We start from the raw sequence: 122016 nt of genomic DNA on the forward strand, positions 1-122016 counted from the left end.
TGCAAATATCTTTATTTCCCAACACTCTTTATCCTTATTAAGGTTTGTCACGATTACAGTTTGTTGTTTACTCTATTCGATTTGTTTAAATCCGAAATTATTTCCGAATTTCAACAAGAGTTTGCCATTAAATTTTTTGCAGGAGGCCACAGATCTTACACTGCTATTTGAATAGGGCCACAAGGCCCAAAATGCACTTTTAGGGGGGCACGGTCCATAAAAGGTTGAGGACCACTAGTTTAAAACAAGTTTGTTTCGATTTCTAAACCTTGTTGTGTGTTAAGGAATTTTACACACTTCAAATAACAACTCATTTTTTGTTACAGCCCCGACCTCACCACCCACTACCGAAGGTTTGTTGTTTGACAATTACAAAAATACTAAACTTCCAACAACTGTTGTCATTGCTTTCTTGCAGATTTAAAAATCACGACCCAGCCAACAACGGCAGAAACATGCGGGTTTAATGCAACCGCTACAATTACCGCTCAAACTATTAGGTCGCCTGGCTACCCGACTGGTTACCCTAGCAACAGTGAATGCTATTGGCTGATTCGCGCCAGTGAAGGCAAGCAAGTCAACTTTACAGTGGATACACTTCACACCGAGATATGCTGTGACTATCTACAGGTGACTCAAGTTGACAAAACTTTTATCCATTTTCTATTCTATGTTTTAGCCGAAAATACAGTACTTTTGTTTTTTCTTCTGTCCTGTTGCAACAAAATTTCCAAACAAAATTTTAATTGCTGCGAAACTAAACTATTGCCACAGACTTGTTGACAAATTTAGTAAACCAACCATTTCTCCAATTCGCAAAAACAAATAAAAGAAAAACAACTATTACATAAACCAAAGTCATCTGACTCTTCCTATTAACCGAATGTTGCAACAAATTAGTTGATTTCATTCATACTTGAGTTGAAACCAGCAACATTAGGCTGCCTACAAAATCACAAGCAACCTTCGAAGGTTTTCAAATCATTTCAACCCATCCACTTGTTATTGACAATCTTATCTGCAAAATTTCATCATTAAACTTTCTCAACGGGACAGATCTATGACAGTGATTCCAAAACCAAGTTAATGGATAAATTGGCTGGTCAAATTTCTGGAAGAAGTTTTATTTCAACAAATGGTGTTCTTCTTATTAATTTTTACTCCGACAATTCTGTGGAAAGATCTGGATTGACTTCATTATTTTATGGTAACTTATAATTTTACATTAACAATACAAGATGAAATACTGTGATACATTTTGTTGCAGAAATTGATTCACCACAGATTCCAGATGTTGGTAAGACGCATAAAACCACTTTCTTCAAATGTATAACTTCGCACATTTTGTTGTTGCACATACACTATATATAACCTATTATTACACTATATATAACCTAGAGAAAACCATAGTCCACGTGTTACCCAAATTTTAGCCAATTCCGACACTGTTTTATAAACTGACCCATTTTAGGTTAGTAGGGTAACTAATAGGTTTGAAAATAAACTAAAAAAATATGAAACCTCAATGAATCAATCAACAGTACTGCAAAATGTTTAACATTTCGACCACTAGAGGTGTTTTGAGCAACAACCATTAATGCCTCTGACGTCATAGGGCTGTTAACAATCCCCTAACTGCCATGGCGCAAAAATGTCCACCAAGCAACTCACCAACGAGTAACATACAACTGGTTGCCCTTGTAGCACTATTGTGTAGTGGCCACAGTAACATACAAATACATTTTGCACTTTGGAGGCTTGTGGGGTAAATGTTGGGGCTATGGGATTGAACACAACAATTAACACCTATAAATGTCATACACTACAAGCTATCCAAATTTCAGCCAATTCCGACACTGTTTACAAACTCACCCATTTTATGTTCGCTAGCGGGGTAAATACTGGGGTTATCAACAAAAATGAAGTGCGATGCACATCTACATAACGTTATCTACCACCTGTATAAGTTTCATCCAAGTCCATCAAACATTTGATGGAAAAACGAGTCGGACAAACTTCGGGGGAAAATAACCCATTTTAGGGGGCTAGCGGGGCAAATACTGGGAATTATCAAGACAAACAAAGTGGGATGCACATCTACATAGTTATATCTACCATCTGTGTAAATTTTATCCAAATCCATCAAACATTTGATGGAAAAACGAGTCGGACAAACTTTGGCAAGAAAATGATAAACAATTACAAATCTAATACACACAACCAGTGGTACCAAAATTTTCATTTGTTTTTAGGCCCTAAAGAAGTGACAGCATCATGTAAGTAACTTCATCTATTGTGATAATCAAAAATGTTTTGCAAAGTTTTAAAGAAAATACCATTGATTTAAATACTTATACACTTAAACAGCACAATTAGAGAACAATTCCAACACAACTTTGTGTGACAAGTGAAAACAGTTCAGTGTTTTACAATGTTTAGTCTGCTCCGACTATGATGTCACAATCACCCCCGGCAGTCCTGTGGTGATCACTTCACCAAATTTCCCAAACATTTATGGAAATAACCAGAATTGTTGGATGGTTTTGACAGCACCAAGTCAATATAGGATACAAGTCAACTTTACTCGTTTCCAAACAGAATCGTGTTGCGATGGTGTGAGGGTGAGTTCTAAATTATACAGAATATTATGGCAACACTACTTGGTTTCAACTCAATGATATATCGATATGATTTGCATGGCTGAGGAGACAATCACACCAAACTCGATATCTGAGATAATCTAAATTCATTCCCAATCTTTTTTGTCCTGTGCAACCTTTTAGTCGATATTCAAATCTATTTCCCCCCTACAAATTTAGTTTGCTAACATATCGTTTACATTAACATTTTAATGTAATTCTTTTTTTAATGCAAATTATAAGCTTTATAGCCTCTAATATTCCTCTTTGTACCTCTTGAATATATATCATGAACTTTATCATTAACTTTACTGAAAAATATTTATAATAACTTTCTTTTTCTCAGCTTATATATGGCAAATGCAGCAATAACACATAGCACAGACAACCAGTAAGAGATTATTATTGTGACACAAACCCCCCCTAGTGGGGAATTCCGCCCTGGTTGGGAACCACTGACCTAAACCATCAACTTTCACCTGCAAGGAAAACGTACTAATCCACTTAACAATATATTCTACAGTTGTACAACTCCAACCGAACAGAAGACAGCGAACTTCTGATCGATGATCTGAAGGGAAGTGTCGACCAATGTCAAGCTGTGCAGCACTCAACCAGCAATTACATTTCTCTCATATTCTTTAGCGACGCATTAATGACTGCGGAAGGTTTCACAGCAACTGTAACAGCAGGTAATATGCTGGTTTTGTAAACAATTATATACCACAACTGGTATATGTGGGTAAAATCACTCACATTATTCATCTCGCCAGTAGCAGAGGTTCATGCAATGTTACTAACTAACTAGAAGGGTGGCTTAGCACATTTTGTTGTTGCACATACACTATAACCTATTTCGAAACAGTAATATATTTCCTATGCTTATTTTGTATTGGGTCCCATATTAGCCATCATCTTTTATAACCTTAGTTGTTTCTGCAGGCAGAAACTCATGGGTCCTCACACATGTAAAGTTAAAAATAGTGCATTTTAAGAGATAACCAACATGCTACCCAAATTTTAGCCAATTCCGACACTGTTTTATATACCGACCCATTTTAGGGGGCTAGTAAGGGAACTAATGGGTTTGACACCAAACTAAAAAAAATATGAAACCTCAATCAACAGTACTGCAAAATGTTTAAAATTTCGACCACTAGAGGTGTTTTGAGCAACAACCATCAATGCCTGTGATGTCATAGGGCTGTTAACAATCCCCTAACTGACATGGCGCAAAAACGTCCACTAAGCATCCCACCAACAAGTAACATTGCCCTTGTAACACTATTGCACCACAGAATTCTTTCGTTTGTGGTGCCCAACATACAAATACGTTTTACACTTTGGAGGCTTGTGGGGTTAATGTTGGGGCTACGGGGTTGAACACAACAATTAACACCTATAAATGTCATACACTACAAGTGGGGTTATCAACAAAAACGAAGTGCGATGCACATCTACATAACTTTATCTACCACCTGTATAAGTTTCATCCAAGTCCATTAAACATTTGATGGAAAAATAAGTCGAACAAACCTTAGGCAGAAAATAGCCCATTTTAGGGGGCTAGCGGGGCAAATACTGGAAATTATCAAGACAAACAAAGTGGGATGCACATCTATATAGTTATATCTACCATCTGTGTAAATTTCATCCAAATCCATTAAACATTTGATGGAAAAACGAGTCGGACAAACTTTGGCAAGAAAATAACCCATTTTAGGGGGCTAGCGGGGTGAATACTGGGGTTATTAACAAAAACAAAGTGGGATGCACATCTACATAACTATATCTACTATCTATGTAAATTTTATCCAAATCCATCAAACATTTGATGGAAAAACGGGTCGGACAAACTTTGAGAAGAAAAAAAAACAAAAACGAATTCGAGTAAAATCAATATGTGTCCCCTTCAGGGAAGGGGACCCATAATAAAAAATCCGAATGCATATAAGGTACAAGCCAAAGGGCGGACAAAATTTATTTCTGCAGACCACATTTTACTAAGTGGCAATTTCAAACACAATACGTTTTTAGTTTACTTTCAATAAACTCTTTGACAAAACTGCGCTGTGGTGATGTATTTGCAGAATTACAGAAACATTAAGATTATTCCGTGTTTTAATTAAAACGCTTTTGCAGTGATAGGGTGCAGGAGTTTCAGAGTGGTCGAAGGTCGTCTGGTTCCACAACAAAATTCCTATGCTACGGGTTCAACGGTTTCTATCGAGTGCAATGAGGGCCTCAGACCAAATGGGATGAATTCCCGACGCTGCTCTCAGAGTGGTGATTGGGTTGGAAAAATACCGAGGTGTATAGGTATGTTAGGATTTTATGTCAATGTAAAAACGCAAACAACAAAGTACGCTGTTCTAGTGTTGATTAGGTATTTTTAGACAAGCAACACATATGTTTTAGAACGTTTAAGTTGACCGTAAATGTTTCACAAAAATTACCTTACCCGAATCGATTGTTAAGGTTTTAGTGGTGCTTAGCAACCAAATGAGCAATTTCAAAACTTTACATATATTAAGTGCTTCAAAAATATGCAGTTTAAAGATATACAAATTGCTACTAAATCAAAAATTTGTGGTTTAAAACAAAATCTGGGAGTATTTTGGTGAACAACTTGGTTGCCGTAGAAACTCGATTGCTCCCTGACACCTGCTCTACGTCATCAGTGAATGGTTACCAGCGATTACGCAACAACAAGAAAGCTGTCTGTGACGAAGGTTGGACGGTAAATCGAAATATGTAGAATAACAACAGCGAGTTGCAACACTCATATATTTCCTGCATGACAGGTTTTTCAACGACGATTTAACGGAAGTGTGGATTTTAACCGAACCTGGCAGGAATATAAAGATGGATTCGGAAACATGGAAGGAGAATTCTGGCTCGGTGAAAAAACAATTTTGTTTAAACGCGAAAATTGAATTTGACGAAAACTTTAAACAACCAAGGTTTGGAACAAATAAACAGAATGACAAGTGGACAGAACTGCAAACTAAAAATAAAGATGACAGATTTTGATTCCGCAACGGCTTACGCACAGTACAGGTATGATTTCTATTAATAAAATAGTATGAGTTGGGTTCGAACCCCGTGAAAAAAACGAGCATCAAATTTATCTGAACTTTTAAGAAATAAATGGTATGTAGAAAAATATAGTAAAAATACAATTTAACGTCATAACCTACTGTCGGTGGAAATATGTGTGCTAGATTATCCGGTTTTGCCGCTCCTCCTGAGAGTGGGAAAACGCTGCTCCTACTAGGTGTGTAAAAAGTGGCACACCTTCACTTGGTGAAAGAGGCATCTCGCCTGCACAAAAAATACACATTAGTTGGGAAAGTGCAAAAATGTATTGACAAAAAGTTCAATACGTCACAGTATAAAGTTACTGGGTCGGTTCAATGCACAACTTTTTTCCTTGTGTCGCGCTGGTAAATAGGAAAATGACAGCCAATGATTTATTATGGCTAATAACAACAAACTGTTTTCATTGGACAAACATTTCAACCCTAAAAATCAACTTTTTTATTCAACTTTACAGGGTCACCACTTTATAAATTAATTCGCTTCTCCGCAATCAGCAATCAAACGCAGCTGTCTTTTTTCATGGCGGTGTGTTTATTCTCACAAACATGTTAAACTTCGAAAAAGCAATTGCAACTTGTCATAACTACTATGTTTGCTAGATTAGAGGTGTCAAACTCGTGGGGTTCGCGGGCCACTTGCAGTTAGGGAATTATGCCGAGGGCCGCATGTGATTTTTAATCTAGTTTCATACACTTAAACAACCTTTTCGCTTTGACGGCCGCATTACAGATCCTTATTTCACCAACAGCCGCCAATTATCTGTTGGTTTTTGTTTAAAAATTACAGGTTTATATCATATATATACACCAACTATTGACGCCGCAAAAGCCCAGATTAATTTCCAACTTGTTGCACAGATTGAACTGCACAATGTGAAGATCAGTTTTAACTGTTTATTATGTCATAATCTATATTGTGACGCCTTTCCTACCCGTTTTTTCGCATTGTTTGCACAAAAAAGGCTTACAAAAAGTCTGACGCATATAGGCTGGTAATACTGTTTTTCGTAACACAAAATCTGTTGAGGGCAGTTTGAAAATCAAAAGTTTTGGCAAAGGAGTTGTAATTACATCACGGCCGTCAGTACATATAGTTTAATGTGCCCGTACGGCCGCAGGTTGTATACCCTTGACTGAAACGGTTTAATTACTACCGTTTATATTTATAACATATGAATTTGTGTTTATAAATTACATTTCGGTAAATGTGTGTTCAAATAATAGCTTTCACTTTGAAAAGTAAGAAAAATTAGGAATAATTAGATAAAAATCTGACAAAATTGTTGTTGTGTCGTGGGCCGCATTGGAGGGCTTTGCGGGCCGCGAGTTTGACATGCCTGTGTTAGATGATATTCAACACCATCCCAAGCAAAACTAATAAAATGTCTTTCGCAAGACTTTTGCCTGTAGCACCACAAAACTTCTTGTCAATTCGATCGTTAGTTAACTTATTTCCTTTCGTGAGAAATCTTTTAAAACAAGGATGGATTTCGTTAATTCGTTAGCGACAAAGTATTTCCTTTTCACATTCGAAATTATCGTTATTTCGCATAACAAGTCTTTGTATAATACGTGTTAAGTAACACCGTCATATGAAGGTTTAAAATATTAAAAATGAAAACTAAGTAGGGAAATTCAATTAACTGTTTTGTTCATAATTTTTGAACCTTACCTTTGCAGACTGAATCTTTGATTTTAGCCTCTTTTTTGTTTTGTTAATGATTATTTCGTTATTTCTCTGTTCAATAATTACACGGCGTTGAATTGTTTGTTTTCTAAAACGACTGTATTTTAATAAGAATATCCATTTACAAGGAAAATCACATTCAAGTTTTTCCACTCACAGGAGGAACTGCGAAACCGGAAGAAACAGCGCATCTCGAACAAAATGTTTTTTAACTTTTCTTTGTTTTCACAACTCGAAATCGTTTTCCGCACTAGGGTACATAACAGTCTAATGGGTTCATAAATATAAAAACTAAAATGAACAGTTACGTGTAAACTTCTATTGTTTTTATAAAGACGCAAAGTGTTGGTGTAGTTTTCCATTACATGTTTAATGAAGTTAACCACTCGAACCGGTTCGCGGGTTCGGGTGCAGTTCTGGTTCGACTTGTTTTAACCTCGTTTTCATAAAACGTTGAAAAACAAAAACCTGAAGGAAAACAAAATGTGTTTCGTTCAGTGAAAGGGGAGCCATAATAAACACAAAAACACCAACAATGTGTTTTGTTTTCGCAGTTCGTTTGCAATCGACGACGAATCAGACAATTATCGTTTACATGTTTGTGGCTTCAGTGGAACGGCTGGTAACAGTTTGGCGTATCACAATGGAATGCAATTCACCACCAAAGATCGGGATAATGAACGGTAAATACAGTTTATGTACAAAAGTATACAAATAATTCCGCATTGTCAAATGAACAAGATTATTTTTGTTTTATTGTAAGTTTGTTTTATGACGTCATATTGCAAGACAAAAACAATTGTGCAAATTAATTGCACAGAAATGATATAAAACCAACAGGCAAAAATACAAAATAAGAATCCTTAAAAAAAATTTGACTAAAATTAGAAAAATCCGATTTAATAAAGAAAAAAATCCCAACTGCAGATATTGAAAAAAAAAATGCAAAATTATTTTTTACTAATTTTTTTAAAAACTGAGCAAATAAAAAAATCTCCACAGCACATAAAACGACTCACTCGTGTGTTTTATAATCGTGTTTAAAACCGTTTAAGAAAAAAAATTAAAAAATACCAAAAACAAAAGTAGTTGCGTGTGACGCCGTATGACGTTTGGTAGTTCCCGTGTGACGTCATACAATCATTAAACAGCTTGTGTGGTGTCACAACTGATAAAGTAATGGCGCTATTGGTTGAAACACACGACTAAACATTGCACTATGTGTTTGTGTAGTTTGTATCGAGGTTAAATTTTATTGGAATATTACATTGTGACACAGGTGGAGTGAAGTCAACTGTGCACTTCTTTACGGCGCTGGTGGTGGATGGTGGTATAACAGTTGTTCCAATTCTAAACTCAACGGTGAATGGGGAAGATCACGAGGTAGATACCACAACATGCTCTGGTATTACTGGAAAGGGCCGAATGAAGCGATTAAAGAATCAACGATGATGTTTAAATGCGAATAAAATCAACATTTCTCTTCCAAAGATGAAAATATGGACTTTTATTAATTATTCCCGTATCAGTGTAAATTATGTAAATACAATAACCCTGTTGAATTAATTGCTCAAATTTTGCTAAATTAAAAATTCGCATAATTCTACTTTGTAACCGTTAGTGAGTAGGATTGACAAAAAAAATAACGAAGTTTTTTCTCCAAAAGTGATTTCACCCATTTTCTGCAAAGTAATTTGAATGTAAATATATACACAGACAAACCGTGGTTTTATTACTAACAATTGAAATACGTGTAAAAATGTTTGTATTAAAAACATTGATTTGATTTTGTGAATACAATACACGGCTTAATCAGCACTTGTTGAATTGTATTTGGAGATTTTTTGGATAGAAAAGACAGAATAAGCAGAAGTTAACGAACTTTAATTTAAAATTTCAACTTACTGCACACAATTGACGTAGCTTTGGGAAAGTTAGAAAGCGCCGGCATTAAGCCACCAAGTGTTCGACAATTGTAAAAAATGTCGAGTCATCTTCAATCGGTTGCCGTGGTAACGGAGAAATGGTTTGTAACATTGTTGCCATGGTTACGAAAGTTGAAACCGACTTTGTAGCTCTTGCTTTCACACCGTTGTCATGGTAACTCCGTTTATTCCTCGGCTGCCCTAGCAACAAAGGGTGAAACGTTATTTCTAACTGGGTCGTCATGGCAACGGATGTGGCGCGTGTGCTGCGGTTGACATCCGTACATTGTTGCGCGGATCAACCGTCGCCAAAGGGAGGCACGAGTTATTTGCAGGGAAGGCACGAGTGTGGGCTCAATGGAAAAAGCAAAAAAATACGCCATTTTTATTGACAGTACGCCAGGCGTATTAAAGGCATTATACCGAATCAGCTGGTCTCCCAAGCATTCACCTATGGCAAGGCATAGGCTAGAAAAATCTAGCCTGCGGTGGGATTCGAACCCACGACAGGAGTCTTTCCGGGACTCGCGCTTTACCAACTGAGCTACACAGGCTCAGTGGAGAAACCGCCGAAAGTCGAATCACAATCACCGTTGCCTGCCTCGTATCCTGCCTCGTACCATTTTTATTGAGACGTAGCCTCTTTTTCGAAAGGCTTTTTCAACGTAATACACAGAATTGCGTTTGTGTTGCAAATATTATATGAACTTAACTTGCTTGAAGCTGAACAAATTACTAAACTATTATAAACTTCAGCGATGTTACTAACGCTGATTTGCCGTTACTTGTTATGATGCTAAACACAAACAACTTCCACATATGTGGTCATTGTATACCGGTTGCGTGTTTCAAGAAATTAATACTTACGCTAATAGAAAGTAAACTTAACTTTATGTAAACTCTGACTTATCATTATACGATGTTCAGAGGATTTTGTGTCGAGTACCGAGCATCAAAAACCTCGGTGCTCGGTACCTTTCCCTGATAAATAATATGAAGTTGTAGTTTTTTTAAAAATACCTTTTGAGCCTGCTCGATCGGTGGAATCTTTCATTGGCAAATGTCCAATTAATTTCACAGCTTTGTCTGGCAGAATTTCATCTCCTTCAGGCAACTCAATGTCTGCAACGTGAAAAACAAATGAATAACAAAATGTCTGGTGAAACATTTTGACAAATTCATTAAAATAATGAACCAAGACTTTCAACCAATCATAAGTTGGTGACGTCAGAATTATGACGTGTTCTTTACACATAAGCCAAGAATAAATCAAGTGCATTTGCAGTTACATGACCAAAGCGGGTTAGCATCTGTTTTATGTGACTAATCATCCACAGCAACAGAAAGTCGAATCACAAGCACCGTTGCCTACCTCGTATGCTGCACATGTCAGCTTCATAGTAGGGGATTGTCAGTTTGACAATCAGCTAACAACTCCTAATATATTTATTCTTTTGTCAGTTGTATAGCATTCGTGCAGGCCAGCAATACAGTATTGTACAAATCACAGCACACCAGGTCTGAAAAATAGCGACATGACTGAGTTTAGGCAGACAAACCACTAAGCCTGTAGCTCATATGGTGATTTACCCAGGTTATACACCAACCTGATCGAAACCAATTTGGGGAAACGTCACTCCGCAAAACTGTGCACTTTGTCAAAGCAATCACAGTCTTTAAACTCACAGAGTCTGTCTGTTTATCTGCTGGGGTCGCTTGTTGTGCAGCAGGACTTCCAGGCGGCGAACCAACCACTTCATCCATCTTGGAAACCTACACAAAAGTAAACAAACTTAAATAAAAACATTTACAGATATAACATCAATAAAATATCTGATATTAAGCTATTGTGATTATTAAATTATATGCAGCAAGAGATTTTTAAAGTAGGTCACAAATTACTTGTTTTTGTTGAGTCATGTATTGTTGAGGGGCTTTGTCTCAAGACCAGAAAAAAGGCAAAAGCATTTAGCGAACAAAATAAGAGCATAAACTTAAAACTTGTTCAACTATGTTCCGGACAAAGCAACAATATCTTTACCTGTTCCTCTTCTCCACTTCCTCTACGAGCTCATCAGTCGAACAACCAGGATCAGACTTTTGATGACGTCCTCTTGACAATCGACATCCAGCAATCCTCCGACAACCACCGGGAGGCATGAGGGATTCACCTGTCAGTGAAGAAGGAAAATTAACAGTTGGCAAATTGTGACAAATCGTTATTTCAAAATAGTGTTGGCAGTTTTAAGGTTGGTTAAAAAACAAATTCAAGCGTTTTAGTCCACCACTCGACAAAACAACAGGTGTTTTGGGTCGTCAAAAATTGTTCGGGTTGGGTGAGATTAATTGTGGTTAGGATTTAAATTTGCTTTTTTGCACAGACCTTTATATTTGCAAAATACAATAGTGAAATGTCGCTTATTTATCCTAATAGAACTTGCTCGTTCAAACGAAAAAAATGTCCAAAAAAAGAGTAAAGACTGAAATACTGGTAATATATTTCGCACCCCCTTCAGTTTGTGTACTTCATGGTTATAAGGGCAACTTAACCCAAGTTTGAACTTTAACCAGCAAAATTTACTTACGCTTCTGGAAGCATCAAGTCTATCAGAGTGGAGTATTGGTGATTAGGAATAATAGTTACCAACTTTCATTGTATTTGCTTCATGCAGCACATGGACCAGCAGAGCTAATTCATTAAGAATGGATTTTAAAATGTTGTAAATTAATTAGAAAAAATGGTTTTATGTCATTGACGTTCGAATGGTATTTTGTTGATGGATCCAAAATTTTGTACATGAACGATTTTAATGCTAGTCTTAGTTGCAAATAAACATTATATTCCAAAAAAGGTAAAACTTTGCAAGGCCATATGACACAGGTTTGTCAATAAACCTAAATTCGAGTGGTGGTTTGTTTGGAGAAATATTTATTGATTTTCTAATTCTTTTTTACCAATCAACGCCTAATCACACAGCAGACTTCTAACCAGCACTTCACCAAAAATACACAGACATGATGTTTGATTTTGTGCGCTCGTTTTATTTTATAGCCACAGAACATAGGTATTATATTGTCCAAACTACTAAGACTGGAGCATGTAGCACCATATATCTACCATATACAGGACAAGAATAAATATTTCATCCCAGGTTTGCAACAACATGCTTAAGACCCTACATGAATGTGTTTGTGTGTTGCAATTGCATTTACTAACACAGATCAGTACATCTTTACCTCAGTTTTGATGGAAGCTGTCATTTCTCAATCATTTATTCTTACTTGCCTTATTACCTATCACACACAAATGAGAAAATCCTTCCTCAGCAAAAACCAGTCCATAGATGTTTTGTTTCGTCTGAATTTGCCAATAGGGTTGTAACATTGACTTTGTCGTTTGATATTAATGTCTTCGTGATCTACTCTACTTTTTTCCAGCAAAACATTAAGGGATTGAAGTAGACGGGCAACCTAAACATTGTAACAAAGATAAGGATCTTGAAATAATACCTGTTTATCAATCTATTACGTGACTCAAGTGGATATAAAGGGATGTAAATGATCTGGCCCCTTCATACCACTGATGATGGCAAAAGCATTTTAAAAAATGATTGATTAATAGAGTATGTCACTTTTTAAGTCTATTTGGGCCGTTGTTATCCTTATTAGAAGTGTTTCACAAGATACTTACTTTTGCTGAGTCATCTTATGTTTTATAGCTAAAATACCACAACAAATGCATGGGCTTCGAGTTCCAGGATTGGAAAATGAATATTGAACCTTATTTTAAACAATTATCATGTTTGCAAACTAAAAGCTACTAATGCTTCATTAGAGTAGAGAGTTTAAATATGCATAAAATTGCTCACCTAAAACAGAATCAGTCAAGTCCATCCTGATGACTTTTCTCCTATAAATTCTGTATGTGTTTGATAACCAAGTCGACCATCAGAGCAACAAAACAGTTGTAACAAATATTCACATCTCTCCATCAGTTTCAGCAACACATCCCTCCAATGGTAATTTCAGTTTCAATCAAATCTAAAATTAAACATAATGAAAGATAACTTTACTGTGTGTTATAAAACACCAAAATAGATTCCAATACAGCATTTTTCAACTTTGTCGAGCTTGCAGACCGATCACATTTTTAACCAAGTTTTACAGGTCTGTGGTTTTATATAATCTAAACAAATCTCTTTTTTTATTTTACTGGTTAAAGTCTTAATGTAGATATATATCATGGCAAATTACAAATATTTTATCTGAAACTCATCAAAAACCTGATGCACCAGCAGTTAAGGAACACCATGTCAAGGAGCTTCATGACTGTTATGTTTCACTACCTCCAAAGTAATTAATTCATATTAACCTTTTTTGCAGTCCATCCACTGATTTGTTTATTATTGTCATTTTGGTAACATCCACTGATTCTCAGATGCCCATATAAAAAGCATACTCTGTAGCACAGGAACGAACATGGTGATGAAGAAACTGATATTTCGTATTGACTAGTGATATAACATTCATGTGAAGGTAATCCAAATGGGCCAGGGATGCCAAAAGTGGGGCAGTATCAAAAACATTGGCACACTGGTGGCCGCTGTTGAAATAGGGATCTTATATGTGGGCATATATAGTTAAAAAGTTGTGCATGCTTGCGCTACCTACATACCTGCACATGTAGGAGAAACATTGTGTTGTTGCCATGGACATACTGCATGAATGGCATTGAGTTGAGTAAACATTCTTTAGAGAAACCTGGGTTATAGAAAAAGATGTATATGTGAATGAGGGACAGAGACTTTTTTGGCTAATTAGACAAAAAGAAATTAATAAGAGACAAAAGACTATTAATCACAGCAATAGACAACTGCTGCCAATTAATGTAAATTAAAAATGTATTGTGCATTTTATGGCACCATAATTTCCAAGGTGATATGACAGTGATGAGTGTCAACTTTCAGGAAAGGGCTTATTGCTTATGCTCTGACAACTTCAACAAAATCAAGCATTTAACCAACACACAAGCAAACCCAACATTGTGTTAATTTATCCAGTAACGAACAACTTGGCTTCACCAAAGTTTGCACCCAAACACCAAAAATAGTTGCCAAAACATCGATTATTGTGCTATAAGCTCATGATGCATTTTGATTGTTTAAGCAGATAACCACATAACTTAAGGCTGGACATCTTGGCTTTAAAAAGACTACATGAATTGCTGCATTATGTGTTTAGGCATTACACTATTCGAGATTCTTTATTCCAGAGTCATGTATGTTAGGTTATAATTTTTTGGCATAATATTTTGTTAAATCAATCAAATAATTTATCTAAACAATACTAAACATCCCCAGTGGGAAACCATGCCTTGATAAGTATGTTACCTGTTTAAACACAACACAGCATTGTAAGGGTCTGACAAACTTTCAACCGTGCAAATTTCAAAGAAGCTGATCGAGTCGAGCAGACAACTAGCAGCAATCCTCATCACTAACAACTACTCCCTGCAAAAGTTTAGTTTTGTCCATACTAAGGTCACCTGACCTTGATCTCTGGAACCCCAATCATACATCTACTGGAGGGCGGGTGCAGATTTTGTTGATAAATGGAACAACAACTGCAGGCAAAACACAAAATTAATACAAACATGAGATTAAAGTAAGTTGCAATGTATTTTGCTTATACCACAAACAAACAGATCCTATTAAAACAAACATTCAAATATTGAAATTGAACATTTGAATGAAGTTTACATCAAAATAGACTTCTTTGTATTTTTAATTTCCTATAATCCAAAGATGGGCAACCTTGTTGCATGTGTAAACCAGATAAAGTAGTGACATTGCACAAACATGCTGCAACCATGATAATGCAATAACATAAGTCTAGACCAGTTTAACTTTAGGTATTTAAACTAGCATTTGTTCAATGTGATTATGTACAAAATTACCAAGTAAACTGAAGTCTACAGTACTTGTTTGCCTAAGTTTTAACTATCGGACAGGTTTGCTTGGATACTGACAATCAAGCTCAACCATCCAGTAAATTTTAACACAACTATATTACACAGTTCCAAGTAAGGTAAGGACCCCAGAATATCCGGATCCCAGCATTTCTTTCTGAATTCTGAACGCAGGATTGTTTAGCAGAAATCCTGGGGTGAAGCCTAAGTTACAACCAGGGTGCCATACTGTCCTTATTTCTAAGACTTGTCCTTATTTTGAAGGGCAATTGCTCAGTAAAATTTTTTGTCCTTCTTTCGAAGAAATGTCCTTGTTTTTGACTGGAGTCCCCATTTTGTCTTGTTTTCAACAATTACTAGGAACAACTAAGAAAATTACAGTCAAATAGCTGCAACAGAAAAAATCAAACCTAGACCAGGGCTGCCATAAGGTACACGAATGATTTTCTACAAACAAGGAGTTGCAGAAACAGAAATGTTGGCAACATATATGTCACATGATATATCATGGCTTGTACAAACGCACAGATGTGCTAGCAAACATTTCTTCCATTTTTAAACATTTTCTTTTGTACAAAAATTTAATTTTTTGGTTGCCCTTATTTTGGTGTCCACATCAATGGCAACCCTGGGTATAACACTATTTGCGGGACAGTTTGTTTCATACATTTTTGCCAAAGGTTTAATGCAGGGAATACCTACTTTAAGTATATATATACATATGTGTGTTTAAGTATATCTGTGAAGACTTGTCACTTTGAGCATAGCGTAATAATCCTAAACTTGGTAAGTAAAAATTTCCAGAGAATCCTGAACCCAGTATTTTCCAGTATAGTCCCGATATCCCAACCCTAGTCCCAAGGCAAGCGCACACACACAATAATTTTGTCTCTGTATGTAACAATGACTATTTATAACAGTGACTATCATAGGCAATATTAACAACTCTGGGAAAGGGTTATAACTAGGGCAATTATTTTTTGATCCAAAAAACGAAAAATTTTGACCGACAAATTGAAAATTTTTACAAATTTTGACTTTTTTTGACAAAATTTCGACCTATGAAAATTCAAGTAGTTAAATTACACAGTATGTACAAAAAGTTAAAATATGGCTGTAGGCTACTCTGTAGAGTAAATGTCTAACAGAAGGGCAAAAATCTGAACACAGACCTTAGCCTGTTCTGAAAAGGGAAATGAGCTAATTAAAAATCACTGCCAAAAAACTGCAGCTAAGACACAACGAAAATTATAAATTATTCAAAAGAGTTGTCTTAACGAAAGATACATGAAATACCTAAAGCAAAACCGAACCAAGAGCTGCACCTAACCTGTAGCTGCCGTATAAAGACTTGGGAGCTACCAAAATTTTGCACAATTTGAGATGTGTTGAGCATTTCACTCACTTGGCAATGGGCCAATTACAACAGTATAAAGTAGGCTGCAAGGTTTAAAATGAACAGTTCACTGACAGTGCAACCTCTACAACACCACGACAATGCAGTTTGTAAACAATTTTAACTTTGTACAAAAATTTGACTTTTAACATAATTTTGACAATTTTTGACCTATTATAAAAATTTTGACAAATTTTTGACTTTTTTTGACAAGTCAAAAAATAATCGCCCTAGTTATAACACATAAGTTCAAGAAAATAAAAATTATGGGCAGGATACATGAAACAATTTGTCACAAACCAAAAGTTGAAACCAACTTGAATAGGTACACTTAACTTATTGCATTGTTACATAGTCATCCGTAACAACTAACAATGCAATAATAATTAGACGGTTGAAACAATGTGAAGTTGATTATAACTATACATGCAATGCTTATATTCATGAAAAATTTCATATATTTTGCGACCCAGATTGGAAGGTTTCGCAACCCAAGACCCACTATTTGCGGACCCCTGAATTAAATTATCATGCTTTTACCTTTAACCCTGCATTGCCCATTCCCCCATCTTTCTATGTTGTATATATGGCAGGAGTGGGAAACCTGGGGCCCGCAGGCCACATGCGGTCGATTGAACAAAGTTGTGCAGCCCGCAGATACATTTGGATTTCAAATTTACTGGCAAATGAGTCCAATTATTACATATTTTTGAGCAGATTAGTGTGCCCGGTGCTATTTTTCTATGACCTGACAACATGCTGCTAGAATCAAATAGGAATTTTACTTGTAGTAAGGCATTTTTGGCATTCAACAAAGTAAAATCACCTTATGTTATGTAAAGGTGCAGCCCACTATCTAATCACCACAATTGTATTTGGCCCCATCGTGACAAAGGTTGCCCACCCCTGTTGTATGGCATCAAGTTGCACCTCTTCTGTTGGTTTTATTTCAACTGACAATGACAACAGAAACTGTATAACTCTAAACATTGTGATGTTTACATTCAAACTAGCTTGTATCTATTTGCTTTTTTTTCCAAAACCTAGTCCTATTTCACTATCATTCAAACAACTGCAACGCATTGAAAACAAGAAAAAACAATTAAAAACTAGAAATATGACCTTAATATATATTTTTGTCATTTGTATGTGTACATGTAGTACATACATGTACAATAAGATGTATGTATTAGTGGTGTGCATTAAAACACTTATGTTAAATATTTATCTGTAAATAATACTGAAAATGGACTAGGAGTTTTGGGGGTCTAAATCTAGAGCAGTGGTTTTCGACCCGGTCTATCTTACACCCCAGGGTGTACCATAATGTTTCAAGCGGTACCAGTGTGTTTGGGTGTACTAGGCTGTACCAGATATAATAATACAAGATACCCATGACCAGACATCACAATGGACAGGTTTATGTTTTTGAACAGAATGACTGGAGTTTATCCAAGGTGCAATGTGTATCTCAAGTGTATGTAGCTTGTAAGTTACTATATTCTTTGCATGAGATCATAATTTAATATTTCTCTTGATAATCAATGGTAGTGGTTCTTTTTGCAGTAGAAAGTCAATGACAAGTTACAGTTTTCACCAAGTGGTTTGCCACAAAATAAGTGATAATTGATATACATTGTGGGCATTCCTGTTGGTACCACAGATTTAGTGTATTACAAGTCTGCACATTTTTTTAACTGGACTGTACAATTTTTGAGGAAACGTTAGAAGGGCATACCATGTCTAAAACAATAGATAAGCACTGATCTAGAGGGAATGTATGGTGTTCAGATGAATATTCCCTCCAGTTGCTAGACTTTTTCTGTGCTTTTACATTCAGAAAAGCAAGTTAGTGAAGAACAAGAAATGTGTTTGGTTTATTTGCCAACTACTTGTCAGTGACATGTATAGCCAGTTTTCAACTTTTAACTTTAATCAGGATATTTTTGTCTAAATCATTTTTTAAATCAGTCCAAAGTTCTGCCAGAAAAACCTAATGCATTTACATGTGACAAAAATTAATAAAAGCCAAATTGTGGAAAAGGGTAACCAGCCAATCTTAACTGTGTGTTACAAAATAGATGTGTTGGCCTGCAGTAAACTCACACAGTGTAACCAAACTGACAATGACAATTTATTGATCATTTAGTGCTGTTTCAGTGCCACTGACTTGTGCAGAAAACAGTTTTGCACCAAACACTTCCATGGGATCTCGGGTGGTCTAGTGTAAATGCATAGCAGTCAATGTTAACTGATATATATGGGGTGTAAGGGTAGTCAATTGAGCTAAAATTTAACAACACACAAGGTACATGCCACCAACAACTGCTGATAACTTCAGCACAATTTTGTTTGTTGTCCCAACGAATAAAAGCCCTGGGGTGAAATATGAAGTTCAAAAACCTTTGCCTGGCAAATACAAACCAATACAAAATAGGTTTTTTGAAGTTAATTTCCATACAACTCACAAATACTGACGAATTGCCACAGGTACAAACAGTTCATCTGAACTGTTTTCAGCTTATGTTGACTAAATAAAAAAGGTTTCAAAAAAATTGATGAAAACAGTATTATTTCTCGTTGGGATTTTTGGGTAAAAGTATAAACATGATTATTGTAAGTAAACTGGGTAACCAGAAGTGTCTAATACTTTCGCTTTAGACAGAATAAAGAAAGTTAAAAATTAAACAATGTACTAACCCAGAACAGTAGCAGTCAATAACCTGTTCCTATGGTTTATTCCAATCACCGGCAGAATTGCCATCAATAAACCATGTTTTTGTGTAATCAATGACCAAGTCTACCATCAGAGGTTCACTCATGTTCAGAAGTTTCTTAATACAACCAAACAATAAGTTCAGCAAGTTAAACTATATTTTAACATAGATATAAGTAAGACAAAAAAATAAGTAATTTACTGTTTTTAGGCCCACAGACTGGTAATATCAACAGCCTTGGGATTTTATTGTGAAGCTCAAATAGCTTTTACAGGACAGCAGTTTATCGATTATCTAATGGGTTATAACAGGAGCGCCCGTCAATCATGATCCATTCGTCAATCTCAGACTGGTATCAAGTTGATTGCCATGGATTCAGAAAATAATTAAAACTAGTTTCTTTGTAACACGTGGTGAGAAATGTTGCTGTACGTAGATGACTCTATTTTGCAAAATAATCATTAGAATATTTTTAAAAAAATGTTCACACCACAAACACTCAACATGCACTTTGTTATGTCACAAAAGTAATAGTTGCAGTAGTTATTGTTACTTTAAACTGGCATGTTGCCCGGTTTTTCGAAATATTGTATTTTAAAAATTAGTTTAGGATCAAGTTTACAAATGGATCAAGCTCAATGCACTGTAAAAACAATAATACCCAAAACACGATAAAAACGTCAAACAGGGTTCGGAAAAATTCAAGTTAACCTTGGTAATAAACACAGTCTTGCATTGTATTTTTATTTTTTATAGGAATAGTAGATCCCGAGCGTTTGAATACCTTGAAAGTCAATCTCGAGTCAAAACAGGTTGGGTATTTCAAGGGTGAAATATTGTGTTTAACAACCTTTGCCTGGCAAATACAAAACTTGTAAAGCTGAAAAAGCTTTTACAGAACAGCAGGTAATCACTTATCTAATGGTTTACAGCTTTAAAGTCTATAATATAAAACCAAAAATATCAAGTCAAAACTAACCTTTCAGACCAGTTCATCTTCACCTGAATGATGTTGTTGTTATTGCCACACATCTTTTTCTCCCGAATGACTCAGCCTCGGAGAAATAGAGCATTCTCACTGGCATCAAAAGAAACATGGTGATTAAGAAATGATGGTTTCTTGACAAGCGATATAACACTGATGTGAGGTAATCCAAATGAGCCAGGTAGGCCAGAAGTTAGGTGATCCACAGGTTAAACAAACAAGTTACCTGAACATAAAATGTAACATTATGGTAATGTTGTGGATTCACAAAGCACTTTGTAAAAGAATAAAATCTTAAATCTAACAATAAACACTGCATAAACATACAAGTAATTGTTGATCATTGAAAGCTTTCTACGGAGCCATCATGAATCTCAAACCGTGTCAACAGTTAACACCTAACTGTGGATGAAGCACATTACATTACATAGTATGACAGAATACATCCACATAGACAAGCTTTTGTTAATGCATTCATGCATACACAAATTATTACATACATTGACAATGAGTAATAAAAACATGTTTTACTTTTTTGTGATTTCCCTCCCAAAAATTAAGATTTTGCAACAATGTAGTAAAGAATATGTGAGATAACAGCTAAAGTGGGTATCAAATATAACAGATTAGATACTGTGTAGGATTGTGGTTCATAGACAAAATTCTTTTGGAGTTTTATAAGGCTGTGTAGGGATTTTTTTATAAGGCTGTGTAGCTGTGTAGGGATTTTTTTATAAGGCTGTGTATGGGATTTTTTAAATTAATCAAAAAAAGAAATACACGGGTTTAAAATCAGCAAATGGAACTGAATCCGATTTTTTTCTTTAAATACATAAACAAGTCTAAACCCCTAAAATCAATAAACAATGAACCTAAGTGCATTTGGCAAGCAATTTGACTACCTGCCTTTGTGATATATCTCTGCTACTTATTATTTTGAAGATTTTGAGGGCTTGAAACAGGGGTGCACAACTTGCAACCATACAGCTGCATGTGGCTGAAGAAACGAATTTATGTGGTAGTGAAAAATGTATGCTAAAATCCATGTTCTGGCGGCTGTGATGTAAATAAAACTCTTTTCTCAGCTGTCGGGGTAATTAGGATCTGCCATGTGACTGTCATAGCAAAAAGATTGTGCACCCCTGGCTAAAAACTAATATTTGAAGGTTAAAATTTATGTCCATCAAAATCAACACAAGGACTCACTAAATAACTCCGGGGCTGCCTCCAGCTTAACATCCCCACTGAAGTTAACAGGTGATAGAATCAATTATTAACGAGTATCCAATTGGCAAAAATTGTTAAAGCTTTTACATTTTCAGACTTGCAGCTACTTTACATCAATTAAACTGTATCTACAAGGAAAGTGTGCCTGTTAATGTATATATTTATTACATCATCAATAGATACTGGCATCAACAAGTATTACTGAATTCAGTTAAACTAAGTCCCAATAACACAGATCGAAACTGCAGCAAACAATTACATGTTTAGCCTTATTAACCATATAACATCAAAACTTTTCAACAATTCTTGTCCTATTCAAAATTGTTCAAAAGCGAAATCAGTTTTGTTACTTTTAAAATGAGATCACTCAGCATTTAGCAAGGAATCAGACAAGCTAAAAACATCATCAGCACCTACACAATGCTCCATTTTTAGCAATTTACTGACTCATTACAACCCTTGTTATGTCATAATTGCTGTTTAGAATACTCAGACAAACAACACAAATTACATGGTATAGGGCAGGAAAGGCGAACCTTTTTAGTTGAATGGGTCAAACATGATATCAAAAATCGTAAAGAAAACAAAGTGGGTCACAGATTTTGTTGCATGTCAATTCTAAGATGCTTGTGGTTGCATCTTTTCTGCAAGTCTTGTAATCCTATGTAGTTTTCAGTTTAATACACGCAGCAGTCATATCTGAGCTGAGACAATTCCTGGCACTTGGTTGTATGAAATTCATGCGTGAAAACAAGGATTCGCATGAATATGTGGAACTGAACTGCGTCAATAAAGTTACAACAAATCGTTTCAACTTGTACGTTTAAATAAACATATCTGTTGCCTAACAATTTACTCAACAATCGGTATTTTAAAACAATAGACAATGTGGTAAAGGGCTTAAAGTTTTTAAAACTGTTATGTTGCTTTTTAATCTTGGAAATCTGGTAACCCTACCTATAGTAATCAGAATAAATTTTTAAAACTACAAGTGGGTCACTGGAATTCACGTGGTGGGTCACTTTGTGGTTCGCCATCCCTGGTATAGGGCATACTGGGCCTATTTAATTTAGTTGAGTTGAGTTAATTTTGCTGAAGCAAATCGTAGCAGCATAATTGTGCTAAAATATTCACTAAGCCGGAAATAGCTGGGCAATGTTGGGACGTTAAAAGTGCATTTACTTACATAATGACTGAAAACCAAAAAGCACTTGGCTTTGAATATGCAACAGTTACGACTACTTGGCCAACTGGGTTTACATTTTTTGAACAACAAACCACAACACCCTATGAACTATTGCAGGGATCCAAAACTCCTTGCAAACAAAACAATTAGCTAGTTCATTTTCACACACTTTTTGATACAATTTAAATAAATTTGTTGCTGGTTTTCAGTGTATTATAACATGAGTTAAGTTTTAAAAATCCAGGCTACAACTTATTCTGCCTCCTTTTGTTTTGATATTTAAATCAGCTGAGACAATAAACTATTATTACACACAAAAATGTGGGCAATGCCATTGCCAATTCATTATTATATCACATTGAAATCAGGGGTAATTTGGCAGGTGGCGTTTGAAAGGTTGCTGAACTTTCAAAGTTTCATTACGTTTAGTATTTCTGACCTAAAAGGCCGGGATAAAAGATTATAAAAAAAGAAGCCTGTTAGTTGCATATCAGTTAATTGTACAATCCAATTAATTGCATAGAATTTGTGAAACTGTTGTTGTCATTGTTTGAAAATCATCCAGTTAATCAAACAATAAAGCTAAAAAAATTAAGATTACCTAGGTCTCGATTGTGCCGAGGTAAAAATATCAGTTATTCCAAATTCATCCTGCTTTGGCTATAAATTCATACTCTGCATTTAATTGCGCCCAAAATATCTGCGATTTAAAAAAAACTGAATCTGGAATCATTATTCATTGCCATACGGAGTAAATAAAAAACTAGACATAATGTATTCCATATGTCGTTGTACCAATCAATTTCACAATGAGTAAAGTACCTTTGACAGAACTGTTTAAAACCCTGCTATAGAAATACTGGGAACAGCCGTTTGATTGGTAATGACACATTCAATGGGCCTGGCGTACCATAATTAAAAAAATAAGTTTGCAGTGATCGCTGGTCTCCATGGACGCTTTAGGGCTAATCCCAGTATGAATATTTTAATCTTAGCTGATCAATGGTCAAATTGGAGATCCCCTACTACAAAGCTGACATGAACAGCATACAAGACGGGTAACAGTTCTTGTGATTCAAATCTCGACAGGTTTATCACTGAGTATGTGTAACTCAGTTGCCAGAGAACAAGTCTCCGGTAAGATTTTTGTTAAGGGTTCAAATTCCATCGCATATGGGAATGCATAGAGACCAGCTTGCGTTGAGTTGTCTTTATTTCGCTTGGCAAAAAGAAAAAATAGCGACACAATAGCCCTAAAACAATCACCAAGCCGGAAGCTTGATTCGTTTAATGTGTTCTTGGCAAACTTTGAATGATTGTGCTTTATATGCTTTTTCAGAAATTATTCTTAACTTATTCTAAAGCTTCTCAAAAACAATTCGGTTCGGAACGGGTTTCGTGTCAAAATTCACGACCGTTTACAACTCTGCTGCTATAACCTACTTGCTTTAAATCTTAGCCACTGCTTAAATACAACAAATATATACAAAGACATCAACAGCACAATAACTGTATAGTGCAAGAAACCAATAACATACGACAAATAGAACATTTGTACGCAAGACTCTGGGTTAAATGGGGCTTAACTAAAATTTAAACGATTTTACATTTGAAAATGGATAAGCGTAAAAATGTGCAAGCTTTTTTTAAAAAAGGTCTATATTGGTTTTGGTCAAACTAAAAAGATGTTGTAAAATGTCAGAAATGTCGACCAAGTCGGCACATATTAAGGAAATAGAATCATGGAAGCTCTTTAAAAAAAAACTTAAAACATTATTATTTTGTTGCATTCATATTTGGCAAAGTTAAAAACAAAACCTCCTCCCAACTGGGAAAAATTATTCTGAGATAATTTTTTCCACCACTGGTCCAATGTGGTACGACAGACACATCTGATCTATGTAAGAAATGGTTATACCAACCATTATTTGATAACTCAAGTTTGCTGAAACACAAATTTAGCCTAATGAACTGCGAGTCCTTAATATGACGACAAAGCGACAATATAATAAAATAATTCAAAAGCTCAAGAACCACTGAACCACAGTTGTGGAATTTAAGCACATACAAACCACCTGGCTACTTCAAAGACACAACACTGGGACAAAAATATCAAAAAACCTAGATGCCAATGACCAACAAAATAACAAACCAAATATTTGAACTGAAGTGAACTAGGCAATCTCTTGTCACCAGCTGTACTGATGAGACCTAATGGTTGCACTTTAACACAGGTTATCAAACCAACTATTTTTGTTTCAAAATCTGTTTTGTCTAGTGAAAGCAGATTATAACCTACTTTAGTGGCAGGTAACATGCTAAACTACATTTACTTTACAGTGTCAACAAACTGAACATAAACAGAATTACTTGAAAACATCTCTTTCAACCAATTGTGGACAAAAAACCTTCACCCCAACACAAGTTAAGTACAGAAAACATGAATTTATCTTTTGTTTGAAAAGCTAAAAACTAACATTAAAAAACAGTTACCTTAAAACAGCATCAGAAAGTTGAGATTGCTTCACATAAGTAATAAATCCATATGTGCAGAGCACAGAGCCATTTGGCTTAATCCACGATCTATTTAACATTATAGAGTTGTTGCAATATTAGGAACAGTTTAAACTAAACCTTGTTCAATAGGTTGCTCGTTGCTGTGAAAAAAAAAACATATAAAAGGTAACAATTATATTTAATGCAGACATAAAAAAATTGATACCAAAATTTGTTTCATATGATTTTTCGCTGTACACTTTCTGTTTTTTACCTTTTCAATATCCAACTACTAAAAATTTTTAACATAAAAAATGATCCTAAATTTTCGGCTAACCAACTTTTTTGAGCCACCTGCCATAAAAAGTGCGTATATCTTTTAATTAATATTCAAAGAAATAAATGCCGTTTATTGAACCTATCGTCGACTCGTAGTCAATTAGTCTTCAAGATGATTGTTGGCGAACAATAGTGTGAGATTTTTCTGGGGTAATCCCCAAGTTTTGCCGCGCAAATAAACTAAAGTTAATAACTACAACAATCGTTTTTTTAGGATTTTTAGAAAATACAACCAAATGTCGCATGATATTTATTTGCAAATAAAGGCACAAATAATACATTAAAAACAGTTGGTCATTTAGTTTTGTGAAAAAAAATACTTGCGAAATTGAATTCGAACGCAACCGTCTGCAAAGCGCATCTGAACCAAAAGCGATTGCGCAACGTTTTCTCACCAGGAGGTTTTTATTTCACGTTGGATGCTCGGCGTTATGTGGGGTAAGTTTTTTGAATTGTTTTTTTTTTGCATACGTTAAGTTACATTAAACGCAAGTACATAAAACTATTTGCAAAGAGTAAAAATAAGAACTTGGTACTTATTGTAATAATGCTATTAGACACTTGGAATACATCTAATCATGTGTATATTTGTTTGTAGAACCTTTGTATATCTGCGACGTGTCCATCTTGCATTCATTCATCGTCAATCAACCAACATCTCAACTTCAAATATTTAATTGTATGTAAACATAGGAGTCTGTTGTGGGTCAACTGGGTTTTCGGAACTGATAGGCCTAACTTAGGTTAACTGGCGCTAGGGTGAGTGACCTATTCTTTGCCGAGGAGGAACCGTGAAGGAAGTCTTCCTCGGTGGTCAAAGAATGGTCCAAGTCTGTAGGAGTGCTACTATTGTCAGCAAGTTGGCGCTAGGGGTTACAACTAAAGTAGCACTCGTTAACTAAGGTTAGGCTAGGTAACATAGGTTAGATGCATTTGGGATTCGCGCGCCATGTAGGAACTTAGCTTAGATCGATTTTTAGCTAGGTGTGGCGCGTTGCTAAATGGCTTTAGCTAAAATAAGATGCGCATAGAAACACGACTGGCATGGCCTCCACCGCATGCGCCGGCCGCGGTGCAGGCGGGACCGAGTACCGGACACTGTTACTCCCAATGAAGGCTTTGGCTCGAAAGCCTGAGGGGGCCGACTTAGCATTTAGCCAGAAAAGTCCCGTGAGCCACCCTGATAGGGCGCAAACTGTTGGTAAAATTTCCCAGCCCAGAGGTTGCGTAATACATTTGGGTCCTTGGGGGGGTCTCGCAGGGCAGAGAACAGTGATACCATATTGTTATACGCTGTAATCATCACTGGACTCTTTAAACAAAATCTGCTGCGCCTATATTAATTGTAAAATTAGGGCTATCGTGGATTTTTTTTTGGGGTTTTGACCAGCTTTTGTAGTTCTTGCTTGTATTTTTGGTACACTTTTCCTTCAGTCAAAAGGAAATTTGTGCTAGATATTTAGCAAGGATATAGCAAGGATATTTTCGATTAAATATATCAAGTAATAAAAATGCGCTTAAAATGTCCCCTATTCCACTTGTGCTGGTCAAGCCCATTTTTTTCTTGTGGATTTATACTAACTTATTTATTAGTTCAGTTCCGTAACCTACTTGACCCGGCCACCCAGTCATAACGGGGCGATGACTGTTTGGGTGGTTGTAAAACATGACAGACTCAACTTCTTTTCATAGGCTAATTTGTGACGGTTTTATGCAAGACAGTTAGTGAAGGCAAGCATGTATTGTGTTTTTTTTCGTCGGCCGTACAGGGACGGTGGTGGTTCAAACGTTTTTTCAGACTTTTTCTACTGATGATGCATGAACTCTTTGATTGAGACTGGGGATGAACCAAGAGCAACTGCCATCAATATTATTGTGACATTAGTTTTGCTTGCGTTTTCCCTCATTCATCAACAAAAATGTGTGCAGAGTCTACTTTAACTATCCTTCATTTCTTTTTAAGTAGACCAGTTCTTGGGGGGTGTTGTGCCTTTTACATCAGCCGACAGATTCTTTAAACATCATTACAGTATTGTGTTTGTTTATGCGTCGCTCTAACCACCTGAACCACCATCGTCAAGTGCCCAGAAAGTAGTAAAAATTCAGAATTGAGACTTCAGTCTGTACACTCTCAACTATTGTTTAACTTCATTCCAGGTGTGTACTACTTGTGTTAAAATACTTTGCTATCAAATGTCAAAACCTTTGTTTTATTTTTCAGGTCTTGCTTTGGAGTGAATCCATTGTGTTGTATCAATTTGGTTCAATTCAATCTTTGTTATTGTGCATTTCTACATTGCTAAGGTAAAGTTTATGTGTCATCGATTAATGACTTTGTCATTTTAATGTATTAATAAATTTCCTTAGTTTTTTTGCAGGAATAATCTTATATTTTCATCAAATGTTGCAGGTTTTAACAATTTTTTGTGTTTTTTAGGAATGTGTTGTTTACCTTTTAGTTAATAACTTTTTTGCAGGTTCTAACATTATCTTATAAAACATCTTTGCAGGTTTCAATCTTTATATTAAGTAAACACTTTTGCAGGTTTTAACGTTATCTTATTAAACATTTTTGCAGGTTTTAACGTTATCTTATTAAACATTTTTGCAGGTTTTAACGTTATCTTATTAAACACATTTTCAGGTTTTAACGTTATCTTATTAAACATATTTTCAGGTTTTAACGTTATCTTATTAAACATCTTTACAGGTTTTATCATTATCTTATTAAACATTTTTGCAGGTTTTGACATTATCTTATACATATTTTCAGGTTTTAATTTTTATATTTTTTGTCATTACATTTTAGTCATAATATAACAGATTTTGTTTTCATGACAGATTCAATAATTATGGGTCCCCTTCCCTGAAGGGGACACATATTGATTTTACTCAAAATGTTTTTGTTTTTTTTCTTTTTTTTTCTTTTTTTTTCTTTTTTTTTCTTTTTTTTTCTTATTTTTTCTTCTACCCAAAGTTTGTCCGACTCGTTTTTCCATTAAATCCTTGATGGATTTGGATGAAATTTACACAGATGGTAGATGTAGTTATGTAGATGTGCATCCCACTTTGTTTTTGTTGATAACCCCAGTATTTACCCCGCTAACCCCCTAAAATGGGTATTTTTCCCCCCGAAGTTTGTCCGACTCGTTTTTTTATCAAATGTTTGATGGATTTGGCTGAAATTTACACAGATGGAAGATGTAGTTATGTAGATGTGCATCCCACTTTATTTTTGTTGATAACCCCAGTATTTACCCCGCTAGCCCCCTAAAATGGGTGTTTTTACCCCGAAGTTTGTCCGACTCGTTTTAACATCAAATGTTTGATGGATTTGGTTGAAATTTACACAGATGGTAGATATAGTTATGTAGATGTGCATCCTACTTTGTTTTGTTAATAACCCCGTTATTTACCCCATTAGCCCCCTAAAATGGGTGAGTTTTTAAACAGTGTCAGAATTGGCTGAAATTTGGATGTCTTGTATAGTATGCCATTTATATGTGTCGATTGTTGCGTTCAACCCTGTAGTCCTAACATTTACCCCACAAGCCCCTAAAGTGTAAAACGTATTTGTATGTTACTGGTCACCACAAACGAAAGATTTCTTTGGAGCAATAGTGTTACAAGGGCAACCAGTTGTATGTTGCTCATTGGTGGGTTGCTTGGTGGTCGTTTTTGCGCCATGGCAGTTTGGGGCTTGTTAACAGCCCTATGACGTCAGAAACATTAACATTTGTTGCTCAAAACACCTCTAGTGGTCGAAATTTTAAACATTGGCGGATTGGGCTGAAATTTGGCAGTACTATTGATTGAGTCATTGTGGTTTTTGCATATTTTTTAGTTTGTGTGTCGAACCCAATTAGTTGCTCTACTAGCCCCCTAAAATGGGTCAGTTTTTTAAAACGTTAAATAGGACATACTTCAAACAATATCTGGGGTGAATCTAATTTTATAGCTTGTATTCTACATAGTATTATTATTTAAGCCCAGTGCCGATCACTGTGTTTTACCTTACATCACCCGACTTTCTCATGGTTATCTCTTGAATTGCATTATTTTCAACTTTACATGTGTGGGGACCCATGAGTTTTTGCCTGCAGAAACGACTAAAGTTATAAAAGACGATGGCTAATATGGGACCCAATACAAAATAAGCATAGGAAATATATTTATGTTTTAAAATAGGTTATAGTGTATATGCAAGGGCAATATGTGCTAAGCCACCCTTCTAGTTTTTTTCTGTATTGTATGTGTACAACGATCTGTTTTTGTTGTTCACAGGTTTAGGGTGTTAGTTTATGATTGTTAACAGTTTATTTTAACTTTTCTGATTTACAGTTTGCATGTTTTTGTTGTTTACAGGTTTTAGGTTGTTTGTTTATAAAGGTTAACAATTAACATTTTATTTTAACTTTTCCTAAATTTACAGATAACATGTTTTTTGTTTACAGGTTTAGGGTGTTAGTTTATGATCGTTAATAGTTTATTTTACTTTTGTTGATTTACAGATCACATGTTTTTTTGTCTACAGGTTTAGGGTGTTTGTTTATGATCATTAACAGTTTATTTCAACTTCCCTGATTTACAGATCACATGTTTTTTTGTTTACAGGTTTAGGGTGTTTGTTTATGATTGTTAACAGTTTATTTTAACTTTCCTGGTTTACAGATAACATGTTTTTGTTGTTCACAGGTTTAGGGTGTTAGTTTATGATCGTTAACAGTTTATTTTAACTTCCCTGATTTACAGATAACATGTTTTTGTTGTTCACAGGTTTAAGGTGTTAGTTTATGATCATTAACAGTTTATTTCAACTTCCCTGATTCACAGATCACATGTTTTTTTGTTTACAGGTTTAGGGTGTTTGTTTATGATTGTTAACAGTTTATTTTAACTTTCCTGGTTTACAGATAACATGTTTTTGTTGTTCATAGGTTTAGGGTGTTAGTTTATGATCGTTAACAGTTTATTTTAACTTCCCTGATTTACAGATCACATGTTTTTTTGTCTACATGTTTAGGGTGTTAGTTTATGATCATTAACAGTTTATTTTAACTTCCCTGATTTACAGATCACATGTTTTTTTGTCTACATGTTTAGGGTGTTTGTTTATGATCGTTAACAGTTTATTTTAACTTCCCTGATTTACAGTTTACATGTTTTTTGTTGTTTACAGGTTTAGGAATTTAGGATGTGTATATTATCAGATTAATCTTTTTTGTCTTTCCAGGTTTATGGTTTATTTATTTTGTTTTTAACAGGTGTAGGGAGTTGCCTGTGCTAGGTGATTTATAGTTTCTGTGTATGAGCAGACTTACAGTGTTAGACTCCTATATTAGCAGTTAACTATTTGTTTACAAGTTTTGCAGCTATTTGCTGGCTTGGGCTTTTTGTGTGTGTTTCAGGCATAGAACTTTTTCTGTTCTGGTGTAGAAGACATTTGTTAGGTTGCAACTGATGCTAATTGACCAACCCGTAAGTACTTGTATAATCAATAATAAAGTAAACTCGTTTTACTTCTGTGGCTATATTTTCAGAACTTCCATCAATTCAATCTGACCTCCTGTCTATTCGAAGACCAGCCAATGATAAACTGTATCAGGTACTATACTAAGCTATAATCATAAACCTAAGGTGTTGTTGTAGATTTAAATTTAAGTGCAGAAGAGGGTCACAACCTACGGTCTAACTCAGTGGGTTTCAACTAGAGTTCCGCGGAACCCTAGGGTTTCATACAACCCTTACAGGGGTTCCGCGAACTTTAAGAGTTGCACAGGAGTTCGCAGCGGTTTGGTGTAGCAATTCAAACATGAATGATTCATAATATTATTGTTGCAATCAGCAATGCTCGATTGCTTGTACAATCTAGTAAAATCTAATCAATTGTGACGTAATAAACACAGTCTTGATACACTTTGGCTAGGTTGCGACATAAATGTAGAAACGACTGATCCAAGTAACAGGGCGATGCGTTTCAGTAAATCATTTAATTGAAGTCAACTTTTGCGCTTGGGATGTGTTAAGTAAAATGTATGTTTTTTCTTTGATACTTATTACAATAAAATTATTTTATGGGGAGTTCCGCAAAGTTTGAGAAAACACCTTGAGGGTTCTGTGCCTCTAAAAAGGTTGAAGAGCACTGGTCTAACTATTTCACTTTAATGTCAACATATGTATTGATTACTGAGCTTAGTTGGAAAGTTTCAAATTATTAACATTAACTGCAATATGAAAAGATATATACCAACTTTGTTCATAATCAGTTGTTAGTTTTGATTTCTTGTTTCCCAATGACTTGAAGATATGTGTTTTTTACAATCAATTTAATAGTTTTTTTGTTATAGCTTACCTGAATAATAATGAGATATTTGTAATTTAATTTTACCTTTGTATTTCATACCACATGAACTCCAAACGAGATGGATCTTTATGCAAGAAAAACAACAAGGAAGTACTCTAGTGGTTCCCTCAAAGATACAACACCAGGAAAAACAAGGTACAAAATTAATTATGGTACTTTTGTCCATCACAAGAATGTATAGTTGTTGATTTAAATGAATGCATTCAAATTCAGTTACTCACGAAAGCTATGCTTTGTGCTTAATCAAGTGCTTCAATTTTTCTTGGTATTTCATTGACAACAGTTTTATAAACCATAAGCAATTACATGGTTAGTGCAATAAAACAGTTTTTAAAACATGAATGTTAAAATATAAAAGCATCGAGCCAATGCCCAATTGTGGCATCGCACAGAATAGGTAAGGCATGGGTTTTTACCCTATTGCTCCCAACAAACTGGAGGGCCGTTGTATGGCTACACTAGCCAATGCGGCCGACTGATGTGCATTGTCTGCAGCTTAATGTTAAAATAAGTTGTGATTTAAAGTGTCTGAATTAACTTTTCAAGAATTGCATTTTGAATAATTGTCTTTTAATTTGAATAGCTTTTTTGTTTAAATGGTTTATGCTTGGTGTATGTTTTAAACCCAATACCTCTGAATTTCAGACCACCTGACCTTCAACAAGAATAGACTTTGATGCAAAAACTTGACAAGCTGTTCGACAAACTCAACCTCCTGTTATCTAAGAGGCAACTGAACTCTGCAGCCTAAATCACTTGCTACGACCTGTCTTTATTGACATACAATGCGGTTAAAACTTATATCCACAACAACCTTCAGTGCTAATGTGGGATAGAAAAATGAAATAATATTGATGTTATCATTGATTTCTTTACTTATTCATGGGGACATTTGTTTGTACTGTCTGTTTTAGCTCTTTAATGCAGTAGCCAAATTACGGAATGACAAGTGTTGAATAACATGAAAACATTGCCAAAACATATTTTTTATTGTACTATTTGTATCATTATTGTTTAATTCATTTCATGCAATAGACACAAACAGGTTACAAATTTTATGCAGTTGTCTGTCCCTGCTACAGATTTTAACAAATCTGTTTTCAAACTACTTCGCCACCCATCCCTATGCTTGTATCCTATACTTATTTCTATGTAGCCTAATACAGGTGTGGCTACTGCACTTATAACGATTGTAATATTTTCTGTTACATTGTCATGCCATTCTTTGCCCATAGTGCAAATGCTGTGAATGTACCAAACTGTTTTCAAATTTTATTATATTGCTTTATATTCTATTAATGGTGTTTTTACAAGTTTTTCTCGTGTATATTATTTAATTCTTATGATATGTCCATTTGTTTGTCACCTATCATACTGATGCTGTATCTTAGGGGTTTCAAATACTTGTTAGTTATTGAACTCGAGTTACATTGGTTATGTTTACAAATTTGAGTTTAATTTTATTTGCACACATCAGTTTTTTAGATGTGTGTATTTAAACTGTTTCACTTTGTACTTAGTCAAGAGTGTTTTGTTATGCCATTTTTTGTTCTTTAATTTAAATACTATAACAAAATATTTCTGTTTGCAAACAATTTTATTAATTTCTGTTTGTGAACAGGTTTATCTATTTTTTGTTGCTTTTGCATTGTAATGTATTTGTACAACAAATTCATCATTATTTAATACGATTTTTGTGTTTTTGAGGCGAACACTGTACCATAAAAAAGTTGTTTCTGTTTGCAAATAATTTTATTAATTTCTTTTTGCCACTGTTGAATCTCTGCTGCAAAATTTAACCTTTTCACTATTTGGTATAAAGTATAAAGTTTAGCTTTAAACAACAGATTGAAAGAGGAAAGCTGAACTTTAACGCAAGAACATAAATAACCTTTACGGCAAAGAGTGCGCACAACGATTTTTATAGACTTACAGTTGTATAGCTTTGGAGATAGCTGTCGATAAGGTCTGAAGTTTAAGGTCCCATAACTTTTGGTAGACAAATAAGTAGTTAATGAAATTTCGCTTAAACATAGTTGTATACCTCATCAATAAATGCTTTAAATTTCATAAAAATATATGTTGCGTAACAGTGTTTTATTTTAGAAAGTTGTTGGTATGTGGTGACGACGGGCAGCGGCTCGTGGCTTTGGAGATAGATGTCGATAAGGTCTGAAGTTTGAGGTCCCATAACTTTTGTTAGACAATAATTATTAATAAAATTTTGCATAAACGTAGTTGTATACCTCATCAATAAATGCTGTAAATATCATAAATATCGATGTTGCGTAACAACGTTTTATTTAGCATTCTGCACAGGTCATTTGTCTATACTTCTCTGACTTTACTTTTATTTTCTAACCAATATTTTTTATTTTTTACAATTTTTACAATATAGCTTTATAATTTGCTCTCATATCTAGTACTTCTGCAAATTTCAGGTCTTTACATTTTGTTTTTCGAATGTTATGACCGCTTTTTAAAATCGGCGCTTTGATCCAACTGCCTGCAACCATGCGGCTGGCGAAAGTGCGCCGGAGAACCTTTGGTGCAAAATGCGAGTGGTGCTCAGTAACTCGCTGCAAGCATATATCTACGTGGCCCTTCCTAAACTAAAACAATATGTCAGATGTTTTGCTGCAGCATGTAACAATATTCATTATCCACTAGTTGTGCCATCTACTTTTTGCGCCCCACAAAGTTCTAATATTGCGCAGCTATTTATGGCTTGCTTGGCGATTGCTCAGTGCAATCGTGTCGCTATGTGTTGTTTCACCAAAATAAACTTAACTCATTATTACACTGCATTAGTATCACAAAATCATGGGCAAAGTTTCGGACAGTTTTAATAAATATCTTAGGCGACACCAAACATGCGTTACGTCTCAAGTTATTACATTTTAAAAAACCAAAAAGGTTACTACCTAAACATGCCTTTCACCAGCATTTATTACCTTTCGATACGTAAAAATCACAATCAATTACCATACATCCCCCACAGTTAAAAAACTCACAATCTAAAAGGCGTTCCTTTCAAATGGCCGGTATGATCTAGAACAGCGGTTCTCAAACTTTTTTTTAATGTTTTGTCAGTAAGGTCCCTTTTGCATTTTTTTCGAACACTCGCGGTCCAAGCTAAATATATTTACATTTACAATCACATTTACAAACATGGACAACTAGTTTTGTTGTGCGGACGATGCATCATTCGTCATCTTATTCAATGATTGTAGGAAATACCCAAACCTTTATATGTTTTATGTGTCTAATTAATCTTGGTTTATATCGATAAATAATAGTAATAATAATAATATTATTAGTAATACATAGTCGCCAAAACCCCATGTGCGTACTTTAGTTTCGTTACTTCTTCAGTGTTTGTTTTTCTAATTGTGTTCTTCTCGGCGCGCACTTTTCTTTTTGAAACAACAACATGGGAAGTGATTCAGTGTTTGACTTTTAAATTCTTACTTATTAAAAATCTATTAACTATGCGTTTTCGGCATGTTTAGGTTTCTTTTTTGGTGGTCGTTGTTTACTTACCTTTAATTATTCAACCGGCTGGAATCCACCTGTGTTGTCAAACCCGGTCGCGTTGCCGTTAGCGCCACTCGCTTCTCCAACGAGATTCCAACCTCTCAGGCATCTTTCTTTTTACCAGGTACAGCTGCTGCGTTTTTTACCGTTGTGCTCCGTCTGTTAGTATTATTGTAGCGTATTTTCAACCGCTAGATTTTCGCTGCTATGTCCTGTGATTTTCGTGCCATTGTACAATCATAAGTTACTATGCTTGTCGCGTTCAAATTTAAATACCTTTGAAAAATAAAACTGTCCAGTTACCAAACTTAAAGCTAACTTATTTCTTTCTCAAGTATTCCCACAACAACATACGGAAAGAATTTAGTTTAGTCTCGTAACATCATTTTGCGTGGGAATGTTTCAGTCGCGTGACGGACTTTTTTGCAAAGCCTACTATGGTGAGCCCACAAACACAAAGTGTCGCTCTAGCAGGCGGTCTCCGACGTCCAGCCGAAGCTTCCTCCAGCCGATGCTTCCAAGGCCGGACGTCGAGGAACTCTCTTTATCCAAATAAAAAATTCTACACCCGTATAGGAAACAAATCCTCAGCCCGATTAGACCGAATTTACTGTAATACATACCTTCTAAGCAAATCAATTAAATTCGCTCACTGTAGCGACCTCACTATCGTGTTCGCTTATGCGCATCGAAGCGTGCTATTTGCCTTTTTCTTTTAATCGCCATTGCCTCTTTATAAACTCCGATTTCGCGTTGCTCTTCCTCTTAACACGTTTCTAACATGACTCGGACATGGCGCCGCTGCTCAACAAAGCTTCGACCGCTTCACTCACCAAATTATATTCTCCGACCACTGGAACGCGCCAGCTAATTTTAATCTTAGTAAACAATGGTGCAAATCCCCCTGGAAATTAAACTTGGACCTATTAGGTGACCAAAATTATATTGAGTTAATTAATAACCTTATATTAGACTTCGAAAATGAAAAAGCTAAAATAGATAACCCTATAACTTGGTGGGAAAACCTAAAACACAAAATTAAAAAGAAATTCATTTTTACCTTCGCGATTCAAAAAAGGAAAAACGACAAAAAAAACTCATACAAAACCGAAACGAATTAGACGACCTGGTAGCAAAAATGGACCAAAATAACCTTGAACCAAATATAAAATTCATCGCACTCAAAAAGAAACTAAAAACCCAACAAGAAAAAGAAATGAAAGGAGCGCAAATAAGATCCCGTGTCACACAAGTAACTAATGAAGAACGACCCGATAAACTTTTTTTAGAGTTGAAAACATAAAACAGGAAACAACCAGCATACGACCGCTTAATATTAACGGCAGAATCGAAACGGACCATGATACAATCATAAATGAGGTACATAAATTTTACGCAACCCTTTGGCAAAACAAAAGTAAACCGACGGCAAACGCTCAAAATCATTTCCTTTCGAATATTAAAATTGACGCAACCGACGACTTAAGCCGAATTTCCCCTTTGAACCTAAACGGATTAGAATTGTCAATCAACGCTATGAATTTAAATTCATCACCCGGACAAGACGGCATACCAGTGGAATTTTATAAAAAAGTTTGGCCTCTAATAAAATATAGCTTTCATGAATTAACACAAAACATATACCTTCAAAAAGAACTCCCCAAATCATCCAAAAATGCGATCGTTAAACTCATTCCCAAAAAACAAGATAAAATTATCAAAAATTTAAAAATTATCAAAAACCCTTATCAAAAATTGGCGACCAATATCTCTTCTGAATTCGTATTATAAAATAATAAGCAAAACCATCGCAAACCGCTTACAAAATGAACTTAACAATAAAATCGCAATAGAACAAAAATGCGGCCTCCCAAAACGATATATTCAACACATACATTACAATATTAAAGCTATCATAGAATACGCAAAACAAAAATCGTCCCCTCTAGCCCTTGTACTTATTGATATTGAAAAAGCCTTCGACACCCTAAATCATGAATTCATCTTCAAAGCCCTGGAAAAATTACGCATAAACGACTATACCCTGAATTGGATCAAAATTTTCTACAAAAACATAACAAGCCAAATTAACGTAAACGGCAAACTTACAAAAGAAATTAAAATTCTGCGTGACGTGAGGCAGGGCTGTGGCCTGTCTATGTTATTATATGTAGCCATAACTGAAGCATTAATCCAAACTACAAACACCAATTCGAAAATAAACGGAATTAAAATTGGCCCGATCGAAACAAAAATACAACAATACGCGGATGACTCGACTTTTATAATATCCAACCAACCATCTTTGAACGAAATCTTTGACCAAATGAAACTTTACGAATTGGCATCTGGGCAAAAAATTAACAAAAACAAAACTGAAATCATCGCTTTTCCCATAATCTACGAACTGACATTACGCAAATTTACCCCAATTTTATGAAAAACAATAGAAAACTTTTAGGAATAAACTGTTCAACCCACAATTGGCAAACCAACAAGAACTGGAAGGAATATATTAACCACAGTCGAAATATTGTAGCCAAATTTATTAATAGAAACTTATCCCTTTTCGGCAAAATTTCTGTAATTAACACTTTGATAATTCCCTGAATTTTATTCTTAGCTAGAGCATTTCAACGGCAAAAAAACATCTAAAAGACCTCAATTATATTATATATCAATTCCTTTGGCATCCCAACAAAATCGAACAATTATCTAGGAAAAACTCATTGCGCAAATTAATAATGGAGGAATTAAAATGCCAGACCTTCAAACTAAAATTGATGCTACGCAACTTGAAAAATTACGCGATCTCATTGTCCCCGACAAAACTCCTGAAATCTGGCAGCAATGGGCCGTCTATAATTTAGGATTCAAACTTCGCCAAATTAAACCAACCATTTTCGATCACAACAAACCTACAACATGGAAAACAAACCCCGAATGGCAAAACATTTTCGAGTTATATAAAAATTTAATTGACCTAAATAATGAATTTAATTTGACTAAAGCAAAACTGAGACACTTCTACTACGAATTGATTAAGAAAAAACTTATTACCAGCCCAACATCCAACCCTGAATTTAAATGGTAATACGCACTCCAAAAAGGAATAAAACGTTTTTTTAATAACTACGATCGGCAATACACGTACTTAACCATCCACAACGCTTTTAAATGGGGCGATTTCTTCAAAGAAAAGAAAATTTATTCGCTTAAAACTGGTAGATCCCGTCTTCTCTATAGCAAATTTTGCAGGAAAAATACCGATAATATATCCCATCTTTTAACTGACTGCATAATCCCACAAAGAATATTAAAGGACATAAAATATATTCTTTCCAGTCAGTTCCAAATTTCATACGGCCTCAATCCAAATTTAATTCTTTTGAATTTATTTGATAAAAGCATACCCTTAGTTGTTATAAAAATGATTGCAATTTGGCATACGGAAATTATTAAACAAAAAATTAAATTCGATATTAAAATGGGTATTTAGAATTTCCCGAACATTTTATTAAAAAAACGACAGCTAAAATTTTGGACAACCTAGCGGAACAACTGAAAAATTTTACAAATACCCTTGATGAAACCAACTTCGAACTAATTTTTAATATAAACCCTAAAAACCTTACTATAAATACTTCGGTTATGGCAACATAACCTGTATAAAAAACATATTTTCTAATGCGTACGCAAAGAAATCAAAAATCAATATTCTTTAAACGCAAAATTTGCGACTTGAAATCGCAATTTTTGTAATTTCCTTTTCTCTTCTCTGTTTATTCCTTTCTTTAGGCGTGAATTATGCGCGCTCCCCTTTCTTACGTATACTATAATGTTTTGCGTGTTTTTTTTTCCTTTTTTTTGCGTTTCACTTATTTATGATAATTTTTGCTCCCTGAGAGTTAAGAGCAGCTCCCATAGGAAGGAGAAGACATAGATTGCGATCGGATGGTCGTCACTTGTCGAGGCGGGGTGGGGCCTCTACATAGAGAAACAAGGAACTCTCCGGGTTTGTTGGGGGTCCTTGTTGCGACTTGTGCTTCGGTGCTGAGTCGTCTTGACCGATGACGCCGCAAACGAAAGGACCAATGCCCGCTAGACGGTCGTGTGGGGACGATGTCTAGTTGTGGCGACGGTTTTGCCTTGAGCGTGCAAGAGCGCGCGCCCGCGCAATTGCGACATCTTGTCGTCGTTACGTTACCACTAAATGCCACGTCGCTGCATGTCCCGTTTCCATTCATTTTCTGGCGGAATGTAAGGTTTTATGTACGACCGATTGCAGTAGGTTCTGAAAAACCACAAACAGAAGTTGGGTAAAAGGAAAGAAAAGGGGCAATTTTTCGTCTTCTGTTAGCTTTAGGAGGTGAAGTCTTGCTGCTTCGGGCGGGCTCAACGCGTCCGTCAGATCTGATCGCCCTTCTGATAAGCTAAGGACCAGCTCCCTTCCTCTTGGACGAAGGAGGGTGCAATGCTGCGGCTATTTGCTCCAGCGTTGCTCCCCTCCCTTGTCTAAGAAGCCGCCGCCTTTGCAGGGGAAGCACCAGACCCATTCTTTGCCACACCTCTATGTAGCTCACGTGACTGCCAACTATTCGACCATGTCAAACGTTGTCACCACGTGATCGCATTGCAATGTACCCACACACACGAAACCCACAAACGAAAGTTGGGTGCATCTATTGAAATAGCCCAAATTTCAGGGCTCGAGTGAAGCTCGTTCTGGGTGTTTCGACACACGGAACGTTGGCTCGTCCCTAGCTCCGTCACAGGTGACGTCAGAGCTCGGGAATCGGTTTCACCGCCGGTTTCCCGAGCGATGGCGGCATTTTGTTTCGGCGGTAGCAACGGGGACAAGTCGAGTTGGCTTCTGTTTGCAGCGTCGGCCTCTCGCCTTGCTCGAGAGGGTCGGTGCTAGGCCCTGTGCCCGGCACCGCTCCTCTCTTGTCGCAAGTCGAGGTGTTGGCGTTGCCCGTGCCCAGGTGGGCGTGGAGAGAAGGATTAAATATATACGGGCGCTTTTTTGCCCACTTGCTGCTGCTGCACCGCTGCTCGCTCCATCGACGACGACGATCAGTAATTTGTTCACAGGTAGCAGCGAATGAAAAATAAAAGAGATAAGTGAAAAAGAGCCCAAAGCTCTTTTTTCCAAACCGAGCCCGCTCAAAGCCGGCAATTGCGGGAGCGAAAACATCCCGCAAGGTGGCAGCTTCTTAAACAAGAGAGGGGGGAAGCAACGCTGGAGCAAAAGCCCCAGCAATGCAACCTCTCTCGTCCAAGAGGAGCGGAGCTGGTCCTTAGCTTATAAGGAGGCGATGGTACTTGCGCACCGAAAGCTCTACGTCACCGCTAAGCAAAGTGCAAAGCACCTGATCAGCAGTGACGCGTCGAGCCCGCCTGAAGCAGCAAGACTTCACCTCCTAAAGCTAACAGAAGACTAAAAATTGCCCTTTTTCAATCCCTTTACCCAACTTCCGTTTGTGGTTTTTCAGAACCTAATGCAATTGGTCGTACATAAAACGTTTTATTTCGTCAGAAAATAATAGGAAACGAGACATGCATCGACGTGGCATTTAGTGGTAGTGTAACGACTACGAGATGTCGCAATTGAGCGGGCGGGCGGGCGCGCGCTCTTGCACGCCCAACGCAAACCGTCGCCACAACTAGACATCGTCCCCACACGACCGTCTAGCGGGCATTGGTCCTTCCGTTTGCGGCGTCATCGGTCAAGACGACTTAGCACCGAAGCACAAGTCGCGACCAAGGACGCCCAACAAACGGGAGAATTCCTCGACGTCCGGCCTTGGTTTGAGAGCTGAACATCGGCGAAAGCATCGGCTGGACGTCGAAGACCACCCGCTTGCGCGACACTTTGTGTTTGTGGGTGGTGTGGGTTCACCCCAAACAGTCAAAAATGCGACTTGGCATGGCAAACACATCGACTTCCAGCAACCTCGCGCTCCTCTTAACCCAGAAGAGGAGTGGGAGGAGCAAGACGAGCGACGTAGCAGGTCGAATCTGACGACTTTGTCCCGTCCAGCAGTCTTGTGGTGTGCGAACTGCTCATCGATTGTGGGTTTCCACATGGCAGCTTCCCACATCGAGGCAAGCACTAGACCCATCCTTTGCCACACCTCTATGTAGCTCACGTGACTGCCAACTATTCGACCATGTCAAACGTTGTGACCACGTGATCGCATTGCAATGTACCCACACACACGAACCCACAAACGAAAGTTGGGTGCATCTATTGAAATAGCCCAAATTTCAGGGTTCGAGTGAAGCTCGTTCTGGGTGTTTCGACACACGGAACGTTGGCTCGTCCCCAGCTCCGTCACAGGTGACGTCAGAGCTCGGGAGTCGGTTTCACCGCCGGTTTCCCGAGCAATGGCGGCATTTTGTTTCGGCGGTAGCAATGGGGACAAGTCGAGTTGGCTTCTGTTTGCAGCGTCGGCCTCTCGCCTTGCTCGAGAGGATCGGTGCTAGGCCTTGTGCCCGGCACCGCTCCTCTCTTGTCGCAAGTCGAGGTGTTGTCGTTGCCCGTGCCCAGGTGGGCGTGGAGAGGAGGATTAAATATATACGATCGTTTTTTTTTGCCCTGCTGGTTGCTGCTGCTGCTGCGCCGCTGCTCCATCGACGACGACGATCAGTAATTATTTCACAGGTAGCAGCGAATGAAAAATAAAAGAGATAAGTGAAAAAGAGCCCAAAGCTCTTTTTTCCAAACCGAGCCCGCTCAAAGCCGGCAATTGCGGGAGCGAAAACATCCCGCAAGGTGGCAGCTTCTTAAACAAGAGAGGGGGGAAGCAACGCTGGAGCAAAAGCCCCAGCAATGCAACCTCTCTCGTCCAAGAGGAGCGGAGCTGGTCCTTAGCTTATAAGGAGGCGATGGTACTTGCGCACCGAAAGCTCTACGTCACCGCTAAGCAAAGTGCAAAGCACCTGATCAGCAGTGACGCGTCGAGCCCGCCTGAAGCAGCAAGACTTCACCTCCTAAAGCTAACAGAAGACTAAAAATTGCCCTTTTTCAATCCCTTTACCCAACTTCCGTTTGTGGTTTTTCAGAACCTAATGCAATTGGTCGTACATAAAACGTTTTATTTCGTCAGAAAATAATAGGAAACGAGACATGCATCGACGTGGCATTTAGTGGTAGTGTAACGACTACGAGATGTCGCAATTGAGCGGGCGGGCGGGCGCGCGCTCTTGCACGCCCAACGCAAACCGTCGCCACAACTAGACATCGTCCCCACACGACCGTCTAGCGGGCATTGGTCCTTCCGTTTGCGGCGTCATCGGTCAAGACGACTTAGCACCGAAGCACAAGTCGCGACCAAGGACGCCCAACAAACGGGAGAATTCCTCGACGTCCGGCCTTGGTTTGAGAGCTGAACATCGGCGAAAGCATCGGCTGGACGTCGAAGACCACCCGCTTGCGCGACACTTTGTGTTTGTGGGTGGTGTGGGTTCACCCCAAACAGTCAAAAATGCGACTTGGCATGGCAAACACATCGACTTCCAGCAACCTCGCGCTCCTCTTAACCCAGAAGAGGAGTGGGAGGAGCAAGACGAGCGACGTAGCAGGTCGAATCTGACGACTTTGTCCCGTCCAGCAGTCTTGTGGTGTGCGAACTGCTCATCGATTGTGGGTTTCCACATGGCAGCTTCCCACATCGAGGCAAGCACTAGACCCATCCTTTGCCACACCTCTATGTAGCTCACGTGACTGCCAACTATTCGACCATGTCAAACGTTGTGACCACGTGATCGCATTGCAATGTACCCACACACACGAAACCACAAACGAAAGTTGGGTGCATCTATTGAAATAGCCCAAATTTCAGGGTTCGAGTGAAGCTCGTTCTGGGTGTTTCGACACACGGAACGTTGGCTCGTCCCCAGCTCCGTCACAGGTGACGTCAGAGCTCGGGAGTCGGTTTCACCGCCGGTTTCCCGAGCAATGGCGGCATTTTGTTTCGGCGGTAGCAATGGGGACAAGTCGAGTTGGCTTCTGTTTGCAGCGTCGGCCTCTCGCCTTGCTCGAGAGGATCGGTGCTAGGCCTTGTGCCCGGCACCGCTCCTCTCTTGTCGCAAGTCGAGGTGTTGTCGTTGTCCGTGCCCAGGTGGGCGTGGAGAGAAGGATTAAATATATACACGATCGTTTTTTTTGCCCTGCTGGTTGCTGCTGCTGCTGCGCCGCTGCTCCATCGACGACGACGATCAGTAATTATTTCACAGGTAGCAGCGAATGAAAAATAAAAGAGATAAGTGAAAAAGAGCCCAAAGCTCTTTTTTCCAAACCGAGCCCGCTCAAAGCCGGCAATTGCGGGAGCGAAAACATCCCGCAAGGTGGCAGCTTCTTAAACAAGAGAGGGGGGAAGCAACGCTGGAGCAAAAGCCCCAGCAATGCAACCTCTCTCGTCCAAGAGGAGCGGAGCTGGTCCTTAGCTTATAAGGAGGCGATGGTACTTGCGCACCGAAAGCTCTACGTCACCGCTAAGCAAAGTGCAAAGCACCTGATCAGCAGTGACGCGTCGAGCCCGCCTGAAGCAGCAAGACTTCACCTCCTAAAGCTAACAGAAGACTAAAAATTGCCCTTTTTCAATCCCTTTACCCAACTTCCGTTTGTGGTTTTTCAGAACCTAATGCAATTGGTCGTACATAAAACGTTTTATTTCGTCAGAAAATAATAGGAAACGAGACATGCATCGACGTGGCATTTAGTGGTAGTGTAACGACTACGAGATGTCGCAATTGAGCGGGCGGGCGGGCGCGCGCTCTTGCACGCCCAACGCAAACCGTCGCCACAACTAGACATCGTCCCCACACGACCGTCTAGCGGGCATTGGTCCTTCCGTTTGCGGCGTCATCGGTCAAGACGACTTAGCACCGAAGCACAAGTCGCGACCAAGGACGCCCAACAAACGGGAGAATTCCTCGACGTCCGGCCTCGGTTTGAGAGCTGAACATCGGCGAAAGCATCGGCTGGACGTCGAAGACCACCCGCTTGCGCGACACTTTGTGTTTGTGGGTGGTGTGGGTTCACCCCAAACAGTCAAAAATGCGACTTGGCATGGCAAACACATCGACTTCCAGCAACCTCGCGCTCCTCTTAACCCAGAAGAGGAGTGGGAGGAGCAAGACGAGCGACGTAGCAGGTCGAATCTGACGACTTTGTCCCGTCCAGCAGTCTTGTGGTGTGCGAACTGCTCATCGATTGTGGGTTTCCACATGGCAGCTTCCCACATCGAGGCAAGCACTAGACCCATCCTTTGCCACACCTCTATGTAGCTCACGTGACTGCCAACTATTCGACCATGTCAAACGTTGTGACCACGTGATCGCATTGCAATGTACCCACACACACGAAACCACAAACGAAAGTTGGGTGCATCTATTGAAATAGCCCAAATTTCAGGGTTCGAGTGAAGCTCGTTCTGGGTGTTTCGACACACGGAACGTTGGCTCGTCCCCAGCTCCGTCACAGGTGACGTCAGAGCTCGGGAGTCGGTTTCACCGCCGGTTTCCCGAGCAATGGCGGCATTTTGTTTCGGCGGTAGCAATGGGGACAAGTCGAGTTGGCTTCTGTTTGCAGCGTCGGCCTCTCGCCTTGCTCGAGAGGATCGGTGCTAGGCCTTGTGCCCGGCACCGCTCCTCTCTTGTCGCAAGTCGAGGTGTTGTCGTTGCCCGTGCCCAGGTGGGCGTGGAGAGAAGGATTAAATATATACGATCGTTTTTGTTTGCCCTGCTGGTTGCTGCTGCTGCTGCGCCGCTGCTCCATCGACGACGACGATCAGTAATTATTTCACAGGTAGCAGCGAATGAAAAATAAAAGAGATAAGTGAAAAAGAGCCCAAAGCTCTTTTTTCCAAACCGAGCCCGCTCAAAGCCGGCAATTGCGGGAGCGAAAACATCCCGCAAGGTGGCAGCTTCTTAAACAAGAGAGGGGGGAAGCAACGCTGGAGCAAAAGCCCCAGCAATGCAACCTCTCTCGTCCAAGAGGAGCGGAGCTGGTCCTTAGCTTATAAGGAGGCGATGGTACTTGCGCACCGAAAGCTCTACGTCACCGCTAAGCAAAGTGCAAAGCACCTGATCAGCAGTGACGCGTCGAGCCCGCCTGAAGCAGCAAGACTTCACCTCCTAAAGCTAACAGAAGACTAAAAATTGCCCTTTTTCAATCCCTTTACCCAACTTCCGTTTGTGGTTTTTCAGAACCTAATGCAATTGGTCGTACATAAAACGTTTTATTTCGTCAGAAAATAATAGGAAACGAGACATGCATCGACGTGGCATTTAGTGGTAGTGTAACGACTACGAGATGTCGCAATTGAGCGGGCGGGCGGGCGCGCGCTCTTGCACGCCCAACGCAAACCGTCGCCACAACTAGACATCGTCCCCACACGACCGTCTAGCGGGCATTGGTCCTTCCGTTTGCGGCGTCATCGGTCAAGACGACTTAGCACCGAAGCACAAGTCGCGACCAAGGACGCCCAACAAACGGGAGAATTCCTCGACGTCCGGCCTTGGTTTGAGAGCTGAACATCGGCGAAAGCATCGGCTGGACGTCGAAGACCACCCGCTTGCGCGACACTTTGTGTTTGTGGGTGGTGTGGGTTCACCCCAAACAGTCAAAAATGCGACTTGGCATGGCAAACACATCGACTTCCAGCAACCTCGCGCTCCTCTTAACCCAGAAGAGGAGTGGGAGGAGCAAGACGAGCGACGTAGCAGGTCGAATCTGACGACTTTGTCCCGTCCAGCAGTCTTGTGGTGTGCGAACTGCTCATCGATTGTGGGTTTCCACATGGCAGCTTCCCACATCGAGGCAAGCACTAGACCCATCCTTTGCCACACCTCTATGTAGCTCACGTGACTGCCAACTATTCGACCATGTCAAACGTTGTGACCACGTGATCGCATTGCAATGTACCCACACACACGAAACCACAAACGAAAGTTGGGTGCATCTATTGAAATAGCCCAAATTTCAGGGTTCGAGTGAAGCTCGTTCTGGGTGTTTCGACACACGGAACGTTGGCTCGTCCCCAGCTCCGTCACAGGTGACGTCAGAGCTCGGGAGTCGGTTTCACCGCCGGTTTCCCGAGCAATGGCGGCATTTTGTTTCGGCGGTAGCAATGGGGACAAGTCGAGTTGGCTTCTGTTTGCAGCGTCGGCCTCTCGCCTTGCTCGAGAGGATCGGTGCTAGGCCTTGTGCCCGGCACCGCTCCTCTCTTGTCGCAAGTCGAGGTGTTGTCGTTGCCCGTGCCCAGGTGGGCGTGGAGAGAAGGATTAAATATATACACGATCGTTTTTTTTTTGCCCTGCTGGTTGCTGCTGCTGCTGCGCCGCTGCTCCATCGACGACGACGATCAGTAATTATTTCACAGGTAGCAGCGAATGAAAAATAAAAGAGATAAGTGAAAAAGAGCCCAAAGCTCTTTTTTCCAAACCGAGCCCGCTCAAAGCCGGCAATTGCGGGAGCGAAAACATCCCGCAAGGTGGCAGCTTCTTAAACAAGAGAGGGGGGAAGCAACGCTGGAGCAAAAGCCCCAGCAATGCAACCTCTCTCGTCCAAGAGGAGCGGAGCTGGTCCTTAGCTTATAAGGAGGCGATGGTACTTGCGCACCGAAAGCTCTACGTCACCGCTAAGCAAAGTGCAAAGCACCTGATCAGCAGTGACGCGTCGAGCCCGCCTGAAGCAGCAAGACTTCACCTCCTAAAGCTAACAGAAGACTAAAAATTGCCCTTTTTCAATCCCTTTACCCAACTTCCGTTTGTGGTTTTTCAGAACCTAATGCAATTGGTCGTACATAAAACGTTTTATTTCGTCAGAAAATAATAGGAAACGAGACATGCATCGACGTGGCATTTAGTGGTAGTGTAACGACTACGAGATGTCGCAATTGAGCGGGCGGGCGGGCGCGCGCTCTTGCACGCCCAACGCAAACCGTCGCCACAACTAGACATCGTCCCCACACGACCGTCTAGCGGGCATTGGTCCTTCCGTTTGCGGCGTCATCGGTCAAGACGACTTAGCACCGAAGCACAAGTCGCGACCAAGGACGCCCAACAAACGGGAGAATTCCTCGACGTCCGGCCTTGGTTTGAGAGCTGAACATCGGCGAAAGCATCGGCTGGACGTCGAAGACCACCCGCTTGCGCGACACTTTGTGTTTGTGGGTGGTGTGGGTTCACCCCAAACAGTCAAAAATGCGACTTGGCATGGCAAACACATCGACTTCCAGCAACCTCGCGCTCCTCTTAACCCAGAAGAGGAGTGGGAGGAGCAAGACGAGCGACGTAGCAGGTCGAATCTGACGACTTTGTCCCGTCCAGCAGTCTTGTGGTGTGCGAACTGCTCATCGATTGTGGGTTTCCACATGGCAGCTTCCCACATCGAGGCAAGCACTAGACCCATCCTTTGCCACACCTCTATGTAGCTCACGTGACTGCCAACTATTCGACCATGTCAAACGTTGTGACCACGTGATCGCATTGCAATGTACCCACACACACGAACCCACAAACGAAAGTTGGGTGCATCTATTGAAATAGCCCAAATTTCAGGGTTCGAGTGAAGCTCGTTCTGGGTGTTTCGACACACGGAACGTTGGCTCGTCCCCAGCTCCGTCACAGGTGACGTCAGAGCTCGGGAGTCGGTTTCACCGCCGGTTTCCCGAGCAATGGCGGCATTTTGTTTCGGCGGTAGCAATGGGGACAAGTCGAGTTGGCTTCTGTTTGCAGCGTCGGCCTCTCGCCTTGCTCGAGAGGATCGGTGCTAGGCCTTGTGCCCGGCACCGCTCCTCTCTTGTCGCAAGTCGAGGTGTTGTCGTTGCCCGTGCCCAGGTGGGCGTGGAGAGAAGGATTAAATATATACGATCGTTTTTGTTTGCCCTGCTGGTTGCTGCTGCTGCTGCGCCGCTGCTCCATCGACGACGACGATCAGTAATTATTTCACAGGTAGCAGCGAATGAAAAATAAAAGAGATAAGTGAAAAAGAGCCCAAAGCTCTTTTTTCCAAACCGAGCCCGCTCAAAGCCGGCAATTGCGGGAGCGAAAACATCCCGCAAGGTGGCAGCTTCTTAAACAAGAGAGGGGGGAAGCAACGCTGGAGCAAAAGCCCCAGCAATGCAACCTCTCTCGTCCAAGAGGAGCGGAGCTGGTCCTTAGCTTATAAGGAGGCGATGGTACTTGCGCACCGAAAGCTCTACGTCACCGCTAAGCAAAGTGCAAAGCACCTGATCAGCAGTGACGCGTCGAGCCCGCCTGAAGCAGCAAGACTTCACCTCCTAAAGCTAACAGAAGACTAAAAATTGCCCTTTTTCAATCCCTTTACCCAACTTCCGTTTGTGGTTTTTCAGAACCTAATGCAATTGGTCGTACATAAAACGTTTTATTTCGTCAGAAAATAATAGGAAACGAGACATGCATCGACGTGGCATTTAGTGGTAGTGTAACGACTACGAGATGTCGCAATTGAGCGGGCGGGCGGGCGCGCGCTCTTGCACGCCCAACGCAAACCGTCGCCACAACTAGACATCGTCCCCACACGACCGTCTAGCGGGCATTGGTCCTTCCGTTTGCGGCGTCATCGGTCAAGACGACTTAGCACCGAAGCACAAGTCGCGACCAAGGACGCCCAACAAACGGGAGAATTCCTCGACGTCCGGCCTTGGTTTGAGAGCTGAACATCGGCGAAAGCATCGGCTGGACGTCGAAGACCACCCGCTTGCGCGACACTTTGTGTTTGTGGGTGGTGTGGGTTCACCCCAAACAGTCAAAAATGCGACTTGGCATGGCAAACACATCGACTTCCAGCAACCTCGCGCTCCTCTTAACCCAGAAGAGGAGTGGGAGGAGCAAGACGAGCGACGTAGCAGGTCGAATCTGACGACTTTGTCCCGTCCAGCAGTCTTGTGGTGTGCGAACTGCTCATCGATTGTGGGTTTCCACATGGCAGCTTCCCACATCGAGGCAAGCACTAGACCCATCCTTTGCCACACCTCTATGTAGCTCACGTGACTGCCAACTATTCGACCATGTCAAACGTTGTGACCACGTGATCGCATTGCAATGTACCCACACACACGAACCCACAAACGAAAGTTGGGTGCATCTATTGAAATAGCCCAAATTTCAGGGTTCGAGTGAAGCTCGTTCTGGGTGTTTCGACACACGGAACGTTGGCTCGTCCCCAGCTCCGTCACAGGTGACGTCAGAGCTCGGGAGTCGGTTTCACCGCCGGTTTCCCGAGCAATGGCGGCATTTTGTTTCGGCGGTAGCAATGGGGACAAGTCGAGTTGGCTTCTGTTTGCAGCGTCGGCCTCTCGCCTTGCTCGAGAGGATCGGTGCTAGGCCTTGTGCCCGGCACCGCTCCTCTCTTGTCGCAAGTCGAGGTGTTGTCGTTGCCCGTGCCCAGGTGGGCGTGGAGAGGAGGATTAAATATATCCGATCGTTTTTGTTTGCCCTGCTGGTTGCTGCTGCTGCTGCGCCGCTGCTCCATCGACGACGACGATCAGTAATTATTTCACAGGTAGCAGCGAATGAAAAATAAAAGAGATAAGTGAAAAAGAGCCCAAAGCTCTTTTTTCCAAACCGAGCCCGCTCAAAGCCGGCAATTGCGGGAGCGAAAACATCCCGCAAGGTGGCAGCTTCTTAAACAAGAGAGGGGGGAAGCAACGCTGGAGCAAAAGCCCCAGCAATGCAACCTCTCTCGTCCAAGAGGAGCGGAGCTGGTCCTTAGCTTATAAGGAGGCGATGGTACTTGCGCACCGAAAGCTCTACGTCACCGCTAAGCAAAGTGCAAAGCACCTGATCAGCAGTGACGCGTCGAGCCCGCCTGAAGCAGCAAGACTTCACCTCCTAAAGCTAACAGAAGACTAAAAATTGCCCTTTTTCAATCCCTTTACCCAACTTCCGTTTGTGGTTTTTCAGAACCTAATGCAATTGGTCGTACATAAAACGTTTTATTTCGTCAGAAAATAATAGGAAACGAGACATGCATCGACGTGGCATTTAGTGGTAGTGTAACGACTACGAGATGTCGCAATTGAGCGGGCGGGCGGGCGCGCGCTCTTGCACGCCCAACGCAAACCGTCGCCACAACTAGACATCGTCCCCACACGACCGTCTAGCGGGCATTGGTCCTTCCGTTTGCGGCGTCATCGGTCAAGACGACTTAGCACCGAAGCACAAGTCGCGACCAAGGACGCCCAACAAACGGGAGAATTCCTCGACGTCCGGCCTTGGTTTGAGAGCTGAACATCGGCGAAAGCATCGGCTGGACGTCGAAGACCACCCGCTTGCGCGACACTTTGTGTTTGTGGGTGGTGTGGGTTCACCCCAAACAGTCAAAAATGCGACTTGGCATGGCAAACACATCGACTTCCAGCAACCTCGCGCTCCTCTTAACCCAGAAGAGGAGTGGGAGGAGCAAGACGAGCGACGTAGCAGGTCGAATCTGACGACTTTGTCCCGTCCAGCAGTCTTGTGGTGTGCGAACTGCTCATCGATTGTGGGTTTCCACATGGCAGCTTCCCACATCGAGGCAAGCACTAGACCCATCCTTTGCCACACCTCTATGTAGCTCACGTGACTGCCAACTATTCGACCATGTCAAACGTTGTGACCACGTGATCGCATTGCAATGTACCCACACACACGAACCCACAAACGAAAGTTGGGTGCATCTATTGAAATAGCCCAAATTTCAGGGTTCGAGTGAAGCTCGTTCTGGGTGTTTCGACACACGGAACGTTGGCTCGTCCCCAGCTCCGTCACAGGTGACGTCAGAGCTCGGGAGTCGGTTTCACCGCCGGTTTCCCGAGCAATGGCGGCATTTTGTTTCGGCGGTAGCAATGGGGACAAGTCGAGTTGGCTTCTGTTTGCAGCGTCGGCCTCTCGCCTTGCTCGAGAGGATCGGTGCTAGGCCTTGTGCCCGGCACCGCTCCTCTCTTGTCGCAAGTCGAGGTGTTGTCGTTGCCCGTGCCCAGGTGGGCGTGGAGAGGAGGATTAAATATATCCGATCGTTTTTGTTTGCCCTGCTGGTTGCTGCTGCTGCTGCGCCGCTGCTCCATCGACGACGACGATCAGTAATTATTTCACAGGTAGCAGCGAATGAAAAATAAAAGAGATAAGTGAAAAAGAGCCCAAAGCTCTTTTTTCCAAACCGAGCCCGCTCAAAGCCGGCAATTGCGGGAGCGAAAACATCCCGCAAGGTGGCAGCTTCTTAAACAAGAGAGGGGGGAAGCAACGCTGGAGCAAAAGCCCCAGCAATGCAACCTCTCTCGTCCAAGAGGAGCGGAGCTGGTCCTTAGCTTATAAGGAGGCGATGGTACTTGCGCACCGAAAGCTCTACGTCACCGCTAAGCAAAGTGCAAAGCACCTGATCAGCAGTGACGCGTCGAGCCCGCCTGAAGCAGCAAGACTTCACCTCCTAAAGCTAACAGAAGACTAAAAATTGCCCTTTTTCAATCCCTTTACCCAACTTCCGTTTGTGGTTTTTCAGAACCTAATGCAATTGGTCGTACATAAAACGTTTTATTTCGTCAGAAAATAATAGGAAACGAGACATGCATCGACGTGGCATTTAGTGGTAGTGTAACGACTACGAGATGTCGCAATTGAGCGGGCGGGCGGGCGCGCGCTCTTGCACGCCCAACGCAAACCGTCGCCACAACTAGACATCGTCCCCACACGACCGTCTAGCGGGCATTGGTCCTTCCGTTTGCGGCGTCATCGGTCAAGACGACTTAGCACCGAAGCACAAGTCGCGACCAAGGACGCCCAACAAACGGGAGAATTCCTCGACGTCCGGCCTTGGTTTGAGAGCTGAACATCGGCGAAAGCATCGGCTGGACGTCGAAGACCACCCGCTTGCGCGACACTTTGTGTTTGTGGGTGGTGTGGGTTCACCCCAAACAGTCAAAAATGCGACTTGGCATGGCAAACACATCGACTTCCAGCAACCTCGCGCTCCTCTTAACCCAGAAGAGGAGTGGGAGGAGCAAGACGAGCGACGTAGCAGGTCGAATCTGACGACTTTGTCCCGTCCAGCAGTCTTGTGGTGTGCGAACTGCTCATCGATTGTGGGTTTCCACATGGCAGCTTCCCACATCGAGGCAAGCACTAGACCCATCCTTTGCCACACCTCTATGTAGCTCACGTGACTGCCAACTATTCGACCATGTCAAACGTTGTGACCACGTGATCGCATTACAATGTACCCACACACACGAACCCACAAACGAAAGTTGGGTGCATCTATTGAAATAGCCCAAATTTCAGGGTTCGAGTGAGGCTCGTTCTGGGTGTTTCGACACACGGAACGTTGGCTCGTCCCCAGCTCCGTCACAGGTGACGTCAGAGCTCGGGAGTCGGTTTCACCGCCGGTTTCCCGAGCAATGGCGGCATTTTGTTTCGGCGGTAGCAATGGGGACAAGTCGAGTTGGCTTCTGTTTGCAGCGTCGGCCTCTCGCCTTGCTCGAGAGGATCGGTGCTAGGCCTTGTGTGCCCGGCACCGCTCCTCTCTTGTCGCAAGTCGAGGTGTTGTCGTTGCCCGTGCCCAGGTGGGCGTGGAGAGGAGGATTAAATATATACGATCGTTTTTGTTTGCCCTGCTGGTTGCTGCTGCTGCTGCGCCGCTGCTCCATCGACGACGACGATCAGTAATTATTTCACAGGTAGCAGCGAATGAAAAATAAAAGAGATAAGTGAAAAAGAGCCCAAAGCTCTTTTTTCCAAACCGAGCCCGCTCAAAGCCGGCAATTGCGGGAGCGAAAACATCCCGCAAGGTGGCAGCTTCTTAAACAAGAGAGGGGGGAAGCAACGCTGGAGCAAAAGCCCCAGCAATGCAACCTCTCTCGTCCAAGAGGAGCGGAGCTGGTCCTTAGCTTATAAGGAGGCGATGGTACTTGCGCACCGAAAGCTCTACGTCACCGCTAAGCAAAGTGCAAAGCACCTGATCAGCAGTGACGCGTCGAGCCCGCCTGAAGCAGCAAGACTTCACCTCCTAAAGCTAACAGAAGACTAAAAATTGCCCTTTTTCAATCCCTTTACCCAACTTCCGTTTGTGGTTTTTCAGAACCTAATGCAATTGGTCGTACATAAAACGTTTTATTTCGTCAGAAAATAATAGGAAACGAGACATGCATCGACGTGGCATTTAGTGGTAGTGTAACGACTACGAGATGTCGCAATTGAGCGGGCGGGCGGGCGCGCGCTCTTGCACGCCCAACGCAAACCGTCGCCACAACTAGACATCGTCCCCACACGACCGTCTAGCGGGCATTGGTCCTTCCGTTTGCGGCGTCATCGGTCAAGACGACTTAGCACCGAAGCACAAGTCGCGACCAAGGACGCCCAACAAACGGGAGAATTCCTCGACGTCCGGCCTTGGTTTGAGAGCTGAACATCGGCGAAAGCATCGGCTGGACGTCGAAGACCACCCGCTTGCGCGACACTTTGTGTTTGTGGGTGGTGTGGGTTCACCCCAAACAGTCAACTTCCAGCAACCTCGCGCTCCTCTTAACCCAGAAGAGAAGTGGGAGGAGCAAGACGAGCGACGTAACAACAAAACGCTGTTTTTGCTCCATCTTAATTGGACTTATTTCAGCTCATTGCCTCATACTCTGCCGCTGATTGATAGGTAATAGCACCGAATGGTGTTTTCCCTATTTTGAGAGCATTAAAGGAACCCAATGTCATCATAATTCTGTGCTAATAGAAATGCAATATGTTTAAAAATCATTATTGACGAGTTTTTGTTTCAAAAATTTCTTTTTTTTGCTTTTAGGTATTGATATATTTGATAAAATTCAATCTGTATCGTCCATTTTAGTTTCTGTTTAACTTAGATTTCTACATACCGTTTTTTTATGAACAATATTTGAATAAATATAGACTTTTTTCCTGTTTGAAGCCTAACAATGTTTTTAGTTACCCGATATTGAGTGGCTTGTTGCTGGAATGTTCAATTTTCACAGGTTTTGCCTCCTACCTCATGTTTAAATCACGTTCAATCGAAATCGTCAAAATATCACATTGATCTGATATTTCAAATGTAGGCTTACATCACTGCATTTATTTAAGTGCAACTCGCGATTTAAGCGGTCGACCACAAAAGTATTATAATATATGTACCGCCAAGATTTTAGATAATAATTGGTTGCTTTGCGGAGATTATGGTCATTTGGTTCAAAATGCTCAGAGTTTAGATTGTGAAAGGGGTTCAATTACATGTTCACAAGTAAACGCACGCGACCCAGTGTAGAGAACTTTTAGAGCACGTTCGTGAAATAAAAACCTGTGATGCAAGTACGTGGAATAACAGACAATTGTTTAGTTCTATTTGGAGCTTTGTATTTTGGACAACGAAGACAGAAACAACATTAAAAGTTCAAGGGGGAAAACGGTTGAAGAGCAAATTAGCGCAAGATACCAAGTAGATGGGAGACATATACACGAAACAATGTACTCCTGGCATAGAGATAGATTTATACTAGAATAATTAGATTAATTTCAGCGCCTTAGTGCAGACAAACGACGTGGCTCTGTTAAGGGTAGAAACCGTGGGGAAAATGTTAAGCAATTTACTCTTTGTCCATTTGTTGTGAAAGATTTGAAATCGTAAAAAAATGTCGAGCTCTGGCAGCAAAAGTTAAGAATTCGGTTCTTACACCGTTGCCATGGGAACAAAGGGTAAAACGTGATTTCTCTCCGGGTCGTCATGGCAACGGATGTGGCGCGTGTACTGCGGTTGACTTCCGTACATTGTTGCGCGGATCAAAATAGCACGTGTCTGTTTCACTGTCGGGTTGAGGGACGAACTCGGGTTGAACCGACAACAAATCGTGCCAGGGAAGATCGGAAAACATCGGATTGCTTCGGATATCTTCGGAAAATCAAAGGATAAGTTTGTGAAATGTTAAATTCATAAATGTGTGTTCAGTTGTCACATATTTGCCCATCATTATGATTATAAGATTTGGTTGAGTACCGAGCATCAAAAACCGCGGTGCACGGTACCTATACCTGATAAATAATGTGAAGTTGTAGTTTATTTTAAATCACCTTTTGAGCCTGCTCGATCGTTGGAATCTTTCGTTAGCAAATGACGAATCAATTTTACTGCGTCGTCTGGTAGAATTTCATCTCCTTCAGGCCACTCGATGTCTACAACGAGAAAAACAAATTTGCAACAAAATGGATGGTAAAAAATTTTGAAATAAACAAAGAAGCATTCAACCAATCAAAAGTCAGTGACGTCAAAATTATAACATGTCCATAAATCAAGTACATTTGCCGCTTGATAGGCTGCAAACAGTGCACACTGTTTCAACATATAAGGTCTCATCAGTGCAGCTGCTGACGAGAGATCGGCCGTGTTAGCTAGTATGGCTTGCAGGCCCTAAACTTTTTTTTAGTAGTTTTCTGCCTTCTGACGACCATTCAAACCGATCTATACCGCTAATGAAAATCTGACATTTTTACCTGATTTTAAAATAAAATCAAAGGCTATAGCCTTTCCGTTTTTTCGATTTGGAGTGGGGTGATAATGTCGCAAAATACAGACCTAATTTGGGCCTACGTTGCAAAAAATATCAGATTGAGGCTTAAGTATAAAAAAACAGCTTATAACTTATACGCTGCCAGTCAAAACATGCATAACGCCATAGCTCTTACCGCCTTTCAGGATATTGGAGAAAATTTTCTCGAGACTTTCGTCAGAAAATGGGGTTACACCAACCATAAACTCATAGAGACAAACACCGAGGGCCCACCAATCCACCCCTGGGCCGTGGGGTTGCCGTAGCAACAATTCGGGGGCCAAATAGTCCGGGGTACCTGCAGGACAGTGGGTTAGGCTGAGTGGTATTGTTATGAAACAAAGTCAATTGATGCAGAAAACTCACCCCATATTCTCGATTCCATCTGGGAGTTTTTTCTGGGTCTTCTTACACTTCTGGGGGTCCGAAGTGGGGTCGGTTTGGGGGTGAATAGTCTATTAGCTGTGGGGGTGATAGCCAGGGGACGCAGGCGGTTTTTAGGGGTGCACAGTGACGTTCGAATCGACGGGGAGGGCTGAAAATTGAACCGGGTCGCTTGTTTGGGGGTATGTGGGGGAAAGGGAAGTTGTTTGGGGGTACGGGGATGAAATGGGACCGTTTTAGGGGTGTTGTGACGAAATTGGGTGATGCATTTGTTTAAAAATTGGGAATCTGTCTGAAAAACATTTAAAAAAAAACAATTATATTGAGTGTTAACAAGGAAGGAATAAAGATTTAAAACTCGTAAAAACAAGAGAGCTTACCCCGTGCCTGTGAGGGGTACGTGAAATTAACAAACCCAACGACGGGTTTTCCCCGTTTCCGTGTGAGGTCATCATGGAAAGGGGAATTCCCTCGACGTTGCCGTGATTCTGCAGAGGAAACAAAATGGCGTCGAAAAAAAGTTGCGACTCGTGCAGCAAACTTGTTGTCACATGATTCTACCTGCACACTGACGTCATTAACACGATTCTCGCCGTCTTTCGCGTTGCTATGGCAACCGAACGGCACGGGTTCGAGCTCTCCGTCGCTCTCTAGTGACGAAAGCGACGCGTCGTGTGGGTTAGGAGTGAACGGTACCGCATCGTCCTTCGTCAGGTCGTTCCAGCTCACTGAACGCGACCCACGTGACAGTCCAGCACGTGACCCAGCCGCGTTACGCATGGATGGTTTGCGGTGGTGATCTTTGGGGCTGAGCGAATCGGGAAAGTTGTGTTCCAAAACGGGACTCAAAATTCTCCGGCTTTTGTTTATCGTCGTGTCTGTGACGTAATCGAGCTTCATGGGGGGATGGACCGCTATCGGTGAGATGTTACCCATTATGCAATGGTCGGTTGTACTTCCGGTGGCCTGGTCTTTGTGAATCGATGTGTTTCGGGATTTTGGCGAGGTACTGAATCTGCGTTGTTCAATGATGTGGTTTACGATCAGGTAGCTTAAGAGGCATGAGTAATTGCCTGTATTACTTGAAATGAAATGGCAGTTAACAAAACAAATATATGGCAAAAAATATATTTTGTTTTAGATTATGATCAAGTAAAAAGTATAAAACAACTTAAATAGTGATGATTTATTTGTAAGTAGTTCTAAACACATGGTTTGAATTGACATTATGGATTTGGTTACATAGAACAGTTGGGGTTTTATGAACTTGATCACAAGTGCCAGTATCACTTACCCAGTTGAATCGAGCCCCACTATTCCACTTTCCATACTAGTTCCACGACGCACTGCTTCATTATTTTGTTCATCTAGGAATGATGAATCACTGAGGCAAAAAACAAAGAATTATCAGCAAAAATATTCAGACAAACGATTTATAGATTTATTAGGGCTTGTTGTAGAGTGTAGCCCAGTACTTCAATGTTTTTATTGTTAGGAATTGCTTATCTTCCATTTTTTGACCACTACTGTTTAGAAACCCAGTCTAACATACTTCCAATGCATTTTGAACAAGCAATTTTAAACTATTTTCTAAATGTATGTTGGATTGTAAACTGGGAACAACAAATAATAATCAAAAAGACCATTTTTTATCACTTGGTTAGTTTAACACAGGGGTGTCCGAACTGCGGCCCACAGGCCAAATGCGGCCCCCGACGGCATTTTAAGTGGCCCGGGGCTGTTTTTTTTAAATTGTGTTGCGTATGGCCCGCCATAGTTTGGAACTTTGGATTAAGTTTTTGGGTTTGGGCGACGCTACATCACGCAAAAGCTTTCCATGGAACTTCATTTACCGGTAAAAAGAAAGGTGCTGATTCAACAAAATCACAAAATTTCCTTAAATCCTGTAAATTTGTGTCTTAATTCTGAAAAAACGTTGGCCCGCGGGCGTCTTTACCTGGTAAAATTTGGCCCCTGTTAAAAAAAGTTTGGACACCCCTGGTTTAACATATTTGAGCAAACCTTAATTTAAAGGAATATGTAACTTTATAGGACAGTTAGTAACATTATTGCCGAAACAAAATATAAATGCGGACCGGTTATAAGAACGATTTACCAGAAAACATTGGATTGTATAATAAATGTAACTGATACTCCTGCTCTAGATTTTAACAGCACATTAAAAACCAAGACACCAGTGTTTCTAATATAAAGACACTCTAAGCATGTGGACGAAATATGGAAATCTCCAAACATGTATGTGATTTTACTCTAGATGCTCTAGAGCAGTGGTTCTTAACCGGTGGGAAATTTCCCACCAGTGGGAAATTTAATGTTTTCGGTGGGAAATTATCTAAGTCAGGTAACCAAACTCGGTCCCGCGGGTCGAACCCGGCTTTGAATTAATCGTTGAAAGTTACTTTAATAATATTTTTCAGCAAAAACATGTAAGATTAATTTCAGCAAGGCTTACAAGACACATATAAATCCAAAGGCCGTTTGTTACATCACAGACAAGACTAAAGTATCAATGACTTTGCTATTGTGCACGAATAAAAGCCTTTCCTTTGTTCATTGTGATGCAATAAATGCCTATTGCAAGTAGAGGAGACTCTTCAATATTCCAAAAACTTTAATCTCTCACAGAAGCACTATTTAAACTAAATAAGATTGTAGTATACCTTTGGAGTTCCAGACCAAATCGCTTCACGAAATTATTTCATTAAAAGAAATTTTTTTTACGTTAACGTAGGGCACAAAACATCAGTATAAAAATAACAGAGTGGGAAATTCGAAGTTGGTGGTTGACTTTAGTGGGAAACCACACCAAAAAGGTTAAGAACCACTGCTCTAGAGTCTAGATCCTGCTCTAGATTTTAACAGTATGTTGAAAACCAAGACACCAGTGTTCCAAATATATAGGAACTTGGTTAAATCAGAATCAAAGTTTTGACTTAATTAAAATATCAAATCACAATCAAAATTATATACCTCATCTGAGGACGAGATATGAAAGACTCATCTCCGTTTCCCCTGATTAGTTCAATCGACTCATCATGTGCCGGAGTAGAGTGATGAATCCGAGTCTGTTCCGGCGAGGAGTGAAAAATTCCTATGTGGAAAAAAACAGGATTTTTTTCATAAAATTTCTCAGCAAAATCACTGACTTTATTTGGCTTTCATTGGCTAGTTTGATTGGTGTAAAAAATAGGCTGGGTAAAACACATAAAAACATTATATTTATACCATCACTGTTTAAAAAATAATTTGAAAATCTATAACACCACATAGGCAGGGCACATCAAATTTTGATGGGGTGAAAGCACAAATTTTGCAAAAGCACAAATCACTATATTATCTTGCTTAAACTTTGTACCATGTAAACACGGCATATATTATAACTGGGTTTATGCCTGTTTGTGACATTTTAAACAATTTTGGTCAATTATATAGGCAGTTTAAACTACATTCTTAGTCATTTTTTTAAGAGATTGTTTTCGGTAACAAATAAGCATCAAAATGAGGTTTTAATAAACTTTCCTCTTTGTTTAACTTGGAAATATTAACAAAACATCCAATATTTCAATGTGTTCATCTGTTAAATGAAAAGGAAAGTTTATGAAATAGGCACTGATACTGTATTCATGGAAAAATCTACTAACACCATAACTCATGTCAGCCGCATACTTAGCTAATTTTCTATAGGTGGCGGAAAGAGCACAAATCCTATTGAAAACGGTATATCTCAAAATATGCTGACGGTTAGGGCTATTAGGGTTGGGGTTAGGTATTAACAATAAAGATTCAATGAAATTTAGTTCTTAATGCAAAATATTTAAATTTTCCAAATTTTTAAACTTTTTTTCCAACCCTACCACTCTTTAGCTCAGCGGTTCCCAAACTTTTCTAAAATTTTTGCCTGGTGGACCCTTAGTAATTATTCTGATATTTCGCGGCCCTATAAAAATCAAAGACTACTATATAGGAAAATACAAAAACCACACCATTAAAAGAAAAAGCAAATTCGCTAACTAAAGACTAATACAAAGCAGGCATTACACCCGAGAAAGCTTTGTTATCGAATCACAATCATTGCTGTACATTGCGGACCCTCTAAAGCTGCTTTAAAGCTTTGAAAACTAATTCTGACTGCGGACACTCTGTAAATGCTGTGCGGACCCCATTTGGTCTGCAGACCCCAGTTTGGGGACCGCTGCTTTACCTGCTAAAAAAATAATTCAGCTCCTATGCCATCTAAATTTAGCTAAATGTGCGACTGATGTGAGTTATGGTGTTAGTAGCTCTACCATGTTTATGAGGTTATAATGTTTTCATGCACATCCATATTTCATTGTTTAAAACAGGATTTAAAATCTCTTGCAGCATATTAGCACAGCTACATAATCCTAAAGAGAACAAAACTAGAATTTTTAATGACATGGATCCTAATTTGTCATTGTATGAGTGGCTCAGGAAAAATAATGAATTAATATCTAGAAAAGAGTCAAATCTCTCATGAATCATAACATTGTGGACCACATTACAAAGTGGTTGAACAAATGGGATTTGACATTGACTCTTTAGCCTGCTACTTCCAACAAACTGGAGTGCAATAGCTAGTCTACACTAGCATATACAGCCAATATATTGTCACCAGTTGCACTGATGAGATATTGTAGGTCAAAACAGTGTGCATTGTCTGCAGGTAACTTTTCATTGTAAGCACACCGCTTTAAAACCACAAACAGTAGGTTCATCCGATACCTTAGGGTAGAACAAACCTTAATTGTTTATCAGAATTCAGAAACCACTTACTTGTGGCAGGTTGCTTGGGTGATAAACTTTCTGCTTCCGAGCTTAAAATACTTCCAAAATCGGAGGCACTGTTGTCAGCTGCAAAAGAATGAAATAGAAAGACTGTGGTAAACGGATGGAATTATTTGTAATACTAATAGAATAGGGACAGTCAGTTTGGCAACAGAATATCAAAACTGATGGTATTGTTATAGGGATGAGCCGTACCAAGCTTGAACCTGAGTACTCGGCACTGAGAATCGATGTTTTTGATGCTCGGTACTCGGTGGAGTAGTTGCATGAACTGGACAGAGCATTAAATTTGCATATTTATCTCCTCCTGCTAATCTACGAAACTAGTCTAAAAGATTTTCAAAACGATTGGCTGTTTTTAAAATGCGTTAGCTGGGGAAAAAACGCAAGCTAGAAACTGACGTGAAATTTGAAAGTGTTTGTGACATCACAATGCACCAAGCAGGCTTGGTCGAACACCGAGCACTAATGTGAGATGCTCAGTGTTCGACCAAAGAAAACATTTGCAGTTTTGGCCCATCCCTATTATTATATATTATAATATGGTACACAACTTAAAATAAACCTACTATTTTAGTACCTGAATTGTCGTGGTGGTTTGAACCTTGTTTGATCTTGTCCTCAAATGAAAGCTCCTTCAAACTCATGTCCATGTCAGATATGCTTTTCTCCAATGAAGTGGAATGGCGGTGAAACGAGTGCTGATTGGTCGACGATGCAAACGATGCATCGTGATTGGCTGAAACTACATTGTCACCTTTAGCCTTTTCCCTTAAATCATCCTTGCATGGAGTTTTGAGATCAGATGAACTCGAAAGTGCAAGGTCAGGTGACGACATTGACCTTGATAACTTTCCGTGTGGTGATGTTAAAGATAAATTGACTTGAGAAGTTTCTAAAAGTCCCAGATCGGGTTTTGGTACCGAGTTCAAACGAATACGAGGTACAGTCGATTGGTTGTGAGCGACCTCCGGTGACAAGTTTTGCTTGAGCCCGGCATTTTCAAAAACTGGTTGTACATGTTTGCTCTGCAACATAACAAGTGTCTGTGTTTAAAGACATGGTTCTCTACCTTTAATACATACATGACATTTTATTTTAAATTTGGTAACAGCTTTGTGGCTACCAGCGTTCTTTTTACTATGTGAAACTTGCCCGAAGTGGTTAAGGTTAGCGACCCCGGTACTAGAACATCAATAAATAGACTTTGCTTAAATCAATGGTTTAATACAACGACTGTAAATAGCTTTTATTTGCCTTATTTATTGTTGTGTAATAATAAGAATCGTTGTACGATAATGAAAAGAGTTTTATTGCATGGGCCCAATGGAAAGTGAGTACTTTGTTGTTTTGTTTATTGTTTATGTGTATATATTATAGTGTCAATAAATTACCTTTACATATCCCATTCTACCTATAACTTAGTTAAGTGCAGAATTTTTTTAATTTATACCTGCTGAGTTAGCCACAAGTTATCGATGTCTGTTGTGAGTCCTGAATGTCGACATGATTGGACCTTGCGTCGTTTCGAAGGATGGAACGGGTATTTTAGTTGATCTGCAAATTTGCCAAGCAAAATATGATTAACTGCCTTAAAAATTACATTTCAGAACCAAAATTTTTATTTAAAGTTTTAAACTTAAGTTTAAACGCCATTTTTATTGAAAAAGTTTTCAAATGACCAATAACATAGTGATTTAAGCCCAGAGAGGCTGAGTCTAAAGCCAGGGCGGAATCCAGTCCGATTTAATTAAACCCAGTTGTTCTCAATCTTATATGTATCAAGTACCACCAAAAGACAATTCCACCTAAACCTTGTTTAAGTAGGGAGACCAAGAGATAAATCTATTTTTCTCGACCAGTCTGGCATATCTGGGAAACCAGCATGGTTAGCAAATTGAAAAGAATGCCCAAGAAAAGAGTTTCGCCCAAATTCAGGACTGAAAAGTTGGGTCAGTTGCAATTTTTAGATATGACTAAAAATGGGTTTAACAGAAAGCCGCTCATGTACCACCGGAAAGGCTCTGACATGCCACTATTGTAACATGTACCACAGGTTAAGAACCACTGCTTTAAACTTAAGTATGTCTGGTCAGATTTTATCTCTTAGAAAGCTGAGTCACCTGAATTGTGGGCAATTTCACCACCCTCCGAGAAACAATGTCTGTAAGCACCCTGTTCGTCAATACTCATGTTCGAAGTATTCTTTTCATCCCCAGAGGAATGCCGTCTCTGCTTGCGACAGATCGCTGAAGGACTATCCATATTGCCAGATGGTTTACGCTGCACAACATTAATATTGTAAAAGCATTAAGCCTATAGATGTTAAGCTGCAGACAGTGCACACTGTTTCCACCTATAATGTCTCATCAGTGCAGCTGGTGATGAGATATCGGTTGGTAAAACATGGCTCTTTGGTAAGCTGCTCCCTACAAACTGGGGTGCCAAAGGAGGCTACATTATTTTATACGACCGATCTCTCGTCACCAGCTGTACTGATGAGGCCTATTAGGTGGAAGCAGTGTGTACTGTCTGCAGCTTAGCATATTGTTTAGAGATGGAAATTAGAATAGCAAAATCTGGGAAATTTCAATCCTTAGCTAAGTTTTTTTTAACTTGAATAGCTTTAATCAGGTACAAATTTTAAATAGAGCCAATGGAATGCAAAAATATAAAAAAAAACTTTACATTATCTATTTCAGAATGCTTCTGGAAAGGTTTGTATTACCCATTCCAAGCTATACAGGGTGTATAAGAAAGGCCTGTTGGTTAAGTCAGGGGTCTGCAGAGACTGGTGCCAGTCAGTGAGGGATTTGTAACCATACTGCGCAGAAACAATTCATTGTGCAAGTAAAGCATAAGACAAGTAGGGAAATGTTTATATCCAGCTAAAATCAGTTGACAATTTAACAAACAGCAAATATATTTCACTAATAGAGCATCTATAAAGGGCAATAAAATAGATTAAAATCAGAAAAGGCGAATAGTTCCTTCACAAACACGACCATTCCCTAACGCAAACCTAGCATACTAAACCGACTGTGAACATGCATTGAAAGATATGAAACGGACGAAAGATAAAAAACGCTTGATCCCTTTTACTGCCCTATATAGGCATTGAAGGTGTTTTTGTGGTGAAATATATTTGTTCGTAAAAAGATTGTCAACTGATTAACACCTGGAAATTAACATTCGCTAACTTGTGATGTAATGAACGGTGGAAATGGTTGCAAGAATGGTAATAGAACAAAGAATGATTTCCAGAATTAATTTACCAGTAGGGCATAAGAAACACAACAGAGATTTTATTCCTAACCGTTTGCTTTCCTGCTACCAATTGAATTTTTAGAGTAACACACCTCAAATACATCATCTTGGGTAGCCTCAGTGCAGCCTGATGTGTCTGCAGCCGCTACACTTAAGTGTTTGTGAAATGAACGACGCCCGTCTGAAGAAACTGACGAGTCACCTGACACAGCATTTATTGTGGGAGTAAGACAAGTAGGGGAAATATAATCTGCAAAAACAATGACACAATAATTAAATTGTTACCATGCAAAATAGGGTCGTTTGTCATTTCATTGGGGGTTACCAAACATTTTTCACTGCACGCAGAATAAGCTTAATAATGTTTTGGTCGGGCCGCATAGTTTACATGCCCTTGCGCAGTTTTTCTAAATTTAGCTCATGCGGTGATATTTATAGGGCTGCCAAGATATGGTCTTTCTACAATCCTACTTAAATTCTGGTGATGCGACTGTTAAATTGTATAGTTAGACTCAAGTTTTGAGAATATCACAATTTTGGCACACATACGATTTGGCAAACTAAAAAATGTGGTCGCAGGCCGTATGGAATGACCCCTGCATTGGGAGTTACCAAAAAATTAACCATATGTGATTGATGTTTGAGTGTGTTAGTTCTGAATAATCGATTTATCTCTTGCAAAAGGGTTCTGAAAACTTCTAAAGGGAATAAAATAGAGCCCAACTTACTAAGTATATTGTTATGTCGTGCTGCAAAATGTCTTCCACAAGATTTCATTTTGTTTCCTGACATTTTTAGGCTTCCAGGAGTTTGCATAAGGAGACTTCGCTTTTCTGACTCTTCAAGAGGGGAAAGTAAATCCCTTACAGAAGTAATTGACCCCGACATAGAACCAATTCCTGAAAAAAAAACAGTGTTATAGTAAAAAAAAAAAAATTCTGGACACAATTTTGACCAACATAAAATATTCAAACTCAGTAGAGATGGGCCAAGCCGAACCAGACCCAAGTATTCTGTATCGAGCATCGCAGTTTTTATTGATCGATTCTTGGCCGAGCAGTCACACAAACTGACCCAAGCATTAAATTTGCATATTTAACCATGTTAACATACTAAACTGGTGTTCAAAATGGTACCGAAGAACAAAAATGATTGGTTTTAAATACGTTAGAGGTGGAAAAATGCTTACAGTTCAATGTAAGTGATGTAAGGAACTTTGAAAAGCTACAAAACTAGTTTGAAATTCGGAATGTTTGTGATGTCACAGTGCACCCAGCGTGCTCAGCCGAACACCACTTTGGCCCACCCCTAAAAGTTAGTACATATATTGTAATGACCTCACTACCGTGTTTACTTATGTGCATTGAAGCCATTTGCCGTTTTATTTTAGCGGGAATGCCTACTTATAAACACTTGTTTCGCGTTGCTCTACCTCTTACATAACATGACTTGGCTGCACATTTTTGCATGTGTGCTCGCAATATTTAATTCATTGCTCTGAAGAAGCTCTACCGTTCTGGTGGGCTAAACGCCAGCAAAATAAGTTCTAAAAAATATTTGTTTTGTTTAGCAATACACCAGTTGAATGACAAATTTGTTAAATTGAGTTTTGAGTTTTAATTTAAATTGTTTTTATATCCAAACCTCTTTCACGAGCCAACACCATTCTGGCTGGAGTGTCTGTTATTGCTTGGTCATCTTTTATATTTGAATCAGGTGGCGTTATTTTATCGGCTTCAGGTAATCCATTTTCATCTACTGCAGCCTGGGAACCCTGAAAAAAAATTTAGAATTTAATTGTGTTTTGTCCGTCCAGAATAAATAGTAAGGTTTGATTAGCATTGGAGTATTAGGAACCAAACATTGCATCAGTGCTAATGTCAAGAAACTTATGACTCAAAGACAAAATGTATTCGTCTTTGTGACTATGTCTGGCTTTCACACAACACAAATCTTAGTTTGCATTTTCTAGCACAATATATAACAATAAACTATTGCATTTCTTTCAGGTACAGTAAACGTCGGTTAAACAAAATCAGTTTATCTGGATTATTTTATCTGTATCTTCATCTAATTTATTATTTTTATATGTCTTAATCTCGATTTTTTTTAAATTTTAATAGTAAATTTGCACATTAAACCATATTATAGTTCAGTGGTGATTATATATTAACTGCTTATTGTTTGCTACTTGTTGTACTACATTGTTTTCCACTGTATATAATATTATGTAGTGTAAACACTAGGTTAACTGATGTCATTGATATGTTAGTCGCCACCAGTGTTTACTGAATAAGTTTTAAGATGAAAAAATATGGTAAATTTACTGTCTTACAATCTGGCATCATTGTAGACAAAATGTTCAGTCTGGCAGCATTAGCCTAAATGGCAAATGACTTGTTGTCACAAGCTGCTCTAAAAAGACCCAAAAGGTTAAAGTGGTGTGCACTGGCTGCAACTATTAATCAGCCTAATTAACTACAAAACAAAGTGTACCTGTGCATTGTTTTCTTTTCCAGCAATCAATGGGCTGTTCACTGAAGGCAGATAGCCTTTATTCCCAGACTGTAGCTCATCAAATGAAAATCTCCGAGCTCCAAGTCGTAGAGCTTGGCTGCGGCGACCGGTGAAGGCTGGGCTTGCCAAGTGTCGAGATGATGGGGAATTTTGCTGTAATTAATTAAAATATAGTTTGTTACTGAAAGCCTTAGTGCAGTGGTTCTCAAACTGTGGTACGCTTGCCGCTAGTGATAGGCCAGAACTTTTTAGGTGGTACACGAGTAGATTCCTGTGATACCTAATTTAAAGTCCAATATACAATCGCAACTTAACTGATCTGCCCTGGTTTGGGCAAAACTCATGTTTTGGACAGTTTTTTGAAATTGCTGAATATGCTAGTCAGTGTGAGAAAATGGGCTTATTTCTTATCCATTTCTGTCCATTCAAACAGGTTTAGGACTTTAGGTGGTACACTGCGATAAAAAAAAGTTGTCAGGTGGTACGATCAGTATAAGATTGAGAATCACTGCCTCAGTGCAATCGTTGCCAGTCAGATAGGAATTTTGGGAAAGAATTTACTTTAATTTTTACATGTGGTTTGTGACAGACACTTTAGCTCTGGGATTATAACTTGTGAAGTTGATACAATACCCAATATTAAATGATCTTTGTATGGTTTAGCATCTACTATGTAGTATATTGGGAAGGAATGAAAATATTTAAAACTGTTAAGTGATAAATTAGTTGAAAAATGTTGGGAACCACTGCATTGGTCATTTTTGTCATTTGCAAATACATTTATCTGCCCATTTCAAGCTAAATGATGCTACTTATTGGCTCACTGAATGTTAGTGTAAATAAAAGCCAGTTTGAAATGCAAACCATTAAAAACTTACATTGTAAAAAAATTAGAAAATCCTAGCTCTAAAAGATAGCCGGGTTTTCATTGGAAATAAGACATCAATCGGAAGCCTCCAAGTGCATTTTTCTTTGTGCTTCTGCACGTGTGTGTGCGCATGCACCCAGGCAGGTGGAACTAGTAACACTGGAAATCAGCTAACACCCGGGTTGGTAGGTGGCGCAACAGAGCATATGCGGTAATAGTGCTGAATTATTCTTACCATAAACCCAAATTGCTGAGTCAGCAATATAAACACCAATGCTCCGTTGCACCACCTACCAGAAAATCCAAGACAGGGCGCTACCCAAATTCCAGTGTTAGTAGCTCTACCACTCGGGCCAAGTGTATCAGCCCATCACTACTACTAAGATTGCCTACATGAAGGTTTCAATTGTTACTTACGAAGTTAAAATTGGTGATAAGAGAGAGGACTTGACCGGGAGTTCGAAAATATTCTCTGTTGTTGGGTTTCGATGTCGCTGAAGGTGTTTTTACAACATCTGACATGTTTAAATCTAAACAATAAGAAACAATGTAATACCAGGCCGAAACAGTGTGCACCCTCTGCAGCTTATCATCTGTTGCCTTAATGCTTTTACATTGATACTGTGGCACTGAGCCAACATCACTTTGGCTCCCAGGCCTCTGTGGTGTTGGCCCAGTGGTGGCATCAAACAGAATAGGTGAGGCATGGCTTTTTGGCCTGTTACTCCCAATAAACTGGAGTGCCGTTGGATGGCTACACAAGCCAATACGGCCGATCTCTCGTTACCAGCTGCACTGATGATGCCTTATAGGTCGAAACAGTGTGCACTGTCCGAAGCTTAATGTTATACCATTGACGAAAAAGGAAACTTAACAAACAAAAAGTATAATGTAAATGCTTGATGCCTGATGCTTATACAAATTTAATGTAATATATTACCTCGATCGAGGGAAACAGATGACAAACCAAAGTCAGTGAGTTTAATATGTCCTTGTGCAGTTATCAGCATATTGTCAGGCTTTAAATCTCTGTGGAAAAGGATTTGACATTTCAAACAGGAATTTAAGTAGTTAATAAAACCACTAAAAGGACTTTAATCAAAAATCTCTCTTAAGATGATTTAGTCAACCAAAAGGAAATAGTGTTGATGTGTACCATATTTACTCGATTGTAAGCCACAGCTTATATTTTTTTTCCTGCCGTTTGTGCGGCTAATTACAGAGGACAGTTTACATTTTTTTTTATAATTTCTACACTTCAACTTTTTAACTTATTTGGGGTTCAAAACCTGTATGCATCTACACACTATACGTTCTGCTGGGTACAAATTTCAACATAACTAACAGATATGTGCAAATAGTTATACTATGTAACAACAGAAAGGTGTATTATGAAACAATCATACATAAAATTCCAGCATACGGCTTACATTATTTTTTTAAACCTCAACACGTGGCTTACAATCGAGTAATGTGGTATGTCCATTTATATAAGAAGAAAGGGTACTCAAATTAACTTCAAATTAAGGAAGCATGTATCAAACAAAATTTTCAATAAGAGTACAACATAAACATGTAAGATTAAAAATGGTTTCAAACCTGTGTACAATGCCAAAAATGAAATGTTAGCACACAGTCATCTGGGGGTAAACCAAAGTAAAAAAAGTTTTTAGTTAAGCGGAATAAGTGTGTAAAAAAAAGTAGATTTTTTTTAAGTCCGCGACAGTAAAACAGAGAAAGACCTCTGTGTTTGCATGATACATCCCTTATTATATTTTATGTTGACTGAAGTGTTACTTCAACTCTTAAGTAGAAGCTTACACTTCTCAATGACAACAAAACTGTAAGCTGGCTCTGTGAAGCATTTTCATACAAACCTTGCTTCACTAAACTGGAATTGAATTCCTATTGTCTGCATTTTCTCCTGCATCTCAGCTGTTAGATTGTTTGTGACAACAAACTTGATTCAGCGACATTCGATCATGCATTTCATACCTGCAGAAAAGTAGCTAACCACATTATCTTATAATAGTGGTGAGTAATACAAAGATGCACAAAACACTATTTACAATCGTAGAAACCACATGCAAACACTTCTTCTTCAACTAGAATCTAATATAGCAGCTAAAATATAAATTGTTGTTTTGCAGTGGCTCATACCATGATCAGTTATATTACATATTACAAGTCTATATGCAGGTATTTATCTTCAATGTAATGGGTGTAGAAGTAAAGTTAAGAATTGCATTGCTTTACAGCATCACATGTTATGTGCGACTATTGCTTAAAAAACAGTTTCTGTCTAACAGTTCGAAGATTAACACAACTTGATCAGATCTGTATTATCTTACTATGTATGGGGTTGGGATAGAACTATATCTTCTACATTTGTGGTAAAACATCTTTCTTCGCTGACGAAATTGATGTGCTGCAAATATCCTCATATTCTTTTGCAACAAGTGTTGGGATTTTGGTTGTGGTCTGGAAAAGATGCTGCAAAAAAAATAAACAACTGCTTAACCACAATTTTAGAAAGTAGTTAGCTGAAAACAAAACTACCACAGAGCTTGTGTGTAGAGAATACATTGTGTTGCAGATGTTTCTAAAATAGCTGTTGTCAAAATTAAAGCAAGTGGTGGTATAACAGTATAAAGAACAGATAAGATAAGTGTTTGTGACAATAAATGTTTTCGCTTTATGTGTTTGCTATATACAAGCTTAATTTGTTTTCAATTGTTTCTTTGACATATATTAAAATGTCCAGCTATGTTTACAAACTTGCTTTAACTCACCTTGGTAAGTGAAAGTATAAAGTTCAGTTGGAAGCAGCTGTTTGTGAGTTTGAAACATGAAAATGTGCCATGAATTCGATGAAGCTTTTGTGGATTTGCCAGCTTTTCTAAACACAAAGATTCCATTTGAAACAGTATCATTTTATGCTCACAGAAAAGTGCAAACTATAAAAATAGCACAATGCTTTAAATGTTGAAGCTAAAAACCAAAACACTCCTTAATACAATGGGTCCCAATGTATTTTACTCCACGCGCCACTTAAAATCTTATCCAACTTTATGTTATATTCCTCTAAAATACGTTGATTGCAGTTAATATATTCTTTTAAAGCAAAAAAATCAGAGCCAGTATATTTGTGTAGAACATAACAACGTTTCGACAAGTGCTATTGTCATTGTCAGGTTATAAGAAATAAAAAGCGACGGAAGGCACGCAACTGGTGGGCGACATGAAGATAACCTTGTGCGTCACCCAGTTGCGTGCCTTCTGTCGCTTTTTATTTCTTATAACCTGACGATCACAATAGCACTTGTCGAAACGTAGTTATGTTCTACACAAACATACTGGCTCTGATATTTTTGCTCAGATTATTCAAAACCGTGAATAGTGTACCTTAATATTCTATCAGTCCATTAAAAGGAAACTAAACTTTACACATTAACAAACTTTTCACCACAAAATTGTTAAGATTTGGTTGGGCATAATATTTTGTTTAATCAATCAAAATAAAACACATCTAAAGTCCCCCACTTGAAAACCATGCCTTGATAACTGAGTTACCTTTTCAAACACAACCGCAGCATTGCAAGGGTCTGCCAAACTTCCAACCATGCAAATTGTCCAAAAGCTGATCGAGTCAAGCAGACAAGCACAAGAATCCTCATCACAAACAACCACTCTCTTTTCATGTTTGGTTTTGTCCATTCCAAGGTCACCTGACCTTGAATTATACATCCACCGGAGGGCAGGTACTGTGATGTATACAAACATTGCACATTATATTCTGCCACATTAAACATGTAATGAAAAAAATAACTATTGAAGCACGCATAATAAAAACTAGAAGGGTGGCTTAGAACATATTGCCCTTGCACATACACTATGATCTATTTTAAAACATAAATATATTTCCTACGCTTATTTTGTATTGGGTCCCATATTAGCCACTGTTTTTTATAACCTTAGTTGTTTCTGCAAGCAAAAACTCATGGGTCCCCACACATGCAAATTTGTAGATAATGCATTTCAATAGATAACAATAAGTAAGTTTGTTATTGTGAAGACAAACACAGTGATTGGTACTGTGCATATTTAAATATGCTATATGGAGTAAAAACTATTTAAATTTAAAAAATCATTTTAGGGGGCTAGTAGGATAACTAATGGAGGTTCAACACACACAAACTTAAAAGTAGGAAACCACAGTGACTCAATCAATAGTACTGCAAAATTTCAGTCCAATCTGCCAACGTTTAAAATTTCCACCAGTAGAGGTGTTTTGAGCAACAACCGTTAATGTTTCTGACGTCAAAGGGCTGTTAACAACCCAGAACTGCAATGGCACCATAAAGGATAATTGGCATACTTTACAAGCTATCCAAATTTTAGCCAATTCTGACATTGTTTACAAACTCACCCCTTTTAGGGGTCTAGCGGGGTAAATACTGGGGTTATCAACAAAAACAAAGCGGGATGCACATCTACATAACTACATCTACCATCTGTGTAAATTTCAGCCAAATCCATCAAACATTTTATGGAAAAACGAGTCGGACAAACTTTGGGGAAAAAATACCCATTTTAGGGGGCTAGCGGGGTAAATACTGGGGTTATCAACAAAAACAAAGTGGGATGCACATCTACATAACTACATCTACCATCTGTGTAAATTTCATCCAAATCCATCAAGGATTTGATGGAAAAACGAGTCGGACAAACTTTGGGGCGAAGAAAAAAGAAGAAAAAAAAGAAAAAAACAAACATTTTGAGTAAAATCAATATGTGTCCCCTTCAGGGAAGGGGACCCATGATAAGGGAAGGGGACCCATAATTATTGCTAGAATACATTCTGCAGGTTTCTGCCAGCTTTAATGTATTACATTTAAAAATGTTCCATGCATTTTATAAATCAAAAATACCTTTGTAGGCTGTAGTTTGTTGACCCTGCCCTAGATGGAGCACTTGTTGAGGGTTGAAGTTGCTCACTTTGAGGTGGGATGGGATTAACACGAGGGAATGTTTGGAGTTTGGGGAAGCGTGATTGTGTTGATGATCGGATCAACAACTGCAGACAAAACACAAAATTAATAGGAACTTTAGATTAGTAGGTTGCAATGTATTTTGCTTATACCACAAACAAACTGATTAAATAAGCTCACACAATAAAATGTACAACTTTTGAGACCACATAAGCATTTACAGTTAAACTTAAAAATTTAAAATACACTTAGTTTCTCAGATTTTCCCAAGGTTGGCAATCTTTTTGCATATGTAGTAGGGATGGGCCAAAACTGCAAATGTTCGGTTTGGTCGAGCACCAAGCATCTCATGTTAATGCACGGTATTCGGCCGAGCACGCTCGTGCATTGTGACTTCATAAACATTCCCTATTTAACGCTGGTTTTGCAACTTTCTCAGGTTGCTTACATCACCAGCAGAGTATTAAGCTGTACAGGCCACAGAAGAGCACTTTTTAACCATCTAACGCATTTGTTCATAGACACCCTTTCAAACACTAGTTTTGTATGTTAGCAGTGCATGAATATGCAAGTTCAATGCTCGGGTCAATTTGCACAACAGCTCGGCCGAGCACCGAGCATCAAAAACAGTGATGCTCAGTACCAAGCACTCTGGTTCTACAGTACAAGTAGCCAAAAAAAATTCAAAGGTAAATCAGAAGAAGCTGTCTTTGTGATCAATTCTTTGTTATAATATATGTTGATGAAACCGTTGTCATATCAATAAGTTAAAACCAAAAAAAAACCTACACTACTCAATGACAACAAAACTGTAAACTGGCTCTCTGAATCAGTTCTCTACAAACCTTGTTTCACTAACCTGGAATCGAATTCCTGTTGTCTGCATTTTCTCCTGCCATCCAATTTGTTAGAAGTTCATCGTTTGTGACCACAAACTTGATTCAGCGACATTCGAACATGCATTTCATACCTGCAGAAAAGTAGCTAACAACATTATCTCATGATAGTGGTGAGTTATACAAACATACACAATATAATTTACAATCATCGCAAACCAAAAGCAAAAACTTCTTTTTTAACCAGAATCGAATATTGCATAGTCTGCATCCATTAACTTTTATGTAGTGGGTGTAAAAGTAAAGATAGGACATGCAATACATTACAGCAACACATATTATACTTTTAGCTTAAAAAACAGTTTCTGTTTTATAGTTCAAAGATAACACAACTTGATCAAATCATTTCATCTTACTATATATGCAGTAGAATTTGTATTTTCTACATTTGTGGTAAAGCAAAATCGCTATGTTGCGAACAACCATATATATTCTTTCTGACAAGTGTTGGGGTTTCAGTTGTGGGCTGGAAAAAAAGCTGTAAAAACTAGAAGGGTGGCTTAGCACATATTGCCCTTGCATATACACTATAACCTATTTTAAAACATAAATATACTTCCTATGCTTATTTTGTATTGGGTCCCATATTAGCCATCGTCTTTTATAACTTTAGTCATTTCTGCAGACAAAAACTCATGGGTCCCACATGCAAAGTTGAAAATAATGCAATTCAAGAGATAACCATGAGAAAGTCGGGTGTTGTAAGGTAAAACACAGTGATCGGCACCGGGCTTAAATAATAATACTATGTAGAATACAAACTATAAAACTAAAAAGAAGGGTGGCTTAGCACATATTGCCATTGCACATCCACTATAACCTATTTCTTAACATATATTTACATCCGACACTTATTTTATATTGGGTCCCATATCAGTCACTGTCTTTTATAACCTTAGTTGTTTCTGCACGCATAAACTCATGGGTCCCCACACATGCAAAGTTGTAAATAATGCATTTCAATAGATAACAATGAGTAAGTTTGGTATTGTGACGTCAAACACAGTGATCGGTACTGTGCACAAATAAATATGCTATATGGAGTACAAACTATTTAAATTTATTCCATTCATACATTTATTAAGGTTTTTCTCTTTTATGGACATCTGAGAAAAAAGTGTTAAATAGTAACAAAACAGGCCAAACCACAAAAATCAGCTGCTATTAATGGTGAATTGCACTTGACTGGAGGGGGTCTAGTTGAGTAAATAATAGGTACACAGAGTTTAACACAACAACCAACACCCACAAATGGTACACTCTACAAACTGTCCAAGTTTCAATTAATTCATACAAAAAATTAAACCATTTTGGGAGGCTAGTGGGGTAAATGTTGGGGCAGCAGGGTTAAATACAATGTTCTACACATATAAATAGCACACTCTACAAGCTATGTAAATTTCATTCAACTCTGGCATTGTTTACAAAATGGACCTATTTTGGGGGGCTAGTGGGGTTAATGTTGGGACAACAGGGTTAACTATAATAAACAACAACGATAAATAGCACACGCTATAAGCCAGGGGTGGGCAAACTACGGCCCGACACAGGGGTTCATGCGGCCAGCCAAATGTTGGTAAATTTTTAAGAGAAAGTTTCAGAGTAACACTGAATAGTATTATGAGCACAGGCGTAGTATTTTTAAAATACCGAAACACAGATTTACACAGATTATGTGCTTTAGCCTGTTGTTTCTACCACGTTATTGTGCAAATCGTCACTTGACACAATTTCTTCGTTCGATCAAAGTAAAAGCAATTCAAGTTTTCAAGTACAGCCCACTTTGCACTGTTGATGCCGAAACTTTGGTTACTTGGAATCAAGTTTAGTTCGTTGCACTACTTTGCAAACAGACATTAAACACTGGTTTAGAATCGTTAACACAGACCCGTACAATTAACACCCAAAGATGGATATTAAAAGCGGCTCGCATTGTTTAATGTTGACGCAAGGATTTAAAAAAAAACTGGTGTATAGCCTGTGTTGAAACAAATGCTTGTTTTTTTAAACAATTACAATTGTAGCGTTTCAACCAATGTTTGTGCAATCATTGAAGTGACAACAAACGTATTTGCACATAGCTGAAAATATACTATGTTAATATTTTGAGCTAAATCAGGGGTGTACAACCTACGGCCGATATGGCCACATGCGGCCGCGGAGACGAGTTTGTGCTGTCGTGACCGTATGTTGAAATACATGTACTGGCGGCCGTGACGTAACTAAAACTATTTTGCCAAATATTTTGATTTTTTAACAGCTAAAAACAGATTTCGTGAGACTGGAAGAACGATTACCAGTCTAGTAACCATGCATATGCGCCAGGTTTTTTATTCGCTTATTGTGTGCAAACAATGTGAAAAATCAGGCACTGCAATCGTCACAACAGTTTATGAATTTTAAATCTTTTGTTTGGTAAGATCAGTAATAAATATACACAACCAGAGAGTGGCTTAGCGCATATATACTACCTTTTAAGTCGCCAAACTTCACTGGGTTTTAGGTCGGGAAGTTCAAGTTTTATTTCAGCTCCAATCTTCCAAGTGTTGATGAACTTTATGATGGGAATCACACCTTCAACAGAAATTGTTCATCAGTGCAGGACAGGCAGAAACAAACAGGTCACCTACACAGAGATAGTTTCTGGTGTCACACTTGATATAAAGTCCACTACTTTGTGCAGGCAATCATAGATCACATACACTTGTAAAAACAAACTAATACAATGCAAATAGATCAAAAAAGACAAATTGGGGAAAAAGCATTACAGTATATTACAGTATATGAAAAAATTCATGTTTCTATCACATATATTTAAAACCCAAACGAAGAAAAAAGAAAAAAATACACTGAATCTCTTGTTTATTTTTAGTGTAAAGCATGATAGGTCATGTATCTCAATAGTTTATCATGACTTTTTGAAGTTCAAATGCACAGAAAAAAAACAGTCTATTTTTTCCATGTTTTTTAACCTAGTCGATAATAAGTTACTGTGCAAACTAGATATCAGGGAGTGGAACCACTTGTCATTGGTTCAGGTTTGGGTTTGCTAAAGAATTGTTTTCAAGAGTTTAGGTTCAGTTCAAGTTAAAAACATATACATTTTCGTGTTTAAGTTTTGTCACAGTTCAAGCAAGCTACCTGGTTTGCATTTTTTTTTAATCAGTTTAAATCTCATTTTGTTTAACTTAAATTCTACTCATTATCTACACAGCCTTTATAGTACAGACGGATCTGGGTAATTGCATTATCGATTTGCCAAGGGCATTTGATGTGATTAACCGGAATATGCAATAATCTGGTTGCTATGTAAACAGTACACGCCATTATGAAAAGTGCTCATTTTCACTTTCCCAGCTAAAACAAAGTTGTAGTGACGCTCAACTATGACTCTGGAGCAGTATTTTCTCTCCTTTGTTGCCGAGAATTGAAAAAAGTACTGTCAAGTCAAACTAGATTTATTACTCTCAGCGCAATACATGACGTCATGCTTCCTAACTGTCGTGTTTATGGTGCAATCGCCCAAGAGTATTAAAGAAACAGTAGAAACGCACACACACTGCTTAATTGGTGCACATGCCACAGTTCGCTTGATTTGTGCTTTGTCAGGTTTTTTTGAAAAGATGTATTACATCGCATCGTAGCCAAGGGGGGTCACTATTTAAAGTTAGGAACCTTCGTATGATGACGCTTTAGTCTTGTTTTGGGTAGTTTCCCTTATAAATGTGCTAGGTCACTAGCTTAATATACACGTAAAATGGCCCGTTGTTTCTAAACTATTTTGTTTTCAAATTCAAACCAACCGGTTAAGCGGCAAAGTGCTAGGATTTGTAAGCAAGCCCAAACCCGAAAGTACACAACCGAAACCTGGTCAAACTTACGACATTGGCACATTCTACACTGCAAGGGCGCTAAGGCGAGCTGCATTAGTTTCTATTATAACACATTATCCAGTTCAAAAAAATAATAATTGATTTTAGCAAAACCTTTTAACGACTCAGATTGTGGCGCTACTTTCTAGCTTACCCAGCAAAACTGCAGCTGCAAGATTAGCGTAACTGTCACTTGATCAACGTGTGATCGTTACTTCAAAAATTTAAACCAGCAACAAATATTAGAGGAATAAATGACTTTCTTAATCGGTGATCCACCTGATAAGTTGCGCAAGGTCTCAAATAGAAGACATAAAATATGGCAATCATTGGCATGTTACCAGTTACGTACCAGTTAGCAACTTTGCCAGAATACCAGTTTCGTAATTTTAACATTTTAACCCTGTATTTAAACGCTTGTTATAACACTATTGGCGATTAGATAAGCCAATAAAACAGAACCAATGTGCACAGCTTTGAGATAACGACTCCTAGTTATTGCACAGCGCTAAACTGAACGCCAATTTAATCTCCAAAAACTTTTAAAAATATTTTACGGTCGAGATGTGTCATTTTCAATGTTGAAATTAGATGCAACCACATCTTTTTCGCGTACATTACCTTTCGGAGGATTTGACTATCATATCAGCATTTTTTATCCAAAAAACTCGGTCTGCTCGACTTTTACATAAAGATCATCAATCCAGTTAATCGTATATTTCAATGAAAATCGATGCGAATATCCGGTTTATGTGATAAACGAGTATGCGATTAACCGGACGATTTTCTTAACAAATGATGGGCGACGGTTTGGGATTTTAATTGTGATGCAACTAAACGGATTATGCGGTTAACCGGTATGCGCTAAACCGGATTCGTCTGTACTTCATAACAATTTTAATAGTTATACATCTAACACCTTATAAAAAAATAAATAAAAAACTGCCGGAAGAGCTGAAATTTTGTTAATACAGTAACACCTTATAATTCATTATTTTTGACACACACTATAGCTATTATCCCACATGGACTATGTTATATTGTTCCAAAATAAACACTTTTGTAATGGTGATCACAAAATATTTTATAAGTTACCTGTTTCTGTTCTAGCTCAATTACTTAATTGTTGATCATCTTTTCTTAAAGCAGTTTTTATTCAATTGTCTGTCACAATATTCTACACAATGAGGAATAGTACTGTGAACTGCAAAAACAAAACCATTAAAACAAAATTTTTGAAAACCCCAACATCCACAATATACTAATACAGTGTTTATGATTTGGTGTAAAAACTTTAAAGCCATTTCGCTCATTGTTATGCAATGTTTATAGGATTTTTGTAAACTTGATATTAAAAACAGCAATGCTATGCATTAAAACACTGTAGTTTGTTTCAAAATACTTTTTGTGTCTGTTTGATTGCTGGAATCTTTTGTTACTGACATAATATTGCTTGCAACAGTTACAATGGTTTAAAAAATATTTGCACTGGAAAGAAGTAAACAACAAATGTAAAATCCTGATTTAAAAAAAAATGTTTGCCAAGTTTTTGGGATTTTGTCCTTGCTTGTATATGTTTCTATAGTTGCATATGTACAGTCTTTGTGACAGAAACTAATCAGTTATATCACTGACCAAAACAACAAGTACTTTTATCGGCATGTCACACAAATTGTATGGTGAACTGTATGACAAGTGCAAATCGAATATTTCGCATATAATATATCTATATTATAGAGTAATTTTTAACATTAGTTATGATTTTGCAACCATTTACTTTATAGTTTGTAGAGCTCTTCTGGCAAATGTAATTTTATTCCGCTGTTTCGACATCCTATACAGGTCCTATACTTATGTACAGTGCAACATGCATTCAGTGTTATTTACCCTGATGAAGACGACCTGGATAGGCATTCGAAACGTCGAAAAAAAACTAGATTTGCCAGAAGAGCTCTACAAACTTGATATTATGCCTGGCAATAATAGCTTATTTGTACTTTATAGTGCTACCATTTTGCCACAACCTTCATGGTATTTGCATTTCAACTGTTAGTTATACATTTAAACTGTTTTTGCATTTTTTGGTAAAAAAATGTTTTGCTGTATGAAATATGGTTGACATTACTTTATTGGCTCTTAATATTGACCTGACTAATTCAGGATAAAATCAATACAGCCACCAGCAAAAGAATGTGGCAATGTCTTATTGCTTATTGAAAACTTTTATAGCCACAGAAAACCAGTCAATATGTCATAATATTCAAAAGTATTACATCTACACTTTGTGTTTACAAAAGGGTATTAATAACATGCGTAATAATTATTTTAATATAGATATATATACATGTGATTCAATGTTTAAAAAGCGTAGAATATTGCGTTAACATTTTATATTTCGAGTGCGTTTCTTTTAAAAGAAACTTTGAAAACACTTGTTACTTCGCACAAACCGCGTGTGTTTTAAACTACATTATTAACTGATAAAGTTTCCTTCAAAAAATATTTGAAACAGCTGTTAAACAAACCACATCAACATTTGAGAGTGAGACCGAAACGCTCGTTTGCAAACTCGAATTTGATTGTTTACGGTAAGCACTTTTTTCCAAGGAATGCAGCCTGACTACGGTAACTATAGCCAGGTGATTGTTTCCGTCATGGTAGTTGGTTTCAATTTGGCGCGTGGTGATACCGGTTTTGTTGCTTCTTGTTATAATGTGACATGTAGTCTGCAGTCTGCACCAACTATTTTTTGTCTGCAACCTGTTTAATATCACACAATGTATTTTTTTTTTTTTTTAGAAAGACTGTAGCCTATAAAGAACAGCTACACTGTACTATAGTTTACTAAAATTTTAAAATATTTTATAGTATACTAAAATAGTATAATACAGGTCATGTGCCCTTTAAGTCTACAGCATCAAGTCAGCCACTGGTGAAAGCATTTGGTTCTGATGGGCGAAACCTTTTTTCCTGACTGACATACCATGACCATCACCATTGGGAACATATTGCTCAACTTTAACAATTTTGCCTGCCAATTACAAAAGCAACAAAATGGTGTTGAAATCAGGGACAAGAAATCAACCAATAAGGGTGGAATTCACCAAGCAAGATTAACTTAATCTGGATTAGGCCTTAATCTAGGATTAACTGATCCAGGATTAAGCACCTGGATTAGTTGGTATTCACCAACCAGGATTAAACCGAGACTAGTTAATCGGTACTTTAATCCCGATTAAGTTCCTAATCCCCGATTATGCTGAGTCATAGTCATGGCCGCATGGGTTTTAGGCAATTTTAAAGATGTTTTGATTTGTATGAAGGTGTAAAACTGTGTGTTTTGGGATTTTAAACACTTTTTGGCGTTTTTGTATATATACCTACAAGCCATTTATTGTGTATTGAATGGTTGGTACTTTTGCATTAGACACAGGGTATTGTATTACTGTTTTTGTTAGCAAACCCAAACAACAAAATATGCCTTGAACAACTAGTATCAGTTTATTAGAAAAGGATATTTTGCTTTCCCTCACTGAAACACATAAAATGTCGTAGAAAGCTAGAAATCAGACCATGTTACCAAATGGAAAACTTGTCAGTCTGATGATCAACTTTAAACCAACAGTGGCTGCAACTGAACCAAACTGCATTGGAAATGTTTTCAGAATTTTGTAACATATGATATATATATATCAAAATTTTAGTGAAGTTGATCGGGGATCTAAGGAACACTGGAAGGCGAGGAAAGCCTAGCAGCTGTGGCTATACAGAAAGGCTGCAAAACAATCCACATTTCATTGAAAAGGCTCATAATAAGAGAGGTCATCATAAGAATGTTTTGTGTGTATCATCCCTGAACAATCTGTGAAAGAAAACCAGGGCTTCGAGCCTAACCACACACCCCAATACTACTAACTCTAGGTGTTTGCTTGTAAAATTGATGTTCATTTTATTGATTTTTTTAGCAGTAAACTTCAAGTTCTAATCCTTTTTATGTTTGTTTGTTTTCCAATTGAACACAAAGCGGAGAATGCATTGACTTTTGCCAAAAGTGGCAGTAAAAGCACATTCGCTACTAACAAAATAAGGCATAATTAGCACAATTTAATTTCACAAACCTTTGGACTTCAGGGATAAAAACTATAAAATCTTGTTTTGTATGCCTAGGGCTGTGAAAAAATGCAAAAAAAATAATTCCCTCCCTGTTTGGCATTTTATGTACCAAACTAAAAATGTGTTAAGGGTTAAGGTTGGTTAGATCTATTCTATATAATTAAGAAACCCAGGGGGGTGCAAAAAAAAGAAAAAAAGGTTAAGAACCACTGGTCTACATTCTACAGGCAGTCAGAATAAAGATTACATATTGTCTGGGTGTTGGTTATTACCCATTGATAAATTAATCATTTCTCCAACCAATTAGAACTTGGTTGTCGAATACAGTAGTACAAACTTTTTTTTTTCTTGTATGATATTTACCACAAATGACATTTGAAGATAGTTTATATAATGGAAGCTGTTTTTATGCATGCTGAGTGCAGATTTTTTTCTTGGTACTATTGGGTTATTTTTACATTTTGTGAGGAAGACTCAGTTAAGGTTTAATTAACATCAGGAGCTAAATATACCAATAACTTGAGGTTTTTGTTCTAATTGACAAACCTGCCACATCTTTCAGCAAATGTGTTTTTGGTATTTTTGTTGGTAAAAACCTTCTCACTACGGTCAAATTTTACTGTACCTATTTCAATCAAATTGTATACTTTCAGTTTAATATTGTAATAAAAATGAATATTCCTTATTTTCTTTCTGAAGTTTTTGAAAAACTGATGTTTGTTTATTGATTCATTTACAATACAATTTCAAAATCAATATGATTACCTAATTTGCCTTTTTAATGACAGTCACAGGCTTGTACTCCATATAACTAAAGGACTCATATTTTATGTGTGTTTAATTTATGAATAAAACAGCCTTTTGTAATGCACTGGCACAAACAGTAAAATGTTACAAAACAGAAATGTGAAAGAGAATGTGAAACATGGATTTTTTTGTTTAAAACAAAAATATGGCTTCTGTAATTACAATTGTATGATTAAATGCTTTTTTAAGAAAATCGCAAACATGTTTGCTTCAAACTAGCCAGTAAACTGTGTTTTATGTTAGGATATTAATGCATGATCAAAACATTGTGTATGGTGTAGTACTGTAGTAGGTTCTGGGTGGAGTTTATACCAAAAATAAAAAGGCATTTGCACAGCTTTGTGGTCTTCATTTCTCAGAAAAAGTTTCCATTTAAATAGGGAGAACAGTTCCGTTTTGTTAGTCATTTAAGTCGCAATATGGCTGGGTCTCCCAACTGTGTTAAAAATTCGATGTTGAATAAAATAGTTCGAGTATATATATTAAAAAAACAGGACAGTGAAGTTCACGAGTAGGAGCAAAACTTCATCAGAATCAACCCTAACATTGAATCTTTTATATGGGAGTGTTTATACGCATTTAATGTTTAATAAGTACCTCAAACTCCTTTTGAGAGCGTACACAATATAACTTACCTACCTAAAACCAAGAACACAAACTGGCGCCAGTTTGTTTACAACGGTATGTGACGTCATAATGCGTACATTTTTATTCATGGTAGTCAGGCTGCATTCCTTGGAAAAAAGTGCTTACCATTGTTTACGTTTTAAGATTTCTATGAACAAAAAAATCAGTTTAAAAAACAAAATAAATTAAAAATTCAGGGCAAACGCAACCGACCGCACATACAACAAGGATGGTCGATTGAATTTGCCCACATCGTATGTAAACATGAGGATGAGATAAAACACCATTGTCATTCTGCCAGAAAAAGAGAGAACGTCATGGATGGTTGCGTAACAAATAGCTTGGCCAAATCGAAATATTGACGAAATACGCTAAATTTAATCCAATTTTTTAATACTTTTCGGGACTATTATTTAAGTGAAAATCACAACACTATCTTTTCTTTCAATCTATTTCAATAATCCGTTTTCAAAAAAGTGAACCCGACTCGATAATTACAGCTGAATGCAATTAACAACCACTTTGGGACAAATGCCAATGGTGACGAAATACGCTAGGTTCAATACAATTTTTGAAATCATTTTGGGCCCATTATTTTCTTTAAATTCGCAAAAATGCTTAATCTGTTCATCTATTTTAATAATCCGTTTTCAAAAAAGTGAACCCGACTCGATAATTACAGCAGAATGCAATTAACTAACACCCACTTTGGGACAAATGCCACATCAGTGAAGGGCACAATATATGGATGAACTTTATTGTTGTTTGTATTTGCATTTCACTTTTTGTATTAAAACGTTCTCATGTCATGTACCGCTTTACTCACTTCCTTAATCAATTGCTGTCTCGCACTAGTACAACACCAATATGAAATAATGCCACAAATATTAACTGGGGACTGGGGTTATTTATTATGAAGCATTTACCCGAAGCAAAAAGTAAGTTTGTGCAGTCAGCAATCATATCTTAATACTTCTGCGCAATTAACAATGATGCAATTGAAAGCACTTCGTTTAATAGATTTAAATCACCCTGGTGCTACGCAAGAATCTAAATCCATGTTCTATCTGTTTGGTCGACATCTAAAATGTACCGCACAACTAACTATATAGCCATTGTTACATTTTTTTGGTTGACGAAACTCTAATCGAATTTAATAATATCAAGTGGACAAGAAAAAAAATAGTTGGATTGTAAAATGCAGCAGGAAATTTTTTTTCGGTAAACAAATCGCTATTATTGTTTTTACATAATACGCAGCCAGCCTGCAAAATATGTACTGTTGCCTTTCTCTACACGCTATACACTCGTACATGTGTATTACATCACTGTGATAAATCCACTTTTCAGTGGTACATTGTTTATCCCTGTAAATCAAACCGAAGGTCTGATTGGCTTTTGTCGGTTTTGTACTTTAAACGCCACAGCAGCATCATTTAATGATTACAATACATTGTAATCCATACTGCGCGCATGACTCTGTTTTTCAGAAATCCGAAACAATTAAAGGAACCTTGAGTTTAAAGTAATTGTATCGAAAATTTGTCGAATGAAACGTGAACTTTCAGCGTCTCGCAAATAGTTTCAACAACTTCCTGTCCTGCACTTTGTATGTAACTGCTCGATGTTGGCACCTTGTAATGTTTGTCACAGTTGTGAGTCGCTTGCAGAAGGGACAGTGCTTGAGAACGCTGGGAGGTAGGCCTACTTGAGCTTGATTGAAATAGAATGAAACACAACTGTCGCAGCCGATTTAGCAATTGCAGTTATATTTGTTGCTTTAAAATGCCAAATCAGTTTTTTGTATTTTAAATTTTAATTGCGGCCCTGGCAAATAATACATAAATTGAATTAATGTTAATACTGATGTGTGTTTTACAGGAAAACTAGATGATTGTTATGAAAACCTTGTGTGTTATCGTTTTGTCACTATTCTGTCGTTCAGTCTCAATTGTACGACCTGGTAAGTAAGAAAGTATCAGTTACTGCTTATTTGCAATTAAACTTGTACCGTAACGGTTACATTTACTGTATTGATGTGGTGTCGTGTTTAATTAAAAGTTAAATTTTGACCCATCTTAACTTATTTTAAGATTATCTACATTATTAATTTTATTGTTCTCTTTTCAATGGGTTATAACAGGAAAACACGAATTTAATGCTTTTGGGATTGTTATTATAAGTTGAATATTTTTTGCAGTTTCTTCCCAAACAATTTGCCCCAGCAGAGATCTAAATCTCATCGAGTCTGGCAGAAATTGTCGGAAACCGTGCTCAAGTGATTCAGATTGTAGAGGGCGCCTCAAGCGGTGCCGATGTGACGATGTTTGTGGCATGTCGTGTTTCAACCCAAGTAAGTTGATGGTAATCGAACTAAAAAATGAATTGTTAGGTAATATGTGTGTAAACACGAGCAGAAGAAATCGGGATTTTTCCTTTTGTGGTGGTTTTAAGACACCTTCGTTTCACAAAATTAGGGTAGGCAGGTGGAACCCTGACAGAATGAAAATAAAGCAAATGATTGTGAAATATGTTGGAGTAAAATGCATGTGCAAGGTTTCGATCCTAATTTTATCGTAGGATGGTTAATATAATTGCAAAAAGTTAAGCTTATCGGACAAAATTAAATTGCTGTTGTGAATGGTTTCTCATTTTATGTATTGTGCTTTTCCTTGTATCGTTAAATATTTTTTTACCTTGAAATCATTTAGTCGTGAATAGATTCATCAACATTTACTGTCCACTTCCAATATCTCGATTTACCGAGTGTAACCGAAATAACATAAAAGTATTAGTCTGCACAGTTAAAATCGTAAAAGTATTTGATCACTGATATCAATTTAATGCTCTTCAGAAACCTTGTTTATGAATATGATCAATAAGTTTGTCTACAATTTGGCATAAAAAAATGTAAGTGCTGATGTTTTATGCTGAGCTTATTGTCGCCATTTGCGTTAACAGATGCGGTGTGTGCCAGCTTACCAGTAATTTCTTTTGGAAGAGTCATTTATCGTTCCCAAAAATACGGATCTCAGGCAAAATATCGTTGCCATCAAGGCTGGGTGTTAACAGGAAGCGCTGTCCGCACATGTCGTAGTGACAAGAAATGGTCGGGCACAGCGGCACGGTGTTTAAGTAAGTTCTTTGGTCGCTTCAGGTTTTTTAGCCAGTTCATACCAAGAAGGTATGTCTTTGTGACAGTTTTACGATGCAATGAACCAGTGGCACCTGATCATGGTTCTGTTGTAACTAAGGGAATTGATTTCACCTACAACTCTCGGGTTGAGTTTGCCTGTGACCCAGGTTATGAGAATATTGGAAGTGCTTCGGCAATTTGCAATGAAAACGCTACTTGGGAAGGAATGGCACATTGCACGGGTAAGCAAATTTACTTTAAAGCAAGAAGTATGCTACCGTTGTACATTTTAATCTTTGAACCATATAAAGCCGGTTTACTGTAAGCAAGCCTTTTTTTTCCATTGCAAATCCTAACATCAAACAGCAAATAAAACCCTAAAAACAAATTTTCTGATAAGCATAAGTTTAACGAATTTTTTTTAAATAACGGAGTGAAAAAGTTGTTAAAATATTTCTATTTAATTTCCGAAATTTGCAGATTACATAATCAAAGCATGCGCATTATTCACGTTTTAGTGAAACGCCATTAGGCAAATTTGTTTTAACAGTCTAATATTTCCATGTAGGTATAAAACTGAAGTGTGGACAAACTGTAAACCACATAAGCACTTCACCTTCCCGATCCGTTGGTCGAGTTGTCGGAGGAATTAATGCAGACAGGTCTTGGCCGTGGCAAGCTTTGATTATGGCCAAGCAGGGAACAGTTTATAACGTAAGCAACGGTACCGTTTTAATATGCCCTAAAACTGTTCATCTTAAACAAACAGCTTGACAGAAACCGATTTTACGTTTATACCTCGGTCTTGATGTCTAACATGGTCGACTTTGTGCAATTGTTTAGAGCTTCGCGAGTAGTTTTGCCGGTGGAACTCTGATCAATCAACACTGGGTTCTAACAGCAGCTCATATATTTGATCGTTACTCCAACATTGAGAATTGGACAACACGCTTTGTAGTGGCCGTAGGTAATAAAAGACAAAAATACTTGCAAATTGCATCGTATGTTACATGACAACAAAGTTATCTTCTTATTTTGGAAAGGGATTTTCAAAAGACCTGACAGAAGAAGTAACATCGACTCTAATGTAATTGTGTTTCAACCGAGAAATATTGTTGTACATGACCGGTTCGATCGATATGACCGATATGAAAGAAACAACTATGATTACGATGTTGCACTGGTGAGATTAAAAGTTTGTTAAATATTAAACGACCTCAAATAATATCAGATCGAGCAGGGTACAGTTGGACCTAGGCCAACATCATTTTGCAAATCAAAATCAGTGTTAGTTTCGAGTCGATGCAGTGACCTTCAAAAAATAATTACAGGAGGATTCCAGTCGTGTGATTGCAAGGGATCCTCCTTTGTGGACATAAAAGGAAAAGAGACGTATCATTTGACAATAGTTTTGTAAATGTGTTTGCAGATTCGCGTGGGCATAGGACTTAGTACCATCAAAGAAAATGGAGTGTGGATTTGGACCGACAGCGCACCTGAGTTTAACGGAACAGTTCCACTCTCAACCCATGTGAACCCTATATGTCTTCCCTGCAGTAACTCATGTATTGCGATAGAAAACTATATGATTCGAAATGGAAGCAGATTACTAAACGAGAATGACTCCGAAGATGTCAAATGTCTCAAGAAAGGTAACTTCCTGCCGGGCGTCGTATTGGCCAAGCTTTATTGTGTAATTAACTGCAATACTTTCTTTTTACAGATAGGCTACATGTAGAGATTTAATGTGAATTTGAACGAAATATGCGTTTAAGTGAAATATGATCACTGAAATGTTTTGTTGTAGTCAAATATCATGTAACTGTTAAGCTAAGAAAAAAAACGATGCCAGACAATTTGGATAAAATAACCCAACAACGCCGAACAAGATTTTTTTCTTTTAGGAAAGTGGCTTGCGAATCATTTCACGGAAGATCGAGCACCGGTGTTCGTTACAGGTTTCGGTTATACGAATTTGACACGCAGAACCATGCCATTCCAACTTCAACAAGCAACTCAACGAATTCAACCTGACTCAATGTAAGGCAAAATGCTACTCTATCTGTCTCCAAATCATGTCATACTTTTATCTTCAGATGCAAAATCGCTGCCAACAAAATAGTACATGAAACTTTACTGGATGTAAGGTATACAGATCGTATGATTTGTGCTCGATCTGAAACAAGTGCAGTATCGGATGCTTGTCAGGGTGACAGCGGTGGACCTTTGATGCGAAAGGTATGTTAGCAATAGGAAATTCTTGGCGTATCAGAAAATACCACGTTTAAATCTGTAAAAACCGCCAGATTAGTTGACTAATGAGCTAATTTAAACTTGAAGCTATTAGTTTAACAGTGGTACTACGATACTTGGTAAAATACGTATTAATGCCAGTTCCAGCACAAGCGCGATAACCTGCGTCACTTGGAGTAAAGTTTGAATTTAAAATATTTAGGCTATTTGCCTAAATCGTAGTTATCAAAAAATGTAATCTTACTGAGTGGACTATATGGTAAAAATTTTCTACTGGCAGTACAAAATCCCAAACACCTCAGAATCGTGTTGGATTCAAGTTGGAATCGTCAGTTTTGGACACGGATGCGGTAAAGTCGAAAGAAATACTGGTTTCCGCTTTCCAGGATTTTATACTGATGTTTCCAAAGTTCAGAGCTGGATTGATTCAACCATTGGTAAAAACGTCTATTTTAATTACCCATAATTCTAAACTATGAAATCAGTTTTTGTAATAACTAGTTTGACAAACAAATTATAATTGTAACTTATGCATCATAATTCCCAAAGCAAATTTCCGTTACAATCTTGTCTAACCATTAGAAACTTTCCACGTGAAAATTTGCAGTATAAAATGTTTCATTCAAGCTTTTGCCTGAAACAAATAACTCTTAAACGCATTTCAAATTTAGCTCTCAGTTGCACTTGCTGGCAAACTCGGATGTCCAATTTTGTTGGGATTAAATCGATTCTGTAAAGTAAACCTTTTTGAACCTTTCACCGAAAAGTGTTTAGTATTTTTATACTCGGAACACTAAAAGTATATTTTGATTTTCTGCATTATATATTTTACTGATATGATGCACTAAATTATTTTTGAAACAACGAAAATATTAATTTGTTTTTTTCCAATGGCGCTTTTCAGGTGGAATAAAGTGTCCGAGTTTCGTAGTTGAAAACGGTCGCCTAGTTCCACAACGAAGTGGATACGCCCACGGCTCAACTGTTACCATCGAGTGCAATACTGGTTATCAACTAAATGGGACAAGTTCTCAAACCTGCACAGAGGATGGTCTTTGGATTAACGATCAACCAAGGTGTATAGGTATGTTGAAATTTATTAACAGATTAATGGACATCACCGTGGGCTGGGTTTTTAAGAAAAAACTTAATCTTGTTTTCCTACAACTCATATATTTAAAACAAACTAACGACATTTAATATCAAGTGTTGAAATGTGTATAACTGACCCTTGTAGAGTGGCTAAACAGAACACACTTAATTCTCTTTATATGACTCCTTCGAATAGACACACACATTCACAAACAATTTACTTAAACCGTCTTTGCAGACCTGAAGTGTCCAGATTTTCCGCGCTGGATTGACAATGGCGAGGTTAGGATCACGTATTCTCGTGAAAGTCAAGGACATCGCCACCCTGGGACTAGAGTCAGTTACACATGCCGAAATGGTTACAAGATTAACAACATAAGATATCAAACTTCGGTCACATTTACCTGTCTTACAACCAAACGATGGGATACCAACCCAAGTACCGTCTCATGTGTTAGTAAGTCACTTAATAAACAGAATATGTTGTCCGCAAAAGACAAATATTAATTGTCTGTCAGATCATTTGACGTGTTCCACGTTTTCGCAGAAAAAACTTGTCCACCACTGAGAAGAATCATCAACGGACAAATGAATCCTGTATTTCAAGAGGGGTTGCGCCACCCAGTGGGCACCGAAGTTACGTTCACATGTTCATCTGGCTACAGGTTGACGAAAACAAGACCACTTCGTTGTCGGGATTCCGAAAGTTGGTCTAGAACCCAACCAAAGTGTCGAGGTAACAAGTCAATATGAAAGTTAAACTGAACATCAGCAAAACAAATCAACAACTAAACACTAACACTAGGTAAAGGTCTAAGCAGCAACAGCGTGGCAAACTGCCACATAACAAATCACTGATGCATAAATAGTTTAACTCCAGCATCAAATAAAAACTAGAATAGTGGTTTTCCTATTGTTGCCAGTTTATATATACTACATCATATTTAACGATGTATCACATATACCATTTACTATATTTATAATGGATATATATTTGGCACCTACATTTCATTGGGTCACTATCTTTTTCCTGGCACTTTATAACATAATTGTTTTTGCAAACATAATCTAATGGGTCCCCACAAATATGCATATGCGATTTGGTAACAGCAAAAATAGGGCACAATCACTGTTAAACTGGAATAGTGGTTTTCCTATATACTCCATTTTACAGAAACTGTGCCATATTTACGCACCATTCATTATAATTGTAAGGGATATATATTTGATGGATACATTCAGTATGGTACCAATACTTTTGTGACCTGTTATAACATAATTGTTTTTGCTAGCAAAAACCAATGGGTCCCCACACACACATATATTTTGAGTTCATAATAGGATGAATGGCGCTTGCATATGCTAGGTACGACTTTGAATTGCACAGATGACATTTAACGTATTAAAGAAATAAGTTTTGTTTTGTAACAGTCACAGTTTGTTGAATTTGTTGACAAAAATTGTTGAATTTGTTGAACCCTTTGTTTGTTGAATCATGATTTGTATCCGCACATAGCGTTCCCTGGCGCCCTTAAGTTTCTACATATCAACAATACAATTGCTTAGCTGGTTTTTTTATGTCCAAAACCTGTTCTGAAACAGTTTTATTAACGCTTTCAGTTTGAGAAGTCACGTTACACAGGTGTAACAAATCGTGCTGCGTTGTCGCTCTGTGTTTCGAAACACAAATAAGTTGACCTATATATTAACGTTTACAGCACAATATAACTAACATCGTAACATCTTAATTCCAACCAGTGAGAAATTGGTCAAGTGACGACTGCGTTCATGCGTGAATTTCCATGCGCCACTATCGTCAATCTCTCCCATTGCGTCAGCTGTGCACCGAGCGACAGGCAAATACGGTCATGGCGTCATACACATCGCCTGCCCTGCCGTGACCCCGCAGCGTTAACGTTTACAGCGCAATATCACTAACATCGTAACATTTTAATTCAAACCAGTGAGAAAATGGTCAAGTGACGACTGCGTTCATGCATGAAGCAGAGGCATTTTTTCCATGCGCCACTATCGTCAATCACTCCTATTGCGTCAGCTGTGCACTGAGCGTGCACAAATTTGACAAAAGAGAGCATGTAAAAACATATTTTTATTATTACTGAGCCGATTGCACTGAAATTTTTAACAGCCAACAAGGAGCACTCTATCCACAGCTGTTTAAAATTTCAGCAGCTTAAGTTTGTATTTCTGACCTCATTAACATGTGAACAAACAAACATATTGGGGGTAAAAATATTTGGGGGTAAAGGGGTGAAAATGGATATATACAACTTCAAGTTACAAAATACTTTAAAATACGCTGCAATGTACCATTCAAAAAAGTATGAAAATCCAGAATCATCTGATTTAGCATAGCCGTTTTAAAAATTTCACGTTTTAGGGGGTGTGGGTGAACCGAGGGATCAAACGGGGTCAAAATTCACATGGACCATCTTTAGACCAATATCTATAATGTGTGCAAATTTGAAAAAGTTTGAACCATTCTTTCTTGATCAAAACGTGGAAACAAATCCGCGTTAAAAATTTCACGTTTTGGGGGCTGTGGGTGAACAGAGGGATCAAAATTCACATGGACCATCTTTAGACCAATATCTGTAATGCGTGTAAATTTGAAAAAGTTTGAACCATTCTTTCTTGACCAAAACGTGGGAACAAATCCGCGTTAGACAAAAACAATACGTGTCCCCTTCAGAGAAGGGGATCCATAATTACTAGTACAACACGTCAAAGGCGGACAAAATTTATTTCTGCAGACCGCATTTTACTAAGTAGCGATTTCAAACACAATACGTTTTTTAGTTTACTTTCTATAAACTCTTTGACAAAACTGCCCTCAGGTGACATATTTGCAGAATTACAAAGACGTTAAGATTATTCCGTGTTTTCTTTTTAAAAAAACGCATTTGCAGTGAAACGGTGCAGGAGTTTCAGAGTGGCCGAAGGTCATCTGATTCCACAAAAAAATTCCTATGCTACTGGTTCAACTGTTTCTATCGAGTGCAATGAGGGCTTCAGACTAAATGGGATGAATTCCCGAAGTTGCTCTCAGAGTGGTGATTGGGTTGGAGAAATACCGATGTGTACAGGTATGTTAGAATTTGTCAACAGATTAATGAACATCAATGTGGGCTGGGTTTTTAAGAAGAAACTTAATTGTTTTCCTACAACTCAAATATTTTAAGCACACAAACGACATTTAATATCAAGTGTTGAAATGTGTGTAACTAACCCTTGTAAAGTGGCTAAACAAAATACACTTAATCTCTTTATATGACTCCTTCGAATAGACACACGCATTCACAAACAATTTACTTAAACTGTCTTTGCAGACCTGAAGTGTCCAGATTTTCCGCGCTGGATTGACAATGGCGAGGTTAGGATCACGTTTCCTCGTGAAAGTCAAGGACATCACCTCCCTGGGACTAGAGTCAGTTACACATGCCGAGATGGTTACAAGATTAACAGCACAAGTTATCAAACTTCGATCACATATACCTGTCTTACAACCAAACGATGGAATACCAACCCAAGTACCGTCTCATGTGTTAGTAAGTCAGTTAATAAACAGAATATGTTGTCCGCAAAAGACAGAATTTAATTGCCTGTCAGGTCATTTGACGTGTTCCGCTTTTTTGCAGAAAAAACTTGCCCACCGTTGAGAAGAATTATCAACGGACAAATGAATCCTGTATTTCAAGAGGGGTTGCGCCACCCAGTAGACACAGTTGTTTCGTTCACATGTTCATCTGGCTACAGGTTGACCAACACATTACCGCTTCGTTGTCAGGATTCCGAAAGTTGGTCTAGAACCCAACCAAGTTGTCGAGGTAATATGTAGTAATAATGCTAATTTTTGAATTATCCTGTGTGATCTGTGATCAGTTCAGATGGACACAAAATTATTGTTGCCCTGAGATTTTTTTAGTTTTATATATTTACTTGGCATGCCGAAAAATAATCAATTTATTGTCTGTAACAGAGCGCCCTGGTTTTTCTTCAAATCAAATTCACAATGACAGCGTTAAACGGTATTTTGGATTACAGAAACTCTTACAGATATTCACAACACAAATTCAGTTTATTCGTATTCAAATGTACAAAAAGTACATAATTAATAAACATAAGCATAAACATACACAGCAAACAAGTCGATATGAAAGTTGAACTGAACATCAGCCAAACAAATCAACTACTGAACACTAACACTAGGTAAAGGTCTAAGCACAACAGCTTGGCAAACTGCCAAAAGCAAATCACTGATGCATAAATAAGTTAACTCATGCATCAAACTAGAAGGGTGGCTTAGCACATTTTGTTGTTGCACATACACTATAACTTATTTTGAAACATTAATATATTTCCTATGCTTATTTTGTATTGGGTCCCATATAAGCCATCATCTTTTATAACCTTAGTTGTTTCTGCAGGCAGAAACTCATGGGTCCCCACACATGTAAAGTTAAAAATAGTGCAAGAGAAAACCATAGTCCACGTGCTACCCAAATTTTAGCCAATTCCGACACTGTTTTATAAACTGACCCATTTTAGGTTAGTAGGGTAACTAATAGGTTTGAAAATAAACAAAAAAAATATGAAACCTCAATGAATCAATCAACAGTACTGCAAAATGTTTAAAATTTCGACCACTAGAGGTGTTTTGAGCAACAACCATTAATGCCTGTGACGTCATAGGGCAGTTAACAATCCCCTAACTGCCATGGCGCAAAAATGTCCACCAAGCAACTCACCAACGAATAACATACAACTGGTTGCCCTTGTAACACTATTGTGTAGTGGCCACAGTAACATACAAATACATTTTACACTTTGGGGGCTTGTGGGGTAAATGTTATGGCTACGGGGTTGAACACAACATCGACAACTATAAATGTCATACTCTACCAGCTATCCAAATTTTAGCCAATCACGACATTGTTTACAAACTCACCCATTTTAGGGGGCTAGCGGGGTAAATACTGGGGTTATCAGGACAAACAAAGTGGGATGCACATCTACATAAATATATCTACCATCTGTGTAAATGTCACCCAAGTCCATAAACAAGTCCATCAAGCATTTGATAGAAAAACGAGTCGGACAAACTTTGGATCGATAAACAATCAAGTGTCTAAAACAGTGGTTCTCACGAGCTGAATTTCGGGGGGCCACGGGTTTAGCCTCATCAGCAACAGCAACTAAAAATCAGCGAGTCATTTTCTTGTATAATGCACAGAATTAGTGTGTGCTGCAAATATCTTTATTTCCTAACACTCTTTATCCATATTGAGGTTTGTCACGATTACAGTTTGTTGTTTACTCTATTCGATTTGTTTTTTTAGGCCACAGATCTTACACTGGGTCACAAGGCCCAAAATGCACTTTTAGGGGGGCACGGTCCATAAAAGGTTGAGGACCACTAGTTTAAAACAAGTTTGTTTCGATTTCTAAACCTTGTTGTGTGTTAAGGAATTTTACACACTTCAAATAACAACTCATTTTTTGTTACAGCCCCGACCTCACCACCCACTACCGAAGGTTTGTTGTTTGACAATTACAAAAATACTAAACTTCCAACAACTGTTGTCATTGCTTTCTTGTAGATTTAAAAATCACGACCCAGCCAACAACGGCAGAAACATGCGGGTTTAACGCAACCGCTACAATTACCGCTCAAACTATTAGGTCGCCTGGCTACCCGACTGGTTACCCTAGCAACAGTGAATGCTATTGGCTGATTCGCGCCAGTGAAGGCAAGCAAGTCAACTTTACAGTGGATACACTTCACACCGAGATATGCTGTGACTATCTACAGGTGACTCACGTTGACAAAACTTTTATCCATTTTCTATTCTATGTGTTAGCCGAAAATATAGTACTTTTGTTTTTTCTTCTGTCCTGTTGCAACAAAATTTCCAAACAAAATTTTAATTGCTGCGAAACTAAACTATTGCCTCAGACTTGTTGACAAATTTAGTAAACCAACCATTTCTCCAATTAGCAAAAACAAATAAAAGAAAAACAACTATTACATAAAAGAAAAACAACTATTACATAAACCGAAGTCATCTGATTCTTCCTATTAACCGAATGTTGCAACAAATTAGTTGATTTCATTCATACTTGAGTTGAAACCAGCAACATTAGGCTGCCTACAAAATCACAAGCAACCTTCGAAGGTTTTCAAATCATTTCAACCCATCCACTTGTTATTGACAATCTTATCTGCAAAATTTCATCATTAAACTTTCTCAACGAGACAGATCTATGACAGTGATTCCAAAACCTATGTAACGGCAGGAAACGAATTTTTATAATGGTAACGAATTTTTATAACGGTGAAATACGAAGTTTGTGGGCCGTGTAAATTTGTTTCGAAAACGAAATTTGTTATTGATTATCGTCCACGTGGGTGTGCTAAAGAGTCATAAATGTGAAAACTGCTGTATGTCAATTAATGACGTCATGCAATTTAGCTTTGGTCAAACTGACATGAAATACGACGAAACAAATATAATGACGTCACGAAATCATGACGAAATGCGATAATATTTGTCATTTCGATTACAGTAGGTGATTTTAACAAAATGGGGTGAGACTTCGGTTCACAATAATTTTTAAGTTAAAAAGTAAAGCTTGAAATCGTTACATGAAGAAAATTGTGAAAGCGATTTTGAAAAGTTTCTCCGTAACTGATGTGGGAAGGTGCTACTGTACGTTCGAAAACGTAAAAATAACTTTTTGAAGTGTCTGAGGAGAAAATGTTGATAGATTTTCATAAAAAGCGCAGAAGACATTGGTTTTATTGGTCAAATATAGTAAACAATTTGCACGTTGATTGCTGAAGATAAATTGAGTTTTCATTGATCAAAGTTGTCTTTAAACGGGTACCACAACGTCGTCTCTAAAATATGAACAAACTAAGATAAAATTGAACGGTTTTCACCAACCAACGTGGAATTGCAATCGGAAACAGCTTGTAAAGTTTCAGTTTGTTCAGTTAGGCGAAACAGAAATGACAAGCGAACATAACATTTATTTTCGTGGGCACGACCGTTTATCGCAATAAAGTAGGTCGCTTCTGCAGATGCATTGCGCCACAATCACAATTGACTGTTACGTCATAGGCGCCGTAACAAACAGCGGTTGGTAAACGAGAAACTGTTGTAGCCAGTGGATCTCATAAAACCCTGCCTTTTTAGTCCATTAAGGATTATACGCACTGTTAATTTTCGTGAACACTTACAAGACATATGCATTGGTTTGCAACAATCCAGTTTTGAGAGGTATTAAACAGGTAGGTGACCCCTACCTTATTGGCTTTAAAACACGAACTAACAAAGATACGATTATACGTTTTCCACAGTCCAACTTGGAATTTCAGTCAGACGTAGCTTGCGAATTTCCTGTTTGTTCATGTTAGTGAAACGGAAATGACAAGCGACCAAAATACTTATTTTCGTGAGCACGACCGCTAACACGACAGAAACAGAACGCCATTAGCATGCCTTATTGGCTATAAAACATAAACGAACTAAGATAAAATCAAACCGTTTTCACGAGCCAACTCGGGATATCAATCAGAAACGGCATGCAAAGTTTCGTAACGTTCATGTTAGCTATCATTTGCGTATTAATTACTTAATCATTGCTACGATTTTTCGGGGGTTTCGGACCGCTCGGCTATCCCCATAAGCCTTTGCAAAATCTTAAGTGAGGTCAGATTGTGCAACTGTGATGAAAAATGGTCATTATTTCACTAAACAATCAACAAAACGACAATTGTTTGCGCATAATTTTATCAGTGACGTAATAAACTTAATTTTTAATTATTGCAAAAGTGATCGTACAAAATTAGATACACTGTGTTGTGTATGCAGTTGTGCCAAATATACTATCGCACAGAGTAAATTAGCGTTTAGTGCTGATACAAGCTTTTGTTTTGCTGACATACATTCGGCCTGAACAGATGTGTTTATGTTGGACCGCGACTAATTACAAACAAAATTGGCAAAGACATGCTGGATTTGCATAACTGACAGAAGTGCCGGACCTCGTTGATTTTGTATCGGGACCTTAGATAAGACTAATTGTGTAGCCCTGCTTTATTGGCTATAAAACATAAACGAACTAAGAGGAAATCAAACGTTTTCAACAAGACAACTTGGGATTGCAGTCAGAGACGGCATGTAAAGTTTTGTTTCGTTACGTTCGTGTTAACAAAACGAAAATGACAAGCGAAAATTATACTTTTTTGCGGGCACGAACGTTAATGCGAAAAAAGCCGGTCGTCACTAACGACCTGTCCCCGCATTTGAAAGGTTAGTGACCTCTACCTTATCGGCTCTAAAAAACGAAGGAACTAAGATACAATTAAACGTTTGACACGAGCTAAACTTACAGTCAAAAACAGATGACAAAGCTTTTGTTTATTCATGTCGGAGAAACAAAATTGACAAGCGAACGTCACATCTTTTTTTCGTGGGCAGCACGACCGTCCACGCGACAGAATCACGTTGCTATAAAAAAGTTTTTGGCTGTCAAACGCCAACAAACTGAGATAGAATCTAACGATGAAATCAAAACCGTTTTCGGCAAACTGGCATAGATTTTTATTTGAAAAAGTTTACGCACTCAGCTTAAACGGTTGACCATTAACGTTTCAGCGTTCGTGCCCTTGCGTATCATGACGATGCACGCCTGTCATTTTATTATTATTTGCCCAATCGGTACCAAATTTCGTATTTATAAACTAGATACAACGCGGAGACGGCCTATCAAAACCATTTTCGGCAAACTGCCGTAGATTTTTATTTATAAAAGTTTACGCACTGAACTTAGTTTGACCGTTGACGTTCGAGCGTTCGTGCCCTTGCGTATCATGACGATGCACGCCTGTCATTTTCTTATTATTTAGCCAATCGGTACCAAATTTCGTATTTATAAACTAGATACAACGCGGAGACGGCCTATCAAAACCGTTTTAGGCAAACTGCTGTAGATTTTTATTTATTACAGTTTACGCACTGAACTCAGTTTGGCCGTTGACGTTCGAGCGTTCGTGCCCTCGCGTTTCATGACGATGCACGCCTTTCATTTTCTTATTATTTGCCCAATCGGCAACAAATTTCGTATTTATAAACTAGATACAACGCGGAGACGGCCTATCAAAACCGTTTTCGGCAAACGGCCATACATTTTTATTTATTACAGTTTACGCACTGAACTCAGTTTGGCCGTTGACGTTCGAGCGTTCGTGCCCTTGCGTTTCATGACGATGCACGCCTTTCATTTTCTTATTATTTGCCCAATCGGCAACAAATTTCGTATTTATAAACTAGATACAACGCGGAGACGGCCTATCAAAACCGTTTTCGGCAAACTGCTGTAGATTTTTATTTATTACAGTTTACGCACTGAACTCAGTTTGGCCGTTGACGTTCGAGCGTTCGTGCCCTTGCGTTTCATGACGATGCACGCCTTTCATTTTCTTATTATTTGCCCAATCGGCAACAAATTTCGTATTTATAAACTAGATACAACGCGGAGACGGCCTATCAAAACCGTTTTCGGCAAACGGCCATACATTTTTATTTATTACAGTTTACGCACTGAACTCAGTTTGGCCGTTGACGTTCGAGCGTTCGTGCCCTTGCGTTTCATGACGATGCACGCCTGTCATTTTCTTATTATTTAGCCAATCGGTACCAAATTTCGTATTTATAAACTAGATACAACGCGGAGACGGCCTATCGAAACCGTTTTCGGCAAACTGCTGTAGATTTGTATTTATTAAAGTTTACGCACTGAACTCAGTTTGGCCGTTGACGCTCGAGCGTTCGTGCCCTTGCGTTTTATGACGATGCACGCCTGTCATTTTCTTATTATTTAGCCAATCGGTACCAAATTTCGTATTTATAAACTAGATACAACGCGGAGACGGCCTATCAAAACCATTTTCGGCAAACTGCCGTAGATTTTTATTTATAAAAGTTTACGCACTGAACTCAGTTTGGCCGTTGACGCTCGAGCGTTCGTGCCCTTGCGTTTTATGACGATGCACGCCTGTCATTTTCTTATTATTTAGCCAATCGGTACCAAATTTCGTATTTATAAACTAGATACAACGCGGAGACGGCCTATCAAAACCGTTTTCGACAAACTGCTGTAGATTTTTATTTAAAAAATTTTTGGCTGTCAAACGCCAAACAAACTGAGATAGAATCTAACGGATTTCACGAGCCGAAATGTAATTGCAGTCAGAAACGGCATGCAAAGTTTCGTTACGTTCATGTTAGCAAAACGGAAGTGACCATCGAACATCACACTTTTTTTCGCGGGCGCAAAGGTCACCAACGTACCTGATTCGTTCTAAAATACGAAAGAATGACAACAAATGTAAACGGTTCTCATTGGCCAACTTTGATTTGCAGTCAGAAAATGCGTGCGTAGAGCCAGGCTGTTGAAGTTATCGAAACTAAAATAACAAGTCAATGTCATGCTTTGTTTGGCTATAGCGCCAGAAGTAGGTCGCTCTTTGTTTGTGCCGTCAGCTGATATTCTGGCCGAGCCAATCAACGCAGTTTGTGCCTTCAGCTGATACTTTGAGCCACTCGACCGTGAACGTGTTTACGGAGGTCGTTTGAGTTCGAAGCACTGTGCAACAATCATACCGAATTGAATGTCACGTCATACGCGGGTAAATAAACAGCGGTTGGAGAACGAAAAAAATGTTATGGACAGTGGATCACATAAAACCCTGCTTTGGTTAGCACGACAAGGATCATACACACTATGAATTTTTGTAAACGTTTACAAATGAATGCATTGATTTGCAAAATTTGAATATTAAGTAAGCTACGCAGTTATTTTTTCGGACATGTATTTTCTTATGTTTTTACAGCGAGCCCTGAAGCCACTCCTGATATTAAGCTGTCCCTCGGCATTTGAAAGGCTAGTGACCTCTTCCTTATAGGCTGTAAAAAACGAAGGAACTAAGATACAATTAAACGTTTTACACGAGCTAAACTTAAAATCAAAAACAGATGGCAAAGCTTTTGTTTATTCATGTCGGAGAAACAAAATTGACAAGCGAACGTCACATCTTTTTTTCGTGGGCAGCACGACCGTCCACGCGACAGAATCATGTTGCTATAAGAAAAGTTTTTGGCTGTCAAACGCCAACAAACTGAGATAGAATCTAACGATGAAATCAAAACCGTTTTCGGCAAACTGGCATAGATTTTTATTTGAAAAAGTTTACGCACTCAGCTTAAACGGTTGACCATTAACGTTTCAGCGTTCGTGCCCTTGCGTATCATGACGATGCACGCCTGTCATTTTATTATTATTTGCCCAATCGGTACCAAATTTCGTATTTATAAACTAGATACAACGCGGAGACGGCCTATCAAAACCATTTTCGGCAAACTGCCGTAGATTTTTATTTATAAAAGTTTACGCACTGAACTTAGTTTGACCGTTGACGTTCGAGCGTTCGTGCCCTTGCGTATCATGACGATGCACGCCTTTCATTTTCTTATTATTTGCCCAATCGGCAACAAATTTCGTATTTATAAACTAGATACAACGCGGAGACGGCCTATCAAAACCGTTTTCGGCAAACGGCCATACATTTTTATTTATTACAGTTTACGCACTGAACTCAGTTTGGCCGTTGACGTTCGAGCGTTCGTGCCCTTGCGTTTCATGACGATGCACGCCTGTCATTTTCTTATTATTTAGCCAATCGGTACCAAATTTCGTATTTATAAACTAGATACAACGCGGAGACGGCCTATCGAAACCGTTTTCGGCAAACTGCTGTAGATTTGTATTTATTAAAGTTTACGCACTGAACTCAGTTTGGCCGTTGACGCTCGAGCGTTCGTGCCCTTGCGTTTTATGACGATGCACGCCTGTCATTTTCTTATTATTTAGCCAATCGGTACCAAATTTCGTATTTATAAACTAGATACAACGCGGAGACGGCCTATCAAAACCGTTTTCGACAAACTGCTGTAGATTTTTATTTAAAAAATTTTTGGCTGTCAAACGCCAAACAAACTGAGATAGAATCTAACGGATTTCACGAGCCGAAATGTAATTGCAGTCAGAAACGGCATGCAAAGTTTCGTTACGTTCATGTTAGCAAAACGGAAGTGACCATCGAACATCACACTTTTTTTCGCGGGCGCAAAGGTCACCAACGTACCTGATTCGTTCTAAAATACGAAAGAATGACAACAAATGTAAACGGTTCTCATTGGCCAACTTTGATTTGCAGTCAGAAAATGCGTGCGTAGAGCCAGGCTGTTGAAGTTATCGAAACTAAAATAACAAGTCAATGTCATGCTTTGTTTGGCTATAGCGCCAGAAGTAGGTCGCTCTTTGTTTGTGCCGTCAGCTGATATTCTGGCCGAGCCAATCAACGCAGTTTGTGCCTTCAGCTGATACTTTGAGCCACTCGACCGTGAACGTGTTTACGGAGGTCGTTTGAGTTCGAAGCACTGTGCAACAATCATACCGAATTGAATGTCACGTCATACGCGGGTAAATAAACAGCGGTTGGAGAACGAAAAAAATGTTATGGACAGTGGATCACATAAAACCCTGCTTTGGTTAGCACGACAAGGATCATACACACTATGAATTTTTGTAAACGTTTACAAATGAATGCATTGATTTGCAAAATTTGAATATTAAGTAAGCTACGCAGTTATTTTTTCGGACATGTATTTTCTTATGTTTTTACAGCGAGCCCTGAAGCCACTCCTGATATTAAGCTGTCCCTCGGCATTTGAAAGGCTAGTGACCTCTTCCTTATAGGCTGTAAAAAACGAAGGAACTAAGATACAATTAAACGTTTTACACGAGCTAAACTTAAAATCAAAAACAGATGGCAAAGCTTTTGTTTATTCATGTCGGAGAAACAAAATTGACAAGCGAACGTCACATCTTTTTTTCGTGGGCAGCACGACCGTCCACGCGACAGAATCATGTTGCTATAAGAAAAGTTTTTGGCTGTCAAACGCCAACAAACTGAGATAGAATCTAACGATGAAATCAAAACCGTTTTCGGCAAACTGGCATAGATTTTTATTTGAAAAAGTTTACGCACTCAGCTTAAACGGTTGACCATTAACGTTTCAGCGTTCGTGCCCTTGCGTATCATGACGATGCACGCCTGTCATTTTATTATTATTTGCCCAATCGGTACCAAATTTCGTATTTATAAACTAGATACAACGCGGAGACGGCCTATCAAAACCATTTTCGGCAAACTGCCGTAGATTTTTATTTATAAAAGTTTACGCACTGAACTTAGTTTGACCGTTGACGTTCGAGCGTTCGTGCCCTTGCGTATCATGACGATGCACGCCTTTCATTTTCTTATTATTTGCCCAATCGGCAACAAATTTCGTATTTATAAACTAGATACAACGCGGAGACGGCCTATCAAAACCGTTTTCGGCAAACGGCCATACATTTTTATTTATTACAGTTTACGCACTGAACTCAGTTTGGCCGTTGACGTTCGAGCGTTCGTGCCCTTGCGTTTCATGACGATGCACGCCTGTCATTTTCTTATTATTTAGCCAATCGGTACCAAATTTCGTATTTATAAACTAGATACAACGCGGAGACGGCCTATCGAAACCGTTTTCGGCAAACTGCTGTAGATTTGTATTTATTAAAGTTTACGCACTGAACTCAGTTTGGCCGTTGACGCTCGAGCGTTCGTGCCCTTGCGTTTTATGACGATGCACGCCTGTCATTTTCTTATTATTTAGCCAATCGGTACCAAATTTCGTATTTATAAACTAGATACAACGCGGAGACGGCCTATCAAAACCGTTTTCGGCAAACTGCCGTAGATTTTTATTTATAAAAGTTTACGCACTGAACTCAGTTTGGCCGTTGACGCTCGAGCGTTCGTGCCCTTGCGTTTCATGACGATGCACGCCTGTCATTTTCTAATTATTTGCCCAATCGCTACCAAATTTCGTATTTATAAACTAGATACAACGCGGAGACGGCCTATCAAAACCGTTTTCGGCAAACTGCTGTAGATTTGTATTTATTAAAGTTTACGCACTGAACTCAGTTTGACCGTTGACGCTCGAGCGTTCGTGCCCTTGCGTTTCATGACGATGCACGCCTGTCATTTTCTTATTATTTGCCCAATCGCTACCAAATTTCGTATTTATAAACTAGATACAACGCGGAGACGGCCTATCAAAACCGTTTTCGGCAAACTGCTGTAGATTTTTATTTATTACAGTTTACGCACTGAACTCAGTTTGGCCGTTGACGCTCGAGCGTTCGTGCCCTTGCGTTTCATGACGATGCACGCCTGTCATTTTCTAATTATTTGCCCAATCGCTACCAAATTTCGTATTTATAAACTAGATACAACGCGGAGACGGCCTATCAAAACCGTTTTAGGCAAACTGCTGTAGATTTGTATTTATTAAAGTTTACGCACTGAACTCAGTTTGACCGTTGACGCTCGAGCGTTCGTGCCCTTGCGTTTCATGACGATGCACGCCTGTCATTTTCTTATTATTTGCCCAATCGACACCAAATTTCGTATTTATAAACTAGATACAACGCGGAGACGGCCTATCAAAACCGTTTTCGGCAAACTGCTGTAGATTTTTATTAAAAAAAGTTTTCGCACTAAATTCAGTTTTACCGTGACATACATTTCTATTGAAAAAAGTTTTCGCACTAAACGTAGTTATGCAGAGTATTCGTTTAGTATTTAAAATTTTGCCACATGCCTTTACATCCCATAAAATGTGTACGCTATCAGTCAGATATAAGTCACAAGGGAGGAATTCACTGGTTTACGATTAAGGCGGCAGAGCGGGTGTGCTCAGCTTGACGTCCGGACATACGTTTTACGAGACAGTCGTTTGGATGATTGGAAAAGCAATGCTGTGTCGTTTTATTGAGTTATCACGCGCATTTTCAGTTTTTACCCCTAAGACGTAATTTAAACTCGATATACGTACTTCGGTTTCGTTTATGTCAGGCAAAACGTCGTTGATCAAATCAATTCAAGAATCAGTACTTAAATGATGTATAAATTAGCCTGAACGGCATTGTTAAACACTAAGGACTGCATGCTGTTAAAAACAGTGTCAAAAGGTCATTGAACGGTCGTTTTTGGGAAACAAAGTTAAATGAAGAACAAGTTGTTATGTATACCTTTGTAGCAAACGCCTTTTTTATATAGTGTCTAATATAGCAGTTAAGGCTTTCTAGGAAAATATGTGTTTAAAACTGAACTTAAACGACAATATCAAGGTCAAAGCAAGAGATTAAATTGAAAGTATTTTCCCCGTTCTTTTTTCACCGACCGTTAAGGCGACGGAAGCTGAACCCATTAGCATTCTCAATTGGCTCTAAAATATATACGAAGTGAGATAAAGTTAAACGTTTTTCTCTGGCCAACTTGGAATTGCAGTGAGAAAAAGCGTGGATAGTGCCAGTCTGTTGTGGTTGGGAAACGAAAATAACAAGCCATCCTCATGCTTTGTTTCCCTTATGCGCCAGAAGTAGAGTCTCTCTCTCTTTATGTGCCGTCAGCTGATATTGTTGCTGAGCCAATCAGAGCGATTTGGGCCCTGTGCTAAAATTGGGGCTAAGCCAATCACAGTGGTTTATGTAGTCACCAGACATTCTGAGCCAATCAGAGTGAGTTGGGCTGTCAGCTGACATTGTCAAAGAGAGCCTTTTTTCGTCGGCCAACCGCTGCATATAATGGAAGTACGGGTCTCATCTGGCCCACAGTTCGTAGTTGTGAAATTTACAACAGTTGCTCGTATAAGAATAAGGTGACATATTTGCTAATAAAAGTTATTAATTAAGGTTCAGTACTGTGGTTAAGTCTTTGTTTTCAGTTTTGCAACCTGAAAACTTGTATGTGATTGTGGTATATCTTTGTAACTGATGCAGTGATACCTTTAATCTCAGAAAAATTAAAACGTTAGAAAAAAGTTGTTCTGTTTATGAAACATTAATGCTACTGCATAGATATGTCTGATGTCGATGCGACAGTTGACAGGTAATGTTTATGTTTTTTTACTATACCTAATGGACAAATTGTAGTGTTGGTTGCCAACAATAAATGACAACAATACTTTGTGCTACCCAGACCGACTTCGAGTATCTACAAGCAAGATGATCCAAGACCAACAACTGATAGGTGGGTTATATTGCAATACAACTTGTGGTTATATCACAATGCATCATTTGTGTGAACACCTGCAATGATTGCTTAAGTGCATTTTAACTTCCGCTAAGTAGCACATTAATCTTTAAAATGTAACCAATTTAAAAACTGTTGAAATATGCACCTACTTTAGGGGCTATTGGAAAAAACTATAAAAGACAACTACAAATGGCCAATTTAACAACAATTTCTACATCATGTTAAAAATTTGTTAAATAACAAATTATATAACAATTGGTGCTATTAAATAGCCAAAAAATAGTTCAAATTTCATTCAATTAGGAAATTGTTAAACATATGAAGTCATTTTTTGGGATGAGGGTAAGCAATATGTTTTTCAATAAAAAAAGGAATATGCCACAATCATCAAATGAACAGTCCTGTAAATTTTTATACCCATGAGCTATTGTTCCCAACTTTGGCCCTTACAGTTGTCTTGCATGCATATGTCATTGTTCCATGAAGAGATGGCATGTAACATGTATTGAATTGTCTTCATGATATTAGTACAATAAATTTATTAGGGGTTTGCGGGGCTACAGGTCAAAAAGCAGTAATTATTGTTTATGTTTTTGTCAGTGAATCTGCCACTGGTAATGAAAGTCCATCTTTTCCAAGGTATGTGCATTATTACATTATTAATGTTTTGTAAGGTTGTGTAAAGTCGCCAAGCATAATGGTATTTGTGGTGTTGCTGAACTAGATGTTCAGTTCATTTCAAATGTATAAGTGCAGTTTAGGGTGCCATAGCTTATGATGTAGATGTTTGCAATTGCAACTGTTTTTAGTGATGTGAAAATCAAGCATTCCAGAAAAAGGTATGGGAAAACCAATCATTATTTTTTATCATTGTATCCACATTTGATACAATCAGATGCTCTGCTTTTGGGTGTTTGTTGCCATCTGTGGCGATAAACTAGTTTGGGAAATGTGTACAGCTTTAGTATAGACTTAAGCAGTTAACAATTTTGTAATTTCTATGTAAAAGCTGTGTGCCTGCAAATGTATGTTTTTCTTATTTGTGCTTTTTCTCCAAGCAGAAAACAAAATCAGCCAACTTTCAAGTAAGTGCAGTTGCATCTGTCCCAATAATGTAATAGTATGTTAATGCACTGTTTTTGCCAGATATAAAAGGTTGAAGTTAAAAAAGTCCTTTAAAAGGGAAATTTTCACTTTATTTGCTGATGGGAATATTCATTTAATGTGAATACAAAATAATTAATTTATTAAAGGTTTATGTTGTTCACTCATAAATTCACAATGTCTAATAATAGTAACATAGAATGTGGTGTTAAAAATAATTTCTTAAGTATATATGAAATTGTTAATACAGCGAAAACCGCAATTGTTGTTTATCCTCATACAGTTCTGAGTCTGCTACAAATAGTGGAAGCAATTCTACCCCAAGGTATGTGTATTCAAAAATTAAAATATCTTGCAATAAATTTTTTTCATGTTGTTTTAGTTTGGCATAGTGTTTTACAATTTATTGTTCCCAAGATCTTCTATTTAAGAAAGTGTGCTTCACTGTTAAATTGTGCTTTTAAAATGTTTGACATTGGTAAAGCAACTAACCCTTTTAATGGGTGCCCTTCAGGGAAGGGAAGGGAAGTGGGGGAACATAAGGAGGGCACATATTGTTTTTTTTCCCGTATTTTTTTCTGTGTAACCCTGGTTTGATTATTTGGTCAAGAAATACTGCTTTCAATTTGTTCAATTTTAGACAGATGTTAGTTGTTACTCCGAATTCAATGCTTCTTAAGTTTGACCCCAAATGCCCCCCAAAACTTAAATATTTTGCATCGGCTTTGCTGTGGAAAGTACATAATGTGGGAGTTTTATGCTGTGTGGGTTGGTGCAATGTAAGGTTTTGTCAACATTTTAAAATTTTTATTCGATTCATTCCCCCAACCCCCCCAACCCCTATATAATCGGTTTTAGTTTTAGGCCAAAAATACAAGCCCTAATGTGTTTAAATGTTTAACATTGGGTTACTGGTTGGTTTTTTAAATTATCAGACAAATCTATCCAGTTGTTATCCGTAGGCCTACAACCCCAAATATGTGTTAAAATTTTTACTAAACCTTCTGATGAAACACAACCAGAAATTTATGTACCGTAAATCAGCACAAACACCCTAAATCAGCATATTTCATGTGCTGCATTTACACTACATAGTATGGCATAAAATAAATGTCCAATAAGTATGTAATAGACCAGTGGTTCCCAACCTTATTTGTTGCGACCCAAATACATTCCAAAATTTTGTTTTGTGGTTTCTTGCGACCCATGGACAGACATTCAAACTACTGTGTTTGTATTTTCTTAGAGTAAATCAGGAAAAACAAAATTGCTGCCCTAGTTGAAAAATCAAACGAATCTCACTTTTTTCAACCAAACATTTCCATATTGTTAAACTTCAAAGGTAGTTCAATGCATTATCAGCCATACAATACATAGCTGTGGGCTAACACATAATGTATGTTGTCACAAACAGAGTTAACCCTTGTCACACCAAGTCGTCAGGAAATTATTACTGGGCAACCATTTTGAGGGGAAATAAAATATAACACTACAAGACAATACCAAAAAGTAGATGCTCTTATTGTCTCAAAATAGGCAACCCTACAGAATTTTCAGGCAAACCAACTTTGGGTCGTGACCCATAGGTTTGAAAACACTGTAATAGCTAAAACATGGGCCTACCACGTAAGCTCGGGTAATTTTTCCCCCCTGTTACTGTCACAAGCTGTTTTTCAGATCCAAGAAGTTAAAATATGGAAAGTCAATGAAAAAGTAAATACTCACTGCATGTGCTGATGGTTGATTTTTGTTATGAAATGTTAAATCAGTATTATTATTTCAAAAAACTGTGTTTGTAGTGGAAATATGACAATAGGTAGTGTTACATAGCATCACATAAATGTGTAATAATTTAGTAAAACCAGGATTCTTTACTGTTGTTTTAGTTTTGAACCAAGCACACAAAGTGAAAGTGATTCTTCTTCAAGGTAAATAGATATTTCTTTGTCTTTATCAAGGTAAACGGAGATCTTACATATTTCTTTGTGAAGGAATAGAAAGTGACCAACCATAACTGTATGTTTAGGGATGCTAAAAAAATTTGACATTTTCATGTTACTGTTAAAATGTATGTGTAATAAAGTGGCGATGTGTAATTATAATTTTTTTAGTGATGTGAAAATCAAGCATTCGAAAAAGAGGTATGGAAAACATTTCTATAATCATTCCTTAAACATTGCTGTGTCTTCAATGCTTTGTAAAAAATAACTGTGGTACAACAACATGTAATGTGCTACATTTTTCACTACTTCTTCCAGTATAAATTAAAAGCAGCTTGCAGGCACATATTTCAGTAATTGTGGGTAATGAGTTTGTAATAGATAAACAATCGGCCTAATAAGTAAGTGCATGTCATGTTTTATCCTAGTTACTATCACAATCTGTTTTTCAGATCCAAAAAGTTGAAATATAGAAAGTCAATGAAAAGGTGATTATTCACTGCATGTGCTGATGGTGTGATTTATGTTATTATTATGGGTCCCCTTCCCTGAAGGGGACACATCTTGATTTCACTCTGTTTTTTTCTTTTTTTTTCTTTTTTCCGCCAAAGCGTTTCCATGCACTTTTGGCATGAAATCTTTGGTGGATTTGGATGAAACTTTTACAGATGGAAGATATAATCATGTAGATGTGCCATTTGCTTTGTTTGACTCGATTATCCCATTATTTACCCCACCAGCCCCCTAAAATGGGTAAATTTTTAAACATTGTCCGAATTGGATGAAATTTTAACAGTATGTTTATTTTGTCATAATTAGGTGTCGTTTGTTGTGTTTCACCCTGCATCCCCAATATTTACCCCACCAGCCCCCTAAAATGGGTGAATTTTTTAAACAATGTCCGAATTGGATGAAATTTTGACAGTACGTTTATTTTGTCATAATTAGGTGTCGTTTGTTGTGTTTCACCCTGCAGCCCCAATATTTACCCCACCAGCCCCCTAAAATGGGTGCATTTTTTAAACAATGTCCGAATTGGATGAAATTTTGACAGTATGTTTATTTTGTCATAATTAGGTGTCGTTTGTTGTGTTTCACCCTGCAGCCCCAATATTTACCCCACCAGCCCCCTAAAATGGGTGCATTTTTTAAACATTGTCCGAATTGGATGAAATTTTGACAGTATGTTCATTTTGTCATAATTAGGTGTCGTTTGTTGTGTTTCACCCTGCAGCGCCAATATTTACCCCACCAGCCCCCTAAAATGGGAGATTTTTTTAAACAATGTCCGAATTGGATGAAATTTTGACAGTATGTTCATTTTGCCATAATTAGGTGTCGATTGTTGTGTTTCATCCTGCAGCCCCAATATTTACCCCACCAGCCTCTTAAAATGCGTGAATTTTTTTAACAATGTCCGAATTAGATGAAATTTTGACAGTTTGTTCAGTTTACCATAATTAGGTGTCGTTTGTTGTGTTTCACACTGCATCCCCAAGATTAATGCCACTTTCCTCCTAAAATGGGTACATTTTTAAAACAATGTCCAAATTTAATGAAATAAAGACAGTTATAGAATACATCACTCACTGATCTCTTTTACCCTGTGAGACCCACCTTCACCCAAGTAACCCCTAAATGGGTGTAATTTCTAAACATTGACCGAGTTGCATGAAATTTTGACAGTTTCTGCAATATGTCATTTTTAGGTGTCGAATTTCACGTTTTGCCCTGCAGTCCCATTAGTTACCCCATTAGCCCTCAAAAAGGGTTAACTTTTTTAACAATGTCATAAAATTTAGACAATTTTTATAATATTTTATTTTGAAGTGTTGATTGTTAAGTTTTACTCTGTAGCCCCACTAAACTGGTTAGATTTTGCAAACAATGGCTGAATTGAATGCGACTTAGTTTGTACCTAATATAGCATGATTATGTCTGCAGACTTTTTTATCGCCCTGTTTAAACAGATAGCACCAAAATTTATGATAGTTATTTTGCAAAATGCATTATTTACAACTTTGCATGTATGGGGGACCCATGAGTTTCTGCTTGCAGAGACAGTGGCTGATATGGGAGTGTAAAATGAAGTGTAAAATGTATTTGTATGTTACTGGGCACCACAAACGAAAGATTACTTTGAAGCAATAGTGTTACAAGGGCAACCAGTTGTATGTTGCTCGTTGGTGGGTTGCTTGGTGGTTGTTTTTGTGCCATGGCAGTTAGGGGCTTGTTAACTGCCCTGTGACGTCCGAAACATTAACGGTTGTTGCTCAAAACACCTCTAGTGGTCAAAATTTTAAACATTGCCGGATTGAGCTGAAATTTTGCAGTACTATTGATTGATTCATTGTGGTTTTTATATATTTTTTAGTTTGTGTGTCGAACCCAATTAGTTGCCCTACTAGCCCCCTAAAATGGGTAAAAAAATGTTAAATAGGAGATACTTCAAACAATATCTGGGGTGAATCTAATTTTATAGTTTGTATTCTACATAGCATTATTATTTAAGCCCAGTGCCGATCACTGTGTTTTACCTTACAACACTTGACTTTCTCATGGTTATCTCTTGAATTGCATTATTTTCAACTTTGCATGTGTGAGGACCCATGAGTTTTTGCCTGCAGAAATGACTAAAGTTATAAGAGACATGGCTAATATGGGACCCAATACAAAATTAACATAGGAGATATATTTATGTTTTGAAATAGGTTATAATGTATATGCAAGGTCAATATCTGCTAAGCCACCCTTCTGGTTGTAAACATCTTGCAATGAAATTTTTTCATGCAGTTGTCTTTTGGGTTAGTGTTTTGTGGACAGTTTTTTTTACATTTTTTTTTAATTACAAGTTGGACAAATAAGTATTATAAACATTTTTATATCGTTGTAATTTTTAGCTAGTGTAGAAAAACATATTGTTTCTTGGTGTAAAGCACATAAAAGTATAACAATTTATTATAGTTAGTTAAAGTTGCTGAAATGTAGATTAATGCACCCAAACATTTTTCATTTCATATGAAGGTGAAGCAAAACTGTATAATAGCAAAATCGTTTTAGTGAATGGTGCATGAAAGTTATTTTTTAAGGTGCTCCTTAGTTATAGTTGTGTACCTGTACATTAATGCACCCTAACATTTGTTAACTAGAAGGGTGGCTCAGCACATATTGCCATTGTACATACACTACGTACACATTATTTCATAGGGACCATATCAGCCACTGTCTTTTATAGCCTTAGTTGTTTCTGCAAGCCGAAACTCATGGGTCCCCCACACATGCGAAGTTGTAAATAATGCATTTTGCAAAAAAATACTATGAATAATTTTGGTGCTATCTGTTTAAACAGGGCGATAAAAAAGTCTGCAGACATTCGGACATTGTTTAAAAATCACCCTTTTGGGGGGCTGGTGGGGAAAATATTGGGGCTGCAGGGTGAAACACAACAATCGACACCTAATTAGGGCACAAAGAACAAACTGTCTAAATTTCATCCAATTCAGACATTGTTTAAAATTCTACCCATTTTAGGGGGCTGGTGGGGTAAATACTGGGGTGATTAAGTCAAACAAACCAAAAGGCACATCTACATAACCATATCTTCAATCTGTGAAAGTTTCATCCAAATCCAACAAAGATTTGTTGCCATAAGTGCATGGACAAACTTCACGGCGGAAAAAAGAAAAAAAAAACATAGTGAAATCAAGATGCGTCCCCTTCAGGGAAGGGGACACATAATTAGGTTTGTCGAAATGTGTGTTAAATGTTGTTGATGTAAATATAAGTTTTCTTTTGATATATTTCCGATGTTAGTATGGTGGATTTTGCCTGCCTTTTTTATTGATTGTTTCTTATTAAAAAACTAATTACTGTTTCTTACAGTTCATGCATTAACTTGCCTGGTTGCATACATAATAACATTAATGTTTTTCCCAGATACAAGAAAGTGAAATCAGAAAAAAACAGAAAAAGGTAAAAACACAAGTTGTTTTGATGACCATTGTGGTTATACATCAAAACGCAAATTTTGCAAAAGCAAGATATACATTTTGTATAGTGGCTTGTGGTCACATTAGGCAAGTGGAAAGCATTTACACATATATATTTATAAATGTTTTTGTAAATTTCCTCAATTTTAATATGAGTGAATTCATTATTTACATAAAAATAAAAAATTTTACAATAAAAATTACATAAAAACTGCAAGATAATATTTTTAGACAACCCCTTTCCAAAGCTTGTAAATAGTTTTGCATGCATTGTCAGGTTTAAATCTGTGATGAGTACATATAAATATGCTTGCACATGTCATTATTTTTACCAGTTAAACGTAAAAACAAAAATTGCCAACAAATGGCCACAAAGATTAAACATTATATATATTGCACAAACTTTTCAGAGGTGAAAGCAGCAGACGCTGGAGAAAATGTCCAGTAAAAGATTGTGAACAATATTACAAAAATGTCACATATCACAGCAAGAAACACCCAGATGTGCCTGTTGAAGATTTTTTTTACGACAGAGCAAACAAATTGAAAAAAAAACATACAGCGGATATCAATGCTGTTTTTGCAAACGAGTCATAATGGGTTTGCAAAGTCATCTCAGAACAATGCATAAAGATCTGGACTTAAAAAAAGAGGACATGAAACAATTAGAACAGAAATGCATCATAAAACCTAGTTCATTACAAACTGTTTTAAAAACATATCAAGAAACAATAACCACAATTGGAATTGGAAAGCGTCAAGCAACCGATGCTAAAACAGCTCAACAGTATACAAAGCAACTAAATTGTATGCTTCAAGATCTGAGTTGTTTGTCCAACCCTCAAAAGATTTACGAACAGTTAAAGCAAAGGCTAATAAATGAAGGTTCTGAAGGTACCAAGTACGTGTACTTGGCAACATTATTAAACTTTTTAGACTTTATGACAGTGCATTACCCAGATTTAAAGAAGAAGGCGGTCAAGCAGCTGAAACTAATAGTTAAAAATTGGCTTCAGCGTCAAAGAATCAGAAAAGAAAAGCGCTCCCAATATGTCAAGTATAAAGCTAGGATAGCACTAAAGGGACTACCAGCACCTTTTGCTGCAATTTTGAAGTATGAACAATCTAACCATGCAAAAGATGTCAAAAAATTGCTAAAAAACACCAATTTAAAATCAAATTCACTTAAAGTGGTTTGTGGCGACATTTTTTCCAGAATTATATGCAAGCTTGGTTGCCGCTCATCGGTAATTACAGGAATGACAATAAAAGAACTTAAAGATTATTCAACAGTGCAAGAAGGCCAGTTTACTATCATGGTAAAAGAACAAAAAGAACAAAAAAGACCTGGTTGCATAGTCATATCCCAAGATGAACTAGATTCACTGTTGGCCACTTCCAAGCACATTTGGAAACATTTGAAAAAAGACCCGGACCCTCAACAAAAGGCTTTTCCATCGTTTTCAGGACAAAATATGGGACACAAAATGACCCCATCACAGTTTAATTCAATTTTTAAAGAAACAAGTTATCATATCTTTTCACAACGGATTTCCGTAACACAAGTAAGAAAACTCATAACGACGGCAATGAGAAACCAAAGCAAAGATGCGCAAGAGGCAGTAGCTCGTGCAGAAGGGCATTCCATATCTGTTGCTGAACAATTTTATAATGTCAGCCATCCAAGTGAGCTGGTTTCAAAAGCACGCGAAGCTATGGAAAGAATAGCATGCGGTAATAGAAAACACATGTAGATATCTGCATAAATCTTGCTATTAGTCTAAGATAGCCCCATCTCATTACTGAAATAATATTTAAAATGCAATATAATATGTAGACATGGCAAAGTTGTTTAAATTGCCAAACTTGCAGGTGCCGAGACTGAGTCAACAGGTGCTCCCAACAAAAGTGGTAATTATTAATTTTAAATCTCATGTATCGTTGTAACACTTAACCTTTTCATGACTCTTTATTTATACATGAATATTGCAGGTACATTTTTACAATGATTAACTACTTTTGTAAACAGATTGACATTTAGAAAAATAGAAGCAAACACCTGTGTTCTTGGGCAGTATTAGTAAAACCATGCATTTTTTCAGATTCAGAACATTTAGAATATCTAAGTGACACATCCAAAACAGGTGGAAAGTCCAAACAAGTTGGTAAGAAATTTGTTTGCTGATTTTCTGTGACATCTCTCAGTTAAATTGAAATACATGTACACATGTGCATTTTCTAATTGGACTATCTTACTGTGTGTGTTTTGAAATGCCATTCCGACACAGACAGCAACAGGGATTGTTTACTTTAGTACCTGAATGAAACAAGTAAACAGAAGCAAATAACTGTATACTCCATAGGATAAGTGTCCTGTTCATTAATGAAATAAGACCTATGAAAAATATACATATATATATATCTGTACGTAGAAAACTTTAAATTCTACAATTTACAGGTGCAAGGACTGAGTCAACGGGTGCTCTCAACAAAAGTGGTAATTAATTTTTGATCTCCTGGAACAACTTTTCCAGGACTCATTGATATATTTATGTCACTAATATAAATGTCAGCACTTACATTGCACCTTTTTGAAAACACAACATTTGACGTAGATCGTCATATCACTTTAACAGTTCATGATTTGTTATTTTTTATACATGCGCTTTTGCAGATACATTTTTACTTTGACTGTCTTACTTTTTAAACTGATTAACAGATGAGGGAAAGAAACTGATTTTTAAACTGATTAACAGATACAGGGCAGAAATAGCAAAAAACTTTTTTTTTCAGATTCAGAACTTCAAAGTAAGACATCCAAAACAGCTGAAAACTCTAAACAAGTTGGTAAGAGACTTTTTTCGCTTATTGTCTATGACCACACTAAGTTAAATTGATATATATCTTCATATGTATATAGTGTGTATTTGATGTCTCTGCAATTTTATGATAGGACTCTTGTACTGTGTTTTAAATTGCCATTCAGACACAACCAGCAATAGTACTCGTTTATCTGTCAAGTACACACTTGGCATGACACAAGCAAATAATGGTGTATTTCATAGGATTAATGAAAATCTCACATATTGTATTAGATTCTGAACATTCTGATATGCCAGATGAACGTGATGATCATCAGCAAAAAACTGGTAAGAAATCTATTGCCTTAGTATTTTTTTATACCTGTGTATTACTTTTTAACAATATTTTGACATTAAACTGTGTGTGACTTTGATCATTGGTTAATTTTCAGTGCAACTCTGATTTGATGATTACATGATTTTCCTAGAACTTGTCTTAGGTGTTTCTTTTACAGGCTAAGCCAAATTTACTAAAGGTTCATGTAACACTGTGTTTTTTTTTTGTTAGGCTATATTCGGGTGAAATTCATAGAAGACAATGTTGAAGCTGTATACTTCGATCCCAGAAAAATCAAAGTGACCGGCAAAGTCCTAAAATCATTTACGAACATTGATGTTGGTACAATTGTGAAAGCAAAGTGGCACAACACCAATTTTTATGATGCAGTCATTATTGATCCAGGTATGTGAGAAATATAATTGTATAAGTATGTACGTAAAGAACTTGTTTCGGCAACACAAAAAGAAGAAACTCTAAAACTACTAAGGTAAAAACTAGCATTGTGAAATGCAGTTATGCATATTTTAAATTTAAAATATTCCCAAACATTTTTTTAAATGGTAAAATTGATATTCCAATTATCTGAAAGAGGACACTTAACTGTGGAAGGGTATATGAAATAACTTAGTTTTTAGCATAACTGATCCTGTTATTTCTGTCTATAATGAGCAAAGATTTCCAAAATGAAACAAATATATGATTTTCAGGAGTCCCGACAAGATCCCATTCTGACTCTGATGTTTGTGTTACCCCAACCAAAAAGAAATTGTAGCCTCAGCGCAAATTTTTTTGTTCTTTTCTGTTTTTATTTCAATTGTATTAAAACATTTGTAAAATGTGAACAGTAAGGGTTTGCCAAAAAATTTAAAATCCAATATTTTGACTAACCCAAAATCATTTAACCATTAGCAAAATAGCCTAATTGCATTTCTAAGGATTTTTTTTACTTGGTTGTGTGTGTTTGGTTGTGCAGGTCTTTGTGTATATATTTAGGTTTGTGAAAAAATTTGTGAAAATTTGTCATCAAATTTTGTTTTTAAATCAAATTTGTGAAATAAATTTGTTTTTATATCATATTTTTAAATGAAATTGGTCAAATGAAATGTGTAAACTTCTAATGATCTGAAATCATATTGACAAGCAACTTTTGTGTTAAAAATCACTTTTATAAACAAAATTTGTTTCCAAATCAAATTTGCAAACAACTTTTATGTTCAAATGTGGTTGTCTGGAGTGGTTGTTTGTTATGCAGGTCTTTATGTATATTTTTAAGCACAACCTTTTACATTTTCATGTTCAGCAATGTGTCAGTGTTTCAAATTCAACAAATGTTTCAATTCAATGTGTTTTGCCAAACAACAAATCTTTCAATTACTTGCCAAATCACAGCATTTCATTCTATTTTATGGCCTGTGTTTTTGTAAGCAGATCTTCATGTATATATTTTTGTGAACCAAATTTTTTACACTTTCATATTCTTGTACATTTTCCTGTTTTTAAGTTCAATACACATTGTTTTCTGATTACAATTTGTGTTATTAAATGAAAGGCGAAGAATGGCAAATTGGATTACAATTTCTTTAAACATAAATTATTGCTTGATTTTTTACAAAGCAAACAATAACACCACCATCGGTAAGGACCATTCTTATAAGTTTAAAGATTAAATTTCTGAATTGTACTCTTATCAATGTTATGTGAGTAAGACTAGAAACAAAGTTAATTTGTATGAAATGTGAAATAGATTTCTGACAAGGTCCTACCTGTTCATCAATGTCATTACTAAAACCAAATGTTTTCCATTTTAAGAATCAAAATGCAACGAAAATTCTTTACCTGTATTAGTAAACAGAATTTGGTTTCCAAGACGCATAATTGTCTATGTAGTTATTATGTACATGTCAATGCTCTTTGTGATAGCAAACCATTCGGACCTAATTGGGTTTTAAGAATAAATGAGGAACAAACTTTCAATTTGGTAGCAAACTTTCTTTTAATTGACAAAACAAAATTGGTTTAAAATGTGCATATTTGTGTACAATAGATGTAATGAAAACTACACCAGTTGTAGCTATCAAAGCAATATAAGATGGATAACAATTTTGGAACAAAGTCAAGCAAATGTTCAAACCAAATCATTTCAGACCTAGTTGGGTTTTAAAAAATAATCTTTTCATAAATGGTGATTCAAAATCAAATTTGTAACCATATTTTTTTCCGAAAATAACTTTGTAAACTACATTTGTTTTCAAGTCAACTATGTAAACAAAAATAGAGTTCAAATCTAATTTTTAAACTTAAGTTGTTTTCAAATCAAATTGGAAAACATATTTGGATTTGAAATCAAATTTTGTAATGAATTTTTTTTTAAAAAAACGAAATTTGTTTTCAAATGAAATTTGTAAACGAATTTTGTGATGAACATTTATCTCTACGATCTGCTAAGAAGTTGCATCGAAAGTAACAGCTTAAGACACGGAAATCGTAAGCGAACATTGTACTTACTTTTACTGGCACGACCGTTAACGCCACAGAAGCCGAGACAATTTGGATTTGAAGTTGGAAATAGCTTGCAATGTTTTAGTTTGTTCCGTTTCGCGGAATATAAGTTTCAAGTGCACATGTTGCTTATTTTCGTTGGCACAACCGTTTACGCTATAGAAGTATGTCGCTTTTAGCATACCTTATTGCTTATAAAACACGAACGAATTCAGATAAAATTAAAACGTTCTTAAGAACCAACTTGGGATAGCAATCACAACCCTTAATAAAAAGCAAATAAACTAATTTTTTCAGAAATATCAAATTTAAAAACAAATTTTGTTTCGAAATTAAATATGTGAACAAAATGGTTTTGAAATCATGTTTGCAAACGAATGTAGTTTTCGAAATCAAATTTGAAAACGAAATTTGTTTTGAAATCAAATTTGAAAACGAAATTTGTAAACGAAATTTATTCCGAAATCAAATTTGTAAACGAAATTTGTTTCGAAATCAAATTTGAAAACGAAATTTGTTTTGAAATCAAATTTGAAAACGAAATTTGTTTTAAAATCAAATTTGTAAACGAAATTTATTCCGAAATCAAATTTGTAAACGAAATTTGTTTCGAAATCAAATTTCAAAACGAAATTTGTTTTGAAATCAAATTTGTAAACGAAATTTGTTTCAAAATCAAATTTATAAACGAAATTTGTTTAGAAATCAAATGTGCCAATGTAATTTATTTTTAAATCAATTTTGTAAACGAAATTTGTTTTCAAATCAAATTTGTAAACGAATTTTGTGATGAACATTTATCTCTACGATCTGCGAAGAAGTTGCATCGAAAGTAACAGCTGAAGACACGGAAATCGTAAGCGAACATTGTACTTACTTTTACTGGCACGACCGTTAACGCCACAGAAGCCGAGACAATTTGGATTTGAAGTTGGAAATAGCTTGCAATGTTTCAGTTTTGTTCTGTTTCGCGGAATATAAGTTACAAGTGAACATGTTGCTTATTTTCGTTGGCACAACCGTTTACGCTATAGAAGTATGTCGCTTTTAGCATACCTTATTGCTTATAAAACACGAACGAATTCAGATAAAATTAAACCGTTCTTAAGAACCAACTTGGGATAGCAATCACAACCCTTAATAAAAAGCAAATAAACTAATTTTTTCAGAAATATCAAATTTAAAAACAAATTTTGTTTTAAAATCAAATTTGAAAGCAAAATTTGTTTTGAAATCAAATTTATAAACGAAATTTGTTTCGAAATCAAATTTGAAAACGAAATTTGTTTTAAAATCAAATTTATAAACGAAATTTGTTTCGAAATCAAATTTGAAAACGAAATTTGTTTTGAAATCAAATTTGCAAACGAAATTTGTTTTAAAATCAAATTTGCAAACGAAATTTATTCCGAAATCAAATTTGTAAACGAAATTTGTTTTGAAATCAAATTTATCAACGAAATTTGTTTCGAAATCAAATTTGAAAACGAAATTTGTTTTGAAATCAAATTTGAAAACGAAATTTGTTTTAAAATCAAATTTGCAAACGAAATTTATTCCGAAATCAAATTTGTAAACGAAATTTGTTTCGAAATCAAATTTCAAAACAAAATTTGTATCGAAATCAAATTTGTAAACGAAATTTGTTTTAAAATCAAATTTATAAACGAAATTTGGTTCGAAATCAAATTTGAAAACAAAATTTATTCCGAAATCAAATTTATAAACAAAATTTGTTTCGAAATCAAATTTGTAAACGAAATTTGTTTCTTAATCAAAATTGTAAACGAAATTTGTTTTGAAATAAAATTTATAAACGAAATTTGTTTCGAAACGAAATTTGTAAACGAACTTTGTTTTAAAATCAAATTTATAGTCGAAATTTGATTCGAAATCAAATTTGTAAACGAAATTTGTTTCGAAATCAAATTTGCAAAGACAATTTGTTTCAAAATAAAATTGTAAAGGAAATTTGTTTCAAAATCAACCTTACAAACGAAATTTGTTTCCAAATCAAATTTTTGAACAAAATTTGTTTTTAAATCAACTTTGCAAACGAAATTTGTGACGAACATTATCCCTACAATCTGCTCAGAAGTTGCATCGAAAGCCGCAGCTAAAGTGCAACCTGCTGAAGTTCTTCATTTTGGGGCACTTTATTGACATCTACTGGCAAAAATTTGCCCAAAACAAAAAAATGCCTCTCGAATCAATTTTCAGTTTTTAATTTTGTTTCGACTCATTACCAACACTTTTTGGAAAAAGTTAAAGTCGAACAAGATTTGTTTCGCCGACACAGATTTCAAACATACAAATTTGACTTCAAAACAAATTTTCAACTTTCGAAACAAAAATTCGTTAAATTTAACGAATTTGGAATCAAAATTTGTTACCAATAGGGAAAATGCATAGGGCACCGTTCCCAAGTTAATGGATAAATTGGCTGGTCAAATTTCTGGTTCTGGAAGAAGTTTTATTTCAACAAATGGTGTTCTTCTTATTAATTTTTACTCCGACAACTCTGTGGAAAGTTCTGGATTGACTTCATTATTTCATGGTAACTTATAATTTTACATTAACAATACAAGATGAAATACTGTGATACATTTTGTTGCAGAAATTGATTCACCACAGATTCCAGATGTTGGTAAGACGCATAAAACCACTTTCTTCAAATGTATAACTTCGCACATTTTGTTGTTGCACATACACTATATATAACCTATTTTGAAACAGTAGTATATTTCCTATGCTTATTTTGTATTGGGTCCCATATTAGCCATCATCTTTTATAACCTTAGTTGTTTCTGCAGGCAGAAACTCATGGGTCCTCACACATGTAAAGTTAAAAATAGTGCATTTTAAGAGATAACCATAGTCACATGCTACCCAAATTTTAGCCAATTCCGACACTGTTTCATAAACTGACTTATTTTAGGGGGCTAGTAGGGTAACTAATGGGTTTGACACCAAACTAAAAAAAATATAAAACCTCAATGACTCAATCAACAGTACTGCAAAATGTTTAAAATTTCGACCACTAGAAGTGTTTTGAGCAACAACCATTAATGCCTCTGACGTCATAGGGCTGTTAACAATCCCCTAACCGCCATGACACAAAAATGTCCACCAAGCATCCCACCAACAAGTAATATAGTAACATTGCCCTTGTAACACTATTGCGCCACAGAATTCTTTCGTTTGTGGTATCCAGTAACATACAAATACGTTTTACACTTTGAAGGCTTGTGGGGTAAATGTTGGGGCTACGGGATTGAACACAACAATTAACACCTATAAATGTCATACACTACAAGCTATCCAAATTTCAGCCAAT

General features: G+C 37.8%; 5 protein-coding genes, 1 long non-coding RNA gene and 1 other non-coding gene across 23 annotated transcripts; 4 read left to right on the forward strand and 3 right to left on the reverse strand.

Moving 5' to 3' along the window:
• Positions 1 to 7527: 7527 nt before the first annotated feature.
• Positions 7528 to 25483, reverse strand: LOC145230221 (uncharacterized). 6 transcript variants are annotated; one of them, XM_080095605.1, is made up of 14 exons: positions 25325 to 25483; positions 20413 to 20511; positions 19417 to 19550; positions 14743 to 14975; positions 14028 to 14113; positions 13725 to 13955; positions 13222 to 13393; positions 12647 to 12823; positions 11394 to 11523; positions 11039 to 11125; positions 10725 to 10872; positions 10373 to 10474; positions 9333 to 9553; positions 7528 to 8838 (listed from the first exon to the last, which is right to left on the reverse strand). In XM_080095605.1, the coding sequence occupies exons 8-11, from the start codon at positions 12735 to 12737 to the stop codon at positions 10857 to 10859; spliced, it is 324 nt and encodes a 107-aa protein (XP_079951731.1). In that variant the 5' UTR covers positions 12738 to 12823; positions 13222 to 13393; positions 13725 to 13955; positions 14028 to 14113; positions 14743 to 14975; positions 19417 to 19550; positions 20413 to 20511; positions 25325 to 25483; the 3' UTR covers positions 7528 to 8838; positions 9333 to 9553; positions 10373 to 10474; positions 10725 to 10856. The 6 variants fall into 6 exon arrangements, with proteins under 6 accessions (XP_079951731.1, XP_079951732.1, XP_079951729.1 ...); XM_080095606.1 differs by having other exon boundaries at positions 9333 to 9548; positions 20413 to 20644; XM_080095603.1 differs by having other exon boundaries at positions 20413 to 20644.
• On the reverse strand, positions 9833 to 9906 carry Trnas-gga (transfer RNA serine (anticodon GGA)). The gene has a single exon. It is a non-coding gene; the product is annotated as a tRNA-Ser (tRNA).
• A 5213-nt stretch (positions 25484 to 30696) lies between the features above and the next one.
• On the forward strand, positions 30697 to 33565 carry LOC145230229 (uncharacterized). The gene is made up of 4 exons (XR_013860607.1): positions 30697 to 31144; positions 31207 to 31271; positions 32089 to 32165; positions 32676 to 33565. It is a non-coding gene; the product is annotated as an uncharacterized LOC145230229 (long non-coding RNA).
• A 21057-nt stretch (positions 33566 to 54622) lies between these two features.
• Positions 54623 to 78930, reverse strand: LOC145230219 (uncharacterized). The gene is made up of 26 exons (XM_080095602.1): positions 78834 to 78930; positions 76338 to 76492; positions 73830 to 73940; positions 72911 to 73056; positions 71553 to 71743; positions 70772 to 70878; positions 70331 to 70472; positions 69857 to 69974; positions 68920 to 69008; positions 68397 to 68509; positions 67091 to 67264; positions 66239 to 66368; positions 65323 to 65493; positions 64687 to 64844; positions 63451 to 63610; positions 62781 to 62884; positions 61908 to 62355; positions 61316 to 61393; positions 59492 to 59612; positions 57795 to 57884; positions 57062 to 57515; positions 56881 to 56988; positions 56483 to 56792; positions 56253 to 56414; positions 55641 to 55742; positions 54623 to 55461 (listed from the first exon to the last, which is right to left on the reverse strand). Exons 8-26 carry the CDS (start codon positions 69907 to 69909, stop codon positions 55295 to 55297), a joined length of 3192 nt encoding a protein of 1063 aa, XP_079951728.1. The 5' UTR covers positions 69910 to 69974; positions 70331 to 70472; positions 70772 to 70878; positions 71553 to 71743; positions 72911 to 73056; positions 73830 to 73940; positions 76338 to 76492; positions 78834 to 78930; the 3' UTR covers positions 54623 to 55294.
• Positions 78931 to 84925: 5995 nt separating this feature from the next.
• Positions 84926 to 88465, forward strand: LOC145229716 (uncharacterized). Its single transcript, XM_080095047.1, has 10 exons — positions 84926 to 84983; positions 85167 to 85238; positions 85486 to 85638; positions 86247 to 86420; positions 86487 to 86663; positions 86990 to 87135; positions 87265 to 87388; positions 87465 to 87604; positions 87851 to 88073; positions 88326 to 88465. The coding sequence occupies exons 1-10, from the start codon at positions 84926 to 84928 to the stop codon at positions 88463 to 88465; spliced, it is 1407 nt and encodes a 468-aa protein (XP_079951173.1).
• Positions 88466 to 89149: 684 nt separating this feature from the next.
• LOC145229717 (E-selectin-like) lies at positions 89150 to 93407 on the forward strand. Its single transcript, XM_080095048.1, has 7 exons — positions 89150 to 89164; positions 89346 to 89406; positions 89579 to 89758; positions 90005 to 90223; positions 90314 to 90502; positions 92697 to 92873; positions 93117 to 93407. Exons 1-7 carry the CDS (start codon positions 89150 to 89152, stop codon positions 93383 to 93385), a joined length of 1110 nt encoding a protein of 369 aa, XP_079951174.1. The 3' UTR covers positions 93386 to 93407.
• A 12325-nt stretch (positions 93408 to 105732) lies between these two features.
• On the forward strand, positions 105733 to 113787 carry LOC145228571 (uncharacterized). Of its 12 annotated transcripts, none has more exons than XR_013860098.1 (12): positions 105733 to 105859; positions 105950 to 106000; positions 106607 to 106645; positions 106816 to 106845; positions 107065 to 107091; positions 107361 to 107435; positions 108788 to 108823; positions 108997 to 109038; positions 109222 to 109251; positions 109503 to 109538; positions 109719 to 109803; positions 109870 to 112791. XR_013860098.1 is itself a non-coding variant. In XM_080093659.1 (12 exons), exons 1-12 carry the CDS (start codon positions 105831 to 105833, stop codon positions 113634 to 113636), a joined length of 618 nt encoding a protein of 205 aa, XP_079949785.1. In that variant the 5' UTR covers positions 105734 to 105830; the 3' UTR covers positions 113637 to 113787. The 12 variants fall into 12 exon arrangements, 11 of the variants coding, with proteins under 11 accessions (XP_079949796.1, XP_079949785.1, XP_079949788.1 ...); XM_080093659.1 differs by lacking the exons at positions 109719 to 109803; positions 109870 to 112791 and adding exons at positions 112987 to 113022; positions 113450 to 113787 and having other exon boundaries at positions 105734 to 105859; XM_080093662.1 differs by lacking the exons at positions 109719 to 109803; positions 109870 to 112791 and adding exons at positions 112987 to 113022; positions 113450 to 113787 and having other exon boundaries at positions 105734 to 105859; positions 107394 to 107435.
• Positions 113788 to 122016: the final 8229 nt, after the last annotated feature.

The sequence above is a fragment of the Phallusia mammillata genome, chromosome 5 (genome assembly GCF_965637545.1).
Source record: "Phallusia mammillata chromosome 5, kaPhaMamm4.hap1.1, whole genome shotgun sequence".
NCBI classification, from domain to species: Eukaryota; Metazoa; Chordata; class Ascidiacea; order Phlebobranchia; family Ascidiidae; genus Phallusia; species Phallusia mammillata.

Coding starts and splice junctions, on each gene's coding strand:
- LOC145228571 (XM_080093659.1), top strand. CDS start 105,831: ATGTCTGATGTCGATGCGACAGTTGACAG. Junction 107,092..107,360: donor CAAAATCAGCCAACTTTCAA/GTAAGTGCAGTT, acceptor TTGTTAATACAG/CGAAAACCGCAATTGTTGTT. Junction 109,252..109,502: donor ATCAAGCATTCGAAAAAGAG/GTATGGAAAACA, acceptor TCTGTTTTTCAG/ATCCAAAAAGTTGAAATATA.
- LOC145230221 (XM_080095605.1), bottom strand. CDS start 12,737: ATGTTACAACCCTATTGGCAAATTCAGACGAAACAAAACATCTATGGA. Junction 11,524..12,646: donor TTCTCATTTGTGTGTGATAG/GTAATAAGGCAA, acceptor CTTCACTGACAG/GTGAATCCCTCATGCCTCCC. Junction 11,126..11,393: donor GAAGTGGAGAAGAGGAACAG/GTAAAGATATTG, acceptor ACTTTTGTGTAG/GTTTCCAAGATGGATGAAGT.
- LOC145229717 (XM_080095048.1), top strand. Junction 89,407..89,578: donor GTTGGGATTAAATCGATTCT/GTAAAGTAAACC, acceptor GGCGCTTTTCAG/GTGGAATAAAGTGTCCGAGT. Junction 90,503..92,696: donor AACCCAACCAAAGTGTCGAG/GTAACAAGTCAA, acceptor ACGCATTTGCAG/TGAAACGGTGCAGGAGTTTC.
- LOC145230219 (XM_080095602.1), bottom strand. CDS start 69,909: ATGCAGGAGAAAATGCAGACAATAGGAATTCAATTCCAGTTTAGTGAA. Junction 69,009..69,856: donor TTCCAGTTTAGTGAAGCAAG/GTTTGTATGAAA, acceptor CCTTTTCCACAG/AGATTTAAAGCCTGACAATA. Junction 56,989..57,061: donor TTAATGACGTCAGTGTGCAG/GTAGAATCATGT, acceptor TTTCCTCTGCAG/AATCACGGCAACGTCGAGGG.
- LOC145229716 (XM_080095047.1), top strand. CDS start 84,926: ATGTTTGTCACAGTTGTGAGTCGCTTGCAGAAGGGACAGTGCTTGAGA. Junction 84,984..85,166: donor GTGCTTGAGAACGCTGGGAG/GTAGGCCTACTT, acceptor TGTGTTTTACAG/GAAAACTAGATGATTGTTAT. Junction 87,605..87,850: donor ATGATTACGATGTTGCACTG/GTGAGATTAAAA, acceptor ATGTGTTTGCAG/ATTCGCGTGGGCATAGGACT.